The sequence below is a fragment of the Xiphophorus maculatus genome, chromosome 14, assembly GCF_002775205.1.
Source record: "Xiphophorus maculatus strain JP 163 A chromosome 14, X_maculatus-5.0-male, whole genome shotgun sequence".
Lineage (NCBI taxonomy): Eukaryota > Metazoa > Chordata > Actinopteri > Cyprinodontiformes > Poeciliidae > Xiphophorus > Xiphophorus maculatus.
Window position 1 is genome coordinate 7591243 of NC_036456.1, and position 141407 is coordinate 7732649.

General features: G+C 39.9%; 4 protein-coding genes across 8 annotated transcripts; 2 read left to right on the forward strand and 2 right to left on the reverse strand.

Moving 5' to 3' along the window:
• Window positions 1-16775: 16775 nt before the first annotated feature.
• On the reverse strand, window positions 16776-47221 carry clcn5 (chloride voltage-gated channel 5). 4 transcript variants are annotated; one of them, XM_023346574.1, is made up of 17 exons: window positions 46372-47221; window positions 45658-45804; window positions 32061-32239; window positions 31156-31255; window positions 29855-30042; window positions 28518-28640; window positions 27442-27648; window positions 26690-26770; window positions 25565-25799; window positions 25280-25455; window positions 25043-25183; window positions 24114-24300; window positions 22515-22657; window positions 22160-22309; window positions 20930-21035; window positions 20437-20653; window positions 16776-17749 (listed from the first exon to the last, which is right to left on the reverse strand). In XM_023346574.1, exons 2-17 carry the CDS (start codon window positions 45791-45793, stop codon window positions 17659-17661), a joined length of 2460 nt encoding a protein of 819 aa, XP_023202342.1. In that variant the 5' UTR covers window positions 45794-45804; window positions 46372-47221; the 3' UTR covers window positions 16776-17658. The 4 variants fall into 4 exon arrangements, with proteins under 4 accessions (XP_023202342.1, XP_023202343.1, XP_014327020.1 ...); XM_023346575.1 differs by having other exon boundaries at window positions 46330-47221; XM_014471534.2 differs by lacking the exon at window positions 46372-47221 and adding an exon at window positions 45932-46316.
• A 2607-nt stretch (window positions 47222-49828) lies between these two features.
• On the reverse strand, window positions 49829-117877 carry shroom4 (shroom family member 4). 2 transcript variants are annotated; one of them, XM_023346322.1, is made up of 12 exons: window positions 117591-117877; window positions 92969-93120; window positions 71820-72026; window positions 61986-64797; window positions 58351-58412; window positions 57081-57863; window positions 55653-56234; window positions 54723-54852; window positions 53926-54027; window positions 52632-52802; window positions 51773-51915; window positions 49829-51675 (listed from the first exon to the last, which is right to left on the reverse strand). In XM_023346322.1, the coding sequence occupies exons 1-12, from the start codon at window positions 117711-117713 to the stop codon at window positions 51513-51515; spliced, it is 5430 nt and encodes a 1809-aa protein (XP_023202090.1). In that variant the 5' UTR covers window positions 117714-117877; the 3' UTR covers window positions 49829-51512. The 2 variants fall into 2 exon arrangements, with proteins under 2 accessions (XP_023202090.1, XP_023202091.1); XM_023346323.1 differs by lacking the exon at window positions 117591-117877 and adding an exon at window positions 112606-112643.
• Window positions 117878-122964: 5087 nt separating this feature from the next.
• Window positions 122965-126596, forward strand: bmp15 (bone morphogenetic protein 15). Its single transcript, XM_005806414.2, has 2 exons — window positions 122965-123496; window positions 125074-126596. Exons 1-2 carry the CDS (start codon window positions 123157-123159, stop codon window positions 126051-126053), a joined length of 1320 nt encoding a protein of 439 aa, XP_005806471.1. The 5' UTR covers window positions 122965-123156; the 3' UTR covers window positions 126054-126596.
• Window positions 126597-133317: 6721 nt separating this feature from the next.
• Window positions 133318-137184, forward strand: LOC102234450 (liver-expressed antimicrobial peptide 2-like). The gene is made up of 3 exons (XM_005806413.2): window positions 133318-133608; window positions 133943-134130; window positions 135760-137184. The coding sequence occupies exons 1-3, from the start codon at window positions 133531-133533 to the stop codon at window positions 135812-135814; spliced, it is 321 nt and encodes a 106-aa protein (XP_005806470.1). The 5' UTR covers window positions 133318-133530; the 3' UTR covers window positions 135815-137184.
• The last annotated feature ends 4223 nt before the right edge of the window (window positions 137185-141407 follow it).

Genomic DNA, 141407 nt, shown 5'->3' on the forward strand with positions numbered 1-141407 from the left:
GGCGATCTGAAACGTTCAAGTATGACAAATTAGCAAAAACAGCAGAAATCTGTAAGAGGAGGAACTACTTTTTTTATGGCACTATGTTTTTGGACCCAGGAACGCGCTGCATAATTTTTCATGAAACACCTTGAAAGCTAAAAGTAGTATGTCCTACTTGATGACGATTGTTCATCAAGTTAATCAAGTTCACTTCTGATCCAAGTGCTAGAAGTTTCTCCCAAAGCCCACCGGCAACATGCCATATCTTCTTCTTGTTCTTCTTTGCTCATTAGCGAATGTTTGTCCATGACAGCTGCCATTGATCTCGCAGGTGCAAATAAACAGGCTTTCCAAATTTCATCCAAGAACATCTGCAGGGCTAAAAAAAAAAATTATGAAGTGCTGGTGAATCTCTGAAGGGTCCCATTTATGAAATATATCCCCAACATGTTTAAAACATTAGAAAAAAGCAGTGACATCATGCTGCAGGCACGGAGGCATGGCAACAAACAGGACTCATCGGGGACCAGATTGCTAAAGCGGTTCCACTGGCTGTAATGGGTCGCTGTTGCAAATGATCCACTAAGCGTCACACAAAGGAAGGTGATGTTTGTAGCATTTGGCTAAATTATCAAGAGGTCATAAACGTATCCAGACCCCTGGATCACGTTATTGAGTAATTAGTTAAAGAAACAGATGATCATGTCTGATCCAATCCTCTCTCAACTCCGTGACTCTTAATGAAAAATGGAAGAGTTTAGGTCATGTAACAGAAAAGTAATTTTGGACGTTCCACGGGGGCTGAGCTGATCCACGTGATCAATCATTTCTGCTAGTTTAACTTTAATGGTTTTAAGTGCAGTAGGTTTAAACACTTAAAGCTGTGAAGTAAAAAGACTAGCAAAAATTTCATGTTGACCTCCCTACATTTTACGAATAAAGGTTTTTAATAGTTTTATTTCACAAACTAGCGTATGAATTGGATGTAGAAGGAAAATTGTGGTTCAGAATTTTTCAAAAATAAAAATACGAAAAGTGTACTGTAGTGTACGTTTGCACCCAGTGTCCCTGAGTCAATGATATTAGTCTTTTAGTTAAGTCAAAACCTGCTTTGCCAGTCAAGAGCGACACATTTTTGCCCCTTCTTTGCACAACAGCTCAGGCTCAGTCAGATTGAATGAAGGATCATCTGTGAGCATTAAGTCTTGGTCTGAACCATTTAAGTGGAGCTCTGCGGTTGCAAAGCACTGTAAGTCAAAGTTAATGACAACAGGAAAGGCTAAAGTCTGTCACTGCTTTAGCCATTCTTGATCTTTCGTATACTGTTAATTTTGACACTGTCGCCACCTACTGGCCATTAACAGCAAAGACGTTAATAGTTTTAAGGGTTAAAATCGTGTTTTTCTTCCATTTATTTGTTAATTAAACCTGAGTAAATCAATAGATAAGCAAAAATTAGCTAGCTAGCTAGATATTTAGCTAGATACACGTGAAGTAATGTTTTTGAATTTCTTTTTGTCAGTGTTGGTACATTGTACATTTTCTGGCTGTTTCTAATCATACATGGATGAAGAGACAACAATTCAGACGTGTTTGTAATGCGAAGGGCAATGCTAACTTCTCAATCCTGGCTCCCCGTCTCTTTAGAGGTTTATGCTGACAGTGAGATGGAGATCTTAACCGAGATGGAATATCTCCTTTGACTGATGAATAGCTCCTCCGAAACGTATTCAGTTGGGACATTGTTGCTTTAAAACAGTCATGAAGCAGCTGCTACAGTCACGCCCAAAGACAGAGAGGTTGATACCTGCAGCTATTCCCACAATGTTTCCTAACAGGACGTATGTTTCCCATTTATTTGTTGGGTTGAGAGGTCAATCCAGAACTGAGGCGCACCTGTTGTGCGTTTCTAAACGATAATTGTACTGCCTAGAGACATGTAATTTGTGATGTTTTTAAAATTCTGATTCTAAGTGAATTTACTGCATCTGTAGTGCATAGATGAGAAACTTTAGCAAAGGTATACTTAACTTCCAGTAGATGTTGTCGTGGTTTGGCTTTGAGGTCCAAACCTTCCTATCATTTGGGCACGCACAGCATCAATCAGAAAATACGCCAAGATATTTCAGTGAAACTGGCTGGCCAAGGGCACAAAGGGACTTCATCGGAGCATCAACCACGGATACTTCACTACTCCTTCAACCTTCGCTAACGTTCCTGCCTATATTCACGCCCAGATAATAAGGAACACACTGCCAAAGGAGACACAAAACCAACATTAACCCAGCTAGAGAAAGACTTGACAATGAAGAAAGAAAGATGACGCTCCTGGACAAACTAATCTAGAATTATGGCAAATTAAGATTTTAAGAGACATATATACTACAGGATTTATTTCTCCTCATCCCTTACACTGATACACTGATAGTAAGTTAGTAAGTGTGTTTTTTATATTTAAAAAAATCTTTGCAAAACATGAAATCTATTAAGATTTTAGTGCAACAGCCTGCTCTTCAGGATTTATCTGAAGAACATCACTTTGATGTTCAGCATTACTTACAGTTTTTTCATTTTTTCCACTTAGCCAAAAGTATAAAGGCAAAACTAAATGCATCTGACAGATTTTTTGATTTTTTTTTTTTTTACCTTAGACCTTAAACTCATTTTGTCCTAAAATGAGTTCCCAAGATATGTTATCAAGTGGTATCAAGTCTTAAGTGTTCTTTATCTTTGTTACAGGAGTTCCTATTTGGCACTGGGTATGAAGACCAGAATTATCTCTAAATCACTAGAAAACGAAAGAGATTTTTCTGAGCAGCTCAAACTTAAATGGTCTCCAAAAAATGTTTGTCTTCAAAAAAAAAAAAAAAAGTGGTTGAGAAACAGGCAAATTATCTTATTGTCAAATGTAATCTCCAGCAAGGGTTTGATCCGGTTGTGTTGTGGATAGATTCAACCGGCACCTGGGCTCCTCTGGACCTGCTCTGCAAAACACATGTTCAGTGGTTCTGACAAAGTTAATGCATCTCCAGGCGTGTTCTTCTAGCCGTGTGGCTGAAATATCTTGGCAAAGGCTCAAAAAACAAAAGCATGTGTAAGTGCTCGGCCTTCTGATGCTTCCACTAACAAAGATTTAGCCCAAATGCTGTCATGACTTTGGGTTCCAGATCGGAGCAGATGTTATCTAATTAATTTTATAATACTTGAGTTGGTTCTTTTTCTGGCCTTCAAAACCCAAGAATAATCGAGTAACAGCTGATTTGAGATTGAGAATTTATTTTGTGTTTTAAATTAGAGATAATCTATTGCAGCATTTCCCAATTCCCAATTCCGGTCCTCAGGCCTCCCTGCTCTGCATGTTTTAGATGTGCCTCTATTCCAGAGCAGCTGATTCAAATGATTGCATGACCATCAAGTGCTGCAGAAACCTGTTGATCACCCATATATTCAATCCAGGTGTGTAGCAGAAGGGAAACACCTAAAACATGCAGGGCTGGGAGGCCTGAGGACCGGAATTGGGAAACGCTGATCTATTGCAATGAGTGAAATAACCCTTTTGCCCCAATTGGTACACAAATACCAACTTTAATGTTGTTAGCAGCTAACCGTTAGAATGGTGTTTTCTCAGTGCTTACAAAGCAGTTTTAATTTGTCTGTTGAGCACAATATACATCAGTGGAAACAAGATGCATTTAAAAATTATGTGAAACGTTTTATCTTTCTTTTTTTTCTCCAAAGAGTTTTTGCGGCGCTAGTGGCTCGCATTTTTTGCAACAGTAGGCAGACAGGAAAGAGGGCGAGGACATGCGGCAAAGGTCGCCGGGACCGGGAGTCGAACCCGCGACGTCCGCGTTGAGGACTAAGGCCTCCAAACGTGGGGCGTGTGCCACCACAGCACGCCCCGTGAAACTTTTTGTTGTTATTGTGAACAATCCATGCCACTTGCCTAGAAAACTACTTGTGAGCGTTTTCTGACCGTGACATTTTCCGCGATCCTCCTGAGCTTCGCGCTGAGACTGAGGGAGGATTAATAACGTCCCACCTTCAGCATTTCATGTTAGTGCATGCTAGGAAGACATGCCACTGCAGATTTGCTCTACAATTAGGATATCCGAAGGTGATGGTATCCTAATTGCATAATCGACTTTATTAAACTAAGACTGTGTGAAGCATCAAAGTAGGCAGGCCACATCAATGTATGTGCTGTGCTTGTATGACCTTCAACCTTTTAGATCGTGTGTGTGTGTGTAGGAATAACTGTGTCTGTGTTGAGTGGGTGCATATGAGCAAGTTCGTTAGCTGGAGGTGCACAGCTGTTAGAGGGGCGAAACCATTACACCCTGCAACCAGGGTCTCAACAGGTCTCTCTTGTAAATGAGACAATGAGTCTCAAGAGATTTTCCTGCAAAAAAATAAAAACCCACAGCAATCAAGAGCAGCAAAAAGGCCCAAGGCAGACACATACAAGTGACGGCCCCAAACAGAAGTAGGTTGTCAGCAAAGCAAAGAACCAGCAGCACCCAAGCCGAGGAAACCCCCAAAACACCAGCCAGAGCCTAGAAGGACGAGGACAAGGGGACGCATTTTCTCCACCTGGTGAACCCATGGGAGGTTAAGAAGGATGGAGTTTCACCAAAGCCCTGTGCACCTCCTAGGCCCACTAACGGCCCCCACACATCCCCAGGAGCCATAGGCCACCCAAGGGGAGCAAACCACCTGGCCAAGCCTCCCACACAAACACCAACCCACCAAAGGTGAACTGGAATTGTAGATGCTGCAACTCCCCCCGTGTTACAGCCAGACCCTGGTTTCTCCTAACTGACCAAAACTCAATGACTACAAGAAAAAAAAAAGTTTTCTGCATGGTCAAAATCATTACAGACATTAGAGGCACAGTATTCTACAAATAAAGTGAAAATAATTAACTTCACATTCACCTGGGCGCACGCTCGAGAGGTTGAGAGCTCTAGGGCGTACGCTCATGACCTCGCCACTGTTTGACTACTAATCTTTTCCATCGTAACATCATCACAGACCGTGGACCTGTTAGGGGTTTTATTTTATTTTCTCTCCTTGTAACTCTTGGCCCATGCCGGCTGCATATAAACAGAAAGAAACAGCTGTTTTTAGCACTTATCTGCCTTTCTCTGACCCTACTGTGTTTAATAGATTTAACAAATGACCTATGAGTTTTTTTTAACCTGCCCCTCAACCTCTATCCACATACATGTAACACCACCCTTCCTGACACACACACACACACACACGCACACACACACACACACACACCAACAGTCATACAAATGGTATATAAGTCCCTTTATCTAACACCAACGTAGCCTTCACCCGTCTCTCACACATCAACAAATCCACCAAAGAGCAGCGGCCCACCCTCTGCTCTCTGTGTGTCTCCCTGATTATTGCCCATCATGCTTGATGTTTTCCTTAGAGGCAGCCAGGAAATGAGTTTTATGAAGCTGGAAATCATACACGCATACACACAGAAAAGCCAACACTTCCTGAAGAGACTACGTGGGGCCAGACAAGTGCTCAACCTGACACACACACACACACACACACACACACACACTTTTCTTCGAAGAACAATACTTCTGTTTCAACCCCGCTGCCTCCACTACCGGCCATTGGGAAAGGGAATTTCAGAACCAGTGGGAGTGGCGCTATCAGAATACCTTGCAGGGCACCTAAACAATGCGGTTATTCCTGCGGCAGCGCGACAAACATCGCAGAGCCTTTGATAAGGTCTTTAAAGCACCCTTCCTTGGCACACAACAGGCTTGTCTCAGGAAGCTGAGGGGAACCGCCAGCGAGGAATGAGCTCAGGAAAAAGCAATGTGGCTCCGTGTGATTGCTTTCTCACACTTACGCAGGGTTCATGTTGGAGATGGTCAGATCCATGAGAAAAAAAGCCATGGAGACCCACCGAGGTGGTCCACACTGATGATCAGGCAGCATATTGTTGAGGAAGGAAACGGAGGAGGACAACAAACACAGCATATGCAAATCAGCAGGTCTGTGAGAATGAAACAGAAGAGGAAGGAAGGAAGTGACTAAAACAACTGGAGCAACACTAATAAATCAGTTCATATTGAACACCTTCGGATAAATGAGCCTTAATGTGAAAGAGTGATAAACAGTAGCACAGACAGAGGGTATAAAGGACGGAAACAAACCAAGCTAACTCCAGCAAATATAGGTTTCCTCTTTAACATTAAAAGTTTATGACATACATTTTTGTCTCACACTCATATTCTCGAGATTAAAAATATGTTAAGATTCTCCAGTCAGTATCTGAGACAAACTTTGTCCTGGCCTGGTTACAAGTGGAAAAGCTGCCAGGAGTTACACCTTGCTATGCTAACAGGCTAGGCTAATTATTAGCGATAAAATATCAACTGAATTTGTCTGCATGTAATTCATTCCAGCACAAGAGCAAAAATTTGATATAAAACAATATCACATGTTTAAGGGATTTAAAAAAGGAAGTAAGTCTATTAATACGATCATGGGGAAAGTTTAGCATAAAGCGGCCATGTTGGATTTAGAGGCTGGAGTATTAGGGACATTTAGGGGGGAAAACTGTGTTTTTTTTCTTCATTTCTATTACACTTGAAATTTGATTTAAAAAATAAAGACAAGCTGTTGAGAATAAAGGGGAATTAACATATTAAAGGAAAGGCTATAACTGCAGGTTTAGTATGCGTCAGGATAACGCTGGTGCTGACTGAGAGTATGGGTCCACAGGAAGGTTATATGCAAAAGAAAGAATTTATTAAATCCTACTCCCAAGTATGAAGGAACAAGCTCATTTAAGTAAATCATGGCTCTGATCTCAACAACATTGCTTGCAACTCTATTGTTGATATGACTTTCTCCACAATTTTCTTCCCTTAAAGCGACCGCAACATTTACTAATTATACAATTCTAAATCTTAATGCTCCAGTTTTTCAAATGTTGTTACTTATGAACATTACTTGTGACATTGTTTCCTTGCCGTGAATGAAATCCTGGCCCACACCACTACCCCACCTCCACCTCGCCTCTGTCAAAGTAGAAATTTGTCTCCGTTTTACATCTAGCCTCGGGTCCATCCATCTGGTCCAACAGGTGACAATCTTACGCCATCATTCCAATAAAACGTTTTTGTGCTTGTTTTTTAAAACACAATCCGTCTTTAAATATTTCTCGGCCCATTCTTCAAGTTTAAACTCGTGCGTCTTGTTCAGCGGCGGTCGGGTTTCAGCCCTGCTTGCCTTGGCCATGTCTCTGAGTTCTGAACAGCCTTTACGACTGGGCCCTCAGGTGGTTCTGGAATATGAGCGCACTGGAGGAGAGCTGGTTCCTGGTAGCATCGTGTTTGATTCCTTTAACACGTATTGTTTTTGTCAGTAGGTTGGAAACTATGCACCTTTTTTCCCCCACATAATTTTTTACGACTAACATCCTGTAGAAAAAAAATTACACGTCTTCTTGTCAAAATGTCGTTTTTTTTCTTTGTTTTAAAACCTACAAATAGAAATGAATTGATGCGTCATTAAAAATGTCAACATATTTCCTACAGTAGATGTTTATCTCAAATGATAAGTTTTCTTTTTTTCAAAAAGTTACGCACTCTTGGTATCTCTAAAGGAGTTTTAATTAGCTGGACTGAGGAAGATCGCAGACCCATAAGAGCGTCGATACAGAATTTAGGCCACACCCTCCCTATTTACACAAATACACGTCACCTGATACGCTTTGCATCCAATTTACGTTCAACCTCACGATCCTGAGAACTTGGTTTTCAATCAGTTGGAGATTTAGACTTGGCCAGAATCCTGAGATGAAAAAGCGCCGAGAGCACCGAGCAGAGAAACTGATCAAAGGAGATCAATAAATACACAGAGAACTGAACCAACCACAAAAGGATCTACAAACCAACGGGAAAAGGCGAAGACCAGCCTAAGAGTACGATGAAAACTTCACAGAACAGAAATAAATAAAAAGCAAAGTCAATACAAGGATTAAACCTGATATGGCAAGACGTTAGTCACAATAACAAACAGAATACCAAAGGAAAACAAAGAGCCGTGGATCACGACATAGCTATGCTGATCAAAAGGTTTCAGCTGCGAGCAGCAGGTCCAAGCTAAAGGTTTTGGACTTAGCTAGCATTTCTGATTTTTTGTTTCCTCAACATGGTTAAGACAGAATAAACCTCCTGTCAGGAAGAAGCATTTAAGACAAGTTAAAAACCACAACAGCAGTTTGTTTTAGAGCTGGTCACATCCCAACATGAACCTTTGCTTCTAGAAGATGGTGGTCAGCTCCTTCTCAGTCCTGTGACTGAGAAGATATATTTTAAATTTAAAATGTAAAATAGGGCAATATCTTTATCATTACATGGTGGAATAGGGAGAGCGATTTTTTTTTGCAGATAAAAGAACTTCAACATTAACTTTTGCCTCTGTCCAAAAACGTACAGTTAAACGAAACTCTGTCCCATTATTCCCAACAACGTTTGATGCTTCAATTCGACTCCATTCTTCAACTTCTTCTCTACTGACTGTAATCACAAGCTTAATTGTATCATATGATGAATGACACCCGGAAAAACAAATGTCTGATGAAAGGTAAACAAGTGAATTTGTTAGAGAATTATCACAGTGTATTTCAGGCCATCACTACGCAAAAATATACACACAGTCTGCAGAACGGGCGGTATAAATTAGTGACAAGTTGCTTCTGGGTTGTGTGTTAATCCAACTGCTTCAGCAGGGTTTGGACAGGAGAAATTGCACAATATCTTGGAACAGGTTCAGCGTGTGGAGAACAAGTCAAGTCTTTGAAAACACGGCTTGGGGAATAAAAATAAGCTTGATGCAGGTAGCTTCGATAGAAATCCTGCCCAACTTATGGACAGTATATAAGAAAAATGACTCAAATTATTATTATTTTTTTTAATCGTTAAGACGACTGCTACAGCTTAGACTGGCAGAGAGATCAGGTCGGATTAAAATTCTCGTCAGTGTTCTCGGAGAAACAAATTACAACGGGAACGCGGCATATGCCTTCAATTTGTGTGTCCAGCAGAGCCCCAAATAATTCACAGTAGTCTGCTGGATTAGTCACAGTGGCATTGTTCAACAAATCATAGACAGGCGTGACTGAATCTGTTACAAATAAAGCCTTTATGCACCACCCCGATTCAGGGATAGATCTAAGCTCTGAAACAGGCCGCAAAGCTCGCGAGCGAAGAGTCGGCCTGTAAAACCGTCTCCTCCCAGAAGCCAAAATCCTCTGAAAAGTACAAGAAAGGAAAGAAAATAAAATATTTTGCCATTAGTTCGATACCACATGACAAGAAAAAGATGTTTCAGTGTAGAAGTGGTACAAAACTGCACGTCCAATGCATTATTATTACCCACAACAAGAAAAACCAACACAAAAAGCGTTTCTGGGAGCGCACACTTGGACGTTGAAACATCTCAGAGCTTCATCCTGAGTCAAACGAAGCTTTACTTGTGGCTTCAGCTGGGGCGTGTTTGTTTGTTGACTCGAAGGAGACCTGGCTTACTCCTGCAATCAGTGCATTATTTTTCCATCGGTTACCAGCTGATGAAGAACCAAAATAAACGTAGCTGAAGAATCTTGATTTAAAACAACCAACAAAGACCACAGAGGTGTGACGACTAAAGCCCAGGAGGAAAACTAGCTTCAGGGTTAGGACTAACCACAAAAAAAGAAATATCAGCTCCTGAAAATGACTAAACGTGATCCTGAGGGTAGATCAGAATTAATTTTAAGTGTATTCAGGAAATCCAAGAAAAGACAACAACCAAAATGGCTACACCTTATTCTTGGCTGTGTTGCCGGAGGTATGGTTATAATAGCAATTTCCTGTCTGATAGCAGCAAAGCAACCAACTATGCAACTGTTTCAGCTAAAGTTATTCTATTTTTTCTGTTTCTATAATCATCATGCTCGTGTACGAGCTGCTAAATGTGCTAATGCCAAAGGAGCAATTTGCTGTTCCAGGAAAACTGTTTATCTGCCGTTATCAATAGCCATGCTAACTAGCCTTAGTATTCAAGCCAGGCTCCATTGTGGGGAATTAGCTGTAGTTCGCTAGTTCCCCACAACAGGAACTAGCGAGGAGCTTGTGCATTAGCATGATTGACAGCACTCACAGTGTTATCAAACCTCATAGTCGGGTAGAATCGGTTCCATTGGGGAGCAAAGTTACAACATTTGTAAAATTTTCAGCTGGTGTGGTTTGCTTTCATACGGCACTCTGTCAAACAATCAGGCCTTTGATAAGCCTTTCAGAGTATCCTTAATACTCCAGCTTCTAGGTTTTAGCGGTTGTAGGATTCCTCTTTTGTCTTTGGTAAAAGACTACAAGCCATTTCTCCTGCTAGCGCTAGACTCAAACTTTGTATTGGTTGTATTTACCCAGAATGCCCTGCGCTATGGTCTGTTTCCTGCTTTTGAAGTGGCCTCCTGGCTGCTTGGCATTAACATATGAATTCAAACTGCACCAGCATTCACTTCAGACTAATGGAGGTCTACATTTGTGACCAGACCAGAGTTCACTTTCTTTTAAGAGGTATTCACACCTCTCCAAATGAACCGGTCTTTCTAGACAAACGAACCAGAGTTCTATTGAAGCGGAATAAAAAGGCCGGTCGTTAATGCACCTTAATACTCTCCTGCTGGCTCTGATTGTTTGTTTTTGACGTCACTTTGGGTTTTCAGGGTAAAAACTGATGCAAGAGCTGAATGAGAGATGTTCACTCATCCTGTATGCCTCATGTGTGTCACCGTAGGTTGAACATCCACCACTCAATGTTTCTACACTATGACTGGACCAAAACATTTTCAGAAATGCCTTATTTGTAAGACCATGGTAAAGTTTAAAATGAATAACGGATATGTTGGGCATAAAAACAAACCTCTCAATTTTTTTATTATTTCTCAGCCAAAGATAAAAGATGCAAAACGACACGATGAACGTAGAGCCCAATGCTAATCCCGAAGAAGACGGTAGAACGGGAAAAAAAAAAGGTTCCCCTCCTCTGACTGGCCTCGGGTTATTTGTTATTTTTGGCAGGAAAAAGGTCAGTGTGATTACTCTGTTACATGAGCGGCGGCAGCGAGGAATGAAGCTGTGGGAACCTGCGCCTCATAAGTTCAGGTGAGCCCGAGTCAGCCCAGATGAAACAGTGCAGAGCAGATTGGATTGCACACCTACACAGAGCGCAGGCAGGGTTTACCCCTGAACATTCGCTCACCCTGCGCAGCCCTCAGGACGCACACACACACACACACACACACACACACGTTTGCGTGGCTATCTTTGTGAGGACTTTCCATTGACTCCCATTCATTTCTACAGCCTAAACCTTACCCTTATCCTAACCCTAACCATTACATACCTATCCCTAACCCTATCCGTAGCCAAAACTGAATTCACATCTTAGTCCTAAACATGACCCTGACCCAAAAACAGTGTTTCCCTTGTGGGGCCCTTGTGGGGACCAGGCTTCGGTCCCCACAAAGAGCAGTGGGTCCCCACAACATAGCATGTGTCAGGAAAATGGTCCCCACAAGATATTACAAACAAACGTGCACGTACACACACGCACAGAGAGAGAGAAATAGAGAGAAGGGCAGAGAGAGAGAGCCAGGTATGTTAGAAAAGAACGGCTCTGACACTTCAAGGTGTAGGATGACACCTTAAAACTGGCTCCTTGCCACATCCAAATATTTTTGCTGCTTTGTAATGCACATCAATACAATAGCAGGCCTGGGAACAGGGGGATTCTGATATGAGAGAAGCAAATTTAATAAGAAAGTAACACAATTACAACACGAGAAAGAAACAGAAAATCAACAGTTCTAAAATGGAGAGAAAGACCAAATACTTTGTGCGTGTCGGTGAAAAGAGAAAGAGAGACAGTGCGTTCAAGGTGTGAGAACGCAGAACCCGCAGGCAGGTCTGTAACCCGAGCCCCATGTGAAATCTCAGGAAGCGAGCAGGACGTAAGATCAAGCCTACGCCGAGTGATTACAAGCTGGATACAATGTGCTCGCATTCCTGAGACGTACACACACTCAACCCTCACTAAAAAAGAAAAGAAGCGTTGCAGTAAACATTCAATTCGGCAGCACACACACACACACACACACACACACAAACATGTGCAACAAATAAATGAATCCATATGCAAAACACCCACATCCATCACTGCGCTCCTCCTCTCCATCTTCGGCGAGCAGGAATTCCTTCTCACAGGGATTATGTGGCCAGACACATGCTCTGACTCGCTGCGGGAGACCGTGACTCAGAAGTGACCATAATTAACTGCGGGGGTCACCATGTGGTCCGCGGTGAGGACGGTGAATGGGTCGTCAGCACAACTCTCATTCTTTAACAACCATCACAGCTCAGCAGATATCAATTTATGGGTTGGTGTTTTCATATGCATTTCCTTCCCTTGATTATTTTAAAGCAGGTTTTCTACAATTTTGACAGGATGAGACATTTTATATACATACAGTACAGACCAAAGGTTTGGACACACCTTTTAATTCAATGAGTTTCCTTTATTTTCATGACTATTGACATTGTAGATTCACACTGAAGGGATCAAAACTATGAATAACACATGTGGAAATATGCACTAAACAAAAAAGTGTAAAACAACTGAAAATACCCCTTATATTCTAGTTTCTTCAAAGTAGCAACCTTTTGCTGTGATTACTGCTTTGCACACACTCTGCATTTTCTTGATGAGCTTCAAGAGGTCGTCACCTGAAATGGTTTTCACTTCATAGGTCAACCTGCCCTGTCAGGTTAATAAGTGGGATTTCTTGCCTTATAAATAGTCATGAAAATAAAGAAAACCCATTGAATTAGAAAGGTGTGTCCAAACTTTTGGTCTGCATATACACAGTATATACATATTCTTTTTTTAAAAAAGTTTACCAAAATATTTAATCTAATCTGACTAGCAATATTCACATTTTGAAGTTGAATTTGATTGAGAATGTGTGGAGAGAGCTAAAGATTGGGGATTTATTGTACTTCAACATGCCATTTCTTAATAAAAATGTGAATGAAAGCATATCTCCCCCGTAACTCATTTTCTAATTTTTTCATAGGTGCCCGTCTCATTTCCTATCAGAAATTAGCTTTTTGATTGAATAAAAATAATAAAATCTAAATCTAAACTGTGCCCCAAACATACTTGCAGCTGTAACTCCATAAAAAATTAAAACCCAGCTCAAGTTTACTTCCACTTCTAGTGTTTCTGGTGGTTTGACCAACTCAAATGTAAAGACTTTTTAAGAGTATTATAACTTACCTATATCACAACAGAAATTACTTACCAATGATAGGTGCAAAAACGCTAGCTAGCAAGCTAGCAGCGAGGGCTTACTAGCGGCTAGTTAGCAGTAGCCTCTCAGCACGTAATGAAGACGTCTACGTGTGACTCAAACGTTGGCCAGACAGAAAAGTCCCACGAGAAAAATAAACTACATCACAAAAATCTCAATAAAACACTCCAGAGTGTGTGTTTGTAATATAACACTATGAATAATCTGTGTGTGGATGAAACGGGAAGGCGTTGGACTGCTAAGTCCCTATTGATATTTTTGCACCAGTTACACGAAGGCTTTGCTTTTTAAAATCAGGCCGCCAGCCTTTCTCAGTGACTAATGGCCTCTTTGTGTCATTTTATTGATGCTTTTGTTGGTTTTGAAGTCCAGGCTTCCGCAGGTCAACAGCAGACATTGTTCAAACCCTTTGGGACCAATACACGCACAAGCCTGATAATAAAAAGCTTCAAGTAGGCCAATCACCTGCTGAGTAATTCATGTAGAAAGTCCTCTCTAACAAGCAGGGAAGGTATTTTCAGCTCTACCATGTATAAGTTATTTAAGTTTATCAGACAGTCAAAAGAAAGTCATGTCTACAAAGTCAGATTTAGTTGTGGATTCTAGCTGGACCACAATAAGTTAAGTTTCCTCTGATGAATCACTCATTACAAGGCTAAAGTATTTTTATCTTCAGCACTCATCCTATAGAATTGGTCAAAAACTGACTGATGTTCAGAAATGCTACCCTGCCAGAAATAAAAATCTAGTTTGATCTGTAGGTGTGACGTTCCTTTACTGACATTTTTTTTTTTCTGTGCAGCTTCTTTGGTGTTGCCCTTTTCTCTTTCTGCAGAAATGCTGTCCCATACGTTCTCCTGGAGTTGACTATCTTCACTCAGTGGCGGCTTCGGGGGTTTGTGGCAACTGCAGTTGATTTGTGCAGATTATCTCATATTTAAGGTGAAATTGTGCTCTTTGTTTGTTTTTACCTAGCAAAAACAAATAATATAGGTTAATTCTCTAGCTTGGGGAAACCCTTCGAATGACCCACAGCTGAACTAAAACCCCATCCACACTCAGCCAAGCGAGAGTAACTACCCTCATCAAAGCTAAAAAAGTTTCGTCACTTCGGATTTATTGTTTAAAACTTTTATTTTTTTTTACCTTTCACACGTTTCCTTAGGGTCTGCAGAGACGTGCAGCTGCTGTGGAAGTATGGGAGGTAAATGTTTCAAGATGTGTGTCACCCTGACCTACACCGTAGCTCAGACCTGTAGAGGAGCAACAACAAATACAGGCTGGAAAAGTTCTTTAAAGGTTACCATTAAGCGTAATGATGCAAACGGTGAAAACGGCCTTCATTTTATTTTTAGTTACATTTGAGAAAGTGGAGAGGAAACGTGTGAGGCTTAAACAACATTCAAAAAAATTTCTCTTGTATTTTTGAAATGTAGAAATTCAATATTTGTGATATCGCTTCAGCAGTGGCTCGGAAGGCAGGTTAAAATGTCTCTGAATGCAAATTTTAGTTTAAGTCTAGCAAAACTCTTGTGAAGTTGGAAGTGCAGCTACGTACATCTCAGCAATTTGGCTCCAGGAATGACTCAGAATTTTTCGAATATCATTTAATTTTCTTCTCCGATCATTTAGAGCAGTGGTTCTCAAATGGGGGTACGTGGAGGTACTGCAGGGGGTACGTGAAGCTTTTCAAAATATCTTTAAAAAATCAGTAGGCTCCTCATAATAAATCTTGGGAAAAATTATTTTGTAAAAAGTTCGATAAAATATAAATGTGTGTTCATGCACTGAATTTTATATTCAGTATTTAGTTTCAATATCCTTTCAAATAAAACGGTTTGACTGGTTTTATACCTTCCTGGTGGTCACCGTCTTCTGTTTTTCTTTTTTGTTTAACCATGCAATGTTTGTAATATGGATGTATTTGTCAGGTTCACTACTGACATTTTTTTTTCTGTGCAGCTTCTTTGGTGTTGCCCTTTTCAGTGCTGTAAAATCAGACAGTGATTTTACAGCACTGTACCTCTTTTTAATTCCAAAAATGTTTTGCCCGTGTCAGGGGGTACTTGACTAAAAATATATTTTTAAGGGGGTACATCACTGAAAAAAGTTTGAGAACCACTGATTTAGAGGTTGCATAAGAAGCCTCAATATTAGAATTTAACTTTGTGATGCGTCTCCATTAAACAATCAGCAGCGAAACAAATTTCAGCTTCAGACGGTTGATCCAGAACAAATGAAAACAGGGTTTGTGTTTTTTCTTCCTGGCGCTGAAAGAAAAGCATGAATTGGATGAAAAACAGAAATTTGTGGATAACAGATGGAAACAGACAGATTGATAAAGAGTGAAGCAGAAATACGCCAACATTAGATTAGATTTTATAGAGCTAAATCTGATTAATCCGGATTCACTTAGTCTCCTCCGGAGGGCTGCTTTGTTTTCTTCTGTCAGTTGGATCTGACGGTTGGTAATAAATCGGATTCAGTTCATTATTTTTGCAAAAAATAAATGAATAAATGGTTGTATGTTGACCCAATACAGTCAAACTTCAGTCTTTTTTTGTTGTAACCGCGTATTTTTAAATGTATTTGAACATATAGAAACGACGGAGCGGCAGAGTTGGATAAAAGTTGCACCTTTGAATGAACAAACACGTTTTCATGGCTTCCCAGGACACATTTCTGTGCCAACCTGACTCTGAAAGGACAAAGAGTTTTCCTGAAATCAATTCTATCGGCCCTCGCCTCGGTGTTTGTGCTGGCCGTGCGCAGCAGCTCTGGGCCCTGATGGAAGGAAAACAGAAAATCAGCTCAAAGGATCAATAAAAAAAATATATAAATATAATTTTTTTTTTTTAAACGGATAAACTTTACGAGTCTCAGCTTCCCTGCATTAAGTCATCAGAAACGAACCCTCTGGGACTGTAAAAACTGAGTCGAGGATAATATTTTTCGGCTCGTGAAATATTTGTGAGCAGGACTGGACGGGGATGAAATGTCTGAAACAAAAGCAAGCAGCAGCTAACTACCCCCCACGGATTTTCCCGATTCCACTAATTACGGCGACTTCCAAAAGTATTTACAACTCCCAACCTTTTCCGCATCATGTCACTTTGCAGGTAGGGATGCACCGATGTAAAGATTTGGCCTAATATTTGATATTTATTTTACTGTTATGGCTCACAACCGATATTTATGTCTTATATATTTTCACCTTAAAACTGACCCCAACTATTATTTGGTCAGCTTCCTAAAATAATAGATTAAGTCATTTCCCCCCCCCCGCCCCCCCAAAAAAATGAGACAGGATTTTTTTAAAATGTAACACGTTCAAATTAAAGTCGGCCAGCTACAAGGAAAAACGTAAACATAAAAAGAGACAACTCAATCTGTTTAAATCAGTGTAATAATTTAGTGGGATTGGCAATTTGACATTAAATTAAATCAATGTGTCATGATTCTTTAAGCCCTTCCACTGCGGCACTCCCATAAGGCATGGCATGGTGTTTGGACCAGAGCGGTTCTGCTACGGTGCCGGCCCAGACGGTGGCCGGTCGGTTCCTATGCTGCCGCCAAAGTCTCAAACACTTAGGAGACATTTCTGGGGACTTCCCAGGCTGTCGTCATTGTCTTTGTTGGAGTGTAGATGTGCAATCCTCGGCGTCGAAATCCTGAATCGATCCCCTCTGGTTTTGCGGGCGAGCCATCGGTGCAGCCGCTGCTCCCGGAAAACAGCGTCTTGTCTGGACTTGCGAAGACAGATCCGGGGCATTCACGGAGCTTCCCAAACCTCTCTCTATCTTCTCTTCACCCACTTCATTTTGTAAATTTTTTTCCCTCTCTCTTCACCTCTTCTTTTAGTTTCAGCGTCAGTCACGTCGGATCATCTCCTCCCCCCCGGTCTCAGGAGAAAGTAGGAGGAAGATTCCAGACTTCTTCTGAGTTTCCCCCTCGAAAAACAAAAACAAAAAAAAACGCAGAGAAAGGAAAGAGCCAAAAGGAGCACATGTAAACTAGTCGCCCACACCCACTGAAGCTCTCTGGGAGAGTCACTGCTACAGAGAGCTTTTGCTTCATTGGATCCAAGAGGGCCTCCAAAAAAATAAAAAATAAAAAATTTCACAGGAATTTCAACTCGGCCAACCGTGGCTTGTTTGTGCAAATGAACGCTGGAGGTCTCTGGTTTGAGGAGAGGTGAGGCGTGTCCGAGCTGGTTTGTGTCCTCCGTCCCGCTCCGTGGACAGGAGGTGGAAGCGACAAACGAAAGGAGTTCAGTTGAAGAGGATGGAGTCAGGGTCTCTGTTGGATATCTGCGCCATGTGTTTCAAGATGTCCTTTTTAGTGATGATTCCCAGCAGCCTCCTGATGACGAGACACAAAAAGTTGGAGGTTAAGCTCGGACTTTTAATACGAGAAAACGGTTTATTGTGTTGTTGTTTTTTTTTAAATATCAGCTTCTGAAGGAAACATTCTAGAGAAAGAAACTGATCGTTTTCTTCTTATAGACACTAGAGAAGTCGAAAAATGGGATGAACAAGTATGGAAGAACAGGAGGAAATTGGGATCAACCCGGATTGACCCGCCTTACACCCTTGAAGTACGTCATCGTATATTTTCTTGACCTGAGTTTCAAATTTAGGTCAACTACAGATTCAAACCTGCTTCAGCTGAAAGGAAGGAATAGCTTAGAGCAGGGCGTCAAATTTATTTTTATTTTAGAGCACATCAAGATCTTAATGTACGACAGAGGATTAGGGCTACTGGGAAAAAAAACAAAGGATTTTGACTTTTCTCAGGTTAAAGTTGGAATTCTGAGAAAAAAGGTCAAGCTTTTATCTTCATTTCAACCAAAAAATAAACAGAGTCACTTACTTTCAATATCAGTTTAAAACTAAAATTGTTATCTCTTTTTTTCCACCAATGCTGATCAACTAAATTCCTCTGTACCCTCACATGGGAATCCACTGTGTTCAAAGCCCTGGCCTCGTCCCGTTGGCCCCAGAGCAGAGCGTCTAAAGCAGATGTGTGTGAATCCTACAGGGGCCAGTTGTGCCTGTCGACGGCCTGCCAGAGGCCGCGCGCGATGCTGGGAAGTACTAACGGACTGAGACGCTTCTGCTCATGATTACTTCAGATTAAACAAAGACATTTCACTTAAAAAAGGCATGAAGAAAGATTCAACTGCAACCCTACAGGAAATGTTACAGGGACATTTTGCTAAAACTAATCTGAAAGACTGTGCGCTTACTTTTCAATTCCCTGGAAACTGTAAAACAGAACAAGAAACTGCCGTTTCACACCAACACCCACAAAGAAGCTGTTTAGACTAAGACTTTGAAGTTGAAACTCCACCGGCCACAGCCTACGCCGGTGGTGGCATTCCTCCTGAAAATGAACACAATGTGCCAAAGACAGAAAATAACAAAGGAAGACCACAACATGTGTACGTGGAAGTTGTTTGGCGGTGAAATCGTGAGAATGCAAATAGACTTCCACTTCCAAACCGCCCCGAAAGCCGAGTTTCAACAAATCCGAGAGAGGAAGAGATGGAGGACTAAAACACTTTTTGTGGTTGTATCTTTTGTTGAGGTCCGTTTGTCTGATTCTAAGAGAACAATATTAGACTTGTATAAAGTCTGACACGCAGCTGTACTGTGGGGTGACGTGTTCAGGTTAGTGGGCCTCGGTGGAGCAGGGGGTGGAAATGATTTCAGACAAAGTGAGGTAACTTTTACAATCAGCCGAGCAGCAGACTGAGTCCAATTTCTGGCTCTCTGAACAGAAATGTATCCCGATTTTCCAACACACAGAGAAGAAAATCCCAGTTCAGGTGTTTGTCGTATGGTCTCACAGGGAACTAACTTGGCTAAAAATTCTGTAAAGGTCCAACAGCAATATCTATTGCTGGAAAGGTATAGAAAAAACAAAAATGCCAACTTTTTTTGTCTTTTATCGTCTGCCCAGTGAAAATCCAACTGGTACAGCGTTTTAACACAACTGCTCAAACATTGCGTCAATAATTATAACATTACTTAATCTCATGAGACATTATGCAAATACTCAGTTTACACTGAGGAAGATTCAGTCACCTATGCATTCTAGGGAGTGATTAAAACTCAAAGGGAAACTGATGGCATGACCAATTTTCTGATTACATCAGATTATTATTCGAGCACTTCTGGGCGCTAACAAGGCCATTTGTTTATTTATACCTGGACAACAAGCTTGAATTGTAAAAGTAAATAGAAAGTGACGTCACAGTAAAGCAATGTACAAATTCCCGACAGAAGAAAACTGAATTTTATCCCATTGTACGTGCAATATTCAGGAAGGGAGGACACAACACTTCAAAGATGCGACATGTTTTAAAGTTCCAATAAATCACCTTATTTTTTCATGTTTGGCCCTGTGTAATACGTGTTTTTCAATCGGCTTGCATATATGGCAAAAATGGTTAACTGTGTGACAGCAGCTTTATTCTCAACTCTTTCATTTTTCCTTTTAACTTTTTCTTTTACCATCGTCCTGGCATCTGATAAGATTTTTAAGAAGCAAAAGTTCACATTTTTCCTCCAGCTTTTAGAACCTTCTAGACTACTGTATACAGAACATTTAAAAGCTTGGTTTTATTATATGTACGTTCCGCAAATCACAAGCCACCAACGTGGAAGTTGGCTTCTGACTAGACAGTGTGCTATGTCACAGGACTTACCATTTTGACATCTGGCACAGTTCAAAATCCACCCTGTTGAAAGGTGGTTTGAATTATGCTACATGGAACACAGATTCTTTAAAAGCATTGTTTGTGAACTGTGATTGTTTGTAAAATGTAAAAATAGAAACTTCCAATTCTATGTTTGGCCTCTTAAACAGCCCCAGGTTAAAAACCAGAGGTCCATATTGAAAAAAAAACCCAATCTAAGAGTGAGGAACTCAATACAATTTGCAATAACCTATTTTCAATAAAAGCTAGATTTATCTTAAAACCTTTTTCTTTAAACATCCCTCTTTCCATGGGTGCCCATTGTACAACACAATGAAAATCATACCCATTATGTGTGACCAGACACTGGCGGAGCCCCAGTTTCCTGAAAATATCCACGGTGATGTCCATGGGCGTGTGGTCCGTGACGGTGAAGGGGCTCAGGTCCATGATGCCTCGGAGGCGGAGGGGAGGGGGCGCTTCGGGCGGCTGAGCAGGGCAGTGCTCTGTGAAGACCACCAGGGAGGCGCTGACGATGCCATCCTGACGCTTCCGGGCGTTATCTGATAGGAGACGCAGAGCGGAGGAAATCCAGATGAAGAGCTCATTGGCATTCCAGACCAAACGTTTTACACTTCAACCAATAAAATAACAGCTTCAAAGGCTAAAACTGTGACAAATATTTGCTAAGGTATACAAGAATTGCTCAGAAGACTATTAAACCAGGACTTATTGACAACAAAAAGCGTCTCAACAGCTACAATCCTCACAATCACATAAAATTATACAATTTGATTATTTATTTAAATTAATGTTTGTAATTCAGTCGCAATCCGAACCTATTGATATGAGCAGGTCTCTTCTGAGCACAAATCCCACCAGCCTTTGGGATTCCTGCGAGATGACCACAGGGAAGCCGCTGTAGTGCGTGCTCTCTACTAACGTCTACGGGGAAAAAAAACAAGCAAAAAACAAAAACGTTAGGAGTTATCGTGTGGAAAACAAGACATCGTTCAAACGTAAACATAAAAAGAGATTGCTTTGAAAATGTATTTACACCTTATGAACTCCTCCACCCTTTGTCACGATGCAAACACAAACTTTAGGTATTCTACTGGGATTTTGTGTGACAATGTCAAATCACAAAGTGAAGGCAAAAGGAGATGTGATTTTGAATGTTGTTTTTTTTACATGCAAAGATCCATAAAGTATGACATGCTTTTACTTTCATACTTTTTAGAACCTGCTTTTACTTTAATTGATATTCTTTTCCATCAGGTATGAATACTTTTACAAAGTGCCATGCTTTATGTGTGGCGTTACCATAGTAGGGCTGAAATGATTAATCGGATTAATTGTGATTAATCAATTATTGAAATCAATCATCAACTAATTTAGTAAGCGATTAATCGTTACTGGAGTAACAAATTCAAAAAAGACAATTTTCTAAAAGCAATACTTGGAGCAGTAATTAAGCCAAAACTGCACAAAAAATATGTACATTTTGCATTTTAGACATAAAAATAACCTTTGTCTGTAAATATGTTCTACCCAGAACTTTTCAAGTGGCATAGCTGCACCTTGTTCAAATTATGTAAAGGACAATATCTCTTAAGCACCTTATGATATAAAATTACTAATCAGATCATTTTAAAAATAAAAACAGATTGATGTTAAATATTGATGTTAAGTCAAACAGAACATCAATACTTGGATGTATTGATGTTATTGTATTGTATGGATGTTAAATCAAACCAAAAAGGCTGAACTTTTCAAATGATCGACAGAGAAATGAGAAAGCGCACACTAAAGGAATGCTTTTTGTTGCATTTTAGACAAAAAAAAAATGTACTTTCTATATTATAAAAGGACTTGAATAATTAGTTTTTTACATTTTTATCAAATTTTTGATATTGTATAAAAACCAGCTTGAGTTGTTAAATGGAAAAATCTCCAGAATGTGTCGATTCTTTCATCCGATTAATTAATAGAATAAATCGATAGAATAATCGATTACTAAAGTAATCTTTAGTTGTAGCCCTGCTGCACAGGGTTTTTTTTTTTTTTACCTCCACCTCCCCTACAGTCATGCTGTCCTGTGTGAGCACAGCCAGAGCAGGGTCCCCCCTCCTCGGCCTCATCACGTCCACTGCCAGGCTGCTGTGCTCAAACTCTTCTTTCGGCTCCAGGAACGGGTAACCGTTCAGCCTTATGTGAGCCTGCAGATACAAATGAGTGAATATTTCTGCTTTAGCTGGATTAGACATACAGAAATAGACATGTCAGGGGAACAAAAAATAAATGCAAATGCACCAGGAAAAAGAACAAGCAGAAGCAGAGCCACTCGTTCACGATCGGATCGTTAGCAAGAAATGAGGGCTAAAGAATACACAAAAATCAAGTTGTTGTTTGCAGACACTTCACCTCATAAATTCCCTCTCTTCCAAAGGCGTCTGCCACCCATTTGCTGGTCATGGTTGCGGCCATGAGGGGAACGATGTACTCCAACCCGCCGGTCAGCTCAAACATGATGACCACGAGCGACACCGTCATTCTGGTCACGCCACCTGCAACGGGACACGGGTCGGAACAACATTAGACTTCGTCCACACAAAACACCAGCCACCTGATTGTTGCAGCTTCAGGAAAAAAACTGAAACGATTGCAGTTGCATCGAGGTACATGGCGTCAGCCTGAATTCAATCACACGTCTCTTGGCAGCCTCGTCCTTCTGTCGACAGCTGGACGGGAGATTTACGCCGAGGGTCCGGCAACCATTTTCGAGGAATGAAAACGAGCTCGTTAAGATGTCAAAAATCCAACAGATAATACCGCTCCCTGAATTGCCTCCTGATGTTAACTCAAGGAATGCTAAAACTCTTTCGGTTTCCTGTAAGACCGGCCAATAAGTCAACGATGCCTTTTGTCCGGCCTGTCAAAAATGAACAGATTTCATTTAATGAGGTTTGTGTGCAAATAAGCTCACAGTGGCTCGTGGTTCTTCAGTTTTTAGCTTGATAGAAACTTCAGTAAAAACCTAAACGCAACTGCTAAAAAATGTGTGCAGCACAGACACAAGAAAAAAGAAACAGCAGAAGCAGAGCTGACTAACATGCAACATGCAGTTTTTTTTGTATACCTTGTGATTAAATATTCAGATCCAAGATTATTTACTATTTAAATCACTCTGTTCTGTGAAGGAAAGCAATTATCAGATTTTTTTTTTTTTTTTAATCTAACTAAGGGTAAAATCTAACAGGAAGCATTTAAAGGATCAGATTTACATTAAGTAATAAGAATAAATCAAAAATATCTCTCAGTAACAAGTTTAAATATATAAACTTTGTTTATATATTTGTTTTGTTTACCAATCTTAATTTTCAATAAAAAGGAGCACACTTAATTTCCTGCTTTTTTCCAGTACGAAATCAAAATAAGGTCCCTAATGTCACAAAGTTATAGAAAGATTTGTAGAAAATCATTATAGCACATGGAGAATAAACATTTAAAATAATACATTTTAATTTCCTTCAATTACTAACCCTGCCCCCAACTTCTCCAATTTAAAATGCAAAGTTAGGTATTGTCTCTTGTTGAATAAACGTCAGTGGTTAATAATTTATACACACAAACTAAAAATACTTGACATTCGTTCTACCAACATCTATATCTTCCCATCGCTGCCTTTTTTGGTTTCTAAAAACATTTCCAGGAAGGACTGAACACACAATCTCAACCAGCTTAGCATGTTCAAGCTCTACATTCTCAGAATACCATCCCACAGAGAGACTACAAGATGTCTTTATCGAACGGCCAAGCAGCTGCCTGCTTTTCATCAACTCCAAGCTGCTTCCGGACTTTCAGAGGAAACCGCCCAAAAAGACATTTGTAAAATTTTTCCTCCCTGTCACAACCCAGATCTCCTGAATGTCTCATGTAAAGTGCAAGAGATAACGCTGAGCTGCATGAATAAACTGAACTGGGCTGAAACAGCAAAAATCCAGAGAAGACGAAGCCCCCCACCTAAACAAGCAGCGGCCCCAACCATTGCGTAAAGGCCCGGTGTGATGCAGTCGGCTCCTGGGGAGCACCACCCTCTAAAGAGTAGCCAGTCATGGTTGTAGTAGGCCAGCTGCTCCATGCCCACGCCCAGCAGTCTGCCAGCTATCGCTCCCACCGCCATGCTGGGGATGAAGAGGCCAGAGGGAACCTGGGAAAAGAGTCAGGAGGCTTTAAGAATGCAGTTTTCCACCAGAACAGAGTTTAAAAAGCAAAGTGAGAAGGTGCCTAAATTTAGGGCGTTTTCACACCTTATAGTCCGGTAGACTTGGTTTGATTTGGGACCAAAATCGCAATGTAGTTTGCCTGAGTATATATTCAATGGTAGATATCTTTTAAAATCTTCACAATTTTATTTTAACAATGAATTAAAAATTATAATACTGCACTTCAAAGTTTTAGCTGCTGTATCGAGATAGGATCACACTTTCCATCTGCTAGATTAGGGATCTGCAACCTGAATCTTCGGAGACACAATCAAACCAATCAATCCGACTATCAGTTGTGAAAACACTCTTACACACATAAAACTCTTTTACAAACAGACAACATTACTAAAGAAAGGAAAGGGTCCTGTATTTCCGACACTTTTTCAATTTCCCCTGAAAAAAAGTTCATGATGAATGAAAGGGAAGCATGTCTTTAAAATGTGGCTGCAGTTTCGTATAGTGAACACAGTGGTAGCTGTGGTCTCCTCACATGCTTAGCACTCCCACAGAGTCCGCAGGGGGGGGAAAAAACACGATGAGTTCAAAGCAGAGCGATGACAATTTAACAAGCAGCTAAGTACAAATGGAGATATAAAACGTCTACGACGCGCCAAAACGAGGCCGTTTCTGCAGCCTCATTTCTGCGGGCTGCAGAAAGCGAGAGCTCACGAGTCCTGAACTGACCTTCATGCCAAAAGTGATGACAGTGATCAGGATCTTGAAGATGAGGGCCAGGGCCAGCTGCCACAGGGCCGTGCAGAGGCCTGGCCCTGCTGGCCGGTCAGCCAGGCTGTTATCTACGCCCGTTTCTGACGTGTTGACCGGCTGGAAGGGAAACATTTTTTTTTTTTTAAAAAGAGAAAAATGATACATTATCTACAACTTAACTTGTCTTACGGAGACAAAGAGCCGCCTGCTGACCTGCTTGTAGCCACACAGCTGAGAGGAGTCCAACAGGGAGCAGTCGTTGAAAAGCTCGGATATGAGCTCAGCTCCACTCATTCTGGTGTAACTGTTTGGGAAGGCGAGCAGGGCGGTCACCGCGGTGACCAGCAGCACCTCGATGACCGGGTAGTGCCCGAGCCGAGTGGTTTTCCCTGCAGGACGCGCACAGACAAGCCGATTAGTACACACACACACACACACATAAAAACACACCCAAACAAAACACAAAGAGGAAAAAAGGATAAAACAGGCAGCACTCACGCGTCCTGCACCATGCGATGTTGGCCTTGATGAACAGCGTCCCCCAGAGGCCGCCGAATATCCCCAGCAGGATGAAAGGTGCCAGCTCCACCAGGTGCCACGGGGCGTGGAACTCCACGTAAAACAGCACCAGGCGGCTGTTTCCAAACGGGTTGATGGAGCGCAGGGTGAAGGCCGCCACCAGGGCGGCGAAGAACGAACGCCACAGGGTCTTCAGGGGGAAGTAATAACTCACCTTGCGGGGAATAAAGAGAAGCAGGAAGTAAGCAAAAGGTTGGGATTTTTGCCTATATATGAGCAAAAAATTATTAAAAATATTGATTCAGTGGCAGAAGCTGTAAAAATACTACTGTGTCTTGGAAATACATTCTTACCCCTTCATGTTTATCACATTTTGCTGCATTACAATGTATTAAACTTGGATTTTATGTTATAAACCAACACAAAGCATTGCTAAATGTACTTCTAAATTTACTTCTCAATGACACATAGTACTATGCATGCAGGTGAAAAATAATTGTTTTTCTCTCTTCTTTACAAGAATCTCTTCTTCCACATGTTTTGTATCATCTTATTTCCTTTTTACTTCTTAATTACAAACTCTTTTATGTTGTTTTGTCACATAAAAACTGAAATTTGTTATTGCAAAATGAGACAACGTTAGAGGGTATGAATATTTTTGCAAGCCACTGTACACTTATTTTCATTTTAAATGCCTACTAGTACACAGAAATCATCTTTAGAAAATAAACAAGGCTAACAAATGAATTCAATTTTGAAGCAGATCTGGGATAATGCACTCCCCTCAATACATCGTAAATTGTTTCTGTCATTGAACATTTCGTTATTTAATAACCAAAAGCTGCCAAGAACACACTGACTCTCCAAACTATTGCAGCAAGCGTTTATTCCCGGTTTATCACGTCTTAATTAGCTGCCAGCGTGCGTTCGCTCCAGTACAAAGTCACATGGCTGGGAGAGAACAAACAAGGAGGAAAAGCAAAACGCGACTAATTCAAATCGTCTGTGTCATCTGGTGCCGATAACTTTACTGGCTCTGTGGCAGAACAGGGAGACGGGTATGCACACTTCAGCTCATGGCTTATTTCTCAACTTCCTACCCACCTCCTCCAGACTGAACAGGACTCCTCCTATGGGAGCACCGAAAGCCACGGACACTCCGACTGCGGCTGCTGCCGATAGAACCTGCAGAAAGAGGGGAAGAAACAAAGAGCGTTTCAGAACGACGGAGACGGGATCCATCAGAACCAGAAGGACAGGGGAAACATCTGCTGACCAGGAATGGATGATGTTTACGATTTGCCAGTTGGAAAGATTGAATCAGTCGAAACGCCACAACCGAGAAGTAACGACAACACTCTTCAGTGTGGAAGTTGTTACTAGGGTATTTCCAGTATCAATAAAGTAAATAAACATATATCTATAAACTGCAGATTTTTCTTCACAAATAATGATATTGAAGAAATAAATTTCACATCTTATCTTGCGGTGCACAAAAATAAAAATGTGTTTTCCTTTATCTATCTGATGAAGTAAACAAGATATGCTCTAGTTAGCTTTAGCTGGTTTTTATCTGTCCAATTATTTGTGTTGCATAAGCTAAAATGTTGATGCAATTGCAGATTGATTGTTTTAGAGAAAATTATTAATTTTTTTTTACTCTCAAAATGTTAGTTGTTACGTTTTAATTGTAAATATAGTTTCCTGTTAGCAAGAACTACCAAGAATAAAGTTTTAGTTTGCTTAAACTTCAATATACCCCAAACAATCACTTGGTGAAGTCCAACAACAAAAAAGCCAATAAACCTTCATTCTACCAGTAAACATAACAGCATGTCACATCCTCTGAAGCCCACCTCTCGCCGTTTGGCCTCGTTTTTGCGGTATTTGGTGAACAGATGGCAGAGTATGTTGGCACAGCAGCAGGCCACATGAACCAGAGGTCCCTCCTTCCCCAAGCTGAGGCCGGAGGAGACGGCTAAAACCAGAGTGATGGTCTTTATGATCAAGGTCCACTTCCCCAGGTAGCCACGAATGATGAACCCACTGAGGATTGTTTTAATCTGAAAACGACAGGGAGAGAGAAAAAGAGGGGTGTGAACGGATAGGTTTTCCATTCCAAAGACAATGACATGTTTAGACTTTGGTGAGGAATCGCTTCAGATGTGTGTCTGCTCTCTCTCTCAGAGTTAAAAACCCTACAAAAAAAGGGGGGGAGGGGAAAAAGTCCCCTTTTTTTGTTTCGAGAATATTTTCTTTCAAATAAGACATTAATCTCCTGACCGCGGGCCTCCTGACCAGAGTCTGACCTGCGAGAGATTACAGTCAGAGGAGAAAATGATCCGAGTACGTGAAACTAGCCGCAGCGAGAGGCCGACAGCTTCGTTTGGGTTTTTTATTCCGAGACGGATCAATCAGTGAGACTTTTGAGACAACACAGAAGAGTTTTTTTGGGTTTTTTTTTTTTTTAAAAGCCTTTATCTGCTCATTAAGATTAAGGCATTGTAATAGCTCAGCAAAGGTCCAAATGTCAATCAGTAGTTGACGAAACAAACATCTAGGCAGAAATGTTGCACAGAAAAGTGGGTCAAACTCCCTTAACAAAGAGGGCAGACACTAAAAAGTCATACAGAATAAACTCCTGGGAGTTACCAGAGTGCACTTGATTTAAACACGTTTAGAACCTGATAAAGACTAGATGAAAATCAAATTCTGCTATTTAGTATATAGAAATAATGTTGGATCTCCCATCTGATCTAAAACAGGAAAAGTTTAGTCTGATTTAAAGTCAGACACTGAGAGAAAGAGGGTTTGTTCTTTTTTTGCAGTGTACGTAAATATGTGGCTGTAACTGTAAGAGAAATTCAGTCAGTGACAGAAGAAAATATAGATATAAAACAGATTGGTGTAGCAACATGAGGTCCACTGTTACCTCTGGTATTCCTGATCCACAGGCATATGGAGCAAAGGCCCTGACCAGCGTCACAGCCAGGAATGAGAAGAGCAGAGCCCAAAATATGTACATTAGGTAGTTCACTATGTAGGCAAACGGGCCCTGAAAACACAACAAGCACATTTATTAACCTTAATACTGAAGTACATGAAAATATAAATCCAGTCAGAGAAAGAAAAAAAAAAAAAGTGTTGTCTTTAACGATGACATGTTGCAGCCAGTAGATGGAACCCAAGCGTCATTATCATTTATCTTGCTGTCCAAGTTGCTGAGATTCTTATTAGGACATAAAAACATGCAGCTTCCAAAGACTGGTTGAGCAAATAAAGTAAAAAATAAATAAATAAATAAAAGGTTCTCAAGCTCTTTATGTTGTATTTGTATCACAATTAGAATCAAGACGTTCACATTTATGTCTGTTTAGAGCAGAACTCAAAGATGTTCCTAAAAACAATAAAACACATTCAGCTGCTTGATAACAGTTGTGAATATCGCCGTGTTTTACGAACAAATGAGGGAAGTACGGTACTTCAGTGTTTGTCGCTTATTGAACTTTTAGAAATTACAGCAGCTGCAGAGATCCCCAGCAAAGGGAAAATAACGGTGATTAACGGGCGTGAGAAACAACTTAAACCAATTTATGTTCTACTGTTTCTCGCTCTTTTCTCAACAGTCCCGTTGCCATGACAACCGACTGACAACAGCTCCACACATCCACAGAGCAGAGATTATGTTCAAGTGCATCATGAATCGACATCAAAAATACACAAAAACATTTTCCACACAAAAAAAGTACGTAAAAAAACCTAAACAAAGCTTTCAGTCCATTACAGTTTCATGTTTTCAGGGTTGATGTTTCTTTTTTGGCTCTTTTGCAATGGTTAAGAAGTCATCGTCTCATCACAGTGGTCGTTGATTGGCTCTTTAAACACCTGGTCTACTGATGATCTTTCAGAAAATGGGTGTATGGGTCACCTTTTTTTTTTTGAAAACTGAACCAAAACAAATTGAATTCCACAGCACATCTACATGTTAAGTTGTAATAGTCAAGCTAGCATAACTAACCACTTCCTCACTTTTTTTTAAATTCACACTGATCTGTGAAATATGATACCCTGGGACCGTGTTATCTTAGTGTTGACAATAGCAAAACATTGCGTCCCTTTTGTTAGATTCTTTGCGTGATCATATCATTTTCCAACCACATTGCTGACTCGATGTACAGCAATGGCACATGTGTGGCGCACAATAAGTTACATGAAGTCCAATCCCATAATATTTCTCAATACGTGTGACCCTATGGAACGGCGTCCTACCTGAGCCGTTCCTGCTATGAGTTCAGCCCAGCTCTTCCACTGCGGACAGCGGTCCCTCTCCTGGAAAGTCGTCTCATTAGACGTCCAGCAGCAGTGCTCGTGGTTGAACCAGAAGCCAATAAGACACACCCCTTCTTTCAGGTCTGTCATCCAGTGAGCTGCGATGTCGATACCACCAGCGAGAGCACCTGTGGGACAGAACGCAGAGCTCAGGATGGAGGCAATTTGTGGTTGAGCGCACAATATTTTTTCCAAGTTGCCATTTTGTTGTGTTCTGAGCCGATTTAAGTATATGAGCATCCTTAACTGTTTTCCAAGCTAACATGGAGTGCATTGACAAAGTAATTATAACCAAAATAAGGACAGTTAGCTGGAAGATGTGTTGAGACATAGCTCTCCCTCACACACAATGATTTGCATGTAGGGAAAACAGTTACATGATCAAACTGTCTAATCTGAACAACAGATCTTCCTCCAGGTTATGTCGAAGCGACATGGTAGTCCTGGGTTTGACTCCTGGTTATTCTGCCCACAGGTTCTCCCAGCCTGAGCTGAGGATCTAATGGCTGCTTCTCTGAATAATACCCTCCTTGCCTGATCTGTCGGTATAGATGGTTGGTCCATGCGGGTTAGGAGTTGTGTTAAATTCAGACATTAAGAAAAAGAAGCTTGCACTTCAAGTTTCTCCCCTGCTTTATCCATAACAATTATGTAATACTTTGTGTAGTTCTTTTGTATAATAGTAGAAAAACACACTTAACTTTGCTGCTGTTGTGTTACAAAAAGTGTAAACTCTTCAGCAAAGTGCTTGGCCTGCTTTCCCTGAGACCTAAGTCAAGTTTCCTGCTGGGCTTCTGGTCAATCTGCAGAATAATCACTTTCTTTAAAAAAAAAAGAAAAGTCACCTTGCCTATTTTCAGTGCTATCCCAGTTCTATCTTGTGACTCTACACCTGCAGTTTTTCACGTTGTGGGAAATCAAAACTGAACTGCTGCAAGCGGCCCCAAACCAAAGAACCACTCTGGATTTAACAGAGCTTTGTCTGGAGGATTGACACTGTAAGTATGACTCATTTTAACTCTACCTGCTTTCAAGAATGATGAATCATTGCTGTAATGACTGATATCAGCTACGACATTTAGGATGAATAAAGTATTTTGGAATATAATTGTGCTGAACACCCAGTGTTTGACGATTTAACTGCAAGCTTTAAGCATCCAAGCATCTCATCAGATGTAATGTACATCCACCCACCATTTAGGTAGGCTAGTAATTATGTAAAGGTTGAGTGTGTGAACTACCTGCCATGAGTCCCACCAGAAGCATGAGCAGCCATCCGGAGAAGGCGTCGCTGACGCTGTGCAGCAGGGCCACAGTCGACTCTCGGCTCTTATTGGTGATCTGCACAGTGACAGAAAAGTAAGACAACGCCTTCTGATATTGCTTCTTACTTAGTCACGTATCAACTAAATTAATAATTGATTAACCATTAACTGGGGTTTACAGCCTAAAGAAAGTCCTTTTTCTGAAAGAACAAAACAGAGCAGTAATTAAGCCAAAACTGTGCAAAAAATATATACATGTTGCATATGGGATTTAGAAAAAATGCCTGTCTGTAAAGTTGTTATTTCAAAAATAATTGAATTGTTTGTTAGCATATTTTAATGTACTTCCAATATTGTATAAAATAAGTTTAAATGAGAAATCTGCAGAATGTGCCGTTTTTTAAAATCTGATTAATCGAATAATCATCAGAATAATCGATATAATAAATTGATAACTGAAATAATTGTTAGCTGCAGCCCTAATTTACAAAGTTTTTTTACCTTAAATGCTAACTCTCTTTATTTTTCATACTGTTTTGCCTTAATAATAGCTCTTAATACGTAGTTCTTTCAGAAAATAACCTTTTTAGAGAAGAGTTAATGATTAATCAATTCCTAATTTGATTCATCACAATTAATCAGATTAATCGTTTCAGTCCTGGTTTTTAAATTGTCAACATTTGATGCAAGGTTCTTTGACTCCTTTGTAGCAGAGCGTTCACTTTCCTCCAGAGAACTGAACCCGACTCTGCTTCGCCTTAGTGACTCCTCCATGCTAACACCTTCAACAGAACGCACATGCCTTCTAATCTCAAAGTAAACACTTCTTTAACCCAGGTTCTTGTTTTATCTCGCTCTATTTCTTCAAATTTACTGCATACCTCTCTGTGTCTGTCGCGGTCCTTGCTCTTCTCCCTGACCCAGTCGATGGTGTTAAAGTCTTCGTAGGTGCCCACCCCAGGCAGCGGGTCTTCCAAAGGGTCCACTAGCTTAGTGGGGCCGCTCCCGTTCATACCGGCTGCTCTGCTGCTGCTACCGGCGCTGTACTCATCATAACCTCCTGGGGGAACAGAGGTGGCAAGAGATAAAGGTGGGGAAGGAGAGAGGGAGAATAAAGATACACGGAAGTCACAGTCAATGATCAACTCATCGGTTCTGACTTCATTGTTGTGCTTTAAAATGGGTCATGTCCTGTTTTATAGACCTGCCACGATTCTTAAAAACAAGGGAGCTGCATGAACTTTATCACTTAGGCTGAGGTATAAGATCTGGACTCTCTCTCACACACACACACACACACACACACACAGTGTTTCTCAGTGTTTTTCCATTTAGGTGGTGCAGTAAAGTGCAGTTGTATGAGGCACGGGTCTTCCCTGCCAGGAGTGACTAATGTACCTAATGGATGGTGCACTTAAATTCATCACAAGGTTTGACTACAGAAGAAAAAAAACAAAACAAACATATTTTCAGCATAGTCATGATAACTGAGCACAGAGTAGCTCAGTTCTATTAAGACTAGACATGAAATTAATCTGTAACAGAAAACTTGCACTTAAACATGCTGATGTAATCATAAATCCAGCACACAGTGGGGCTTTTGTTTACAGAAGCAAGTCTTCCACAGAGAAAGCTAGATTGTTTTGGCCGTTTCCACTTCCTGTCACTTTGTCATGTCATGTGTGCCGTTTGTGACATTTAAGTCAAATCACTGAGTTCATGAACCAAGAGACAAGCTTTCTCAGTACATTTTGTCTGCAAAAGATTAACTAAAGTTGCATTGATGGATGAAACAAATCAATGAGTCGCAACAAAAGTGCTGCATAAACAAGCTTACATCTGCTAAAATCATTGGCAGCACGAGTTTATTGGAGAGAAGCTATACTGTGTGTCATGTCAGAGCCATCTTTAGAAGCAAAACATTAACCTGAAGAAATGTCTGTATGAAGAAAATTGCAAAATGGAAAATTCATAAGAAATGCTGCAGGGATGCACAAATTGCAATTTTCTGGCATGTCAGGGATTTTTCAAAACTCTGACATGCCAATTCTGATCGATACCAATTGTTTTCCTCTGGAAAAAAATGACAAAATTTAGTGACAAAGTCGTTGGCGATGGACTACATAAGACTGGTTTCACATGCAAGTATTCGCTGATCAATCTCCCAAAATTAAGGAAATCGGACCAGATTTCCTTGTCCGTTTTCCCTTATCAGCTGGTTGATTTATCAGTGCACAGTGCTGTGTATAGCTTAAATTTATTATGCTTGAAAATACAAAAAGATCTGATTGGGACTGTTTTGTGTTTTTGAACGACAGCTTCAGAAAATGGATTGGAATCCATATTGTGCACAATATTGTAGCCATTTTAGAGCAATATTCTAGTCTCTGACTGCATGCAATTAAAAAGTTATAGCTGAAAACAAAGTGATGAATTTTTCTCATCACTTTCATTAGTAATTTTAGGCTCATATTGCCTTTTGCTAAAAATATATCTATGGTACTGATGCGGTGTAGTGTGTGTTGTTGTTTTTTTTAAAGCCACAGAATCAAAAAGGAAAAATCCACGGCAGTGATTTTAATGAGGTATTGACAAACGTATATTATTTAATAACTCTTATCTGTATTGTATTGATGACAATGTACTGATCAGGGATTCCATCAGCAGTGGGAAATCCTGAAAATAATGTAAAACATTTTTTTTTAAAAAAGCAGTCTATGTAATGGAAAAGTGTCATAACTATCCTTTGTGACTCTATTCACAGAAAGTATTATCTTGTTCTGTAACTTAAAATCACTTTACCATAACGTACATCAGAACCTCATTCTATAACCAAACCAGAGCCCTCAAAGATCACTTTCTACATTTTTTCGTTTTTGTCCATCATGACAGTTACAAAACTTTTTTTTTTTTAAACCGCATATATATAAATATATATCCACACAGACACGTAATTACAGACATGGTGGTCGGTAATTGTTTAGATTTAACAATATGTGACAGAAACAGCAGCTGTTTTAAAATTGCAACCATCTGGTTTAATACTAGCTGGAGGCAAATGTCTGAGCTTGAGTTTGTTTCATGACACCAGCAGCATACACAGTTCACAGTACTTTTCATCAGGGCGACTGTTTCCATTTACTGTAGTCTTCTGCAGTAATCTGTAACGCAGAAACTTATCCTGGCAGTTTCAACCAAATCAAATAAAGTCAAATAAAGTTTCAACCAAAACGGATTCAGACTCGTGAAAAATTATGAGGAAGAGAAGGGGAGTGCAGTACACACTGGTAAAAAATTACATGCAGGAAGTCGACTGTCAGTGTTTCTCCCAATGAGCAAATGTTTGGATAAAAAACAGAATTCTGATAGATTCTTTTTGAGGATTTTTTTTTAATTAAAGAAAACTTTTATATAATCTATTCCTTACAAGGACTAGAAAACATCTGCTGCCCTTAGCTGGTCCACTTTAAAAGAAAAATTTAGAAATTAACCACATGAGTGCACATATGTTAATGTTCAGATGTATGTAGATGACACTGTGGTTTTTACACAACAAAGAAAAAAATATCCAAGAAGCACCTTTGATTGTGGAATTGCGACATTTTTAAAAAACATTATTTGTTATTGACTAGTAAAATACTGAGGAGCATGTTCTGTAAAACAAAATTAGATGATGTTATTCCACTATATTAATATTATAGATAATTATCTTTATTATTGCAATGGCATTTCAAAATAGACCAAATTTTAAAAGATTAATATTCAAGCGAGCTGCAAAAGAAAATCTTAACGTTCGATTGATTGCTTCACCACACAGACGCAATCAAAAAGCAGAACCCAATGGAAACAGGAAGCAACACAGGAAGTTGGGCCCTTTCAGCTCGAAGCTCATACAGATGGGTCATTATGGGGGTAAAACAACAATTTTAGATAAAACATAATTGTAATAGGTTTTATTTCTGTATTACTAGAATTGAGGACAAGTTAAAGTTGGAGGAGGCAGGGCTCAGCCGTCACTGTGAATACAATTTAAGAGTTACTTCATATAACAGGCTTAAACTTGGCCGAAACCCACAATATAAATGCACCTTAGGCGAAGCAATCACTTTAATAATATTTAATTTTGGTGATTTCACAGTGACAGAGCATGAACTGTAGCATATTTCAGAATGTAAATACATTCCCCGACCGTCCAGGAACGCAGCCGGAATCCAGAATTCCTTCACACTTTGCCGGTGAAAGAGCTCCTATCTACACAGTCGTCAGCATGTCACACAAATTCAGCTGTGTAGAAAAATGTTGCTGCGCATTAAAAACAGAAGTAGCTTTTCAGCTGTCACCTGAACTGACAGGTTAAACTGGTCTGTAGAGTGGACTAATGAGAGCGAGTAAAAGCGGAAGTATGTTCCGCCGAGGCCACGCTGACATGAACACCGAGAACGTTCAGGACAATTTGCTGCGACAAAACGGTTTCAGAACTGAATTTTAAAGTTAAAAACTTACAGAAAACTCCAAAAACTGGGGTAAAATCAGAAAGTTGGCTGACAATGCTAAAAGCACTAATAAAAGCTGATCTGATGGCATCACTGTGGAAGACGAGACACTAATGTAACAAAAAACAGCTCATTGTTAGCCGTGGCGCCTAATGCTGATTTTATTTTTTGTCAGTTGGTAGATACGTCATGCCAGAGTGCCGACAGGTCTTGCTAGCAACAAAAACTTTTGGGTATAGATGTTGTTACTAATAGACTCAAAGTTAGCCAGGTTGAGTAACAGTGGCGTGTTTGAAAATGAAGCCACAAAAGTTACAAAGGATAAAAGAAGCTGTGGAAAAAGAAAAGGTTTCCAGTTTCGGTCATTACCCAGAATTAGGCCCCTTTCATAGGACATCAACTTGTACCTGCAATCAAGATGTTTGCTTTCAGCGAATTAAGCCTGGAGAAGATAACAGGAAGGCTGAACTGAGCATCGTTTTATATTTTTGAGGTGGATTTGGACGTCTCTGTAGTCTTTTGGAAATCTCAAATGAATACACTCAGAGACTGCGTCTAAGGTCAGTAATGCTAACTGTGCTAATGTCCATTCTAATTATTTTACCCTTGATTGAAATAATAAACCCTCCGTGTTACTGTGACTGCTAGCTTAACCACACAGTGTGACATCACCCCTGCTGCTAATAAAATCAATTAATGAATGTTCAGAGTAAGAAGGCTAAAAATAAACATTTAAGGTATGCACCAATATGAACATTTGGGCCGATATCCAATATTTAAACTTGATGTTAGAACCAATAACCGACATTTACCAATATTTTATATCATAGACCTTTTCCTACCCTTGCGACACATTGAGTTCAGTTAAACTCCCGACAATCCTGCACTGTTTGGATATCACATATCACATGACCAACCTCTGTCCCTCTAGAAACAAATATCAACAAGACGGAAATAAATATCGGTTGTTACTGTCAGCCCAGTTTTATTCAACGGATCGGTACTAATATCATCACTTTCCTGAAATAATGGCCCAAGTCTTTTGTTTTTTTTTGTCTAATTCACCTCTTGGCCAAAGGAAATTACTTAGACCATTATTTCAGGAAGATGACCATATAAAAAATAAATATCGCTGATAGTGATGTTGGTGCCGATATATTGTGCATCCCTAAAACAGTTCTTAAAACAGTTCTAAGTTAGAAGTCTGTGTCGACTATAATTGGCATTGGCTGGTCAAAGCTTTACAAAACATGGAGATTGGAACCGGGTACAAAACTAATCGACGCATTTCCAGGCTTTTCCAAGGTAGTGGAAAACTCAGACAGCACAAACTAGGTTCTGTGAAGATGACAATGTTCCCAATATTTGCATGCGATGGCTATGTACCCGTCCACAGGCCTGTGGCTGTGTTGAAAACATTTATTGCAACATACTCAAACATTTAGGATACTGTTTATCTCCTGAGGAAAAACGCACACAAAGAGACAACAGTGAACAAGTTTCCTTCGTGTCTGAAAAAGATTTGTGGGAATATTTTTGGGAGTTAAAATAATAAAGGTGTGTTGTGTCAACCTTGGAACAGGATGGATATTATCTCAGCTTTAAACTCATACATGACAGTCACAACACAGTCAGCAGAGCCTTGAGAAATCACAGTCCGAAGACTAAAAAAAGGTACACAGAAACACCTCACTCAGATTAAAGATAAAAAAAAACCTTCACCAAAGTCAGATTTCATCTGACCCCTTTCTCTATTGTGCAACCTCAAGCAGTTACTGGACCCAAATCATATGACGGGTGGTAAATGTACTTAATGATTAAACTCTGCTGTGCAAAAGTTAAAGTCAGCATCTCGAGCACAACAGAGAGAACCACATGAACAAGATAAACCTGATTAAAACACAGGAAGCAGACGACTGGGCAGATCTAGCAGAACGTGATGAACAAATACCAACAACTTGTTCTTAATGGCACGAGATCTGTAAGCGGTCCAACAGGAAAAACATGTCGCTTTTCAAGCCACATCACCGAGACGCAACAGAAATAACTAGCTCACCATCCGCCACCAGTTCCTCCTCATCCAGCTGCTTACTCCAGAACTCCCAGCCCATCTCTCGTTACACTCCCCCCACCCTCGCTCAGGATCAGCCGTCGAGTCAAACTGGAAGTATCGTCCTTCTCCTTGAGGAACAAGCCCTACCGCAGGTCCCTCCCTCTGTGGCCAGAAGACTCTGGAACTGACTCATGATTGGCTAAGCTGTCTGGGGAAGTGGATGGTGATTTGCTGAGCTACTTTTTACAGGTCTTGAGTAATGAGCTTACTGTATGTTTGGGGAGGCTGAAAGGTAGACGAGTGTGGAAATAAACACACTGAGACAATGAACACAATGAGACTGCAGAATTTAAAAAGGTGAAAGACCGCATAAACAGATGAGTTTATGTTGTACAGAGATGCTTTATGTCAAGGTGACTTTACCTGGTATTCACTCAGTTCTGGGAATCTAAGTGTTTTCCGAAGGTCTCATTGTTCTTCATTGTTTAATGACTGAACCCAGTTAAAAAGGATCTGAACAATCTTGGATGAAATACTTCACAACTCAAGAGTCTCAGGGTTTTCAGTGCTCAAACTGAAATGAAAAAGTAGCCACTGTGCTATCAGAAGCAACACATATAGTCCAGACAATACTGCATTACACTGAAGATTATCTTTCAATTCTGACCCGATTAGACTGCAACATTACACCAGTTTTGTAAAAATGCACCAATCACACTGATTCTACTTTTATTGTAAGTCTGACCTTCCGATTCAGATTTTGATAAATTTTAAAAGGGGAAAAAATGTTGCGCATGTTTAGATACCAGTAGAAGTTTTGAACGCAACATAAAGAATTACAGAATGTTCTACTTAATACAAAAAAGTATATCTCCTTGACTTTTTAAGCTGAATTTTATAAAACTCAAAAAAGAAGCACTGAACAACATGGTTTATTGGTGAATTTATACACAAGAAAAATGGGAGTTCTTAGTTTTTATGTAATAGTCAGGATATAGAGGAGAAAAATCTTTTTAAAAGTGAATATTTTCAGCCAATCTGGGGGAAATTGGCTGATTCTAATATCTGGCCAGTTAATTGGTGGATCTTAAGTACCTCATCCTATTTGAAAATTAAAATTTTGATCAAGTTTCATTTTTGAAGTTTCACTAAGTTTATATATATTTATATTATATTCTATTTATATTTGCTTTTTTTTTTGTTAAAATAAATCTCTTATAAAAAATAAAATAAAAATTTTGATCTGTCTGTTATCCAGTATCATTTTACATAAGGACGCATCCAAAAACAGTCAATGATGAAATAAATAAAGACTGGTGACTGTAACATTGCGCAAGCAAGTAGTTTGCATCTCAACACTCTTCAGTGTGGACGTTGTTACTGAGAAGGGGAGATCAGAAGTACTAAAAGGGGAGTGACATTTCAGCAAACAGGAAGTGGTTCAGCTTTGTCCATTTAAGCTTTCAATGTCTCTCTCTTTCATGCATTTTGTGATGTCACCTCTGCTCTCAACGTAAATAATTAATGTTAGCTCACCACAGAAAGGCTCCTTAAAGCCCCAGGAAAGCCAGAATAAATAAACAATAGATCACAGCTTTGTCCACTGAAATACTTGGTTACTTACTTTGCTTCAAACATGAAATTTTCCTAATAATTTGTAAATTCAGCAACAAATTATTTTCCCCAAAATGTATTCTCCTGTCATATTGTCTCATCATCTTTTGATAGATGGCGGTCTTATTGTCTTACAGAAACGCCTTTCATCGTTGATTGAAAATAATTTTGAATCTAAATCTCCAATAACTTTGAACAATTTAGGTGAGCAGCAAAAGCAAATGGGGTGGATTAGCAGAGCTTGCCAACAACTTCTCCAGGAAAAGTTACAAGTTTGCCTTTTGCTCAGATATTGAGCATTTAGCTGTCAGTCTTCAGTCAGAGGCTTCATTGTAAAATTGACTGCTACTGAAAATCCTTCTTGTCCATCCACTGACTCTTAAGATACTTGGATGATATGAGTTATGACAACATTTAAAATGCCTCTTTGGGATAAATAATATATTTTAGAACTCATTTTAGATTGAGTTAACTTTGAAAAAATAAAAAAGATTATCTTAAATCAGTCAAAAGTCTGACTTATGCATAGCTCCTTATTTTCCAAGAGATAGAAATTTTAAACAGTCATAGTCTGGTTTACAGAAAGCATATGCAAGATTTATTTTCAAAACCGTTTTATTTCTAAAATAACCGCCTAACTACCAGGAACACAATAGCTTTATATTTAGAAAAAATGTTTTATTAATTTTCTACTAACAATGATTTATCATAAAGACAGGTAGGATTCTACCAAAGGTGAGAAAAGGCCAATGGTGTCGCACAAAAACTGGAACTACACCAGGAAAGAGCTTCAGAAGATCTGCTCCAGAAAGTTACTGTACAACTACTGAAAATGGTTTTCCCACAATTTCCTCCATTTGTAAAACTTAAAAGTCCAACATTTGTTGTTCACTGGGAGGCTCCCTTCTGACTCTCCCACACGCTTTCTGCCACAACCAACCCCCTCGCGAGTTTCCGGAACAATTCTCCTCTCAGCGGGACGTCAGAGGACGTCTTTCCCGTAATGTTCAAAAACATTTAACAATCTGTTCCCAGTGGGAGCGCTCGATAACATTTGTTTATGTTAGCGCACTGCGGATTATTTCATGCATTTAAAAGTAGGTCTGAACAGATATCTTTCCTTTTTTTGCCCATTAATTATTTACATACATGCACAGAGGACCGGAGGGGTCAGGGGTGGGAGGGAATATTTTCCTTTGCATCATGGGAACTTCGCTTGTATACAGGCTCTATAATATTTCTCTGAAGTTCAGAAAGATTTCAATGCGATCTCTTGGATCGCATTTCTGCCAAAACACACATACTGCTTTAGCAGAAGCACGTAAATGAACCAGGATAGCAAGACACAGGTTCGAGCTAGAGTTTGAACTTTGAACTCTTAAGGTCTGATAGCCATGGGAACATGAGTTTCAGGTGACCTCAATGACGGTGGCTGCATAAATGTCTGGATTATTGATTGCAATTACTCTGACATTTTTAATTTTAATCATATTTACAAGGTCAGAGGAAATTGAAGGAAACTGGCATCAGTGCAGACGATGTCTCTTGAAGTGTTTTCTTGAGCATAAGATCATTTTCTATTTAGATAAAGATTTAAAAGAAACAGTCCTTGCCGGACATAGCGGGATGAAGACACAGTAATGAATATGAAAGTGAGAAAACAGTCAAAAGAAAATGTGCAGCAAAAGGTCATCGCAATGTCCAAAAACAGCATCGGAATCGCATGTTTTCCTGATGTCATGCCGCCCTAATTTACAGTATTTTCCCAATTTATGGCTTCCAGTCATCACAGTCATTATCACATGTCAAGAGGTTCATAGTGTGACTAAGCCAATCTGCTATATGAACCACTCAAAGGACCGTAAGCCAATATGCCCAGCAATAAAGTCATTAGAGGCAATAACAACACACTAACTGGTAATAAATCCAACAAATGCATTTACACAGTCGAGATTGAGAGCAGTAAAAAGAGAAAGATAAAAGCATACTGGAAATTCAGTTAATTAAAAGAGGAAAAAGGCCCTCCTCACTACATAAGGAGTGAAAGCGTCCATCTGAATGTCTAAATACCTTTTTCTTTTTTTACAAACCAAGAATGAAACTCTTAGCAATTCAATTCCTGGTTACTAGTAATTAAATTAGCAGAAACCATTTGTTTTTATATATGGAAGCATTTTATGTATTAAAAACATAGCAGGGTTTATGCAGGTTTCACCAACTCAAATTTAAGACTTTAAGACCTTTCTGAGATCACGATAAGTCAAATTTAAGGTCTATACCATGACAGAGATGTTCAAAAGAAATGCAGGGGACCAAAACGTTGGAATCTCTGGGAATTATTTTGTGGCTCTTGGCAGCAGCTTTTGCTAAAGAGCTTTTTGCTAGCTGCTAATGGCTTGTTTGTGTGTTTGCTAGCTAGCTAGCAAGAAAGCCATATGCTTGTCTGCAAAAGAGCCATATTCTAACTGCTAATGGTTTGTTTGCTTGCTTGCTACCAAATTTATATGCTAGCTGCTAATGGCCTGTTTGTGTGCTTGCTAGCTAGCTAGCTAGAGACCCATATGCCAGCTACAAATGGCCCATATTCCAGCTGCTAATGACTGGTTTGTTTGCTTGCTAGCTAGAAAGTCATACGTTAGCTGCTAATGAGCCATATTGGTAATGAGCCAACTGAGACAAGGGGTAGGATTAAATAAGTGTCCCACTCCTTTTCCAACAGAAAAGAAGTGGTAAACAAATTATTTTGTTCTTGGTTATGTATGGATTTGTTTTTCTCTGTCCTTCTGATTGCTTGTTTTCTTGCTTTTAAAAATCAGTTTTAAATAAAGAAATCAAATCAAAAATATGTTAGATGCTAGTGGCTTGTTTGTGCATTTTCTAGCTAGCTAGTTAGCTAGAGAGCCAAATGCTAGCAGCTAATGAGCCCTGTGCAAGCTGCTAATAGATTGTTTGTTCACTTGCTAACTAGTAGCAAGTAAGTATTAGCAGATTGTTAAGCAGCTGCTTTGAGTCACAGAACGCAGTGACTCAACACTTTCGCCGCACAGAAAAGTCCCGCAAGAAAAAACCCTACGTAGAATACATGATATTTAATTGTCCTCCCACGATGAATTTAAGGCTAACTTACGTTTTCTGTGATGAATTTAAGGCATTTTAGGGCTTTAATTTTAGATGAATGAATTAAAGACTTTTTAAGGATCCGTGGACACGCTGCAAAAAACAGAATGCTTTGAGTTCGCCAATTGAGTCTCCTAATAACTCATAGCAAAGAATCAAAACTCTCAGATGAGATGAGAAAAAGAAAAAAATCAACCCAGTGATATATTTCATGCAACATGTGTGGCTAAAACCAGGCGCAGAGCAGCACCTTTTTAAAACCATCTCCTGGTTCAGACAGGGTGATGACAGCATCAATCTGTGGGTTTTATTCCCGCGACAGGGACGTGGAGGTGAGCCAGGCTAGCGGTAAGGAGAGACCCATACTGAGAAAACATTTAGAAGACGCTACGATCTCTGAACTGGTGCAGACGTTTTTCATCTTGGCAAGGCGAGGACTACCCTACCATCAAGAAAACATAATAGGGGGGGGATGTGTGGGCTTTGGGAAAGCCTCAAAGAGCGGGTCCTGGAGTGACCCAGAGAACGTCTGGTGCACTCCAGGAATTTTTGGAAAGTCCTGAAAAGGCTGGAGCGCTGGCGCTGCCCATCAATCTAGTTGAGTCTGAACGTCTATGCCAAAAAGAGCTGGAGACGGAAGAGAGAGGAAAGAGGAGGATCACTCCAAAAAAAAACATGATGGTGCCAGAGGTGCTGTACTTATGTGTACTTGCTCCTCATGTACATGGATTTATAATTACTTAAGATCACTGTGGAAACAGAAAGTGCACCCTCTTTCACTTCTAAACAAACTAACTTAAAATCATTTAAATTTATTACTCATCTGTTTCTTACTGATTATGAGAAACATGGGCTATGTCAGTCTATTTATTCAAATAATTCAGTTTATTCAAATATATATTGCGTTGGTGTTTTCTCTGCTCCTTATGTTAAATTTTGGAGGTTAGTTGATTTTGGCTGAAGATATACGGTATCTTGTCGTCGTTTCCTAAATGTGTCAGTAATTCGCCAGTAGGGGTCACTATTGCAACACAAATAACGGCGAAGCAGAGGGAGAAACGGAGTTCTCAGGTAAATACAGTTACATGTCAGGCAGTTTGATTACTACAATGTAACAAATGTTCCTTATTACCAGCATGTGGACATGTAGACAGAGTCACTTAAGACTTTCTTAAAAGAAGACGGCAACAGAGTCCCACAACTTGCACCAAAACCTCAAGAGGGAAAAAAAAAAGAAGAAGTGAGAGTCGGACTAAAACCTCAAGAATTTCAAAACAAGCTTTGGGTTCATTTGAACGGAGACAAAAACTTGTTCAGCGTACAAGTCAATGAAGTCTTCTAAAACTTCCAGTTAACTCTGCATGACTGAGGCCAGCATGAGTCACAACTCTTCTAATAATCCCACAGCTTGATACGAAAACAAGCTGTGGGATTGAGTCAACCGGACTCAAAAGCTGTAGGTGACAGAGATTACAACTAATCCACAATCCAGACAGGGGGCAATGAGTGGGACATTGCTCCACCCCCTGTTTCTAACCAGCTGATAGAAGTTTATCACTAAGAAGAATGTGATAAATGTTGATAAAGAAGCAAAGCAAAAAAAAAAAACTCCTCCAGTTTTCCTCCTACAACTTCGACCGGACACTCTGAGCTCCCGACTGCAAATTCACAGACTCCCTAATTCACAAAAGAAAGTTCCGTTTAAAAGTGAGGCGAAGCGTCTTTCCTTTCCTTCAGCTGACACAGCAGGAACAGCTCACTGTTGAGTTAAGACGTTCTACAGACTTCCTTCCTGCTGACGCGCGTTTTATTCTGTTTGAGTTAGCGGCACGGTGAGGTCACCAGTAACCGGGCAGCTCTGATGTGCAGAGGAATAAATAGCTCCTGCTCACCATTCAGACACACCACATTTGTTTATTATTAAGGGCACCTTTTTATGAAATGTATCACACATATATGCATGATATTTATTTAGCAGCTGGTTTATTTTAGCATTTTAGGCTCTTAAAGGGCCCCAGTTAAACAGAAACCACAGCAGCTCGGGTTCAGAAACAAAGACGACCGAAACTTTCCATGCCAGTCAAAACATCCAGTCGTAATTAAATCTCATCTTATCTATTCGCGTCGCCTTCTTACGACATCACAAGGCAACAGGAACTTAATTATCTGACGATGACATCATCAGTAACCGGGCGACATTGGGGAGGAGGAAAAAAAAAAAGAGCCTGATTTCTTTACACACTTCCCTATGATTGAAGCTAGAGCGCTGATCAACGGTGCCTTGCAAGAGTATTCAAGGCACCATTGATGTGAAAAAGAGAGAGGACTTTTTCACGTCCTCTCACGCTGCAGTCGCAAACTGCAATGAGATTTAATCAGGATTCAGATGCACTAGTATGATGCAAATGAGTAAACAAATAAATAAGGCAAAAACGAAGGCGGCGCGGGTGGAGCGACACATTTAAAAGAACGGCTAAAAGAAAAATACAAATATACTCCATAACTGTGAGCATAAAAGAAACTCAAACACCAAAGAATAAAAATGGGTGTTTCGAGGAAAGATTTAAAAAGTCTCGACAGTCTCAGCCGTCCGTTTAGGAGTTTAGGAGCACAAATGTCAAATCTCTCTCTCTCGAGATGCCGTTCAACCGGAGAGAAACGACGAGAATAAACAAGGTGGAGGAACTTTCCAGACATAAATCAAACTGATTATTTGGGAAAATACTTAAACGTTGCCAAACACAGACACTATAGACGCAATGCGACCAAGCTCGTTTGAGCTACCTTGGAAACAAAACGGACAATGACAAAGACAAACTGCAGCGGTTTCAATGAAACATTACCACACAGGGGCTGAATACAAATGCATATGGCAACTTTTCAGATTTTATATGATCTATATCAATATGTCTATATCAATATGAACCCAACCCACGGACTTCATGATTCCCTGGAGAGAGTTTTAAGAATTAATAGTAAACTTTCTGGGGTTACTTTAGGCAACCTGAGCTACGTGATTATTTGCATGTTGAGCTGAAACTTGTTGGCTAAAATGAAAGATTAAAACATCTAGAGCTGCCAGTGGAGTGAATAAAGTCAGGCGTGAGTCAGTCTGAGTCAGCCAGGACCCAAATTAATACCAGACCTCGGTCAATGGTCGACACCTTTACAGTGGTGACCCCGCATGTGCGTGCGGGTTACCTGAGCTGAGCGGGGGGACGTCATCCGTGGCCGAAAAGTCCAGCGTGGCCCCCGCGATGTCCACCATCTCGTCATCGTCGTCGTCGCTGGGGTGATGGAGGCCGTCGAAGCCGCTGCTGTAGCCGGGGTTCTCCATAAGTCCAGGGGCTGTTTCACAACACACACACACACACACACACACACACACACACACACACACACACACACACACACAATTAAAAATGAAGCATTGAACTTCCAGCGTCTCCTCCTTCCTCTAACTTCAGCTGATTACCTCTGTCCACGGCGAGGGCATAATTCCGATACAAGCTCGACAAAAACTGGAACATTGGCTCTGAAAGTCAGCGGGGTGCCAGCGTGTTTATTCCACCCAGAACCGCGTTCAAAACGAGGAGCGTGTTTTAAAGACCCACTGCATATCCGCTCCTCTCATCCAGACGTGACTACAGTTCTAGTTAAAGGGAAGTTCTGCAACCACTTCCGCTCACTTTTTCTGTCGCATCTTTGCGGTTCGGCTGGCAGAACTTGCGCCCAGCGCTCACCAGCAGACCCGGTGGATTACATTAGCTGGGGCTTTAATACGCGCTTTGCTGCCGACGAGCAAATTCTCATACCCTCTCCTCCACCCCAAACACACACAGGCTAACTTACTGTGTTGTTTCTGTTTCTTACCAGATGGGAAACGTAGAAGAAGAGGAAAAGTTTGGGCCTTACTTTGAGCCTCCGACTGGGGAAAAAGCGGCAATGAAGAAGTCTTGTGACTGGGATTTGTCCCGCCGCTCTCCCCTCTCCTCCTCCTCCTCCTCCTTCAGCTGGAGCTGCTTATGTCGACAGCAGTAAACTTGAGGATAAAATCCTGCGTCATCCTCCACAGCGGACAAACCTCGGCTTTCACACGGCGCGTAAACACGCAGCGAGCGCGTTTTGATATGGTTTATCTACCCGAACACGACACATCGGACCTGACTGTAGTTTTCTGTATTTACCCGTTTTTTGGTTGGGTTTTTTTTTTGCCACTTAAACTGCAACATGTAAGCTAAGTGTCACGTAAGCGACACACGACTACAACTTCCGGTTTTGTCCTTCAAATCTCAAAACTGTCGAATCTGCTTTTCAATCACAACATAAATCACAAATTTTACAATCAGATAGTCAATATCAGAGGTGTGTTCTTACAGATTTATTCGTGTCTTGGGGATGTGAATCTAAATCTTTTTCTTTCTTTTCTAAAAAAGTTAAACTGTGAATTTTATTTTCGAGGCATGAGGATGTTTATTTCCGGTTACACTTTTGCACTTGATACGAAAATACTAAATATCTAAAAACCAGGACAACTAGTCGAGTGAAGAGTCATTGCTTGTCCTTTTGATGTGTGTGGCGTTTTTAAATGGGTCAGTGGAGCAGTTTTACTAATCAGTCCTCGATGTTTTCCTAAATCTTACAGTTCGTTACTAAATTAACCCAGAAAATGCTTTGACCATCAAACGAATTGGAAAAGTGGAATTTTATCCGAGTACTCTAGTTCCTCTTTTTATGTTTCTCAAAAACTGGAGACCGAAAATACTAAAATAATTTTTTTTTTTTTAATGTTTTGGTATCTTGTATTGAATTTCTTAAATGCATAAAGCTAGTCATTTTAACCTATAAATTATGTGGCGCGTAATATGTGTAAATATTAATTTACATGCATATAAATTAATATTTAAAAGGTAAAAATAAAATAAAATAAAATCAGCCAATTTTGTCATTGATCTTCATTTGATAGATTTGCAGGTTAAAAGTTATTTAAGAAATGTATGCAGGACAAAAAGAGAAAACTGTATCTGTATGGAGACATATGTATATGAATTGTAGTGTCAAACTGATTGAGGCGAGTCGTAGTTTTCTGGAGCCCAAAAGCTCAACTGTACCATAGGAGCTGCAGCCATGCTTAAAATCATTAAATGAATCTTTAGGACTATGCGTCCATGTTCTATTTCACAGTGGTTAGAGGGCGCCACCTTGTGGCCACTCACTGAACTATCCAGGTCCTCCGTGCTCAGTTTTATGCAGAAAGTGGCTTCAAGTTTCCAACTGTTTCACCTTTGAGGTCTTAAAGCATTGATTTAGTCATTGATGTCTTCTTTCTTACTATAAACCCAATCACACACAAAACGGTCCGTTCCTAGGAAAACTTTCCTTTTCGCGGTAAGTCTTATAAAAAGTCTAAACCAAACAGGATTATCATGATCAAACTGAGAAACAAGGAACACTTCCTCATCATTTTGTCCCTCTTGTTTCTTGTTTGGCAGTTTTATAGTTCTGTGAACAAGCCACCTTAGATCATAAGTTGTTGAATCTCAAAAACCTGAGATTTTGGAAAGCTGGGGTTGATTTTCGCTAGTCACAACCAGGCCTGATTACTGTCAGTAAAGAAGGCAAACAGAATCCGCCTCATAACATCAATTAGGCTACAAAAACCAGAACGTCAAGGCTCAGACTAAAGAAATTCAAAATCGATTTAGTTACCAATTTGTCAGAAAATGGGTGCAAAGCCATAAAGGAAGTCACACAATAACCGAGAGACACATCTAAAGCAAAGCAGGAATCACTCCCCTTAGCGAAAGGACGTTTTCATCATTCACCCATAAGGAAAGAGTCAAAATTTGCCACACAACCTGATAATTATGTAGCAATTGTCCCAAAACACTGGCAGTTATTTCTAATGCTTGATTTCCACTGTTGCTCCCCAAAGTGAAACAACCATTTATTAAGTTTAGAGGGTGAGTTTGTTTGTGATTTCACTTACCATTTAATAAATATGAGCCTTCGAAGGCTGCTTTTTGCATTCACTCTGTGCAACACAGAGGCAAAAAGGAGGGGGGGGGGACTACTATTTCACTGCACTACATTTTTACGCTCTATATCCGCTCTTGTTTTTCAGCGTTTACAACTTGAGCAGGAATATTTAACAGCCCCTGCTTCCAGGAAACGTAACCTGACAGAGCTATCAGTACTATCAACACATGATTACCGCTCAATGTGCCTCCAGGGTAAATTCCTCCACCTCCCACAGAACGTGCTCAACGACTCCCCTCACTCCGGTTGTCATTTGTCAACCTCCATATAACCCCAAGCCATGTTTACTCAACCATCCCACGACTTTCAAATGTAAGCTTCCCCTGAGGAGCATTCACACGTTGGCTCAGGACATTTAGGAGGCCCGTCAGAGCGTAAATCACCACAGTATGGCTAGGAGGTAGTTTAAAAGTCATTATTATTTATGGTACAATTTCCTCACACAAGTGTTTCTGCAGTAACAAAATGTTTTCTTTAATAAATCAAAATTTAACCCCCCCCCCCCCCCAAAAAAAACAGAAACAAAAGAAACACACTTTCTTACAGGTCCAACAGGCAATGTTTGTCCTTAAAATATCAGTATGTTTCCAATAAATTTTCCAATGAGAATTGCTGTTTGCAGCACAGGAAAACATTCACAAATATACACAGTAACAACAATGAACAATGTAATCTTAGACTTAGGGTGGCTTACAACTAAAAACAAGAGGAGTCCTTTACTGATATTGACTTGCAGCTTTGAATAGACTTCAAGCTACTTCGAAACGGAACAGGTTGACTTTAACAGCAGTTTAACGAGTGGCAATGTTTCTTTACTTGACTTTTCAATTTCTTTTGTTTTAAACTTTTTTTTATCAGAGGCAATACTCTACTCCTTTAAGCATGTCAGTTCTTCTAAGGTTTTGTCAGTGACTTTCATCCTACGCTGGCAGCTATTACCCAGTAGGTGGCAGTAAAGTAGCATTAAACTGTTATAAAATAAGGGAATAACCACCGGAGAGTCAGGTCCCACTAAGTGGTGGTCATTGTCCAGGCTAACAAGTATTAATAGCAACACAAGCTGGCTGGTAAAATGCATCTCTCTCTGTATCTTTTATTCAAATATCGTGGCAAGATCTTAGCTGACCGAGGTTGTAGAGAACTTTAGGTGACTGATTTAATGAGATGCCAACTTCAAAACAGAACTCAACCAACTAGGAATGTTCAGCAAGATAAAAACCTACACATTTTAAAAAATTTTAAGATTTCTTGACCTTCAACAAGATTCTTACAGCGACCGCCCAATTTAGACCTTTGCTCTGTAGGGAAAAAATGCAACAGGAGATAAGTTCTCTTTTAGGTGCTTGTTTGTTTATTTTGTAGCATGTAGTGGGAATGGAGAAAGCTATGCTTAAAACCTGCCTACCTACATTTTAAACTCACAGCTGAAAAACTAGCTGTTAATCTTAGACAAAAAGCTCTTAGCTTTGTCTTTGTCTAAGCATGAAGAAAACCCTAGCACTTCTTTAATTTTGAGTTTTGCTGGTGGAACAATAAATAAATTGTGACAGCAAAAGAAAGTCCCCCCAAAGATTAAGTTTGCATGCTAAGCTAACCTGCTAGCTAGCCTGTCATGGCCCAATGGTACAGCCTGAGAAGACTAAAACAGAATTTAAGAAATAATACACATGACAGCAACAAAAAGAAAAACATGGAGAAGACAAAAACATTTTGAAAAATATTTAGTACTTCCAAAATGTTTAAATTTTTGGTTTTGTTTATTGATGTGTTTTTTATTTTTGGCAATATGGTTGGCAATATGGTATATCTAATTTTGCAAAACAGGTTTTGCTTAAAATCGGTTTAGAAAAATGTGAATATGTTGGTAAAAGTTGGGTTTTATTCTTGCACTTTGGAACTAAAAGTCATCCAACTGCTGTACAGATTTCTCTCCATGTGAAGGTAAATTAGCATAGTTTTCAAGTCAGCTGAGGTGACAGCTGCGAATAGAAAATGGCCGAAAATAAATTTGCAAACTTCACTTGATGCAACACAAACCGCACTTCACTCCGGATTCATTCATTGTAAACATATACAGTAAACTTCAACTCTTCCAGGTCTTCTCACCCATCTTTTAAAATGAATGTTCTCGAACATCAACACCACAATATACAAACCATATACATAATAAACACTAGTGCCTCCTGTACATAAAGGTCGTGACGTGACGGTCAGTCCATGGAGTGTCAAACTCCACACAAGTACAGTAAAGTAACACAAAATAACACAATAACAGAATATTTATGTCTTGCAGAATCAATGTTTAGAAGTTAATAAAGCTGACAATGGCACTGTGAAACATTGGCTTTAGTGTGGATATGAGAAGCACCAAAAAAACCCTCCTCAAGTTCTCTGAACCGGGAGGTTTAAATATAAAAGAAAACAGAAGTGAATGACACAGTCATCTCGCAAAAATGTCTTTGGCAACAAAGTGTGTAACAACAGAAAATACATAGTGTCAGTTTAATAGTACAGTACATGTCTAAGGCACAAAGTGTTTGATTTCTTTGTCATGGCCTTGAAAATATGCAACAAACAGGCTTTTCGGACACGTATCTATCATCTCCTAGCTGGTTTTCATCTTCGCTATGATGCTAAGAGTCTTGTCTTCATTTTTGTTTTTCCATGCCTTAATGTTTGCCTGTTGAGCTGGAAAATGTCTTGTAGGACCATTTTGGGATGACTTCACTTGCTTCTTGGATAAAATTAAGAGTCAGAATATAAATTGTTAAACTGTTTTTTTGCCAGTGGTTGTGTGTGAATACTCTAACTATCAGATAGTAGCTTCTTAAGCAGTTTTAATTCCTATATTCATGTCTAAGTAACCGTCTGCAGCAGCTTCGTATTTAGTGTCGTCATACAACTATTACAATATTGTCCTTAACTGTGCGATTGATAATATGTCTTCCATGTTTTGGACTTGATTTGAACTGAATGTGTTAATGACTTCATCCTTCATTTCACTTCTTCTGTATTGCTCAGTAATGTCCATATCCCATCGATAATCCCATCCCCATTCCCAGGCCCAGACCCAGGCCGAGGCTCTCTCTCAGCCCTCTGAGTTGCTCCTCTCCCAGCCGAATCTTGTCCTCAAGTTGTCTCTGCTCCACCAGCAGGGCAGCTTTCATCTTCACGAAGTGGCTGGAAAGAAAAAACAAAAGTACACAAAGCAATTTAGTACTCAAGGACAGTGCACTGGCCAGGTGGAATGCGAGTTAACTCCTATTCTGATGCTCACCTGTAGTCTCTGTGCTGTTCTGGAGTGAGGCAGCGGGCCAGAACCCGGCTGACGGCCTGCTCTCTGCGATCGACGTGGTCCTTCAAGTCCTGAGCCTCTGACAGCTGTCTCATGAGCTGACGTTTCTTTTCCAGCAGGGGGAGCTACAGGACAAAAATGACCTTATTTTATTAGGTTTATGAAGGTTTCATCAACTCAAATTTAAGAGCTTTTTAAGAACTTTTAAGATTACTTTGAATAAAATGTAATGCCCATATCATGACAGAGATGTACAAAATAAATGCAAAACTGAAATTTCTTGAGTCTTTTTGTGGTTCTTGGCAGCAGCTTTGTGCTTCACACCTAACATATGGCTTTCTAGCTAGCTAGCTAATTAGTTAGAGAACCATATGCTAGCTGCTAATGAGCGATATGCTAGCTGCTAATGGCTTGTTTGTTTGGTTCTAGCCAGTTAGTATGCTACTTAGAGAACCATGTTCTAGCTCCTTATGGCTTTTTTTCTTTGCTAGCTAGCAGGTAATGGAAAAGAGCGCAGGGACTGAAGATGTCTGCACATAACTCAAACTTTTCTGATAAAAAAGTCCTGCTTAAAAAAATCTACATAAAAATGTAAGACGTGATTGACTTACTTAAGGATTATTTACATGAATTTAAGATATTTTAAGGCCTTAATTTTAGATCAATTAAATTCATTAACATTTTTAAGGATGTGCAGACAACCTGATTATAAATAACAATTTTGATCTTTAAATCTGTTCCACCCCCCACCCAAAAAAAAAAAAAGACTTTTACTAATATGACTCTTCTTTAATCAGCAGTTAATTTCTGGTTCTTTATGCAAAAGTTTTCTCCTCCTCACCCGGTCCTGGTGCTCTGTCTCGGGGTCCAGCGTGTCCAGTGTGGTTTCCACTCTGAGCAGCCTCCCAGACAGAGACAGCATTAAGCTCACCACCTTGTCAAGGTCGCCAATGAACATGCGGTATTTGTCCACCTCGTTGGGTTTACACACGGATACCACCATGTTCTCCACCTACAGGAAGTAAAAAAATAGACAGAGAGGCTGTTTGACTACTTTTATCCTTGATGGATAAAGATATCCTCGGATCTAGAAATGTCACACGTTCTAGAACCTACTGGATCTAGAGTTTAACTCTAGCATCACTGATGTAAAAGTGTTGAGCTGTTTACCACAGATGGATGAAGAGATGGACGAATAGGGTTTCACCAACTCAAATTTAAGACTTTTAAAGACCATTATAAATGGAATTTAAGACCTATATTTCAAAAAAAATGTACGAACTTCGTCCAGCCAACTTGTGATAAATTTGCACTTACAAGCTAGCTAGCTAGCTCCCTTGCTAGCTAGCTAGCTTTTTTGTATCTATCATGGGATTGATGCAAAAAAGCTAGCTAGCTAGCAAGAGTACGTTAGCAGTGAGTTAAAGAATGAAAATGTCTCCCTGTGGCTCAAACTTTTGCCCGACAGAAAAGTCCAGCGAGAAAAAAAACCGTAGCATGTACAAGAATAGAAAACATTTAAGACCTATGATCAACGTATTTAAGGCTAACATACTTCTTTAAATGAATTTAAGACATTTTAAGACCTTGATTTTTAGAATCCCTGATGAATGAATGAGTTGCTGGATAAATACAGGAATGGCTGGATTGTTGATGGAAGGAAGGATAGATAGATGAATGGAGGGACATTTAGGGGGATACAACTTAGAACGTAGGATCAGAAGTAAAGTCTTACTCCTTATGAATGCAAACCTGGAAAATACTTCCATCAAATTGAGTATTTTTCCATAGTTTTCCCAAGCTGTATAGGAACACTGACTGTTATATATTTTAAAAAAACAGTAAAAAGGCCCAGCAGATGCCTCTTTTCCAAGATTTTCATTACGTTTCTAACAACTTTTTTTTAAAAACCATAATCCAATCAAAAGCATTTTTAGAATAACACAAATTCTTCAGACAACATATCCAATGTACGACTTTATAATCTGAAATACAGTCCAGTCCTAATTAGAGAAAGCCTTTTTGTAGACATGCTTGTACAAAATGAGTCGCATCAAGTTTTCAAAGTAACAGTGGCTGCCGACATGCACAGATGATTTAAAGCACTTAATCTAGTGAGCAGGATTGGACTGGACCTCGTCTCCCAGCTGTGCGTTGGCTCTGATGTCTTCTTGCAGTCCCCTCTGAGCCTCCCTCAGCACTCCCAGCTTCTTACGCAGGCTCTCCATCAGCTGCTTCTGCACAACACGGAAACAACTGTTTCAGCTCGCAGTGAGAAAAACAACAAAAGAACAAATTCGGACAATAATGCGTAGCCGGATTTTTTTTTTTTTTTCCAGATTGGGTTGATTACACAACAAAACCCTTCAAGGAGATTTAAAATCAAAAAGTTATTATGGATTTCCTCTGACCCACAAAGGCTTGAAATTATACATTAAAGTTAAATATATAAACATGTACTTTCAAGAATGTTTGGATAATTTGAAACTGCATTAACATCGGCCTCCCTGATCACAGTGACGCTTAGAAAAGATAAAGATTGAGCTTTTTAATTAAAAGTGACAAAACGTACGTTTGATGGGTTGGAGTAGGGTAACTTTAAAACCTTAGAACATTGTGTCTACTACCCAGCATGGTGGTGGCAGCATCATACTGTGGGGTTGTTTAAGAGCACTTTATTAATCCCCATAGGGAAATGAAACTTTGTTGTAACTCATATCAATTTCTTCAGAGTTGTTGTAGCTGCTGACAGGATCTCTTGTTGAGTCTACATGATAGTGAATTTAGAGACACCAGCCTTGTTTATCAGAATGTTTAGTCATTTTTATGAACCCTGGTCTTGTGTTTGAAATTAGTTGAAGTTGTTTAATGTATGATAATTTCTCCCCATACAAAACTCCTTAAAAGTTGTTCAAAATGAAGCTGTGTCTACCTTGTAGGCGAGCTCGTCGTCCTCGTGCTTCTCTCTGCTGTCGGTGAAGTCCTTCATCTGCGACAGGAGCTGAGCCTTGGCTGCAGACGTGTGGTAATAGGACGAACAGCTGGAGCTGGCCCCGGACTGCCTGAAGAGAGGAGGACCGACGGAGGAGACGGTTTGTTTATGTGTGTTGGTTAGAAACGGCTGCAAACGCGCGGGTTTTGAAAACGGCAGTGAATTCTGTGGGCTGAACGTGTCAAAAGAGCAAAGTCAGGCATATGAAAATCACCTCAACCCCTGGTGAACAACTAAACTACAGAGGCAGGGAGAAAAGCCAACAGATAACTCAGAAGACAGAACTGCTCAAACGGGGTTTCTGCACGTTTAACCGACTCAAATTTAAGACCGTTTTAAGACCATTCTGAAAGATATATCACAACAGAAATGTGGAAAATAAAACTGCTTATTTGATATAGTAGTTCCGGCAGAGAATGCACCTAGCATTGCGAGGGTTGGTGACAGAATTGAGCCGGTGGCAAAGACGAACGTTGTCCAGGCAACTGACAATAACTTGCGGTTATTGGTGATAGATGCAAAACAGCTAACAAGCTTGCTAGCAAGGGTATATTAGCAGCTAGCTAACAGTAGCCTCAACCGCCTCCAGTCACAGAACGTAATGAAGATGTCTGCGTGTGACTCAAACCTTTGCCTGACAGAAAAGACCCACAAGAAAAATAAACTACAAAGATTAAATAGTGCCACAACAAAATTTAAGATCTGTGATTAACAGATTTAAGGCCAGCTTACATAGTTTCAAATTAATTTAAGACATTTTAAGGCATTAATTTTATATGTGCAAATTTAAGATTGTTTAAGGATATGCAGATACTCCGTTAAAGGATGAAGTATTAGAGGCAAAAACAGGTCTTGCACAGGGTAAACTACCTGTCCAGGCTGTTGGTGTTGTGCTCCACAGACTGACTGGCTTCTCTCCAGCTTTCCGTCCCAGACTCTCCTTCGCCACTCGGAGGGAAAAGCTCCAATTCCTCCTCATCCAGCGAGCCGCTTCCATCAAGAGTCTCAGCTGATGGTGAGGCCTCGGGATCTGGCAGCGTGTCGATGTCTGTCTCCAGCACTGTGACGGGTTGCGCGAAGCACGGCAGCTCGCTGGTGATGGGCATGTCCTCCACGGGCAGCTCCTGGAAATCGTCGATGTCCGTCTCTAAGGGAACCTCCAGCTCGGCCTCCAGGCTGTGGACGGGGCTCAGGCTCAGAAGTTTTTCCGACTCTGCGTGTTTCTGCTGACCTTCAACTTGGAAGTCTCTGTTTGTGAAAGCCTGCTGATGCTCGAGCTCTACCTGACTGAAATATGCTTCTGTAGGATAATCCTCTCTCGGTCTGCCAACTTCTAAACCCGGAGAGGGACTATGAACCCCAGGAGATGGGGGTCTCTCCCGCTCGGCTCCAGGTCTGATGCTGGGTAATGGTTTGAGATCTAGACTAAGGCCCACATTCAACCCAGATGGACTGGAAGAGAGATAACATTTCAGAAACAACATCAGTTTACACTTCATAAGTACTCTCACTACAATTATGTGACAATAAAGACCTCGAACACCTGGTTTCTGTTGCACAGAATCTGCTTCCTCTATCAATAAGTGTATATAATATTTATGAAAAATATTGCGTGTAACTTTTGTGTTAAAACTAAAAGTGAATTTCCTGGGAAGATCTCAAAGAAAACAGTGTGAGCCTGTAAAAGACAAGTCCACCAAAAACACTCTCTAAGGTTGCAGCGTTTGTTACATTTTCAGCTGCTGCAGTTTGATTTCTTAATGCACTGTGTCAAATTCTTTCAAAACTCTTTCAAAAATCTGTTCTCCCCCTCACCTGCAGTGGCAGTGCACAAAGAACCACTGAAAGAAACAACATGAAAACCTCAGAAGAAGAGGTCCGCAACATCTTTCTTCATGAAATGTAAACAAAAACAGTAGCGTCAGATTTTAGCGGTTGTTAGATTTCTCTATTGTCTTTGGTAAAAGACAATCAGCTATTTCTCATGCTAACGCTAGACTAACCTCTTCGTTTTGGTTGTATTTACCCACAATGCCCTATGCTATAATCCACTTCCTGCTTTTTGAGCGGCGTCTGGTTTACTTGGTGTTCACATTCGCATTTTGACCAGGCCAGAGTTCACATAACAAACCAAGATGTAGGTTTTCAAGAGGACCAGAGTTCGCTTTTTTGGTTCACAGAGTTCGGTTGCACATTCACACCTTCTCAAACCAACCGGACTTTCTAAGCAAACGACCTAGAGTTTGACTAAAACAGACTAAAAAGGGCTGCTTTGAAAGTGTCAGTATTTCATCTCACCTTCTCATTCTGGTCTTAGCTGGTAGAGGTGGAGGTAGAGATGCTACAGGCTCCGCCACAAAGTCATCCTCCCTCTCAACATGGCGTGGCGCCACAGGCCTGAAGGCCTTCCTGGAGAACATCGGACTGGGCGGGGCAACAGCGGAGGCGTGCTCCTGAAACGGAGCCGGACTTTGGCTGGACAGTCGGGAGAACGCGTGCTCCTGAGTTTGAGTCTGACTGCAGCTGCATCGAGAGCAGGTCTCTGACGCTTCCTGCCTCTCCGGCGGCAGGCTGTAGGACCTCTGCCGGGACTCATCAGGTGGCGGGACGTAGGAGGACGAGTGAACCGAGTAGCGTCCCTCCGTGCTGTCGAAGGAGGATGGGATGGGCTGTGGAGCAGCAAAAGTGGAGGACGCGAGCAGCGCGTGGTGAGACGCTCGTCGGCGGTGGAACTGCTCCCATTTTGGGGGGGGTGGTCTTGGCGGAGGTGGGGTTTTCTTCTTTCTTTGCTGCGCTGCGCTCGATGAGTCTCCACCCTCCTCCATCTCACTCAGGGTCTGGCTTGAGGCGGCGTAGATAGAAGGAGACCACCGGTGGCTGGTCTCGAAGCGCAGATCATTTTCAGACATAGCTCGTCCTCGAAGGTAAAGGGGTGCCGGCGGGGGGGCGGCGTTGTAGACATCTCGCTCATCACCACGACTGGCAGGCCGTCTGGAGTCCCAGTGCACCTGATGAAGATGATGCTGCTGTTGATGGACAGCTGGAGGTGGCCTGGACTCCCGTCTCCAACTGGAGTAGTCTCTGAAGGGGAAGGGAAGTTATTTAGATTAATTAATCTACTTATCTCATGTTATTTTTTGGTCTCATCTGATATGAGCATAAATTTACATTAAAGCCTTTTTTTTTTCTTGAAACGTTCCAGATGTTTCCTTTCTGAGTTCCCTGCTAACTGAGTCAGGTCATCTTAGGCCACACAAACCCTACATGCCTTTCTCCCTCTCCTACATGTTTACATACATCCAAATACATATCACTGTGGTCACATCTTGAGCATGGATGATTGCCCCACACACTTAGAGCTCATTAGAGCTTAATCAGAGTCAGCCGTGACTAAGTAGGCTTTCCGCCTGCCGGTGCACAATGACCAAACCAGACCTGATGTCGATGGAGGCTGGTTGAAGCAGAGACGGAGCAGGTGAGTGTCTCAGAAAAAGCGAAAGGTGAGGGAAGTAATATTTTATGGTTGATTAACAAATGATGCAAGTTGTTTCCAAAGTGAGGGGCTCACCTCTCCGTCAGGCTGTACTTCCTGTTGAGTTTGACCGTTTCCTGTTGCAGGGCATGAAACGTCTGGGAAGAGATTTAAAGAAGGTTAATAACACCTAGGCTGAAAAGCGTTGGGAAGAGGGTGTGTTACTCCACCCTGCATTACACTTGAGTGGAAACAAAGCTGATTAGGGTGGAGGCGATTTCTGCTACATTAAGAACACTTTCTTCCTTCTATTGTTGTTTTCCACATTCTTTTGTTATCTCTATCTTTTTTATCAAGTACAATTTAGTTCAAACACTTGCTTGTTCAGTACTTAGCTGGAATGTTTGTTAGATATGTTAGTCCAAAGTTATTTAATTTTAGTCCAATTTCAGTTCCATTTATTTTATCAGGGTTTCACCAACTCAAATTTAAGACTTTTTAAGACCAGTGTGAATTAAAATTTAAGACCTATCACAACAGAGATGTACAAAAATAAATGCAGGGAACCAAAACTGTAAAATTTCTGGGGGGGGGGTTTGTGGCTCTAGCTGGTGGGCCACATGCTAGCTGCCAATGTCTTGTTTGTTTTCTTGCTGGCTAGCTAGCAAACATGCATTAGCAAATTACAGACCATGATGAATTTGGTCATGTTGGCTGCCCTTTTGGAAAAGAAGATCGGTTTTCTGTCAAGAAATGCCACAAAAATTGTTGTTCACAGTTAGCCATGGTAGTCGTTTAAGTTTACTTTTTCCCTGTGCACTAAAGTTGAGTATTTCTATAAGAGGATCAATACTTTCTTACCAGTTTACCATCTTGCTGATTCGCTCAAAACTAAAAGAAAAAGTAAAGTTTTGACAGGAAGAACAAACCTAAAGATAAGTCTTTGTAACTTCACAGTTTGGAAGTTTTCCTTCACTGCTAACTACGTCAACATCTTTAATGCTTATTTGAGTCTTACAAAAATCAAAGACATGATGGCAAGTAACAATACGTCCAATAATAATTATATATAAATCTACAAGACACTACTTTATGCTGGCAGGTGAAGAGTTTTGGGGTGCTTAACATATTAAAGTAGAGTAGTGGAAGTGGTGAATTAACTTATTGCACTCTCTTGGTTTAGAGGTGAAAGTAGCCAGAAGGTCCCCACTGGGTGGACAGGCTGCACAAATATACCATGAAGGAAAAAGAGCCTGCATTACAGTCTGTGATGCAAATCAGAACATCCAGATGGTATTTTTGTTGGCATAACAAATGTGTATTTTACACATTCGGCCGCCACCTGCTTTCAGCAGCGGGAAATATCCATGAAATTGTGTAAAATAACTACTAAAAGATAATATGTTCTGTTTCATGAATGGTTAATTTACATTTAAAGGTCTGTTGACATTTAAGGAGGTACTGAATGTTTTTATGACAGATTTTTTTTGGCCACTGCTGGGATAATTAAAGCTGGATGCATATTTTTGCAGAATAAAATATTTTCTTTAGCTAATCACAGTGGCTTTCTGGAATAACATCTTTGCCAGGAAGTCTGAAATTTTTTACATTGAAAAATCTTAACCCTAAATACAAGAAAAAAAAGGAGTTAAGAAATAAAAATGATAATAATATAAATCAAAGATAACCCAAATTTAGCCTGATTAAGCTAATAATGATGCAAATGATGTTTTACTTGGAGCCAAATTTAACCCTAAAATAATTGAGTTAAATGATTTAAAAATTGCGACAGACTGGCAACCTGTCCAGAAACGTTCACCTTAAGTTAGGCACCAGCACTCCTCCCAAATCCACTAAGGACAAGGGTATTAGAAGATGGATGGGTGATTTAAAAATGCAGTGCACATTAAGGGACATATCATTTTAACCCTGTGATTCACCCCGAGAAATCAAAGATAAAAGCTCACACCTTAATTGATAACACATTAATTTCCAGTCTGACTGAACATCTGTTGGTACTTTCCTAATAGAGGGGTTTTCACAGACATGAGTTTGTGTCTGCAAAAGCCCAAGTTCAGCACATCTGTTCCCGTTAAAAATAGTGCATGTACTTAGAGGTAGATTTCAACACTTGAGGTTATCGCCGTGGCATCAGAGCCGCAAGCTTTGATTTGAAAGGGACCACGGCATGAAGGGGGGCAGGGTTCAAGACTCCCCCACCCCAAGGCTTCAGTATAGCAAAAATCACACTGAACAACAAAAACCCGAGTCTGCTTGGCTCAAATATTTGCTGATCTTACAAATGTGTTTAGTCCCAAAACAAATGTCAGTTTTGATTACTTGGTGTCAGATGATAAGGATACTTAAGGGATGCATTTCAGGGGAGTTGTAAAAGTTAGACCTCCGCTCCCCAGAGTCTAGAATCAATTTGCGGTGAAGCTGTAACCCAACACTGCTATTAGCACCAGAACCATAGAGCACTGCCATTGCCCAATCTCCCCCTCAATTCCACGAACTATTTCAATGATCTGCGAATTTTGTATGTGAACTTCAGACTTTGACCACAGGCAGGATGTGAGGTTCAGGTCAGACCAACCATTCAACCGCGGAGTACTTGGACAGAGCAGCAACTTGACTACAAATCCAAGAGTGACCACTAGATCCTTTTAGGTGCAAGTTGACAAAGCAGAGTTAGATTTTAGTCTTTCAGTGGTCAGTTGGGTTAAATCCAAAAGAGCAGGCAGTCTGATTTCAGTGAGCTGGAAAGTTTATTTTTCACCCTGAAAGACTTAGACTCAGTACTGAAAATACACTGGATGTTTGGTTTGAGTCCTCAAGTTTGTGAACTTACTGAAAATGTAAGCACCCAGAGCCAGAAATATAAACCTTCTGAACTTAGATTATCTCCAGCATTGCTACTTAAAAGCAGAAAACTATTCCTTCATTAGTGTTAATGTTCCTTAACCTGTCATCACATATCATCTAACCACTTCTACACATCATCATCTACACTGCGCTAACCATAACACTCATTGGTGTGGAGGTTAGGAAGAACGTCAAAAGTTAGCTATTAGCTGGAGTAGTGAGATGTTTGAACTATTTTCTACTGAGGCAAGTCGATGTTTCAGTTAGGCAACACAACAAAAAGTGGATATTTTGTACCCATGTTGGGGTCATGTTCTCAAACTGATGAATGTGCAAAGTGCGGTAGATAACAAGAAGGCTTAGCAAAGCCTATCTGTTTTATCTTATTTAGCTTTCAAACTTTGCCAATTTTTGAATTGTTTGGACCATTTTCACGTTATAACAGTTTAGGATCTACTGTACTTAGTCAAGGGAACACACATGGTTTACTTAGTAATGCTAATCCCTTATTTAAGACGATCGTAATATGTCAACTCCGTAATTATTTTGTGGTGTTTTTATGAGAAAGGTTTTGTTTCACAACTGTTGTCTCAAACACACAGTGTGACATCACCTCTTTTCCCCAATATTAGTATCTACTGTCTTCAAAACAAAGGTTCAAACTCTGTTCTTAAAGACAAGTCGGAATCAACTAAAATTGTTATTAGCAGGTCAAATAATTTTATATGAAGACTGGAAATTTGTCAAGAATCTCTGACTGGTGCAACTCTATTCAAAATCCTGAAAACAGACTCATTTTAAACTCTGCACTGTAAATCCAGTTGTATATACAGTATATGATGAATCCAAGCAAGAAGTCCTCCTACCTCTGTGGGTGTGTAGCTCCTTGCGTTGTACCCCTGATGCAAAGACTCTTGTTTCTCTGGCTGCAGATGATGGCTGATGGGATAAAAAGCTGATCCTTGGACTTGGTTTTGACAGTGAGAAAATGTCTGAGGTTTGGGCTGCCAGTTGTGGAATTGGTCCTTAAGCTGGATTTCTCGCTCTTGTTCTCTGATGCCAGAATGACTGTAACAGTCCTGAGGTGGGGCATGCTGAAAATGTTCCACTCTTTCCATCACAGCCTCTTTTTTTCTTTGCAGTTCCCTCTCTTGTTCCCTCTCTCTCTGCCTCATCCTCTCTTCTCGCTGAATTTCTCTCAGTCTTGCCCGTTCCATTTCTAGTTCTCTCTCCTGTCTTTCTAGCTGTTGCTGCCTCTCCATCTCTCTCAACCTTTCTTCCCTTTCCCTCTCCATCTCTATCTGTCTCTCCCTAATGGCACTGACAGGCTGCCTCCTTGGTTCGACATTGTTTAGAGGATGGACACTTTCTTCTTGTACTCCTTGGTAGGAGTATCTCCTTTGGGTAGAATTTTGCCCTAGATCTCCCGTCTGTTGATCTCGATGCCGGTCTGCTTGGTTCTGCCTGTGGTTGGATCTTTTTGAGGTATTTGACACAGGAATGCCTTTGGAAGTCTCCTCAAAAAACTTCATTCTATCCGCAAATGGAAGAATATCTGACTCCTCTATTCGAGAGCTTGAAGAGGAGCGACTGTAGGAGGAGCCAGATGAGGAAGTGAAGGCACAAACTCCATGACGTGACCCTGTTACACCCAATACCCTTTCACCCGAGACTCCACACCGTCGATCTCCATCTAGTTCTGGTTGGAGCTTGTGTTCAGGCGTCCATCGCCAGCGGCGAGCCTTGCCAGCAGGAGCCGGTTCCTCAACAACTCTGATGCCAACACCAAAGCTGGGGACCCCTGGATCCAGAATCTGAACAGACCTGGATCGATTATTGCCCTGGGGAAAGGATGTGGTCTGAGTCTGGGAGATGCTACAGTCTGGCTCTCTTGAGGTTTTTGATGTCTTGACCTGTGAAGAGTTTTGGGAATCTTGAGGGACTCCTGGTGTGGCAAAGGCAACTTTGGCAGATTTCTTCTGGATAGGCCTGTTTGGGTCTGCTTCATCTTCACAAAGGTCTGAACATTCCTCTTCCTGGACAGTTTCTCTGCTGCACAGTAGCCCTCCTGGACCGTGACCCCGCTGAAGTTGCGCCTTTTTCCTCTGGATTTCGTTGCGGAGGTTGGTGGCAAATCGTTCACTGCGTCGACGGTTCCGCCTAAAGTTTTTGGATGAGTTTGACTTCTTTGTGTTTTCCTCTCTTTCTGCCACTTCCCCATTTTTATCCCCCGTCCTCCGCTTTTCTACAAGCATTTGCTCGTCCAGCAAAGTATCCACACTGGCAGCTGCACTGAGTGGCTGAAAATCACTCTCTGCCATGTGATCAGAGTTCAGTTGTTCCCGGGTTGATAATCCAGTGGGTTTACCTGGTACGCTTGCAGAACGTCCCCAAGGTGTATGATGAACTGGTGACAGAGATCTCCCATTTACACCCACAGCTTCCAGCCTCTCAACTGACGCATCATCGTCACCTTCTGCCTCCAGGAAGACAGATCCTGGAGTCGAGCACCGACTACCTTCCAGCTTATGTGATGTGGGAAGGGTTGAGTCTTCCGTTGTGTGCTGAAGTGATGTAGCATGGGACCACTGGCTGCAGCAGGCCAATACAGAGTGATCAGAAGGGCTTAATGGGTTGAAAGGCTCCAGAGAAGAGTCGTTGCTGTTGAACTGCAGTAGCTGGAGCTGAGTGGCGAGCAGCTTCTCGGGTGCACTATGCCGGTGAAGGCCTGCTGAGGAATGATTGGTCTGACAGTGGTCAACATGGGACTGCCCTTGAATCTCTGTGGAGGATTCGGAGGGTAAAGAAGCAGAAGCAGAGGGGGTGATGGGAACTTTTGAGGTTGGAACCGAGTCAGAGAGGTGCTCTGATGGCGCCTCGGACTTAGAGTCATTTTCAGTGCTGCCATCACATTTAATATGTCTAAATTCATCAATTTGTCTTTGACTAAAGTGAGAGTGTGTTGAATCTGTTTTTAAGTTCTCAGTTTGGTCACCCTCTTCTGGTGCAGAGAAACCATTTTGAATTCCAGAATCGACATTCAGACAGGGCAGGTTTTCTTTACAACAAGAAGTATTTTCAACCGCAGATGATATGCAATGTTTGTTGCCATCATTAGTACGACTTTGGGTGGCCCTAAAGCTGTCCTTTCTAGTTGGAGGTTGAGGGGGATTGTTCTTTCTCCCCACTTGAGATTCTCCATTTCTAACAATGTCCAAACCCCCTTCCCTCTGGTTGTGTTCATAGCAGCATGATGACGGCCGTCCTTTTATCTCGGCGGGCCTCGTTTTTGGCCTGGTCAACGATCTGGACTTGTGTACAATTAGATGCGCCTCATCTGGGGCCTCACCAGGCGACCTCCCTAGAGTGGAAGCCTCACCAGAGTAACCTTGACATGCCGGGCCAAGGCTCTGGAGGAGGTTATCCATGGAAGAGGCCTCACCGGGCCTTAGAGGCACAGCAGCGTAATCAGATGTGTTCGAACTGGCAGAGAAAGAGCTGTAGGCGGAGTCCCGCTTGTTGTTGAAGAGGGTGGGGTCAACGGGGGAATTGTGGGAGTCGGAATATGGCTGTGTGGTGGGTGTCGGTGTGTCCAAGCTCTCCATAGATCCCAGGGAGCTGCTTCGGTCAGTGGAGGAGTACGGTCTGGGCAACTGAGACCACTGCATGGACACGTCACTGCAGAGACAGGAAGATAAATATCTGATACATAAGCAAACTTAACATTATAAACAGGCCATGCAGCTTCAATTTATCTAAAGGTTTGAGTAGTTCTAACTGCTTTAAAAAAGTTCAAATATTCACTAATATTTTTGCTAAATGGAGTTCCTTGGAAAAGTATTCCCAACATTTGGCCACTGCTCACAATTTTATTAAAAAGAAAGTGAAAACCTGTATTCCTGCCATTGAATCTAACAATCATTAAATACTTTTTTATGACGAATAATAAACATTGAAGTTTGTGGTTGTGACATATCACATTGTGACAAAGGGGTGTGAATAGTTCTGCTAGGCACTGTTTGCCCTAGAGGCAGGATTTATATGGTTTCTTCAGGAACACTACGGTGTCAGTTCAGGACAAAAATGTAATAATGCTTTCATGAACTACACTGAAGGAGTTATCCTTAAATTTCAAACATGCAGAGCATATTTTCCTTCCATACATCGTTTCAACTCTGCAGCTGGAGAATGTGTTTCCTATTAGAGTGGGGCTGAAGATCCACGGCAGCCCCATGTGTTTTTAAAGCCCCTATGAGAAAGACTCTTTAGGCGAAGAGGGATTTCCTCCTCATCAACTCCCAACGCCACAAGTCCCAGTTTTGAAGAAATCTCTTGATTCCTCTCATCTTCTTTCCACCTTTCTCTGTCATTCTTTTCTTCCGCCATTAGATTGTTCCCGTCTCATCTCCTTTATATCAAAGGTTAATTGCCACTGAAACATCAGCTTAACAGTTTCCTTTTACTCTTTTGATGATCACTGACTGCAATGCAAACATTTTATAAAATAACTTCTTTATGGTTTTACTCTCAAGAAAGATTCTGTAAAAGCAACAAACGGCTCAGTTGTACAGCCTGTACAACACTTCTCAGACTTACAAGCGTAATGCAGTGAAAGATTTTCCCTCATGCTTGCCAAGGTAGCTTAAATGGATTGGGTTTGCAATGGCCAAAATCCATTTGGCCAGAAATAAGTGTGACCAAGCGAGGGATAAAAATGCTCCAGAAGTTCCCTGTAAACTCAAGCCCAAGTCAAGTTGTTGGAACCAAACCAAGATTCAGCCATCAACCTTACAAAATATGAGTCATTGTTTATGGTCTGTTGATCTGAATAAATTTGCATATTTTTATTCTTAACTGGCCACATACTGGGAAAAAAGATTCTATTTGACCACTAGAGCAATGCAGACAAGTGCTTAAAAATAGCTTCCAGTGTTCAAATTTAACTTACAACCTGGATCATTTCCCAATGATCGATAAGTGTTGAGGGAAAACAGCTAAGAGATCTTTTCCAGCGCAAACAGCAATGCAATAAATGTCACTTATACTTAATAATCAATGTAATTCTTAGCAGAGCTGCCTTCCACTCAATTTTAACCTCATGGAATTGACTTGTGACACCAATAAACCTTCACCCACACATGTTTTTCTCAGCCCACTGTGCAATTGTAGTTTCACATCTTTGTGAGGAGATTATTTCCTGATGAAATCCATAAAAGACATTTTGGCAGTGAGCAAAAGGAGTTCGTATTGGCTCTTAAAGTTAGCTGGGGCAGGTGGGGCCCATGCAGTGTCCCCCAGCCTTGGTTCAAATGGTTTAAATTGATTTTGTGAAAACCCCCCACAAGGCCTGGATACATTTTATTGTGGTGTTTCTTTTTTTCCAATAAAGAACAGAGTGATCCCTCACCCTTTTGTAATTCTTTGGTGTCTTATTCAAACAATGGAAAAAGTTTCCAGGGAGACAGAGGAGGGGAAAGCAGAGACAGAAAGCTCTAACGAGCTTTGATCTCAAACACGTATTGAGGTCTAACCAAAAGACGATCTCTAGGCAGTCTCTGTGGTATTTATGATTCGCAATTCATGGTTGAAAAATCTCACCAGCTGCAAAATACTCCAACCTGGTAGAACTTTGTGTGAACACAGTCTTGTGTTTTGTTGTGTTATGAAGGTTCCTAAAGGAATTCCCCATTTGTCTTTAAGAAAGGTCAGTTATTTCTTTGTGTTTTTTAGATTCTAGTCATTCATTTTTGGCTACCAGATGATGTCCCAGTGAGTTTTTGGCTTCTCTGGTGATATGCATGACTGGATTAAAAAAAATTCAAACAGCTGACCTTTCTTAAAGAAAAATGGGGAAATTCCATTATTGTACCATTACACACAGCTGCCTGAGAGTTCACAGCAGCAGGTGGGGGAATGGCAGCCAGCATCATCTCTGGGACCTTCTAAAACATATCAAAATTGTACAAATGCCAAATTATCTGTCTGTTTTGAAAGTAACTTTCTAAAGCTTTGATACATTAATAAATTTGCCGATGTCTTGTAACAACACCTTTGATTTGGGACCATTGACTTCAACCTATTTTGGTCCAAAATTAAAAAATTAAACCGTGACTAATCTGATAACGTATACCTGATGAACCCAAGTGCAAAGCTGTAAATGTAAAAAATAAAAAAATTCTGAAAATTTAACTACGTTCCAAGTAGTAGTTTTGAACCACATGGCTTCAAAAATTATTTTTTAATAGTTGTGACCTGATTAATTTCTCATATATACCAAAGTGCAACTTTTTGGGTGGTTGTCCAAAAAGTTGACTAAGTTAACAAAATTGACTAATTTGTGTTAAAGAAAATTTTTGAAAAACTAAAGCAAGCTGAAGTAAAGAAAACCTTGAGGCTGGACCAGCAGTCAGCAACACTCAACAACCTTTACAATCTAAAGAAAATTGGTCTTGAACAGCAATATATATTTGAGTCCTGGGAAAAGGTAAACATGCATCAATTATCAATATATGTCATATATATCTTTATTGTACAAATATTCATCAGTACAACAAAGCAAGTTGAGACATTTTAGCAAAGATGACAAACATCAATTTGCAGCCTACTATAAAATCATTTCAGCAAGTGCGTTTCTCAAAACATGTGCATCGAACATATTCCTTGTTAGATTACATAAGTTTGATTTCATCTTCAGTTCACCGACATTCTGATAAATGACAAGCTAAAAATAGAATTTCATGGGGCGTGCTGTGGTGGCGCAGGGGGTTAGCACGCCACACGTTTGGAGGCCTTAGTCCTCGACGCGGACGTCGCGGGTTCGACTCCCGGTCCCGACGACCTTTGCAATATGTCTTCCCCCCTCTCCTCACCCTCCTTCCTGTCTGCCTACTGTCGAAAAAATACGAGCCACTAGCGCCGCAAAAACTCTTCGGAGACAAAAAAAAAAAAAATCATATTGTTGTTTGGAACATTTCTGCTAAGTCACTGTAACCTTTGGAGAAAGGCTGAATAGCTTCATTTGGTTCTGGAGCCACAGACTGCTTGACCACTTACTATTTCAGCAAATGTTAGTGTCTCTGGTGGTGTAATAAAGCTAAACAAAAGGTGACATATACAATAGGTGGAAGAGAGGCGCAATGGACAATAACTAGTATGAAGGTATGCCGAGACTTTAAAATTCAAGTTTAAAAACTTCAGACATTTTTCATCCTACCATTCCTACAGCTTAACGTCTTTTTCATGAAACACCAGAGAACATATTAGAGTTTTCTCTTCATACAGTAATGCAGAGCTGCCCCTCGCCTACTTGTTGCTGCTTTTCCTCATAAATCCAGAAAAGACCAACTTGTCACTTGTCACTCTTGATGTAACCCTGTTTTAAGACTACAATTGGTGAAGACAAAAAACACAAAACCTTTTTCTAAGTTTGTAAAGGACCATGGATGAAAAATACTGACTGTGGGAAAGATGTGGGAAAGATCCCATGCTTCATTATCTGCATGGGAAAACATTTTTTGGGAAGGAAATGAGCAATGAATGAGTGGAGAGGAGGCGGTTGTATAGATTTGACCTGGTTGACAGAGAGAGGAAACTAGGATATAAGGTCAGAACTGGACAGGAAATGACAGTCACTCCTGCCCAATCAGAGACCAATCTGGGACATGTGAGGCTGACGCAGAGATACACCCAGGGATCGTGTAAGGTCGCTGGATTAATCCTCAGTGTGTCAGCTAAACACACCAACAACAATTTTTATTAGCTAATCAGAATGGTGAGAACAGATAAACTTCCTTCCTTCAGGCCTCATATTGTGTCGGAGCTTAGATTAAAAACACAAGTCGTACATTACAAACCCATTCACACTGTACAGATTGTCCTCTCTCTTCAGACAAACACAGTTTACTGGATGTCTTCCTCTCTTTGTCCACATGTTCTGGGAGTCACATGCCATTGTCCAGAGTTATGCCAGGAGCTTCCTCCTCATCCGATGTGTGTGTGTACTTGTCTAGCTATCCTATTTAGGACACTTTCTGGCATATTTACTAACCTTCAAAGAATCAATGGTTCTTATGGGAACAATCAGCCCTAATATGGTGTACCCTCTTGTTGAGGCTAAGGAGTTCGATTTAGAGATTTGGTGTAATTAGATTTTGGTTAAGGGTAGGGTCAGGAATATATTAATAATGGTTTGGGTCAGGCATAAATGTAGATTCTTAAATAAATGGTAGTTAATACGCCACCCTGGGCGAGGGACCTTAATAAAAAGTTGAATTTGGATCAAAGTAAGGCGTTAAATTCTGTCCACTGCAGTGGTTCTGGTACTAAAAAAATGTTCTAAATTTTTTTCAACTCAATGCAATCTGTTTGCTTAGATAAAAACATTTTAAAGTACTTTAAATAATTAACTGAGGTTACTCTACTGTTTGATCATGAGGATCAATTGGAATGTACTGTATGTATGACTAAACTGAATAATTTTTTTTGTAAAGTACATCGACACAACATTTTCTAATTGCCGGTATATAAATAAAACTTAATTGAATTAATACCAAGTTCTATTGTGGACAGAAATACAAACTTGTGTGGGGGTGTTCTTGTTTATGTAACATAATCAGGACCTGATATTTACCAACCTTATGAAGACCTATAGGTATTATGGGGACCAAAGCCGAAATATAATATGACAGACCCCTTTTTAAGGATTTGTGTTAGGTTTAGAAGCTTGGTGTGAATTTGATTTTTGTTAAGAGTGATTTAGGAATATATTGGTAAAGGTTAGTGTAAATCTTAGGATTAGGCAGCCATTACTTAAATTAATGGAAATCAACGCAAAGTCCGAATATGGGTGGAAATCCAAACCTGTGTGTGTGCGTCCAGAAACTGTGGGAATGAAAGGCCAACACAAACACAAAAACACTGATGTACTGGTATCTAATCCTCGTGGGACTATTAAATCTAATAGAAGTGCATTATATCACTGATTCTTATCATAAGGAGAACAGTACAAACCCCTTACATAGAATGCAGCTGACAAACAAGGACAGCGCAGCTATTTTTATTGTGAGTCAATATGCAGACGCCGCAGACTTCCTCTTTCTTTCTAACAGATTACAGTTTACCTCGGTGAGATCATACAGAGACACAAAGGGTCTTGTATCTACAGCACATGGTTGATTTTAGTTCAACCTGAATGGACAATACAGTCCTCCACCCCTGCTGTGTCACAGGAACAAAAATATCACCATTATTATACTTGACACTGAGGTCATGAAGGTTGTCAGCTCCCTAGCTCCTCAATTATTTAACATTATTGTTTTAGCTAAAAATGTCAGATGTTTCTAAGCTGTAGCTACTTTGTTTCTTGCGTCAGTTCAAAAAGTAGCTAAATCTTTTTGACTTTTGGGTAAAACAAAAGCTACAGACACAACATTTGGCTAATTTAACAACTTAATTAGAGGCATAAATATATCCAGCATATAACAAATAACTGATATGCTTGTTAATGTTTCATGACATGGCTTCTTAATGATGTTTTCCTGTTCTGCTACTTGTTATTTAGCTACTTAAAGCAAACTACACTCCTGGGGATGAATACAGTAACTGAAACGTGTGTGTAACCTCCACAAACAATGCAAGTAGGGCTTTGGATGGACCCACCTTTGAAGTTTTGATTTCATATAACGTCAAAGCCTTATATGAAGTCTCAACTTCATATAAAGTCTTCTGAGAGCAATGTGATTGGTTATCACTTTAGGATGTTTGAATAGGAGCCGAAAATAGATCAATGCTTCCTGCGTGGGCCGTGTTGACTATAAAATGCGGTGATGTCACCTGTTTCCTGACAATTGTTGGCTTTTCGAGATTGAAACAAAAAAATCCCCAACGCTGCCCTGCAGCGTGAAAAAAAAATCTGATGGGAGTCACAGGAAGGCAAAGAGTGACTCAAATGGAGAGGATGACACACTGTGTACATAAAAACTGCTGACAAGCGTAATATGTTAGACTATTTGGGAAATCTAAGTTTATCAATTCAAGCTTGGTTAAGAAATACCACAAAAGATCAAACTTTTGTGTTTGTAGCATTTTTTTAACAGAAAAAAGTCAAACTACACCTGGAATAAAAGCCTTAATTTGCCACTAGTTGGATCAAACAAAATATCAGAGACACTTCTTAGCTTGATCTGAATATACAATAAGAACAGAATAGAATTTAATCCCATATCAACATAAATAAAAATAAATAAATAAATACTACTGCCCATCTCTATGTAATGAAATGCTGCTATCACGTACTGCCAAATGTTCTTAAGTCAATATCAAATTATTAGGTATAACACAAAGTATCTGTGTTTTGTTCACCATTTTTTTCTGTTTTTATTACCATTTTATAGTAAAAGGAACCACAAAGATATTTGCTTAAAAACAGACATTGGAGTCCTCTTTCTTTAACTTACAACAAATATTTTCAGAGAAAGACTGAAGCATATCTGGATTCTTGTAGCTGAAAAGCAACTAAAAGTCTCTCCTCTATGCGTTATAGAGCTCTGATATACAGAGATTTTCAGATTTCGGTACTGAAAAGCTCCAAAAAGCTTCAGACAAATGTTGTTCCAAAAGTTACTGTATCAAGTAAAACCTAGAAATCAATCATTTTATTGGTTATCGGTAAATGTGACATCAGTCCATCTGTTGTGTCTCACCTGTTGTCGGTTGTGTGCCAGGGTAGGGTGTAGGAGCCGGAGTGGAGCTGCATGGCAGACGGAGGCGGAGGAGGGGGGAGCGGAGGGGAGTCGGCTAGGGGCAGGTGGGGGGTCAGGAGCGGAGGAGATGGAGGGGGGGGGGGGAGCAGCGGCTCCGACAGCTTGGCCAAGTGCCAGGAGTGAGGCCTGATGAGAGGAACGCTGCGTCTGCGTGAATGAGAGAGGAAGACCCAGGTCAGTATTTATCCCCAAAAGAATATTCACATCTTAAGATTTCAAATTGAGCCAGTAAATTACAATTAACGCAAGCAGAGGAATTCGGCAAAATGCTGTTTGGACATGGCTTCCTTAGAAGCTGTTTGGACTTTCCCCCCGTGCTGCCATAAAACGCTCATCTCACATGGGCAGTAAGTTCTCCAGTCAGATCCAAGGCCAGGCATTCCACTGTGTCCCAAAATATTCCCTAATTCTTTTATACAGTCTTCCGATCTCACACGCTGGCCAGATTCAACTGAACCCCCCGCAAAGAAAGTGCGAATGTAAGAAAAAAGAAACAAAGTACAAAAAAATAGTAAAAGAAAAAAAAAGGGGGTCTGGGAACGGGACCAGAACAGTATCGATGTATGATCGCTGCAGTCTGAACGAAAGTTCATATCTTTTAAACCAACACACTGTCAGGAATGTTGCTGCTGGATGGAAGGAGCTAGAAAACCTGCTGAGTTGACAGCTAAGGTTGGATAAGGTGTAGCTTTGGAAACATGAGGTCTGTCTATAAATACAGCTGCTGCAAAGCACAAAGGCAAAATCATTACGCTTGAAGTTGAAAATGAGTAAAATTAAGAGGTAAGAAATCAAGAAAAATTTCCCTTTATTCTGTTAGAAAAGGCGAAACGTAAAAACTTGATATGTAAATGGATGGACGGGTTGATGGATACTTTTGGAGAAAGACAGAAAATTAAGTCTAGGAATATAAAATATATAATTGAGTTAACACTATTATTTGAACATATGTCAAGAAGATTTGTACTTTGAAAAAAAATAGAGCTGGGTGACCTAAAGTTGAATTCCCAGCACCAGTCCAGAATGAGATATACGGTTCCTAAGCCAGAAAGTGCAAAATCCGTAAAACGACACTATTCTGGGTATTTCACAGAAGCACTTGGAGGTACAATTAAGGAAGAAGAATGCAGACCCTGGCACCACGAGGGAGAGGAAAAGACCGTTTTTGAGTATTATTGTTTATGATAAAGTAGGAGCGGGAGACCCACTTCCAAAATAAACACTGTAGTTTCCTGATTCTGGCTCCTTAAGACGGATTTCTATCTGATTGTTCAACTTTGCTGACAATGTCCTTGAGTTATCCCCTGAGAAAGTTTAAGTCAAGCCCGCATATGCGCGTCTATCGTTTGTTTGTGTGGGAACTATCTGAAGTCCAGCCAGACGAAATGCCATTATTGAACGCACCACAAGTATTAGCGAACCGCTACTTCAGTACCACTTCCTGTTTCATTAAGTTTAACTTTCAGAGATTTACGACCAAGAAAAAAACAAAACGAGTGACATTTGACAGAGAATTTGATAACTGGGGGTGGAGGGTTACAGAAAAATGACAGATAAATATCCCAAAATACAAGTTGTGTTTTATTGCATTTCCAAGGAGAAATAATGTGTTTATTTTAAAACCAGATCACTTATCCTTTTCTCCAAAAGCAAAGTGGTCCCTAGGTTGGATCAGAGGTGATGTGAAGATTAAAACTCTGAAATCTACAACAGAGGGTTGTACATATATTTTTTTCCTCGTTTTTACCATGTTAACTTAGTAATTTCAGACTAAGACTGCTACAACCTTTTAGCAGAAGAATGTGTGGGAAAAGCCTTGCAGCATGTATGCATCTATTCTGTCCGGCAAACATGATTTGCAATGTGTCAGAGCTAAGTGAGACTCGTCGAAATCCTAACCACACTAAAGTTTTTTTTGTTTGTTTCTTGACAGTTTAATGGCATTGAATACATCAAGAAATACATAGCTATTAAAATACTTTAAAAACTGCTTTAGATATAAGTACAAGTTAACAATTACAAGTAAATCACACATACCAGAATTGCCATAACACTCTACAGAGATAGTGAGTTGCTGGACAAGAAGAATAATACAGCGGACAAGAGGAACCTCCAGAAGACACAAAGGGGAACTCCTCACTAAAGTCTGTGGAACGCTGAACAGCTGTTAACTATGTGCACTACTTTTATGTTTTAGCTATATTGTATTTTATAAAGTTGGGTCTTATGTATGTAATCAAGTTTTTCTGCCATCAATTTTCTAAATAAGCCCAAGTAAATCAGTAGACATGTACTAATGTAGCAAGCAGGAGAGCTAGCTAGATAGCATTTTTCAATTTCTTAAGTGGTGATACTGCTAACTTAGTAACAGTAGAGTTAGAAAAACTAACTCTAGCACTGAAACATGACCTATCTCAACCCAAGTTCACAGCCTCACTAAAGGGAAGAACCACGTTTGTCAAGTGCTGTGGGGCGGGGTCGAGGGACACTGTAGCAAATCAAAACATTGTGAGCACTAAGCTTAAGGACTGTTTAAAAGTGTGGTTCTCCATTAGTCAAATTTAAATACAAAATCAGTTTCTATTGAACCCATAAACATTTCTGACAGGTGATGTGCCAGTCTGAAACTCAAAAATCTACTCTCCGGAGTAAATTTTGTTACTGTGTGAAGAAGAGTCAAAGTTAGTTGCTATTCAGGTATTTAGAGGTACTTAAAAATTAATTTAGTGGGATCACAAAAGATGTAAAGTAGCAAACAAACGTTTATTTCAGTGGATGCTGGTCATTTTGTAGATTTGCAGTTTTGATCTTCCACAGCAAACCTTTTCAGGTATGAACTGGAGATGACTCCAACATCAGTTTATAAAATGTCTCGGCAGACTGGCAAATGTGAGTGTATTAAAGCAAAGTTGCTCCAAAGTTATCGCTTTGAGTCTCTAACCTCTCTGTCCTGGAAATGTAGGAAATGTTTTGGAAATCTCAGTGTGACTGTATCTGGCTCCAATCTCTTGGGAAATAAATAGCAGATCAAAACTTTACAAAAACCAGAGATCAGAGATCTCAAATATCTGATTACTGCCTCTCTATTTTTGTTTTTTATAAATATCAATACACATACAGATCTTGAGGTCGGAGGGAATCTTGAATTTAACCAAATAAAGTTTTAGAACAACTTCTTCTCTCTGACACTTTAACCTACTGGGTAACCTGTTGCTGCTTGAAACAACAACCAAAGAGGAGTCACATTTTGAGGAAGTCTATTTTGAATCCACTACGCTACAGTTTGACAGATAAGAGTAAATCCTTAACCTGAACACAGAGACAATGACTTATCCCACCACTTCTGTTGGTGTCTTTTAGTAAAGAAACCAAGAAATTTATCAAAGTCAACAGGACTTTCTTTTTCTAAATATCCTCTCAGGATTCTTGCGTAGCTTTTGAGCATCTTGAACTTAAAATCTAGTTAAAGAGGGAGATATTGACAACTAAGATCAAAATCAGTGAACAACAAAGATCAGAATTCAAGAGGAGGAAAAACTCTGACTGTGACTGGGTCTTTATGAAAAGATCTGCTGGAATGTGGCACTTAATGGCCAGAAACAGCAACAGCTGACTGAAACCGCAAAGGTCACAGCGCATAATCAGAGTCACACATGGAGCCTCACTAAAGCACTGAGCAAATGCCAGACAGACGGGAAGATCTGAGCTCTGACAGAAGCTGCTACAAAGCAAGACGAAACTACGGGCTTTGGCTATGGTGAGCTTGTCTATGAGAATGAGGCAAACCTCGAATGAACACCTTCATTTTCTGTGTTCAGATCTTTTACAGATAGAGTTGCGGAGCAGATGTAAAGTTTTCAAAACCTACCTGACAGCACAGGTATCTGCTGCTAAAATGATCCAAGCTCAGCCCTCAGGATCCCAGACAAGCCAAGTTCAAGTTCAGATTGTGTATCGTCTGCTCTAACGTCTTAAACTTCTTCCACTCAGAAGGACTCAGCTCAGATTCATCAACCCCTTAACAACTGAAGGGGTTGATGGCTTGAGGGAATCTCCCTGTCCCTCAAGCCAGTTGAGGTCTGACGAGAGTTGGGATGTGATGCAAACGAGTGACACCTGAATGCCTGAGAGCTGACGTGAAGAAGTAAAGTCAGCTTCTGACCAAGAGGGAAAAACAAGCTGACAATCCTCACATCCCCTCTCTCTCCTTTTCCTCTTTTCCTCCTCCTCTGCTCCTCTCGCTGGAAGACAAAACATGGCTATGTCTCCCAACTGGACTCGGCATGCCTCTCTCTCTCTCTTACTCTCTCTCTCTCCCATGCCATTCCTTCCCTGCCTCTCTCTCGCTCCCCCCTCCTCTACACCAGGATGTGCAAGCCCGTCAGAGAGGAAGCCTTGTGGCGGACAGATAAAGCGCTGGACGGCCCGCTAAAATAATACCAACAGTTCCACACTGTTATTGTTTGACAGGAGGGGGAAAAATGCAGAGGTACTTCCTCCTTGGACGTGTGTGCATTGGCGTGCACGTGTGTTTACGGAGCACGAAAAAGAGGTCTGAAAGAAGTAAAGAAAGCAGAGACGTTTTGAACAGATGGGGGCGGAGAGGGCCAGATTTTCTCCAGCCCCTCGCTTTGGCAGAAACATGAGAAAACAAAATGTGGTGAAAGACGGGGAATGTAAGAGAGGATGGGAGGTCTGCAGGGGAGTATGAAAAAAAAATAAAAATCTGCTCAATAATTATAGGCCAACACAATGAGTGGGTGTGATGGATGAACAGAAGACCTTATCCCTGTTTTTATCGCTCGGACGCATTTCTTTTACACACAGAAATGTAATGAAAGCTGCATGACTCAGACTTCTGCGTTCTGTGCTACTGATAAGTAGTTAGTTAAACTTTGTGCAACAGCTTAAAAGGCAACACAGCTGCAGTCTAGGCAGCTGGCATGCCAAGAAGTAGACAAAGGACAATTTGAAGAAACATCAATCTACAACAATCTAAGGAAAGTGCTACAGCATTCGCTATCTGCGCCAGGTTCAGTCTAATTGTTGATAGATATCATTTCAAACATGTATATGAATAAAACACTGACATCATTGGCATACATTTGTATCTAGACAGCTTGACTACACTCTGACCAGCTTCCCTAATTTAGCTGGAGAAAAGCTTAACCCATAGTGGGAACAGGTTGCTATGGCTTCTTGCAACAATAGCTTTTCAATGAAGACAACATTAAAGGAATACACTCCTAATTGCTGTCCTGTCTCCCATGTTAAGGTCATAATTCATAGAAGAAACTGAGATTTGTTTCTTGCCTACCTGGTGGGAGGGCTCTTAAATCTAGCACTTGATCCACCACTCAAGTCCAACTTTTATCCTGATTGCTGTCCAAGAACTGCAGTGATTGGTCAAAATATGAAGTTACTATGCTGACATATGTTGCAGTTACAGAGATCTTCTAGGGTAGTGTAGGTTCAGGTCTAATTTCTGGCATGTCATGTACAGCAATCAGCCAGAGGATTAGACCTAATCACCTCCAATTTGCTGTACGTCGTCATGCCAACTAAACAACACTGATTAATCAAAGCGTCCATGGTCTCTGAAGCTGAACTGTGGCATCAAGGACAAAAACATACACTGGAAAATGGGGCAGGCAGTGATAAAAGTTTCTTTTAAAGGCCCATCTTCAGACAACAAGCAAACAAAACTTTTTACAGGTTTTCTGCAGGTTTCACCAACTCAAATTTGATACTTTTTATGACCATTCTGAATGAAATGTAAGACTTCTATTTCTATAGAAATGTACAAACTTTGTTCAGGCAACTGGCGATAGATTTACACTTACCCATGATCAATACAAAAGAGCTGGCTAGTAAAGGTGTGTTAGCAGTAGCCACAACCGACTTGAGTCATGGATTGCAATGAAGATGTTGCCACGTGACTCAAACTTTAGCCTCAAAATAAAGTAACAAAAAAAAATAAATTAATATGCGAGATGTAATTGTCCAGCAGGTTAAATATTTTAACCTGCGATTAAAATATTTAAGGCCAACTTACAGTTTTCAAATAACTCAAGACATTTTACGGCCTTAAATTTAGATACATTAATTTAAGACTTTTTCAGGAAGGACATACATAAATATAATTGGGTACTTTGGGAAAATTTACAGGTTGGCAGTGCTATATGACAATTGCAATACAGATTCTTCAGTAAAAGATAATGCCAGATTCTTCACGTGATGTTTAAGTAAATATAAAAACAGCAAAGAGTACCATGTATCTTGTCTAAATTTGTGGGACTATGTCACGCTATGTAAAGATTGAAATTTAATATCTATTTGTATATGGAAGAATCCAATTCCACAAACCTATTCACATGTACAGAAAAGGAGGATTAGAGCTACATAGTTATCCAATTTTTGGTTATTCAGTTGCATATTCACGGTTTAACTCAGAATTAGGGAAGAAAATTGAAAGCCCTTTAAAACCTGAATTTTAAGATGAGCCCAGTAAGTTATCTTCCGGTATCACTTGTGCAACAACAGAAACAGCATGTTAGACCACCACCCTCATGTCTCTGAGCCTCCCAAGAGGGTGGTCACAAAGTCAAGTTAGTATGTAGGTATGAAGTGGTAATTGCAGTGAGTGACATTGCACAAAGGTCTAAAAGCAACATCTCATTGCTAGTTACCTCAGCTCACAATAATTTGATCCAAGTATTTCCTGTGTTCATCCATCAAAGTTTCAGGATAAACGGAATTGACACATCTTCCAAAAATGACGTTGACAGAGAAGCCTGAGAAATCAGCCGCCACCCCTAACAGACACAAAACCTTTTGTACAGGCCGCAGCTAATTTGATCTCCGTGTGTGAAGTTTTTCGGGTCTCAACTCTTTGCCCAGACTGGAACCTTGTTGAACAAACATCAGCAGGTGTTAGTCTCTGATACCGACGGCGTTAAAGTTTAACCAACCCCTTAACGGCAGACACTTTCAAACACAAGTCCCTCAGTGGGCTTCAAAGATTTCCGGGACACATTCCATAGAAGTGTGTCCATATTGTGCACATGGATGCGAGTAGATTCTTGGAATTCCAAGTCTTCTCCCTAAAAAGGTGAAAAGGTTAACTATGTCAGAGAGCCCAAAGAACCTAACCTCCTCCCCTCTAACCCCCGTGGCCACCTGATTAGGATCTATTTGTTTGCTTTATAGGTCTCCCATTCGTATATGTGCGCGTATCAGCATGAAATCAGACCTCCTTCTGTTTGCCTTGTAGCCCCTTGAACTCCTAATGATGGATGTCTGGATGACAAACACACTTGAGGACATATCTTTACTACATGGAGGACCTCAAACAATCCTGTTTGCTATAACCAAGGGTCAAATACACACAGACATCTTACATACCAGGTAATCAGTACAGTGAGACTAGGCCCATAGAGGGGGTCGATGGCAGGAAGGGTGAAGTCCAGTTTAGCCTCTGCAGCACAATGAGCTGTTTGTTACTGCTAAGTCCCCAGACTATCGGAGAGTGTGTGTGTGTGTCTCTAATCGGCAATCCCTCCCTACTTATGAAAGGAAAGACATTTTCAAGTGATTTTTTTTCAGCATCAGTTTGGTTCGCATCAGCTGCATAGAGGCAGGAAGGTAACAGATGCAGTGGCAATGCAAATTCTGCATGCTAATAATATATAGAGGCCGTTTCTGTAGATTATGACAGCTCTAAAGTTTTCTCGATATTGGCATATTCTAGTTTCTGAGAGGAACATCAAATGGTAAACACCTACAATAAACTGCATTATTACTTTCTCAGTCAACATACAGTACACTCACAAAGCCACTTTATGTATGTGTGATTTATGAAGAGCTTAGACTTATAAAATGGTCAATGTGAATTAAAATGAAATGGTGCAATTCAAGTAAGTAATCACTGAAGCAGGTGAAGGTACTGAATTCAAATTTACTCAGATAAATACAAGTAAAACCATAAAACAGTGTATCAAACATAAAATTTATTGCAAAAAGTATTCATTTGTCTACCTTCGCATGCATTTAAGCCGATATGATATCTTATTTTTATTCCACAGCACAGCCCTACGTTTTTTTCTGAATAGACTTTCTACAAGATTTAGCCGTGTGTTCAAATGATTTTCTTTTTACCAGTTTTTCCTGAAGTGTATTTGTGAGCTTGGAAAGTGATGTTGGATGACTGATCATTCAACTTGATGATATTGAGGTAAGGAGTCTTTACAGGACAGTCAAGCTTTTTCAAACCAAACTTTTTTTATTCATGTCTTTATGGACATTGCTTTGTGACCTGGTGAAGACTAATGTTAGGAGTCAGAAGGGAACCGTCATTCCCTTTTAGACGATGTGACGAATCAGCATCAGTCCTGTTCACGTCCATCTGTCAGGTGTTTAGTGTAAACCCTCAAAACACCAGACAACCGAGAATACCTTTTACCAGTAGGCCAATCATCATCATTATTTCACTGAAAAAAAATTTTTTAGAATGAGATTTTTTTTTTAGTTGGTATATCTTGTTGAGATGTACCCTTTAAAAATACATTTATAAACATATTTTATATTCAGTAACCTTTTCATTGGAATAAGTGTAAACTTCAACTTTAAAAGAACTACTGCTTCAAGTATGATAGCAAAACCATAAGAAATACATTTTCAATCAACAGAAAAACAGTTGAAAAAAGTATACATTAAAATAAGTAAACAAAAACAACAATGTTTCTATTATTGATGTAGAGTCTTCATATGAGCATTTTCTTAACATGTCAGGACATGTTTAGCTTGCTTAAACAAAACCAGGAAAATACAAGCATTGCACCAAGATCCACTTGAAAGTTATTTTAAAGGAGGTGGTAAATCACATTTTGTAAAGTGTTTCCTATTTTTATGTTTTTCTCATTTCTATACCTCTCATTTCTTGTACTTCAGGCTCTCTTCTAAATCAGCATGGAAATACAAAGCATTAGTTCTCAATCATCACTAGCCAAACATGCACTATGGACAATGGCTAAAATGAACATAACATATGTAAATGGAGTTTATTTATTATGTTCCCATTCCGGAGTTTCGATTTAAAATCCAATTAAGAGGCTAAACTCTGTTTTATTCATCACTGCATTCTCATACACTTCAATTAAAGTTTTAAAAGTGCCAGACCTTGAAACGTCCCATGACAATTGTTTGAGCTCATCTTTCAAACAAACTCCTGTGGCTGCTGATAGACTGAGCCTTAAACCTTAAAGAACTGGAGGAAATGACCAACATGAATGTTACAACAAGGCCAACATTTTGATTCATGTCTTCACCTCCAAACGGAGTTTTAGGAATTTATTTTGGGCCGTGAGACGGCACTGTCTGCTTGTTAATGCCTCTGTTCGTGTGTGTGCGTGTGCGGGGGTGTGTGTGTGTGTTGGGGGGACAGCGGTGTCATGTATCTCGGAGTCGCAGCTTAATGGGCCAGTTAATAAAAACCAGGCCTCAGGAGACAGCTCAACTGTAGGAGACCACACGCAAAGGAAGAGGAGACACTCACTCCATTACTTCAACTGCAGAAGAAACAATCATTGTTAACATCAATTTAAGCTGTGAAATACATGCAGCTTAAATACAGATATGTCTATTTGCTAACAGAAATACCAAAGTAAATTTGTAAATATTTGATAGATGATTAATGAACCAAATGGTTCCTGTAGGTTTATTGTAATGATCAGTGGCCGGTTTGGATACGAGCCACACAGGCAGATGCCCAGGGCAGCAACAGAAGAGGGGGGGACACTAGCACAACATAACTCATCTGATCCTGAATAAGTGTTATGTTGCTTTTATGAATGTGTAGACACTCCAAAGCTCAGATTATACCGATGAAAGGAACATGTGAAAACTAGTTGTTGAATTTAATTAAATTTAATAAAAAAATATCATCCAAGTATTTTCAAAGAGTCGTCGTGTGATGCTGTGGGCAGAAAGGATCTTGAGTAGCGGTCGATCTTTCAATGAATCTTAAGATGCCTTTTGACTGACGACACTGTTGCTATGAAACGGTCTGATGGCTATCATGACATGCTAACAACTCAATATTTGGGCAGCAGAGACGATACTGTGCAGTAAACATGAATTTGCAGTCATAGTCCAGATATTATTTGGGATTTTGCAATGCTAATCAGTTGTTCCTGGTTCTAAAAAAGACCCACATTGTTCCTACAGTAACAGATCTTAAAAACTGTCTGTAAAAAACGTAAGAGCAGAAATGCTTCCAGTTTAAATGACTTTAGGCTACCATCAGAATACAAATATGTTAGCTTAGCGTTCCTTTTCTGTATTTTAACAAATTAGTTTTCTCACCAGAAATCAATCGCAAGACATTTTTGCCATTTTTCATATAATGATGAGAAAGATGCACATTTTTCAATTTAAAAAAAACAATTGTTCCATGTCTATTCTAAGTGTTTTTCCCCCCCATCAAAACAAAAATAAATAAAAAAGCAGCTACAACAGTGGAAGAAGACCAGTTACTGGAGCCAGAACGTTTTTAATTCAGTATTGTTGAGAGCCCTGAGTATTTCAGTCTGACGTAGCTGATGTGTGTTGCTCTTTCATGGTTTCATGGTAACTCACACACTGCAAAACACTTAAAACAATTTACGATTTGTACAAGCAGCTGCAACAAGTGAAAGTTGCAAAGCGTATTGTGATGTTACAGACGAGATGTCTCTTGATGCATTTTTAATAAAAAACAATTTGTTATGCCGCTTACATGGCACCCTCCTGAATAAAAAAGGAGTTCAAGTAAGCCCAAACTAAGCTCTGCAATACAGCGGTCTTAAACGCTAACTCCTGATTAGTAATTCTTTTGCCCCTAGGCCAACAGGTATCTTGATGCAGACTCCTTTTTCTTCTCATCGTTTTAATTTGGCCGTAGCTTTGATCAAGACGATCTCAAGCGCTGGACAGGCTGCATAAGGTTTGAGTTAAGCCAGGCTCCCTCCAACCTAGTAGTCCCATTTTTGCCTGTTTGTTAACAAATCAGAATATGAGCAGAATTAGATTTAAATGAAGAAAAAAAAAAAGAGACCTTTATCAGATCTTTTTTATTATTTTCCCGGCCAAAATTAAGTGATGATTGAAAGCAGAGAGACGCCTTTGTCCATTCAGAGTCCACTTTACTTCTGATGTACTGCACGGCCCAAATTGTTTACGGATGGGCCTCTAATCGGATCCAGAAAGGTATATGCGTGTGTGTGTTTGTGAGTGTGTGAGGAAGAGGTCTTGGGGAATGCCAAGAATGTCTATTGTTCAGCTTGGGAAGGAGTGATGGGGGGCAGACTATTGTGCTTCATGGTTCTTGGCACCGCAGACCTCAGCATGCCCCATTCTCCAGGGAGCATGTGGTTCAAAAATCCCAAACAACGGATGTGTGTGTGTGCGTGGGGGTGCGTGCATGAGAGCTTTTTTTACCCATCCATCTCTCTGCAATAACATTCCAACCAATTAGATGAATGTTTGTGTAGGGGTGTGTGTCGGTGTGTGTTGTGTCTACTGCCAAAAAAGCTCCTGACAGTCCCAAGCAATTTAGTAACGAGAAAAACAAACGAAAACAAACAAACAAGAAGGAAACAAGAAGAAGAAAAGAGTGAGTCAGCGTTCAGAGGCAGAAGCACTGGGCAGTCAGAGATTGAAGTTTGGGAGGAACAGATAAAAACAAGCGTTTCAAATGAGCACAAACTGTGAAGCCGAGCGGCGGATGGGATCAGAGCCCAGAGGGCTTACCTTCAAGGAGTGATTCAGGAGTTTGATGTTCTGATCGGACTTCACTGTTACCGATAACACTGATTATATGGACCCCAGCTACATCCTTTTTCGCTTCTTATGGGTTCAATTATTAAGATTTAAAGTGAAAGACCAGCTGTAGGGAAGCCAGCAGATGGCAGCCTGGTATCAGCTGGATCCCACTCGGTGAGGTCCTGACTTTCTGAACATGTGGGAGGTAAAGTGAGGTCAAGGTTGTTTGCGAGGCAACATTTTCAGCAACGCGGCCGTTCGAAATGTTTTACACCATAAAAACATCACGCAGTCACCAAACACTGAATTTTGTCAAATGTCATCATTCAAAATCATCAAGCAAATATGTTGACTAGTTTTCCATTTACAAATAGTCAAAGGCCAGAAGACTTGAGAAGTCTGGAAAGTTGATACCACAGCAGCAGATCTTTAATGTGTTTTGTTGCGCTCTGTGATTTATAAACTTAACAGAAGTATTTTGAAGTATATTCTCTGAGCAACCGGGAGCCAGTGGAAGGACTTAAGAAATGGGGTGATGTGCTCTATCATCTAAGTTTTAGTAATCAATGCGACTAAACATAAACACATGGATGAATTTGTCTAGATCTTGCTGCGACATTAGTCCCTCAGTCATGGAAATGTTCTTTAGGTGATAGGAGGTGCAGCTTTGTACTTTCTGAGGTCTATGTGGAGACATTATAGCACACCTGTAACTACAACACACAGTCGAGAAACAACAGTGACCTGTCATTTTACTAGTCACTTTTAGTTGGTAAAGTAACCTGGTAGCTGTGTCTGTTTTGAGTTCTCATCATTTTCATGCCATAAATGAGCTAATGTAGCTTGAGCTTTAAAAGTGCTAGGCATCTCCGGTGTGAAAACACCTCAAGACTCATTAGGTTCCCACTGTCATGTTTTACAACCATGTCTTGTATGTACTTCTGTTGTTTTCAGGTCTGAAAATTGTCGGGAAACTGAAGTAAATATTTATTTTGTTCATCCACAAATCCCAGCCTCCATTCAGTTCCAAAAAGATAAAAGTAAAAGTGTTTGTGCCCATTTCTGAGGAAGGAGGCGAGTCAAAACATGTCAATATTTTATCACTGTAATGGCTAAGAGAATTCCACGTGCTAGCTCCTTTGTTTTTCTACCACGTTTCCCCATTTCCATCCTTTCATGTGCTCTTCCTCTCCCTCGTTCGGGCTTCGGCTAAAGCCAACATTTAGCTAATGTGGTGCGGGGATCAAAGAGTGAGCTGAGATCAAAGAGCTTTGTCATAAACAGCAGTTTATGCTGCCATGACAAACATAATATCATCCCTCTTGTAATTACAATTTTGATTTCTGCATGCAGACTTCTGCTGCCACTGTGAGAACGTTGTGTTGCCACGTAACTCCAGCCTGGGTCAGACTGGGATGGTTCCTGCCTTTTATCCAGTGCTTGTGGCTGGGATTAGCTCTTTTTGGAGTTAAAGTAAAACAATCAATACATTTATTTTTTACGGGAGATAGTAGATGTTCTCTCTGGTTTCATGATCTTTGATACCTCTAGTCCATATGCTAACTACACAAGAACTTCCATCTACAGCTAGCAATGCTAAACATGCTAATAGACTGTGAAGTCGTCTCTACAAACATGTCGTTTTTCTTTTTAAAAGGGATTCATGTCAAACTGCAGAGATGTATAACATTGACTGTTCTCTCTCTTACACACAGTGTGACGATGCCTCTGATAAATAATGATCTATTGCAGATAGGATTTTCAAGGCATCCAGACCGTCTTGTATTCGTTGTAGGTGCTTTTGTTCAGCATTCCCCAGCTTTTTGTTTTTGTTTTGTTTCCTTTGGACTTCCGTTGCTTTTTCACCAATTTTATGCCCAGTGTAGCAACATGGACAAGTCCAGGACCAAAACCTTTGCAGATGAGCTATGTCTGTCAGTCACTTATTGAAGAAACAGCAAACATGTGACAGAGTTGACCAATAACAGCTCCTTGGAAAATACTTTGTTAGCTACTTTAATAACATTTTCAGTCAAAATGGGTTATTCTTGGTATTTGCCACAGAGTCAGCAAAACAAATTGAAACAAATTGAGAAATTTTGTCTCTAGTAAGCTACATACAAATAAAGTTACAAATGTGCTTCTTTTTTCTGGTATGTTGTCTGATATGCCTCTTACTGGTTTATGTTTCAAATTTAGGAGTCTAGAAATGCCTAAGAGATGTAAAAGAAGAAGCAGTTTGACAAACCCAAAGCATTCAAGCTAAAATGAGCAACTACTGATAAGAAACTATTTAAACGTCTGCCTTTCCAGCCTTCATGTTATACACACCTGCAAGTTAAAAGGAGCAGCTTCCTATTCAGATCAGCAGCCGTAAACAAACTGTTTAGTCTTTTGTTCCCTTCCTATGAAAGCTGCTTTTTTTCACACAAAACGCATTTCTTCAGCACTTTAGCTCACATTAGCTGGACAGGAAGTACTGGGGGAAAACTTTGGGAGGAACAGGAAATGACACATTTGCTGGAGAATGCCCCTTTGCAGTGTTTATAGCTGCCCAAATGGAGTAGCTAACAGACACACACACGCCCACACACACACACACACACACACACACACACACACACACACACACCGAGAGAGACATAGACAACAGATCTAACAAAGGGTCTCAGAAAACAGGAAGAACTGAGGAAGGAACATTTCCAGGTCGGGAGAACAAAAACCACCAAAGATTTTTTCCCCTTACAGATATACATCAGAAAAAAAAAATATCTGAAAATATTCCATTGGAAAAGTACTACGGTGGGCATTACTATATTCAAAAGACATTCCCTTTTTCGGGGTTTATTTTCTCATTCAAAGGAATTGAATTATTTGTTTACTTGTATTTTTTATGTATGTTTAATATTGCATAAAAATGCTGAAGTGGTTAAATGACAAATCTGCAAAATGTACCAATTTCTTCATCCGATTAATTGTCAGAATAATTGATTACTAAAATAAATATTATTGCAGCTCTAATTTCAAGCAATAGATATACTGACTGATAGTACAGTTCTAATATACAGTATAGAGATTTACTTATATTATCCATTCTATTATTAGTGTAAAGATTACTCAATAAAAACAAAATTTGAAAAAAAAAAGATGATGACTGATTCTCTATCCATTCCCTACCATTTTTTAAAAATCTAAAGCTGAATGTTATTGTTAGAGTATAAATCACTGCTCCTTTAGCTTATAAATAAAAAACAAATAAAGAATCTGAACTGAATTGTATATATCTAACGTTTACTTTTCTGCTGGTGAAAAAAAAGGAAACTTTGGAGTCCATTGAGCTCTCGAAGCTTTCACTCTAAAATAGTAATGTTTTTGTATTCCTTGCGGCTTGTTTGTTAGGTTTCACAACATTCTCTAAAAGAAGGGTCTGCCTGAAATACGAGGCCGGTTAACACCAGTGTGGCTTCTCTTTACTCCTTAGCTGCCTTGTTAAAATGCCAATAAAGCATCAGTAGAGAAATAAAAAAGGAAAACTGACCAAAACATAATGCCGTCTCACCCGGCGCTGAACTGCTGCGGAGGCCAGTAAATTCCTGCGGCTAGCCAGATTTAGCCTGCAGGCCTTCCTTTGGCCTGAGAATTACAGAACGGTACAGTAAGTCAGCGCTAAATTACTTTTTGTTTAAAAAGCGAACAATGCTGTTGAGAAAGGAGGGCAGCCTGCAAGTGGCATGATGGGATGTCATTTTGAGACTTAATAATGTCCTGAACAATGACAAAGCCTGTAATAAAACTTGCAGATAGTTTGCCCTTTAATACAGCGATCATGAAAATACTCCTGATGTTTTTACATGATTTCTTGTCGTTTTAAAGTCAAACTTCTATGTGTTTTTATTGGATTTCAAATAGGACTGAAGTGAATAATTGGAATAATTATGATTAATTGATTATTGGAATAATCACAATTGATTTAGTAATTGTTAACTGGAATACATTGCAGGGTTTTCCCTGGTGTATGATAAGCCTGGCGGGCCACCAGGCTTTACTTATGCCCCCGCCAGGTTCTTTTTAAGACTTAATAGCTGGTGATCAGCTATTATTCTTTCAATCTTTCAATAACACATTGCTGTCAAGTGATATTTTCAGATTTCCTGTAAATGTAAACATTTTTTAACTCAAAAACATGACAGGCCGCTGGATGAATGAATGACTGCCAACCTCCGGGCTTAGCAGGTTTGCTGAGGGAAACCTTGCACCGACTCAAAAAAACAAAATCTTATGAAAGAACAACATATTCAGAGCAAAACTTAACATTAAACTCAACAAAAAAATATACATTTTGCAGCTATGTATGTATCCTCAAGTGGAATAGTTTTAAATTAATCTGGTTCAAATGCAGCAAAATGTTTCTCCAATGGAGCCTTAGAGGAGACCGAATATTAATTCAACACTCAACTTTCATATTTAATTTATTTAAGAAAAGGGAAAACAGTATTACTTTCCTCCCAGTTTTCAGTTACATACCACTTTGTGCTGTTAAATAAAAGAAACACTTTAAAGTTTGTGGTTGTAACCTGACAAAATCTGAAAAGTTAGAGGAGTACAGTAACTTTAACTAGTAACTCTACCAATCCACTTTGAGTCACAGATCTGCCTCCGACTCACGTGAAGCAGAAACCTTACACAAAAGCAGATTTTTTTTGTCTTCTCTTTTTAAATTCCATCTCTTTGCCAGCTCCACATTTCCTTCCTCTGCATTTACATCATATAATTAAATCTGCTTTTTTTTTTCTTGCCCGCTCCATCAGCTGAAAAGGCCATTTATTCAGGAGCGAGCTGTAAAACGGAGTACAAGGAAGGCCATTACTGGCTAATTTCCTGAAGGCTCCACAACAAATCCACAGAGAGCCTGAAAACAGAACCGTAAAGCTGCTTTCAATCAAAGCTTTGGTCATTTGAAATGGAAGTGGCCATAAACCAACAGATCCTTGATAAAAACACGTGTGTAAAATGCAGATCAGACACTGAGTATAAAGGATGTTAAGAACCTCAATAAATAACACCCTCTAATGGCGAAGAAGCAAAATGACTCGTGTGTATAAAGTTTCAAATGGGCATATAGATACGATACTGATTACAGTATCGTATCTTATTCCACTTATGCATTGCCTTACCCACCTCATACCTCCTCATATCTTTTCACATTTCTTATAAAGTCCCGTTAAGAAACATGGAGCTCCATACATTCACAGGCCATCCTTGTTCCAACATGGATGCCCTCCTCTCCCCCCGTGTCATTAAAACAGACGGTAATGAGCTCTGGTTTGTGACTCAGGAGCCTTTTCCACTGTTAAAACTATACGAGAGCCAGGAGTTCACCATGTGAGCGTTTCATCATCGCTCAACGAGCCGCTTGTTTTGCTGTCTGGCCTAAAAACTCCCACGTCACCGTCCTGGAGGCTTCCTGTTGCTATGGTGACGACTCAGAGCCAGACAGAGACACGCTATGATACAACTTGTGAAAAAACTGAGGTCAAAGTGCAATGCAGTTTGCCCTACACGATAGGCACGATAGCAAATTTTGCCGGACGATAAATTGTCCCAGAAGTTATTGCGATAACATTTGTTCTTTTGAGACCATTTTCAAGTAATGTTATGGTAATGGCACAATAACGCAAGAATTCCCTAACTTTGACAAACTTTAAAGTCTAATAAACTGGATGATATTTTAAATGTCCAAAAGAAATGAACAAAACAGAAAAAAAGAAAGAAAGAAACGGGCTAGTTGAGACCAAAGCACCAGAATGAAGTTTTTTTTCATCCAGTTTTTTTCATAAAGAGGGAGAGAAAAAGGTAAATAATGTAAAAGGAAATCATTGAGTTCATTTTAATTCAGCATGCGAAAAAACTATTCATTATTGTGACAGGCATGGCCTGCTAATTACTAATTAAGATTTGGTTATTTGTAGGAGCGCACCGACGGCAGTTTTCTGACCGATCACCAATCTTTAAAAATCAAAAATCTATTTTGTCCAGTATCACTTTTTTGTCTGAAAAGTAAGGATGCACCGGTATGAAAATGTCGGCCAATATTGATATGCAATATAAATATTGCTCTTATGGGCGATAGTCAGTATATACTGATATTGTATATATTATAAATAATATATTTCACTATCCTCCTTGAAAAAACAACCACCACTGAATTCAAGTAACACATGACCAACCTCCTATGTCTGCTTCCAGACACAAAAGGCAACAAGATGGAAATTAATGTCTGTTGTTAAAATCGATCCAGTTTTATTTTTCAGATCGATAAATAAAAATGACTATATCGGCCGATATCGATGTTAGTGCCGATATATTGTGCATCCCTACTGAAAAGTCACAAAATATTGTGAAGAAAGTTGCTAAGTTCCCATCAGTGTGTTGATTAAAGAAAAGCTACACAAAACAAAGTATCTCATTTTAACCAAATCTGCCACAGTATTTCTTTGAATGAAAAAAAAAAAGCATTTTTGTTTTTAGGCTTTAAAATAAAGAGAATCAAACTATTACACAAAGTAATAATGTCAAAAAGCAAATACTTCGCAACCGAAAAACATGCTACTTTATCAAAAAGAATCGTCATCATGCTGTTAGTGTCACTCTTTGTGAAAAATCATGCGTACATTGCAAGAAAAACATTTTTTTTTACCGCTACATTTTAAAACAGTCATTCTTTAGCAAAAACTGCCTGGGGAGCGTTAATCATCTTGGAGTCCTGGTAACTTTGCAGGAGCTGCAGGATGTTAAAATGGTGTAGTCAAAGTCCAGGTCAGTGGCAAGACTTGACAACACGGTAGATAATTTATCTTCAAACTCACAATTACTCACTATTCTGTGTTGCTCTGTCACATAAACTCCAATAAAACACGATGTTTGGAGTTGTAACGTTGACTAAATATGAATCACATTCATGCACCCCAGCAGCAGGAAAGTCCCCTACAGTCTCCATACCAGACTGTGACACACAGAGGAGTGACAGAGTGACATTCTCATCATAACTAGTAGCATTCCTCAGGCTCATTTCTGTCTGTTTACTGGCCAGCCCGTCTAAATCGCCACAAATTATTCATCCTGCGGATTCTTATCATTTGAGATTGGTGTGGCTGCTGCTTCGACAGAACAAACCTCCCTGCAGACGCCGTAGCCGATTCCAGATCAAGAGACGTCGCTTCCAAGCGGCTGTCTGAAAAATCTATCAAATCTTTTACACCACGTATGCGACCTAATCCAGGTGGGATTTTCTCCTCTCTCTTCAGAGGGACGATGTGTTTACACACGGCGCTGAATTTCAATCAGGACAAAGGCTCCATGGTTCGCTTCTGTTTCCAACATTTTAAGTGATGAAAACCTGATGCAGAAATGTTCAAAGAGTAAGGAAATATTTAAATAATATCACCATAATTTAAAGTTTAGGAGCCAGTTTAGTTTGTTAACCCACTTTCTTTTTACGTCTTCTTCACGTTTCTTGCTTTCGCTGTATATTTTGGCCAACTTTCTCACTCTATTTTAAAGCAATGCCCACCGTTTTTCAAGCATTTTTCTAGAAATCCTTCTACACGTTGAAACGCATTAGGCTGCATCTGCCTTAAAGCTACATTTGTTCAAACATTTCTCAACGCTGATTCAACTTCTCGGCTGTTGGAAGAGGTAAAAAAAATCTCCTCCTGCTCATCTAAAACCTGCGGTTGTAAATGTGGAAATGTTGTTACGCGACCTCAGATCGGCGATGGCGGTTTTACCCACATCCTCTAATCAGAGGCTGAGATGCCAACTGGAGTTTTATATATATATATTCAGAGTGTGGAAATGCTCCTGCTGTTCGTTTCTCTTCCAGAGCCAAAAATATTAACAGAGGCTCAATATGTGAGAAGTGGGAAAACACACTTTCACGTCCTGCATCAAGCAAACTTGTTAGCAAACTTACTATGAATTGGAAAATCCAACAGACCCTAAACGACTCGCCGGCCATGACGTTTAAAAGTTGAAGCTTAAATCAAGGATTTCATTTATCGGAGAAATTGATATGCATCACCAGTGATGGCATAGTTACTTTGAAAAAGTAACTTTAATCGGATTACTGATTGCTCCTTGAAAAGGTAACTCAGTTAAATTACTGACTACTTGATTTGGAAAGTAACTAAGTTACATTAAAAGTAACTTTTTTAGTTACTTTTAGCAGCTGCTAACAGCAACGCTGTGAAAATTACATTGATCTTTGCCAATACTTAATTGTAAACTATTTTATAATGGTAACATCAACAATGTGTCTCCACTTATAAGGTTGAACTGAAGGGGAGATTTTTTAATGGTTACAGTACAAAAAAAAAAACGTTAGTAGTTTGTGCATGTTTTTGTGTGGTCCACTATTGTCTGGAAAACTAAGAAGGATTTTTACTGGATATGAAATAGCTAACGCGTTACTAAGTAACGCGTTAGCTACATTACTGTGCATCACTGAGAATCTTAATAACTGTGCTAAACAAGGTTTAAATCGATGCAGATGTTTTTCCCCCCATAATAAGAAAAGTTCATATACTTATAGGTTCAGCTTTTTCCAGCCTCAGGCTACAGGGTTTAGTTTTAGTTAGTTGAACTAGGATTAGCTAAAGATGATGTTTCGGTGTTAATTACTCCTCACTACTGTTTAGTTTAGCAGGTTGTAAACATTTACAGTAGCTGGTATTTTATTATTGAGCAGTCCTTCCAGGTTGTTGCAATGTTTGTTTGTTTTTTTCAGATTGTGTGGCACCTTTTTCAAATTTTTGTATATCAAAGTTTTGAAAACTTTAAAGCTTTATTTTTGCCATAACATGCTGATGCTGGATGAGAGGATCTGACTCTCAGCTCATTCCAAAACTGTTCTATTGGGTCGAGGTCAGGAAAAGTCACAGAAATTTATCTTTGCAAATTAGCAGTTAGCAAACAAGTCCAACGTCGCCACCTGTAGGACTGAAGAGGAAACCGTAGAGCACCGCGTAAAATGTTTGACCACAGAGTCCCAGCCGACATTACGTGTTTTGTTAGTAACAGACTTGACACAATATCTATTAAGATTTCCTTTAAATGTGTCAGGTAAACAGAATCCTAACAGGAAGCAGACAATCATGTACCTCCTTCCTTTCCCACCGCTGTGAGTCAACGTCAACACAAAAGAAGAAGAAAAGCGACTGTGGCACATCTATTCTGTTAGCCAAAAACTCCCTTTTAGACAGCTAGAATAACGCTCCTGAATGCGTGTTTACCTCCTCACTGTGAGCTTCAGTATCCTGTACGACCCCTTGATGAGGATGAGGGCTTCCTGTCGGCTGCCGTAAAGGGCGGAGCCGTTAATGTTGATGAGCTCATCTCCGACCTTCAGCCTCTTGCAGTGCGCAGCCTTCCCTCCATCCTCGATCTGAAGGCAAAGATGAGATTCGGTTCGGATGAGGAAAAATTAGCTGGAAGACTAACAAGGGCACATTCACACAAAGAAAAGAAGAAGAAAATAAATAAATAATAAATCCCTTCAACAATCCCATGGCGCAGTCAGGACGACTCCTTTAAAACCTGTTTTTGGAGACATTTTTAGTTAAACTGTTTCCGTCCCCATGGCAACCTTGCCCCGGAGAGCATCTCCAAAACAACCCAACTCAAAACATCCCACAAACCCTGTCTCATTCCCCCGTAACAAGCTCTGTGTGTGTTTGGCTCAGTGGTGAGGGCTGAATTGTTAATGCATTACTGGGATGATTTAGACTGGTTTTAAGTAAAAAAAATAATTAAAAAAAGATGGGTGTGTTGCAGTGTGAGGCAAGGCTAAATTCAGACATAAATCACACACAACAAGAGATACTGAACAAAATCCAGAAAGACAGAATCCCAGACAGACGGTGAAACTAAAAACAAATACAAGGAGGAAGATTCAACAGGCGAACAAAAACTCAACAAGTACGACACTAAAAAGCTGAAGATACAAACTGCAGCCACAAAATGTTTTACTCACTTTAAGAAACATTTAGAAATGTCCCCATTAGGTTTTCTGCAGGTTGCACCAACTCAAATATAAGACTTTTTAAACACCATTGTTAATAGGATTGAAGACAGAAACACACAAAAGAAAATCACAAATAAGGAAATTATGTGGCTTGGTGACAGAAGTGACCCAATGTCTAACATGAGCAACTGATGATAAATTTGCACCTTTTCAAGCTAGCTAGCAATGAATGTTAGCAGCTAGTTACTGCAACCACCTTGAATCAAAGAACGCAGTGAAAATGTATTTGTGACTCAAATTTTGGCACAACAGTAAAGTCCTGTGAGAAAAACGAACACTACATAGAATATGTTAAATTAAATAGTCCCACCACAACATTTAAGACCTGTGATTAAAGTATTTAAGGTCAACTTGTTTCTGTTCCAAGAATTTAAGACTTTTAAGGATGTACGAACACCTTGCTACCAATGAATACCAATAATGAAGGAGAATTTTCTAATACTGAGTCCGAATCCGTTTCTTTGTCAAAATCAAGGCTTTGTATTGAAAAATTAAAAACTAAAGCAGCTTTAAAATGCAGAAACGCAACACTCTATTTTTATCAACACTACATTGCGCTTATTCCAACGACATTCCAGCAACAAATATTTTCTCTCTGTTTTGATATGTCTTGTTGATTACGACTGAATATAGTTGAAATAGTGAAAATAAAACAGTAGCACAATAACACTTGTGCTCAATATGGAGTACAAAAGTTAAAACCCGACAGCACTGGTATTTTCACAGAAGTTTCTAAACACTTGAGAAATCTGTATCACTTAAAAATAAGGTTTTCATTCATTTTTGCAAAAGAGTGTGTATGGTTATTATTAAAATGGAATAAACAAAAAACATGTTTATAACTGAGGACAGCAACGACAAACAAAGTTAGAAAGAAACATAGCGGCATAAAAAGCACTCTAATCCGTTTGTTTTTGAACCCTTTCCAGTCACTTTTTTTTTTTTTTAAAGCTACAGACACACAAGAAAGGCACCGGCTGAGTCGAAGGCATTCGACAGTGTTTATTTTCACTTGTTTCTAATGAGCTTTTCACTCTAAAAACAAACCAGAGGCCAAAAGGGGCTTCAGCGGGCGACTGTTTATCGCTGCTCATAATGTGGAATATTGTTCACACACACACACTCTTACCCTCAAAACACCAGAGCGATAAAATGACCTTTCATTATGCAGAAATGCAACAGATGTAGCACCAACGAAATAAACTCTGTTGGTGGAAGATTACAAAATACACAGGAGGGGGTCAGTTCCCGGTCCTGCTAAAACTATCAATGTACCGTAAAGCTCTGAAAATAATCCATCGGTTTCCCACGGAAACGAAACCATGGGGGGGGGGGGATGGAGGCACACGAAGGTGAGGCAGAATGAGCTGAAGGTAAAACTGGCACCAGAAGGTATCAAGGCTCAAACAAATGATTCAGAGAAGGCAGAGGAAACGGCAGAGAAGAAAGAAGGAAGGGAGGAGACGACCTCAGGGGAACGAGCTGTAATTTGTCCGACACACACACACACACACACCTGTGGATTTTATATACTCAACCCCAGCATGCAGACATGTGGGGCATAATTAGAGAGTGGTAATAATAGAGTTGATTATGGCGCGTATGTTGCTACGTGCGAGCTGATGAGGTCATTAACCAAAACCCCGTTCTCTGGAGGGGATGGAAGTTGTTAGCCGCTGCTGCCGCTCGACAACAAACACCTCCAGACAGAAAACCAAGGCCCGACTTCCAACAGAGTGAGGTTTAAAGTTGTTGCCGGTAAATAAAATTAACTCTGGCAGCTAAAACGTAAGCTTCTTGCATCACACAAAAGGCCTGCTTTTTAAGGTTTTGCCGGAACGCGGTGTGGGGTCCTGGAAAATGAGCCGTCATTGTTTTTTTCCATTTACTTGTTTGCCCTTTACTTCACCCAGGAAGACCCCACCGAGATCTCTTTTTCCTGAGATTCCTGGTCATGTGGGTGGCACATGTAATAAAAAAAAGATTTAACGTAGGAGTCTTAGATTAAAAAAAGAGAGAGAGGGGGAAGAAATGTGAAATGTGTTGATCTAACTTTCCAGAACTGGACACTCCTTTCTCACGGATCCAGGAATGTGTCTTGATACTCAGAAGGTGCAAAAGGTGAGTCGAGAAGGCGGTTGGTTGCACCGGATCTTAATTTTCTTTGAAAGAAGTTGGAAATCATCATCGCCCTTCAGTTTCAGAACTATGCATTGCTTTCTGTTGGTCTGTCAAATAAAATCTTGATAACATGAATCAAAGTTTAGCTAAAACCTGGCGAAATGTTGAAAAGTTCAAGGTGTGGGAAAACATTTGCAAAGCAAAATCTGAATTTACTGCTCAAATCTTTAAATATGCAAGTTCCTGAGTTAGAATGGTAAGGGCACAGAAAGGCGTTTCAAGCAAAAATATTGCTAAAATATCAATATTTCTACTAAAATGACAGTCCTATCCACCTCTCTTTGCCCATTTCCTGGCTGAATGTTGTAAACATTGGCCACTAAATGTTTACAACATTTTTTAAGATCACAAACATCTTTTTAAAAATATTTTGAACGACAATCACATTTTTACAATGTGTTTATTTATTTCACTAAATGCTGATCAAGAAAAGAAAAAAAAAACCTCATTTAGTAAACAATTAGACTGAAAACAGCATGTCTAAACAAGTCACAGAATTAGGTAAAACTAAGAATAATTGTAGGAATAAACTGAGTGTAGCTGAAACTCCAGTCTTTAAAAGCCTTACACTTGAAGCAAAGTTCAGCAAAGTGAGTGAAGCACCTTAGTTCATGCTCAATTAACTTTAAAGTGCCATCATCAAAGAGTCATATCAAAACAAAGAGTCGACACCAATTTGGAACAGATACAAATTTGTTGCTTAGGTGAATGAAATGCACAATGTTAATGACAGTATTGACCAAAATAATCACAATTATGATTCTTTCCTTTCAGTCAGCTCTAGTAGACTCCCCAACCCCCTATTTCACACACAAACACATGCACCCCCACACACGCACACACACCCACACACACACACACACGCACACACACACACACACACACACACACACACACATTGTCTTTGCTCAGCAATGGCCAAAGTTTCCACTTTGTAATTGTTTCCTAGCGAACTGTAAACAACGGAGACAGATGACCGTTCAGTTCCAGTTTTCTACGATGGTTTTGTAAAACTCAACCTGGCCTTGAAAAGCCCCATGCTAGTTAGCAACTAGGTGAATTATCGCCTCCTTGTGGATCGAGACACACACCTGGTACACTTTAAAGATTTCTTGAAGATTTATAAAATATTCCTCAAACTTTCAAGTAACATTGCAATGATTTTCAACCATGTTTGAACGAATCAATGAGGAAAGGACGAAATGGCTAAATAACTGTAGTTGATGGAAACAGTTGTGTGTGTTGCTGTCTCAAAGTGAGGGATTTAACATTTTAAATATTATGTATTTATTGCATTACCTACTGCTCACTTTTTAGTCTTACCAGCACTGTTAGAATGACAGGTTCTGTGTTTTTAACCTCCATCGTTTGAAGCAGTAGAGTTTAGTGCCATGCCCTCTAATTAAATATTAATTGTCGGTGTGTTGTTGTTTTTACTATGACTTGCTGTAAAAATGAATTGCCCTTTTGGAAATGAATACAGATCTGAATCGGACAAGTGTTAGTTTTTAAGCTACAGCCAAAGATACACATTAACCGTACCCAACAACATGTGCTTTCATTCATATGTCATTAATAACCCCTACAGCAACCCCCCAAAAAAGTCACAAAGCAGAGCATACACCAACTGTATGCACACAAAGCACAGAAACAACTCGTGTGCCAAATAATCACCAAGGATGATAAGTACCAGCCTACCTCTGTTTTTTTTATGTTAACATCTGGTGAAAGGAGGTTTTCTTCTTAGTGTACATAAAATAAGCAAATGACCTGACCAATGTGCCTGCCTGCCTGCCTGCCTAGTGTTAGGTGTGTGTGAGTCTGTGCCATGCTGCCGTCTGTGCCGTGGGATGTCCAGACTGGGTGAGGTCAGCCCTGGCACATGGGAAATGTGAAAGAATGCCCTCTCTGTACGCTCAAACATGCACAGATCAGACACACCCTTTCAAATTTAGATTTAAGGAGCTGCTTTTTGAGGGTTTGTGTCATGGTACAGTGCCAATTTCTGAAAAAGATGGAGGGAAGAGGTAGGTAGATAAACAAGAACAAACAAAACCCTGAATCTTCTGAATCTCTATCACAGACTACGTAGTAAAAGTGATCAGCCTCGGTCTGTAGGTTAGTAACAGCTGTCTGAGGAACTGTGATGGAGATGATGAACAAGACAAATGTGTAACAAGAAATGTTTTGAAGGTCACATGCATGTATGTGTGGTTGTATTTCCTGCGTCATAGTAACGCTATCTGTTTACACAGTGACGCTGTGGGAACCGGACTTGCCTACGAGGCCAATAATCGAGACACGTTAACATAAATGAATAGATTTAATGTAAATGACTGGGTTTAATGTTACAGTAACAGCGAGGGTAAGCGGTTGGAGTGCTTCATTCGATGAAATTTAGCATGAAGCCTTTCAGATGGAGGAAATATGGGTCTGTATCCATCAGCTACTGTCAGTGGGTCCCTACACATTCTTCCTGACTTGTGAAGAATCAGGTTTCTTGGTCGATGATGATCAGTGTTACTTTTCTGCCACACAGTAGCCATGTTTCCATCAATGCGTATTTTGACGTATCGGATTAGAAAAGGTCGATGGAAATGTCAAAATTTGAGATAACTTCCTCAATTTTATTAACAAAACGTTTTCATGTTAGCTTGAGCCAGTTGTCAGCTTTTCCCAAAAAAGAGTTAAAGGCAGAAGGAAACACATTTGCCAAGCAATTTCTCATGTAGCGAACATTTACCTTGGATGACTGATTGGCTTTTTCCCACTGTCGGCGTACGTTAGCATGTAACATCATCAATGCTAGTTGACAATTACAAGTTGCCTGATATTAACACATTCCTGACAATCTCTCTTCATGTTTCTGAGACTTGTGGCCCATGCTGGTTTTTCATCCTCCACTTCCTGTTTATTACAGCCATGCTCAACACCAACATCTGAGGAAATTAAGCTCTGCGTAGCCTTGTTACTCACTTCCAAGTGAGTAAACAGTTAACCAGATAAGTCAAAATTAACACCGATGTCATTCATTTCTCTCTGAACATAACGATGGAAACGACTGGTAAAGACAAAAAATGAAAGAAAAAAAACACTGAATGAAGACATGAAAACCATGACATGACAGTAGCCCTTTTTTGCTATTGTCTGTTGGGCTCCCATGAATAATGACCATGTCCCCAAAGTAAAATATGTACAGAAACATGAGTAGGGGAGCTGAAGGTTTCATTATCACTTCTTTCAAAAAGCTCTGAAGGTTATTCCCCACGTTTCCTGTTTTGACAGCTCCTAAATTCGCCATTATTTCCACTGATCGTTCAGAGGAGTTTATTGCCCCAAGTTGGAGTTGCTCTATGTGTGGCGATTTCTCCAGAGCGAGGCTAAGGACTGGGAATGAAACATAATCTCAGAGTTTGTATGTGGTGAGGGGGTTACTACCAACTATCCAAATGGAAGTTGAGCTTAAACAAGAAGAAATCCTGGCCACGTTCAGTGGGAATAAGGTGTGATAACAGATTGGCATTACCCTCTGCATTCATTTACAGAAAAGCACATCCTCCAATTCAAACCACTGTACTTTAGCTGTGCTCTACTATGAGATATAAAGTTTCCAGTAGTAGTCCAAAGAGGGCGATAGTGAGGCAGTTTATACACGGCCTACCTAGAAAAGGAGAATGACAAAACGGCAGAAAAGATGGGATAAAGTGATTGCCCACCAGGACTGGGTGAAAAAACAATTTTATCACCAAATTTGCTACTAATGAATTTTTTTTTTTGAAAACGTGCTTTTGTTTTGCACTATGTGAGCTTCCGTAGTCATAGAGACATCAGCAGTATTTTACAGCCAAAGGCCATTGAGCTAAAAATGAGGGGATTTCTGTTACCAACACATGTCTCTGGGCCTCTTCAGTAAATATTCACATTTTGTGCTATATACACAAAATCTCATCAACTAGTTTTCTCTGGTTTCTTGTGCAAATATTTTAGACTCATTTAATTCACTATTAATACTTCAGCAAGATATAGGAGTTGTTTTAGGTAAATAATTCCTTAGTATTGATAAAAGTACTATTTCCACTTTCAGATGTTTTCACTTACAACGTGGGAAAATGTCTTGATAAAAGTGAAAAAGTCTGCCAGTGGAAATAGTACTTTTCATCGACATTAAGGAATTACTGACTTCAAACAAACTCCTATATTTTGTTGAAAAGTTACTTGTACATGAATTTGTCTTATTTCAAGTGTTTTAAGATATTTGAACTAAAAATACTTGGTGAGATTTTATGGTTTTTCTGTGGATTCAGTTCAACTTATTTCATTTATTTTTTCAGAAAATCATAATGAGGTCCTAATCATTCATTTAAGCTCTACATGTTAAAAAAAAGGCACTAAACATTTCTAAGAACCTTTTCCTTACACCTATAGGATAACGTTCCTCATGTCTTGCATGTATGGAAAAACAAGCTCCTCTTTCTTATACAACTGCTCCCAAAAACACGCACACACACACAGACACACACCCTTCCTCAACCTCTGCCCTCCAGTCTGAGCCATGTGAGGTTCTCCTCGCTTCCTCACACCCACGCTCACACAAGGCCTTCTTTATCAGGGCGGGAGGAGGGGAGCCGTCGAGATGGAAAAGGAAAGAAAGCTCCCACGCTCGCTACGAAAGCGACCAGCAGACAGATCCATGTTTGCATGTGCGCTGCCGTGGCGCTTCGTTGATCCCGGGTGTTGCAACTGTCCTCAAACGGCCTTCCCATGGAAACGCCTAGAGGAGCAAAATGAGACAATGATGCCCCCGGACGGATAAGCTCCTCCACGGCCCCCACTCCCTTTGGGGATGAGGTTTCAGCAACACGCCCTCGTAGGAGAGCGGAGACCTCGGGTCACCGACAGTTGGATCAAATTCAATGGCGGAGTGACAGAAGGGGGAACGGGTGAAATAAGTGAAGTGGAACAGACAGAACATGAAGAAAATATAACCAGCTAAACGAGAACAGGCTAGAGGGCGGGGAAAAATCCCAACCCTGACTTTTTTAAAGTCACTTATTGTTTTATGACCTTCTGCGGGCAGACTGGAAACCACAGAATGATCCTGTGAGTGCGATCACATGGAGGAACACCAGCATGTGAACAAATGACAGCAAAGTTTTATCTTGCAGATTACATTGTGTTTTTCCTTCAGGCAGAGGAGCTGCGTTTATTCCCTGTATCGATTTCAGACGTCATGAGTGGGATGACGTTAACTAGGATTGAGACACGTTATAGACAAATACTTCACCTCAAACGACCAAATCCAAAACGTGGGACATAAAATGTCAATCGGAAATTCCCCACATGACTTACGACTCAGAAAAGTGAAGCATTTGTGAATAGAGATGATAGTTTTGCTGGACTGGTTGATTAATCGTATTTATAGATTAATAAAATTTTGGGTTTTTTTGGAAAAATCTGGATTTTTTTTTAACCAATTCACTCCTTGGGTTTTCATAGGTCAGAATGATGCCAGCACGTCCAGGTCGGCCATCTTGTTTGACGAGCATGGTTCACAGCTTCTATTGGTTTGGACTTTGAATACAAGTCAACTCTACGTCGAAATAGAAGAATCAGGCTGAGACTTTATTTAAGAAAATAAAGTCAAAATGCAGTCAAAGTAGTGCCAGACTGAAGTTGGAACGTTAGAAGAATAAAGAGGCAATTTTATGAAAATTAATTGTTCAAGTTTTTTCTCATTAAAACAACTTCTTTTCTTGCAATTTTAAGACAATCTGCTGGTAAAATTGTGTCCTTTTTATGCAAATATTATGACTATATTCTTGTAATTAAAACAAAAATTCTCGTAGCCTATCTTTAATACTGCATTGTACAACTCACAGAAGGGTTGACTGAAATTTTTTATTAAAGTTTTTGTCTTTTGTTTTACACATATTTAAAGATATGAATACATTGAATACATTTTGTGCAGGTCATAAAATCATATCTGGTATGAAAAAATATTGCCCATTTCTACTCAAAGCCTTTACTTCCATGAGCAGATGTGTCCACTTGACATTAAAGAAAGCGGAGTGGGCATTCCTCCACAGCCACACCGACCCAGCATATATCTGAACTGCGGCAGCACCAACTTCTTCTGTTTGTTTTCAATGCAGAGCCGGTTTGGAGACTATTTAAAATGTCCCGGAGTCACTTTCTGCTGGACTTCTTCATCTGTATATTTTGCTAGGCTGCACTACAGAAATGAGACTAAATATTGTAATTTCCTAAATAAGATGTCGCCTAAACTTTGCGTTAAAAAAACAAAACACACACACACACACACACACAGATGCATTAATCTACACAAGAGTGGCTGTGAAATACCGCATGTAAAACAAACAGCTAAAAGAAGGCTTGAACTCCCTTGTTAAAGAAACTATTGTCGTCAGTTTATTAGCTTAATGCCCTTTAATGCCCTTTATAGAGAGATAAAAGGGATCCAACAACACAAAGGATGAAAAGATGGAGAAGAAAAGGCAGAAAGATGGATTTAAAAACAGTTAGAAGTCGTGTGTCGTCTGTGTTGTTTGACTGACAAGTGATCTCAGGGAAAAGTCCCCTGCTGAAACCCCACCGCTTTGCACCAAAGACGTTCCTACCACCTTAAGCTCCACTAATGCCATTAAAGTCAAACTTAATCTGTTAAAATAAGCCCCTCGTTACCGTCTCCGAGCTGCGGGCAACATCAAAGCGCCATCAGCCGCAGCCCTCTGGGGAGCCGCACAGCAGAGCCACGCTAACCCCCGACCCTGACGAAACGCGAACCTGTCACTTAGATCCCATCCATCATACGGCGTAGCATGGCTCTGAACTCCCATAATCTACCGCTACAACCCCGTCACATAGAAACACGTCGGTGACTTCTTAACCCACACAAGCCTGACACTCACACTGCGACATCTGACCTTTTTTCAACGTCTGGCTGGCAAGAGACAGAAAGACTCTTGCCAGCAATATATATTGGAACAATATATCTAAAGAGACGTGGATTTTGTCACGAAATACTTAAAGGGAAAGTATCCTGGTTCTAAATGATTGGCTCAGAAGTTCATCATGAAGTCATTTCCAAATACTTGTTAGTCGCTGTATTTCCATTGACCGTACAGCTGACCGTACAATTTGACATTTTGAAAGTTAATTTGCTTAATGGAAACACGGCAATTTTTGGAAAAAATCTCATTTTCAATAAAAAGTATTAGCTCTAGGATGAGGTGGTTTTTTGGCTGTATCAACATTGGTTTAGTTCGCAATGGAAACACGTTTTTCGCATCACACAAGTCACATGATCAACTACCGGATGTTGCCAATGGCGCAAACCACAAAGGTGGTGACAGGAAGTGGTAGGAGGAGGATGGTGTGGCTGGCTTTTAATTACATGAACAAACTTATTTACATGTGCTCTAAAAAGAAATGCGTTTCTTATTCAGTAAAAACACCACAAATGAGAAATTGTTGATTTTCTGCTCACAATTGTAGTGGAAATGCAGCTAATTGTTACTCTGTCTTTAAATCTGTCAGCAGTATTCCCAAAAAATAGTGCAGCTATATTTTGTGTGGTAAATTTCTAACAACAACAACATTACTATTTGTAATAGGTTGCAAAAAGTACTACAGTACATACACATGGATTTGTTTAACTGCATCTCTTTACCAAAACTCTTTGCTTTTCTTTTAAGGGAATTAAAGAGACATGGTAATTGCTGGTGAATGGAGAACAGATGAAAAACTAATGATTAAATTGTAAGACGTTTAAAGGGAGCACTCTGTTAATGAAGCAGGAGAGCCACATTTTCTGAAAGTTCTGTTGCACATTAAGAATTGGGACAACTGGATCAACAAGTCATATCAAAACAGGAAATATGCTAACAGTAGCTTAAGGATTCAGCAAAATGCCGACCCAGAAAATTTTTTTCTCTTTATAAATTTGCAAACGAAGCCCGAGGCAAGTATCAGTGGACAATCAGCTTGAACCATCCTGTGGTAGATGACTGCTTTCTGTACCAAACAAAAGCCAGGTATTAAATGGATAAAAACCGCAAAAGAGAGAAATGAACAATACCCACAAAATAGTGCAGATAAAACGTCACCAAGGTTACAGAAATAACGTAAGGCTGTAACTTCAGTAGGCCGAAATATCCTTTGCCAACAAGTGGGTGGCAGAGCAGCCAGGACATAACTGTTGAGTGAGTAAAGGGGAACACAATCAAAACGGTGATTCTTAACTGCATCTCGAAGGCAAATATAGAAATACAAACTCTCTGCTATTCAGGAGCTCTTCCAATAACCCCAGTCTGGAAAGTTTTGAGAGCTAAACATATCTTCAGAGGAACAAAAGGACGTTTGTGCACTTCTTGGAGCTCTTACACCGTTTGCCAAGCACAGTCTCAACTTCACAAATTTGCATCTACGAGCGCTGAATTTTTGGGACGTTATGTCGTGGACTATAGGACTATAGGGCGTCCACAGGGTCGCTTACGCACACCCCCATGAACGGCCTCCGGCTGTGCGTTTCTGGTGGGTTATGGAAGCCATTAGATCCGGTGATCAGCGACGACAACAGCCTGGGTTAAAAGGTCGGCGGCCTGTTGGGAGCAGGATTGATCCATCAGTGTCTTTGAAAAAAAAAAATCTCCATGAAAGTGTTGCCATTTATCTTTCTTCCTGACACCCCTCCTGACACACACCATTTCAGTATGGGTGAAATATTAACTTCTTAAAGTGCACCTATTGACCTAGGAATCTTTTTTTCATGATTTGCTGGTATGGCTCAATATAGATATTGAACTGTATCTTTATTTTTGAGAAATCAAAGAAGCACTGCCACCCTGGAACATCGGAGGTCTTTGAGCAGTCGCAAGAAACTCTGAGTGATCACTTGAGCACTTCGCTCAAAATAATACTGTGGTTCACCCAGCTAACTTTGTGTTGAAGCTGCAGCATGTAACCTTTATTAAAAATATGCGATTTACATATTTGATGAAACTGTCACCATGTTGTCACAGCATAATTTAAAACAGACAACCTATGAAAAGATTGAGCTCCTCCACCTCCTCCCTGTGCTGCCATTACAGTCTGAAGAAATTCACCATTCCCGATCAGAAACAACCAATCAGTCCAAGTGCTGTCAATCAACCTCGTGAACGCGCTGTTAAATGTGCCACTGGTGGAGAAACAACTTGCAGGAAAACTATTTATCGGCCATCATCGATGGCCATGCTAACTATTCTTAGAATGGCCACCATGTCAGGCTCACAGGGGCATGATTGACAGCGCTACGACCCGCCCCCTGGTCCTGATTGGTTGTTTCTAGTTAGCGGTGGAAGAAGGCAGAAAAGCTCAATTATTTCATAGATTATTATCTAAAAAATTACTGTCACGACATAATGACAGTTCCAACAAATAGGTAATTTTTTTTTTTTTTTTTTTACAAAATTCACATTTTGTAATATGTGACCAATTTGTTTTTGGTGCTGATATCCATGACTTGTATGCAATATGATACAATATGCTCCCTGATCAAACCAAACTGATATTATTTATTGGATTCATAAAACCACATTTTTCTTAAAGTGGACTAGGATTATATTACAGAACATCTTTCTAAATCATAGGTACACAATGTCAAAGGGGTGAACAGGCTTAACTGTACTCTAGTCCGCCATATTAAAATGAACTAAAGAGATGCCAGACCGTTTTTGTTATTTACATCAATTTCTCTCCAACTCTCTTTTTCAATGCAGTAAAATCGCTTCATTCTTTTCTTATGTGTAACCGTTTTATCCCGCTTAATCCACGTCAATGTATCCAACTTTCCTCCATTTTAACCTTACATCAACCTGTATCAAAAACAGAGAGACTTTAGCTCTCATTCAGAGTGCATGCAGAACTATACGAGAAGTTTTAGACACTTTTCTGCAGGCTGCAGTGATTGGAAAAGATATAAATACACACAGAGGGAAGAAACACAAGATCAAATTCAAGCCAAAAAAATTGCTTTACTGTCTGTTTTTGTTTCTGCAACTTAGGAGATCCAAAGGTCTCGGTTCCAACAAGAAGAGAGCACAGAGGAGGTTCTGACTCACACTAAACCTTCCCTGAGAACCTTCAGAGAAACAAGGAGGAACGTGAGGATGTTTCCGACAGACGCCACAGAGTACGTACAGCGCAAACAGGAGGGATGGCAGCATGACAGACTCTAATACACAAAGAGACTGTTGTGTCAAAACCTCGGCTTTAATTTCCCTTGTTGGGTTAGCCACGAGCGTGGACCACACTGTATCGTGGAATGTGTTTGGGGATGCAGCAAGCATGTGTGGTACAGCATTTTCCTTTGGTCTGTGGTAAAACTAAATGACCATAAACTGTAAATGTAAACACAGATGCATAGGACTGTACACTAATCATGTCTGTAAAGGTTCCCCATAACCTGCCGTAAAAGCACGGAAAAGTCTTCTAATGGCGGAGAGCTGAATGAAACAGCTGCAGTGCAGCCGCTGGAAGAGGAGCTAAAACCAGATTTAAGTTTGGATTAGCTGTAAAAAATTCTTAAGAGACATAAAAGGGTCAGCCTTGCCTGTTTACTTGCTATACATTTATCTGCAAGTAAAGGGGTAAATAAACATCTTTAAATAAATTATTATTTGGATATGCGCCATCTGTTTCAAAATGACACTGTTTTTATCAAATACTGGCAACAATCCAGGTGGTTTAGGATGGATAATGACTACTGCGGCCCCTCAGAAACTGAAAAACCCCCCAACAATTTTCCAGTAAAGACACTCCACCTCTGCGTTACTGGGCTGAGCTGGCAGCAACACTCCTCAGTGTGGAAGTTGTTCCAGTGGGAAGATGATTATTTTTGCTTAAAAATTAAGTCAAAGGAAGCACATGAATGTAAAAAGCCTTTTAAAAGGGAAACTGTATTTTTCCACAGAGGAATCTTAACTAATTCTCTTTCAACTCCTCTTTTCACCATGTTGGTGAACTTTCAGAAACCACAGGGGAGTCAAGATGTCAATTCCTAGCAATACTTTGGATATTTCCTCAATTTGGCAAAGACTTCAGTAGGTGCCAGGAATGCATTTCTGCAAAGTTACCCTGTTTTATCACAGGCAGCATATCAGGAAAATATACAACTGCGATTAGGGATGCTCTGATCAGGTTTTTTGCTGCCGATTCCGATACCGATCACCCATAAGGCCGATCTTTGCCGATCACCAATCTTTGCCTGGATCACCTGGATTGGCTGTTAATTTTTCGCTTTTGGTATAAATACTGCAACGTGATCTGGCAAAATGGAAAAATGATCTGGCAATAAATTCACCTAATTTAGACTTAAATTACAAAATATTTGCAGGCACAATACAGTAGCTATTCAGTTAAAAAGACAACTGAAAAACCTGCAATCAGTAAAATAATATTTAACAGTCGGTCCTCATAAATTATGCATAAGTCAAATAAATCTCACAACACTGCCTATATCAAATAATGTCAAGAAAAAATAAATATTCATTCAGAGTCAAATGCAGGTTGCATCAAAATAAACAATCCTGAGTTATTTAATCAGAACTTCCTGAGAGCACGGCTAGCTGATTAATACTGGTTCTGATTGGCTGGTTGTGACTGAGCAGAGTAATTATGCAGAACACAGGGAGAAGGCATCGATTATTTCTTTTCAGAGATGTAAAAAAAAAATCATCTCATCATGAGATGATATGATCTCATGTTATTACATAGCAAAAGTTTTAATACGTATGTAAAATCTTTTTTTTAAATTTATTTAAGTTACCTTTTGCAGCTTTAAGCAGACGTTCGGTGTGAGAGTTCACTGCGGGTGGAGCAGAAACGGCGCACAGTCTATGAAATATTTCTGCCCGTAGCGCGTAGCGGCGGTCTAAGAGCGAAAGCAGAACCAGCTTCTTACACCACCAACTCGAAGATTTGAATTATTTTCGGGTTATCTGTTTAGCTTTCTGACAGCGATGCTAATCCGGGTGAGTGTTGGTAGCTGTGCGCTGCTTTACCTGCTATCTGGTCGCTCCGGATGTCCTTTTTTTATGCCTGCAGGGAGCCTTGATGTAGCCAAACTCCGTCAAATGTTTGTTTTTTAAATGTCATATTAGATTTGCTGTGTTGATGCATTTTGACGCGCTTCAATCCCAAGGTATTTCTTTGGCTGAACATGCAAACTTTCCCATTCACTCTCAGAGCGTTACAGTTCCTCACCACATCACTTAGGATTTGTTGCTGCGCAAACACGCAGCAACAAATCGATAATAACCAGCTGCACATGCAGGTTGCGAAATGAGATGCAGATGATCGGTTTTGGTGATTGGCAACAAGAGACAATGATCGGCGATCACTGATCATACACTTTTTCGCAAAAATCGGCCGATTATGATCAGTGGACAATCGTTCGCCACACCTTTAATGATGATATGACCGATGCTGCATAAACTGACATTGTGATAATTTTTAATCCAACTTCTATTTCACTGACGGGAGACACGCGTTGTAAATCTGCGTCAAAAAAATCTGGTAAATCCGAACGTAAATAATGGCTGAAAATTATAATGATAAAATTATGAAAGAAGTCTGTGCCAGTGAAGCGCATCACATCACAATCCCACCACTCTTGGCTCCCGTTACGCATCCACGCAGACTTCTCTAGAAGTTGTGGGTCATTTTGTGGTTGTAAACCATTTATGCAGAGGTCTGATTGCAGTCTGATTCTGATTGCTTCCTAATGAACACGATCACAAAAAGGAAGAAAAGCAGAAGCGAAAAGCATCCTGATTCATCTTTGCTTCCTGGGAGAATGGAGTTGTTTTTAAACGATTGTACGTTTGTGATAGTTTAGGGGTGTGAGTGCAAAAGCCTGGTTTCCGTTGGGTCCTCATACAGTATATAGAGAAGGGATGTGAGTGTGAGCCTCCAGACGAAGCCTGGGAGAAACAGCTGAAGGCTCTGCAGATCAGAGATGCATTCATTCCAACCCCACCCAACACACACACTGCAACACACACACACTGCAACATTCCTCCAGCAGCCAAGTGTTTGTCTGAAAAACATTTCATTTGAAAACTCTGTTGAAAAAAACTGTCATTGTTGCATTTGCCCAGCCTTATTGGTCCAGATTTAATTATTATCATTTCATTATTTCCCTTTCAACTTTCCTTGGAGTTTTTGTGTTTTTTGTATATTTTTTAAGAATATGAATAAAAGGAGGCTGCTGTCTTTTAACTTTGCTGCTGGTACTGATCAGAAATCAGCTGGTTGGGATTGTGAAGCATGTTTTTACAGTGATCTTCTACTGGAACTCAAAAGACAACAAGGAAATTAAATTAGAGTGTCCCACTACTTGTTATTAGGGTAAACCATTATTTGCATGCTAACAGACAAGAATGCCACATGTGTAAAGCAACAAACTGCAGGCTAGCCAACCTGGCTTGGTCTCCATTTCTCTCTGTGGAGACCAGGGAGCTCTGACGGACGTTTCAGACAATCCCTGGTGCAAGGTTTTGATTTCGCCAAAGATGTTTTTGTACAAAGATGTACATCTTGGGGTTTTTTATGTAATGAATTGCTTACAAATGTGTTCAATCTCTAGAGTAATCTAGACACGTGTGTCTATGCGCAAAGGTGGATAATTTGTCATAAAAGATGGCAAATGGTGATCTGTTAATCCATTTATGTGAAAAAGCTTAGAGGTCCAAACGCCAATTGAAACAGATGGCTCGACATTTGACTGCATTAATGCCTAGGCGCAGATGATGTAGGATCTTTGTCTGATTCTGTTGAAGAAGCTGAAAAATTAAGTTAAAAATGACTCATAGCTGCTGAAAGTGGAAATCTGCTTCCTGTCGGACACCTATAAGAGTCAACAACTCATATATGAAATATAAGCCTTTCTGCAGTTTCGTTAGCTAGGAATAAGGTAATATGTCTAAAGCTGGGTAGACAAAAGCAAGGCACAGTGCTCCTTTCAAAAAGCTAGTTTGAAAAAGCTCAGCTGGAGAAATCAGGCGCATAGAAGCAACAGCACAAACAGGTTTCCCATAAAAACATCTTTAAAACGGGTGTTGAAAATATTTCTCTAATCTGAAACCACTAGGCTGGAAAAAGTGCCCCGACACCAAAATATGCAAGCGAGACTCAAATCAAGCAACAACTGCTTCTCATATTCCCTGACGTTCTGTCGTCCCACGGGAATGTCGCCTCGTTAGTTTTGGACCACAGTACAGTTAGAAACAGGAATATGTCCCCCCCTCCACCCCAACACAAATCAGAAGGGAGCGCTCAATACATCATAAAACCACATATGAAAGTGAGCTGACAGTTTACAGGGGCTAAACACGATAATCAAAGGAGCTCATCATGCCCGCATTCTGAATGCAGACACAAATCTACATAAAAATGTCCCCGAAACACATGGGACTGACATCTTACATCGCTGTATGTCAGTAAACACACACAACACTCCCACTCGGGTATTTCCACAGATCAACATACTTTCATACGTGTATTTGTGTCGCATTAAACAGTGCGATCTACCCGCATGTGGGTTGTATTTTTCAATGTTTGTTGGGGAGAAACAGTTGTAGAAAAGAGGGATTCAAAGTAAATCTGTTTCAATATTATAAATTGAGTCACGGCATAAAATTATCAGGAAAAAAAAATATGCACCACTTTGTGAGAAAGGCTAACTGTTTTACTGGACAGTCATAATATCTATAGAAGAATACACTGAACCGAAGTGATTGTAATGATTTAAAACTATTTTTGCTGAACTAGATTTTTTTTTTTTTAAGCTAATTAGGTGTAAGTTGTTGGCAGGCCTTTTATTTGAAAACATCCATACATACACCATTATAATTTGTTCACAGGCAAAGTCGACTTTTGAAAAAACTGACATACACTAGCGAATTACCAAATGGACAGTTAAAATGTAGCTTTTTGATTGTTTTAAAGCAAATATGTTTTACAAGGCGAAGTTTGAAATTTATGTTCTTGTGATCACGTTTAGCAATCAAGACTTGGTTGGATCGGTTGGTTGGTTCTCCTTCACACTGCTCTGCGTCATACAATCCAAATCTTTGAAAAACATGTTCCCCCACCTTACCTGTGGTGGCGCCGCACCAAGAACCACTCAACGAAACGACAAAATCCTCTAAAGAAGACATGAGCGTTCTTCCTTCTTTGTGAAACAAAAATGGAGCAGCTTCAGATTTTAGCAGTTGTAGGACTTCTCTTCGGTCGTTGGTAAAAGACCATGAGTCATTACTCCCACTAGCGCAAGACTGACATGTTTGTTTTGGTTACCCAGAAAGTCAATTTCCTGCTTTTGAAGCAGTCTCTGGTCCCCTTGGCATTTACATATGCATTCAAACCGCACCACAGTTCACTTCAACTGAACAGAGATCTAGGTTGGTAAATCTCGTTCTGCTCAATTCAGAGCACCAAGGAAAATAATCTTAGATTGGCTGTTTTGCAAATTCCAGCCAATAGCACATCAAGTAGCACTGCGTCAAGGTATTCCAACTAAATTTGGTGACCTGACCTCCGGACGTAGCCTAAGTTGTTCTTTACTGATTTCTTTTCTCCAGAGCACTGTCTCCGTTTGTCTTTGACTGAAGTGAGCCCAGCCTTGGCCATCATCGTAGAGCATTTTGAAGTGAGGTATTGTGAGTGATACTTATGCCAAGCAGGGAAGAAGAGGCTTATACATCTAGTTTTAAACTTACAAAAAGCAGCCCTGAACAAGAATCAAACATGGAGAACCAACCAATATTTAGCTTTATACTTTTAATAGCGGAGCAAGACCCAGAGAAACTCCTGTTAGTTTACTTAGCCACGCTAAACAGGAATCAAACAAGGACAAACAACATTTAGCTTCATACTGTACAAATCTAGAAGTCAACCCAGAACAACTGGAACCAACAATTAGTTTTATACCTCTCTGATCCACAACAAACTGAAGATTAAGAGAAACCCCTATTGGTTTATAAATCATTGACTACTTATTCTTATTCCTCTTACACATGGGGAACCAATAGTTTAGTTTTGTACCTCTTTGTGCGTCTTTTCATTTTGTTGTTTTGTTTGTATTTCCTTCTAAATCATGTAAAGCACTTTGAACTGCCTTGTTACTAAAAATGTGCTACACAAATAAAATTACCATACCTTATATTCTACTTACATTCAGCAGCATAGTGATCTGAGCTAATCAGCGGCAAGACCCAGCAGATTTCCACTGGAATAACATTGCAGCTGTTGAATGTTGCATTCAGTGCTGATTCCAAACCAATAAGATGAAGAAACGAGCCAGTGACAAATCAGAAATGCTCGAATTCTTTTTAAATGAATCAACGTGACAGTTACAGCTGCTTAATATCACCAGAAAGGGGGAAAAAATATCCTATAAAAAGCTGCTTACGTGTTTTAGCTGCTCAAAATTCTTGATTTTACTCTCTCTTCCACTTGCCCGTGATCTTCAAAGCAAACTCAGGCCACTACATGCCACCTAAATCCTAGCCACTAACAGACTGACCGGCTCACTAAATGGCTGAGAGAGCAGCACAGCGACTGACTGAGTAACTTATTGAGCAGACAAAACCCCAGACTCACCATGTCATCGTACGTCTAATCGGCTGCCGTATGGAGTGAAGTTTTCCAGCCTGAGTCGTGTGTGTATGCAAATACGCTTAGACTCACACACACAGACATGCACGCGCACACACAATCTACTGCAGTAATTAGTTATGCTCCCGGAGGAATGTTGACCAAATGGCTTGTATCCCTCTGCTGTCTCGAGCTGCAGGAGTTGCCCCTCCCCCGTCCTGCAGGGCCATGAACGCCCGCGCCGAGTCTTCAGGACATCCTGAGAGGGCAACTGGCACTCTCACACATGAGCACCAACCTTAAAAAAAAGGGGGAAAAGTGGGGCATACCTGCTCCAGTAAAGACGTGCTCTTACGAGACAGTTGTAGAGACATAGACCATTCTTTTCTTTTTTTTCCCCATCTCGATAAGAGTATAACTTGCAGATTTTTATCCTGACTGACCTTTCTTTATCCATTAGCTGGCAAAGAAATGGAGGCTCTGGCCTGCTGTATCACATTAAGACAGGAAATAGTTCAGGATGGATCCGTAACCTAAACATGGACATTCTCATGAGAACCGAGAACCAAACCACGTTTAGGTATTGAAAAGTGCTAATGTGAAGAAAAGCCAAATGGAAAAAAATCTGTCCATGAAATCTTTCATGCAGCAGAAGCTCCAGAGCAAAGCCATGAAGGATAAATACAGCATGCCAAACTGTAAACGAATAATCCCGAAAACCTCCTGAAGACGGCTCGCGTCGTTTGTATTGTCCTCGCCGAGGTCCCGTGTCTGAATAGATGCTTTTGTCTTCTACTGTTCCTGTGACTGATGCATGTCACTGCCTCCAAAACAAGTTTGTTTTGCAACATTTGCAGAAAGACTAGCTTCGAATCTTTTTGACAATGTCAACAAATTACACAGAAACATCAACACGGCAGGAAACACACAGTTTCTGTTGGAAAATTGTTCAGCATTTCTGGGTCGATTACCTTGATTTAGTATTTTTCCTGCAGAAGGAGCAGCCTGTTTACCAGCATCAAGAGCAGACTACATATATACCGTTATAAAGCAACTTTCTACATTTGAGAGAGTTAACAAAAGTTACATTGTAAAAAGTGAAAGATGTGAATAGAAAAATTCAAACTGCACAAAAAAAATGCTGTGGGGGGTAAAGTTTGTCAGAGTTGGTATGGACGAAGGCATAATTTTAGCTTCACTAGATTCAAATTCACTAAAGGAACTCTATGTTAGTTCATTCAAGATAACAAAATGTTTATTTAAATTTTTTTTTAGAAAAAGAATTACTGTTTATAAACATCATTAATGTATTTCTAATATTGTGTTAAAAGGGCCTAAGTAGTTCAATGAAAAATCTGCAGAATGTGCAGATTTGTTTGAACGAACTAATCGCCAGAATAATTGATTGATTGTCAGAATAATCAATTAATCGTCAGAGTAATCAATAGAATGATCAATAACTAAAGTAATTGCTAGTTGCAGACCTAGGTGACTGAGAAATTAAAGCTGAAAAAGAGCGGTGGAGGCGCAGTGAGGAAGAGAGGAAACTCAGGAAAGTGTGGGTGAATAATAATCAACATCCTCATGGCAATATTCAGCAGGAGTGTCACAATTGCAAGCCTTCAGATGGCAGATTGCAGTCTTGAACCTGGAGTAGACTTGAACTGAAGCAAAAGTTTCTGCAACGTATGAACTCGGGAGACCTGAACTAGGGGTGCACCGATTGCAGTTTTCTGGCCGATCGCCGATTACCGATCTTTTAAAAAGCTTCACATGCCAATTCCGATTTTGGCTGGTACCAATATTTTCTGAAATGTTGCTCAATATAGCAAGAAACCTGATGAGTTGGCAGCAGGAGAGTAAAAGCGGACAGTGGTTGACTCTTAGACCTTTGCCAAGCTAGATAAGATCAGTGGATAAGATTAGCTTCACATGTAAAAATCGGCCGATCACCAATCTCCCAAAATGAAGGAAATCAGCACCGATAAATTGGTGTAGCCCGAGCCTGAACACAAATACGCAGCTGACTTTTCAGATATTTTTGTGAAAAAGGTACATGATGACTATACATACTGTTGTACTGCACTCTGCAATGTTACAGTTAACTACTAAAATTGGGTACCAGTAAAACACTGAACTAACTTTAATTTTTTATTGTATAACCCAAATACCTCACAGCACAGCTTAGCAAAACCAAAAATCTGCATTCAAAACAAAAACATCAGATGCAAACCTGCCAACAAGGGCCGTCTCCATGTTTACAAAGGTTCAACGCCCTCAAGCATGCTAGCATTGTGTTTGATTGGTTTGTCTGAATGAGTGCCGTCTGTTGTGTGGCAATCAAATAAATAAATACCCATTGCTCCTAGCTAATAAGATAGGTTAGCAATTACAAAGTTAGAATGGATCCAGGATATGCTTTTTAAAAGTTTGTTTTTTTATTTTTAATAGCTAACGGTCTGTAAACCGAGAGTATGCCGTAAGTGAGAAGCAAAAGAACGGAAAGTGGAAACTTATTCATCAAACTAATCACCAGCTAATTTCTTGGTGGGTTTAAGTTAGTGATGCCAATCTGCTTAATAAATCAGTAGAATGCAATATTCCAAATAGTACAATACACACAGCATAAATCAATTTTATTGATTCATCACATTTTCTGTTTTTGAATATTTAATTTTGAGATATTTTTTTCTCTGATGCACTCTTAGGGTTTCCCTACTTCAGAGTGATGTCAGGAACTACCATCTTGTTTGACAAGCGTGTTTTACAGCTTCTGCTTATTTCGACTTTGAATTCAGGTCAACTCACTGAAGAGATGATTGAAATAAAAGCAAGTTTTTGAAAAAAATAGAGACTTTTTTTTATTTGCTATGAAAAAATTTAGAGATTTTATTTTCAAGCTATGTCACCCAGACTTAGAATGGAGAAATTGGAATTGGGGAAGTAAACCAGATTTTGTAGGAAGCCAACTACTGTATGTTTGACCTTGTATTCACCATAAGCCGATCTGGTAAATTTCACAAGATTAAGTCAGAAATAAACATCAACATTAGGAAAATTGAGTTTTAAATTTGACAAAATGTAATGTTTGTTACTGGTTTCTAAACTGGTGACTGCATGATGTTTTTATGACTTTAGTTTTGTGTTTGTATGATGTAAAGTACTTAGAACAGCCTTGTTGCTCAGACTTGATTGACTGATTGATCCATTATGTTCAAGTCAGAATCATCTCTTTCCAGCATTGAAAAACAGATTTTATCCTCCTGTGTACATTGATTCCTACTTCACACATACTTGTCCCATTCAGAAATGATGACATTCAGCAGTAGTGCGTGACTGAGACAGTGCGACTGATGTCCTCAACACACACACACACCTCTGCTGGACCTTGTCTGTTGTTCTCTCTATCCATTAAGCACCTGAAACCCTTCTCTGAATCGTTGTCAAGCACTCAATTGCCTTCTGAGTGGAACAGGCCAATGAACCAATGGACACTAAACAGCCATGCAGCACAGTCTGATTTGTATCTTCCCCCCCACCAAACCCTCCAGTCACATTTTCCCAGGGGCCGTGTTACTGCGTGCGACTCGTTGTGCGCGCGCGGGCGTTTCCAGAAGACTGAGCCAGGCTTTCCATTCCCCGCTGTGGTGAATTCTAAAACGTACACCGGCCAACATTTACACCACCACAACAGCTGCTGCCACCGCCGCTGCTGCAGGTCCTTCATAAAGTGTGCGGGATGCAGCGGAGGTAAAAGGCAGTCCAGGCCACCCCCAGCAGAACACACACTGCAATAATTACTTGCAGCAATTCAAAGACACGTTTCTTGTTTGCAGTGGCTCAACGCCCGCGGAGACTGAACCACCTCAAGAGGCAAGGAGGATACTTCGGTCGTCCTCTATTTTTAGAACAAGATGGACTCAAGTCCTGAAACTTCCCCCGTACAGCTTCGGAACACGACACCATTTGTCATGCCGCATGGCTACAGAGTAAAGAATGGTGTATGCACCCACTCACTAAAGTAATCCAAGAGCCATGTAAAAGCAAATATATTTTAAGAATGCCCCCATCAGATAACCAGCATCTTTCATTTCTAGGACTCCCACATCCTACAGACTCCCTCTAACCCCATTCCACCAACCCCCCCCCCCCCCCCCCCCCCCCCCCTCACATCATTCCTGTCCCAGGCCATGTCTTCTGTGAAGTGGTTCTGGCCGTCTGTCAACACTTTGGGGGTTTTGCCTGGAACTGAAAGGAGAATAATGGACAGGAACAACGTCCCCTTTCGTCTGTGGACTTCCATGGAAACTCTTGGAGGAGGGAGTCCTTTTAAGAATCACCACAATTCAATCAATAAATAAACCAACATATAAATGCTGAAAGGTGTACAACAAATACATATGCATTCTTTTTTACAGAAGCATAAAAATGTACTTTTTTTCCTGTGCACTGTAACATATCATGTACTTATCCATCAAAGTTAGTGGCAAAAATAGTCAATTAGTTTGATCAATCAAATGTTAGCATCTGCTTGACCTGTCACAGTGACCTTTTCAGTTATTTCATGGTGCATTGGAGCGCAAGAATCAAAATGAAGAAATAAAATACTTCAAATTCTGATATTTAACATCAGATATTTAACATCAAAATGTTATTGAACAAATTTCAGATTTACGACCTGCACAAAATGCATTCAATGATATGTATTTTAAATATGTGTAAAACATATAATAAAACGTGTTATTGCTCTGTCAGTTAAACCGGTTCACAAGTGCAGTCAGTCATTTTTCCAACCTGTTTGCTAATACTTAAATTCAACAGAACCAACAGTAACAAAAGTGCTCGGATGAAAGTCATAACATTCATGCATTGTTGCAGCGGTATCCCTATTTTAAAATGTCATTACAATGAGACGCGGAGGCAACGTTAGCAAACTGAAGTTGTGCGTGAGGGATGATTTTTCAAAAAGAACATTTGTGTCGTTAGCTTACTTTAGTGATGATGAGCGGCTCGCCGTGCTCCAGTCCTCCTTTCAGTGTAAACCCCCAAGGCGCGCCTCCGTTCAGCTGGACCTGGATGTGGTGGAAGGAGACGAGCTGCTCCACGGTCTCCATGCCGCTCCGTACCGAAGCTTCTCTGCGCCGGCGGTTAGCAGCCCAGCGGCGCCGGTAGCGGTCCCTCTGGCCTCTCCATCACCGCTCTGGCATCAACAACGAGTGGATGGTGGGAAAACGGAGTGAGTGAGCTCGAATAGGGGGAGGGCGAAAACTTTTTTTCGGCCTGTATAAAGTTATTGGCAATGTTGCTAGCTATATCCGGTCAGTCTGTTCGCAAAAAAAAAAAAAAAATGGCACTTTAGCATAATTTCGTCACAATTGGGTATAGAACTAGAGCATACTTTAAAAATATTTTGGGTCAAATATTTGGCCGAAGGAGTTTATTTCTTCTAAAAAATAATAGAGCAAAACAACTGTTTTATTTTTGAGACTGAGACGAACATTTCCGGTCTCATTTCTGCACCGGCGACCCAGCCGAAAACTCGGGGAAAACTTTTACCCCAGCACCTTTCCCAAGCGAGGAAAGTGGCTCCTCCCACAACTGCAAACGCGCGCTGTGATTGAAAGAATGGACGACCAATGGCAGAGCTCCATCAGAGAAGACTATCCAATAGAACAACTGATAGGAAATCAAGCGGAAGATTTAAAGAATATGGAAAAAACCAAGGAAATCTGTGCAGTTTTACAGTTAGGTATTATCTATTCTTGTTTATTTCAGATATGTAAAAAAAAAAAAATTATTCATACATTTGTATAAACAACAGAAAGTTTTATTTCTTAGATATTTTTGTTACAATAATATGTTTTCTACTACATTATCAGTGGGAAAATATTTCTGCTCTTTTAAAGTTACTGGACGTTGGATTTAGATTGGAAAATACCTGAATTTTTCCCCTTAAATCAATAAGCAAGAAGACAAAAGCTGTCTGCTTATTATTAGTTGTCTGATGTCTTCACAGTAATCTGGTTTTCAGGTTTAAATAACGTAACAGCATTTCAGTTCATTACATTATAAATCAGTCTAATTATGATCCAATATATTCCAATTCCAAAAATTCCCAAATAAATAGGCCAATTTATTTTAAAAAGGGGTTCCCTCCAAAAACAGGCAAAGATAACAAAAAAAGACAAAGATGAAATGTTTGTACTGCGTAGTACGGTGGCCGACAGGTGCAAATGCGCAGCAAAAGAGAAAACATGCAAACAAAAAAGAAGACACCCCCGAATGAAATGCAGCAAACAAAAAGAGAGACGCAAACACCCCCGAATGAAATGCAGCAAATAAAAAGAGAGACGCAAACACCCCCGAATGAAATGCAGCAAATAAAAAGAGAGACGCAAACACCCCCGAATGAAATGCAGCAAATAAAAAGAGAGACGCAAACACCCCCGAATGAAATGCAGCAAATAAAAAGAGAGACGCAAACACCCCCGAATGAAATGCAGCAAACAAAAAGTGTTGAAAACGGAAGTGCTCCAGACCACTAGGGGGAGTCAAAGAAAATAGTATTCATTTCTATGGGACCAGATGCAAGATTCAGAGAAAGAAATTTGAAAGAAAGTAAAGGTATCTCTTTGAATCTTGCATCTGGAAAGTGTGATTATTGTGAGAAGTCTGAAACAATAGAGCATGTTATTTTAGAGTGTTGTAAGTATGAAGAAGAGAGAAGATGCATGCTGAGAGAGTGTGTAGGTATTAAAGAAAGGTTTAATTTAATAGAATTTTTGAGGAGAGATTTCGGGAGTAGACATATTCAAATAATTATTCGGTATCTTAAAAAAACAAAGCTGTTTCATAGGATATGAGTAGAGCAAGTTGGGTGTGAATGTGTAAAGACTATCAAAGAGGGGTATATAAAGCTATAAGCAAGTTGGATAATATAAGCAGGTGTGTATGTGTGGGGGTATGTTTAATCAGGAGTTAATGGAGGGAAAAGGTAGAAAGTGAAAGTTTATAGACCATCTCGAACCACACTCCATACTGGTAAGTGGCGGTAATGCTACTGTAAGTTTGTTGCCAACCGCCAATAAATACCAAGAAGAAGAAGAAGAAGAATCTTGCATCTGGTCCCATAGAAATGAATACTATTTTCTTTGACTCCCCCTAGTGGTCTGGAGCACTTCCGTTTTCAACACTTTTTGTTTGCTGCATTTCATTCAGGGGTGTTTGCGTCTCTCTTTTTATTTGCTGCATTTTATTCGGGGGTGTTTGCGTCTCTCTTTTTATTTGCTGCATTTCATTCGGGGGTGTTTGCGTCTCTCTTTTTGTTTGCTGCATTTCATTCGGGGGTGTTTGCGTCTCTCTTTTTATTTGCTGCATTTCATTCGGGGGTGTTTGCGTCTCTCTTTATTTGCTGCATTTCATTCGGGGGTGTTTGCGTCTCTCTTTTTATTTGCTGCATTTCATTCGGGGGTGTTTGCGTCTCTCTTTTTATTTGCTGCATTTCATTCGGGGGTGTTTGCGTCTCTCTTTTTGTTTGCTGCATTTCATTCGGGGGTGTCTTCTTTTTTGTTTGCATGTTTTCTCTTTTGCTGCGCATTTGCACCTGTCGGCCACCGTAGCGTAGACGTATGCAAAATTTCAAAGCAGTCACATCATACTTTTCAGAATTCTCTTTCTTAAAGAGGTAAAACTTTAACTCCAAAGCACTAGAGTAAGCCCTAGAGTCATCCAAGTCCCCGTTGCAGAATGCAGAAGTATTTGTTGACCAGTAATACCTCTCACGAGGATGGAAACGCCTCAGAAAAAATCTAAACTATCTAATTCAAATGGGTTTGTTTTTTCAGTTTGGGGATGTTTCTTTGTTCCAATGACAACTGACTAACTAATGAGTGAGAAGCTTCAGCTGGTGAATTCCAGTATGTATTTATTTTTTTCCCGGCTCAGACAGCGCCGTTTCGGGCACATCGACCGTTGATGCCCTTAGTCGTTGTAAATCCGTTCCTCCTTGTGTATACCCGTCTTTACCACTTGCTGCCTAAAGTTTTCCCACAGTCACTCTGCAGACTGGTCACTGGAGATAATCACTGTTGTGGAATGTCACTGCTCTAAAGCGCCGTTTGACTCAACGTGTGTGTATGTGCGGCGGGGTAAGGAGGGGGCTACTATCTTTTGCTATTTTAAGGCAAACAAGAAGTAAAGACGACATCAAACAGAATCAAATAGGAAGGGAGGAATGTTTGAACAAGTCCAGACATCTCACCTTTCAATCCAGACTGCGGGGAGTTTGTTGTTGGTTACATTCTTTGATTATTATTTTGTTGTTGTTTGGTTTTGTTATCAGAAACTAAACAGTACATTAGGAACATTGGAAGCGGCTTTTTTTCTCTTTTTTTACGACATCTAATCGTATCGCATACATACAAACAACTAGAATGCCATAAAGCTGTAGGATTACCATGAATAGGAGTTGCAAATAACATTCAAAAGATTGATTCAAAAGAAAAGGTTCATCCTCTTTTGGACATAATTCTACAAAACACAGATTTAATCCATAGATGTAACCCTCTCCAATTTCAGTTACATCTTCAGAATATTGTGCAGTCTACCGACTCCAGGTTGGCACCTTAGAAGTCTACTCTTTATCAAATAATAAGCCATTTTTGCCCTCAATCCAACTAAATAAATCTCATTTTACAGCTACTAAAATCAAATTATTTTTCTTTAAAATAAGGCAACTTTGAATTTTTTGACACAAATTTACTCTAGAACATTTGTTGTAATTTTAAAAAAACAACAACACAATTTTATTTCTATTTTCACATTTTAAGACGAAAAAAAAAAGCAAGAATTTTACACAAACATGATGAACAGATCTTTTTATGTGATGTTGATTATTGTGGGGGAAGGAAACTGATGACAGGAAAAACAGATATTAAAATATTACAAGTACTCTTAGCTGCGCAAATTTGTTGATTTATTTCTTTTAAAACTGCATTTGCTGTTATATCTACATGTTTAACCATGAGTTTGTTCTTCAGTTTTAGCCAAGAGTCATTGTGAAAGCTCCAACTAGCCACAGGTTGCAGATCCATGCACTGCATGGATGGCGACAATAATGAAGATTATTCTGCCCCCTAGTGGTCTTAAAGTTATGCAAGTACAGAGGATGCTGAGACTAGATCTACTCTTTACCTCACCAGACACGGAGTAGCTGGTGACACGGAGAGCATGTTTACTTAAAACAGCAATGTCTCCATTTATTATGCCTGAAGCATATGAGGCCTACCTCAGAAACACCTACATTTTCATATGCCTGCCGTATTATTTCCTAAATATAATAGCAGAAAACATATTAAGGGTTTCAGAATCAATATACTTTGTAACATAGATTTAATAGCTTTGATAAAAGTTTTGATACTTTATGCCTCCTCTTAAAAAGAGACATAGTTTGATGTCTTTTTCTATACCAAAAGGAGTGGACTCTGTTGCTGTCTAAATATGAAGTTGTACGATAAAACTGATTAATGTAATGGCCCAAAACAAGTGAACAGCAGAAACCCAAGAGACCAACAGCCTTGGCAAAATCCAGACCTAATCTGACTGAAATGAAGCTGCTTAGAAGCAAATATAAACTGGAGCAACGCTGAAAATATAGGTGTGATGGCAAACTTATTCTACACTGACACTAAGGTCATACAGGAAGTGATCATGTCAAGTTATCATGTTATTCAGTGAGATAAAATTGTGATTTTTTTTTTACACACCCTGCTTTAGCTTTTAGTGTGATAAGTTGTATATTTTTGTTAGTTTCCTGGTTCTAGACAGGAACTGTTAGTGTCCTACAGCAAACACCAAATGCAGTGACGTATTTTAAAGACAAAGCATAATCCTCTATTGAGTATGAGTATAACAAGAAAATCTCTGTAAGCAGAAAAACATAACTATCAAAGAAGTAAGCATGGGTGTCTCATAGTGGTCACATGTTAACTGTTTGCTTTTGTTTGATTCTGGACTTAGCTGGTTCGAACTATGCAACAGTTCAAATATCCAAATTGGTCCCAGATGTGTTCAGTTTGAACTGATTTGTATTAAATCATTTGAGAACCAGACAAGATCTACTGAGGGTTCCAAACTGGTGTTGCTGCTATGGTCAGAAGTGTGTCAACCCATCTAGTTTTTATGCAAAAAAAAAAAAAAAAGCTCATTGTGCCTTTCGTAGGGTAAAAAAAAAAATCAACATAGTTGGGTTTTCTGTGTCTCCTTCCAGTCCACAAATGTTTTCCCAAAAGTGCCTCAAAATGTGGGAGTTTTACCATATTTTACGCACCTTTACGCAACACTCACGTGGCTTCCCTGCGTTCTCGTTGGCTGATCGCTCCCCTCCGAGTGGTTAATTGGGATCGCCCGTCAATTGGAGCAGGAAGTGCAGTGAAAACGTAAAACATGGCCAGCCGTCAGGTGCGCCTGTAAGTCACGCCCTCGGCCGTGCGGAGGATGGTTGCCGACTATAGCCTCGTTGGTGGAGCTCGCTAGCACCAGAGGTTGTATCCACGAACAATGAAGGCGACCCGCGCAAAGCACGGCTTTCTGCGTGTCTGCGTCCTGACCTGTTTCATCTACCTGCTGTGTTCCACCTGCACCGGAGTCCTCACCGGGCGAAAGATGGCCTCCCGCCAGCCCGCGCCGAAGCGCAGCCGGCGGAGTCACCGAGGCGCGCACCACCGGCCGCTGACGGACGAGCAGAAGGCCGATCAGAACCTGCAGTTCATGCTCAATTTGTACAGGAGCGCAGCCGAACCAGACGGCAGACCCAAGCAGCACCGGAAGTTCGGCTCCAACACGGTGCGCCTTGTGAGACCCGCGGCGTCCTCGGTCCACTACCTGCCCGCTTCAGGAGGTGAAGGAACAAATATTTTGTCCATTTAAATTTTTTTTAGCAAAGCTCTACTATTCATGGTTGGATTGGAAAAATCTTAAGCCTAAAATAATTCAAGTTTAATATCTGGGTACAAAGTCTATCATAAGTTTTCGAGCCAATTTTCTTTTTCAATTTATTGTGAGGAAAATATATCCTGACTGTCACCTCATAAAAGTAACCCCATCCCCCACCACTACCACCAAAAAACGGCTACAACTTTGAAGCAGCAGGGCCAAGAGGGTTAAAAGGCATCTAAACCAACTGTTGAAGGCTTGAAAGAGTAGTAGTTCAGTTTATCAACCCAAAAACTAGGAAAAATGTCCTACTTCAATTTATTATGAATGGGGAAAAATTGAAGGATATTATGGTTATGAATTCAATTTGTACACAAAATTTTTAAGGTTTTGAAGCTGGACTATTAACAGAACAGTCAAAGCAGTTGGAATTTCATGCAAAGGAGGTTTCTTCCCAACCCTAACCAAATCCAGCATGGCTGTGTTGCATCGTAGCACAATTTAAAAAAAAAAAAATTGCACTTTTGAGAATTTGCTTCAAACTAAATATTTGATATTCACAGTTCTGTCTAACTTAATGCAGTGGACATATTCCTACAGTGTTTGAGAATAAAGAGAATTGTATTTTGCCTATTTACCAATGGCAGTTAGCTTAGCTCCTGACCATATCAACTAACTCGCACTACTGGTTTTTGCATTTGGATTGATTGTATTGGTTGCTGTTTCCATCTTAATCCTCAAAGTCTATTTGACCAACCCTGGGTATCTGAAGGCAGCTTGTATCACCAGTGGTCTCACCATTGACTGCCAATTCCACCTATGGTTGTACTGAAAGAAGGTTACTGACTCTTTCAAAGTAACTCTGTCTTTATGTTTATTGGTCAGTAGAATGAGATCCAAAAACCCCTCAAATAATTACAAGGCAAATCCAGAATAGATTTAATCAAGCTCAGTGATGACTTGAACTGAACATTGGTTAAGTCCTTTGTGAAAATGCATATCTCATTAGTCCTTTCCCTGCTAATCCTGACTCATCCTTATTGGTGTTCAAGTGATGATGGGCACTAAAATCTGTTTTAAGTCTTGTTTTAAATTTCATCTTGAGACTTTGGCTACAGATGAAAATGCAATTGTTTATCAGTTGAAGGAGGATGAATCCTGTCTTGGTTGATCAGTCACCCCTTCCGGTCCTCTTCTTTGAGTCCTCTTCTTCAGCCCTATAGGTTTTATAAACATAAAAACGACTTCCTTTGTACCTTTTTATCCACTTTGCACTGCTTGCTATTTTGCATTCATACAAATAAGCAGCAAAAATCAAGAGAGTCTTTGAAAGCCCTTTAGGAAGTGTGAAAAACTGCGGATCAAGATTGCTCTAACAGGCAAGGATCGGCAAACATTTTCTTTCCTTTTTCTAGAACACTGATTGCTGAATCTAGATCAAAGGCCCAAATAAGAGAATCAATCCTGAAGTTCTAATTTGAGAGTGATTTTGTTGTTGTATAAAGAAAAGAAAATTAACATTTTTTTCTCAATTTCTCTCAGATCTCACCTATACCTTCACTGTACAATACAAAGTGGACACTCTACCCTCAGAGCAGCTTGTCAGAGCTTCATTTGTCCACCTGCGCACCTCCTCCATACCCTCTGGCACCACCCAAGCTGTAGAGCCACCCGTCTGCAGGGCTCAGATCACCTCACTAGGCACCAGCAGCCTGGTCACCCTGGAGCCCCACCAGCGCTGGACGGAGACGGACATCACGGCACATGTCAGTGCCCACATCTTGCAAGAAAAGGATCAGGGTGAGCAAGGACACCTCACCCTCATCGCCCAGTATTGGTGCACAAAACCTGCTGACGGGGACGCCGGTCCCTTGTCATGGTGGACTCCTCTTTGGGGTAGAAGGCGCTGGAGCGGTGAGCCTCAGCTGGAAGTCCCCTCTCTTCTTCTGTATTTGGAGGAAGAGAGGAAGGTAAAGGAGTGGATGGGGGACTTACTCGGGGCTGAGGGGGAAAACCTAATGAGGCGAGTCGGGTGGTGGGAGCAGCCTACGATTCGCCGCCGGCGTAGCTCCAAAGAGGAGTCCTCCAAAGATTCTTCTCTGGATGAGCTGAAAGATGCTCTCGCCTCCTCCTTGTCTTCCTCCACCTCCTCTCCAGCATCCATCTTTTCCGACATCCCGAACTACAAACGCAAAACTGAAGTCCCAAAGAACCGCTGTAAGCTCCACTCCTTCAACCTGGCGTTCAATGAACTCGGCTTGGGTCATTACTTCATTGCTCCCCGGGTCTACAACCCCAGATACTGCCAAGGGGACTGCCCAAGGGTGCTCCACTATGGCTACCACTCGCCCAACCACGCCATCATCCAGACACTCATCAAAGAGCTGGGAGTCGGGGACATCCCTCCACCGTCTTGTGTTCCCTACAAGTACATGCCCATGAGCGTATTGGTTGTCTACAAGAAGAAGGTGGACTACAGGGAACTGGAGGACATGGTGGCCGAGTCTTGTACGTGTCGTTGAGGACTCGAGGCAGTGCCCAATGACTCAGTTGCTCAGCACTAAGGTACTGACCCAGGAAAAGTTGAACAGGGCTTAGTGTGATTAGTTCAAGACTGAAAGCGGGAAGTTTCCAATTACTGTTAAAGCACTTTAAAGGCAGTTTCTGTGTGTGTGTTTACTTCCTTTTTTGTCCGGTGTCATTTTAAATCTGATCTGTGCTTCACAACAGGGCTCAAGTGGACCGAAAAATATTTTTGTATAAAAAGAAAGCTCTGGATGACGTGGCACCACTGAAGGCCAGGTTCCTCTGTTATACTATATTACCAAAGATAAAGTGGGGTGGGGGGTATTTTAATGGACAAGGCCTCAGCCATGTTGGATGTACTACTCAGGGGGTTGCAGGGTTACATTGTTGTCGACAAACTGAACTTTTTGCTGTTTTGGATGTATTAATGAAAAGAATCTCCTGAAGAAAACTTTGTGCTGCCACTGGGGTGTCCCAGAGGACGCCAACTGAATATGACAAGGAGGTATGACGGTGTTGGATGTTAAAAAGACGGGAGAAAAGAGTGCAATTTTTATTATAAGTGAAAATGATTAATAAAATAAAAAGCATATTTTCTAAAGCCTTATCTGTGTGTGTTGTCCAAAACCAAAAATGTTTCATTTGTATGATTTAAAAGCCCTTTCCTTCTTTAAAATGCATGTCATGATGTCCTTGCTAAGTCATCAACTTTGGGATGAACAATTTTATCCTAAAAGAATGACTCTCTAAGAAAATTAGAATTCTCTCAAATATTTCTCCTTTTTATTATTTAATATAAAGATAATTGGAGATGAGATGCTACAACTCAATTAACTTGCATTAAATGTTAAAAGTGTAGAAATGATGGCTCCCACTTGTTTCAGGTGACCAATTTCACTTCTGATCATCATTGGAGACATTGGTAGGGTATATCTGCAATCAATTCTTTACAAGATGAATGGTTTATTCAATTCAAAAGTACTTTATTACTCCCAGAGGGAAATTTAAACATTTTAACTCATATTTTCTTCAGAGTTGTAGATGCTAACAGCTGTGGGCAGATGATTCCTGTAATGCTGTATTAGCATATTGGAGAAGCTTCTGACTGAAGACTGTTTTGTAACAATCATGAAGATGCTGCGTTGTCTGTAACTTTGATTTTTTTTTAATTAATGTTTCTTGTTTTTTTTAAAGTACCCATCAGCTGCTTCCGGAGTCCCACAGGCCAAAAAGGCCCAATAGGGCCTTTTAAAGTAACTTTAATAACTTCTTGTAGAGCCTAGATGTGCAGTGCTAAATAAAACGTTAAGTGTTTTGTTTTTCCAAAAAAGTTTCAAGCTGGAGAAGCTGAGGTAACGGGTTCAGTTTTACCAGACTAATTCAGGTTGTTGGTGAATTTTACAATTTTTTAAAATTGTATTTCAGGCAGTAATCTCAGTTGAGTCTAACAAGTTAAATTTAACTCAGCAGTCCAAAAGATGTGGCTGCTTAGAGAGTTTTTTTTTCTTTCAGTACAAACATTACTTAAATATTTTTCAAATTTTTTGCTCCAATTATCTTTGAGTATGCAAATCTGTTAAAGCTGAAGCATTTAGGTGTGACCCCTTAATAATAAAAAAGCAGAAGTGAGAGAATTATATAAGGAGCACATGCTTTGGACGAACCTGGAGGTGGGGGGAGCAAGTCCACCCAAAGGCTGGGTGGCTCATTGTTTTTCAAGCCAATGGGGTAAAACATATTAAACTATACCAAAAGATAGTACTCTCTCAAGATTATCTTAAAACCCAACCATGTATAAGAACTAAGTTTATTCTGAGAGGAAACCAAAATTCATCCCCAAAAATGAATTAATGCAGTACCACAGTAAACCCACCAGATGGTGCCATTCTGTCAGAAAACTGCACAGGAACAAGCACGCAGCATTTAGTTTCGAAGAAGGCAAATTAAATCAAAATTACGTACTTCAAATGACCCAGATATTCTCCAATAAAGCCTAGCTTGCATCTTGCGTGTCTGTTTTGTACAAGCTGATCTCACTCTCCCGTCTTCCTGACCTTTGTATCAGGAAAATGCTTTTAGGAATGAGACGTAACATTCACATTAAGGGCAGAAAAGGTTAACTGGTTACAAATAGGCAAGTACATCACATGTTTAGATCTAGAAAGGGAACATTCAGAAGATAACCCATTGACTCTGCAATCGACATAAAGGAGAAGAGAGTAAACATGAGAAAGAATGCTTCTTGTGGTTATGTTGGTCATACAAGATAGGAAGAAAGATGAATCATCTCAAATTACAGTCGCTGATTTATTTGATAGGGATAAATTCAATATGCCTGGAACTGCCAGGACGCTGCAGCAAATTTTTCAACCTCGCTACTGTTTTTTCCCCACCACAAGATCATAAATGTGATCTTTTAACTATTTTTTTTTTATATCAAATCATACCCACCACGAAATTTATTCATAGGTATAGGATATTGGTTTATGCTGCAGAAAATGTGCAGGGTCGGTCTTTTAGCAGCCATTTGGGACTGAAACGTGAAGCTAAGTAGGGCACAAAAATGTCAGTCATCAATGTTTGCCCACCTCCCTGCACTGACGGGTATCCACCTTAACGGCCACATCTACAGTTTGTAGTTTCACAAACACACATGGGGCACGAGTGGAATTAGACACGTAAAAACCATGGGCCTAGGTCATGGCCATCTGCAGCCTGATTTCATGTCACTATGTGAAACATGTTCAGTTCCTCCTCACCAACATTTCCACCAAGAAACTGTTGGCCTTTTTTCTAGGATTAGTCCTGATCTGTTCGGATGGGTGTATTGGTCAGAAACTACAGGGACACACACACACACACACACACACACACACACACACACACACACACACACACACACACACACACACACACACACACACACACACACAGAAGTCTGGGTGTTCCTGTAAATGTTTCTCTAGAAGGTGCCAGCAAGGGAAGGAGTCAGAAAACCAGCGATTACAAAAAGAGCAGCCTAGTCTATTCTGGGTAGTTCATGGAGACAAGAAGTGTTTGTTCATCCAAATGTAAGAGGTGATGAAATGAGTCAACAACAAAGTCAAACAGCTTTGTGCTTACTCAGTGCTGTGTCACTTTTTAGACGCATTCTGAGAATAAGTGACAATGTTCCGTACAATGTTTTTATTGTTTTATGCCTGTCAGACAAAGAAGTATTGATAGTAATTGCCAGTTTATCTTAGGTGGAGATGGAGTTGGATAATTGAAGTTCCTGAACAAAAGAATTTAACATTTGAGAGTGATCCAATCAAGCTGTTGCTTCCTTCATGGTGCCAAATGGAAATCTGCTTTCACACCTCAGTCTTTTGGCTGACGGAAAAATCTCAACACAAGCAACCATTGTACGTATTTGGGTTGGTCTTTTGGATGTACTGGGTTTTTTCATCACTTTGTATTTGGAACACAAAAATATGCTGCTAAAGGAACTTACTAAGTTACTGTAATATTATAGGAAATTCATACAAAAATTAGACTACAATACAAAAAAAGGAATTAATCACAACCAATTCTGACCGGGTCAAGCAAAATGTTCTAGATGGGTTCTGAGGCTTGTTCTTGAATCTCCTGGACTCAGCTCTGTTCTTGCATCATGCTATGTGAAGAGTCGTCATGTGGATCCCATAAACCAATCAGAAGCAAAGTTGGAATAACATGGAATAAACTTCCAATTTGACAGCCAATGTTTGTTTTTTTCTAAGCTACACTCATTAGACTGAGGGAGAGCAAAAACGTAAACAAATCAACACTACTTTAAACATTTAATGTTGCAAACATGCATTTCAATAATTAAAGACAAGTTTACATTCAAGGTTTGAAGCTTACATGGTGTATGTAACTTTTTTAAACTGTTTTTTACATATTTGTTAAAACTGTCAGTATTACGTTACAGTATGAGACGGGTAATTAAAAAAAGATTTAAGCTCTTTTGCGTCCTCTTTGGGGTCCTACTACTGTTTGCAGAAATACACGGCAGAAACAACCAATCAGAGCCAGGAGGAGGGCTTTAGTGCTGTCAATCACGCTCATGTACATGCTGTTCACAACTTCCCCCTTGCTCTCTGTTAGGCCAGAGCAAGTTCACCACAATAGTAAGCACATACACGAGCATGATTGACAATGCTAAGACCCTCCTGCTGGCTCTGATTGGCTGTTTCTGACAGTGTATTTCTTCAGGTGGCCATCAGACCACAGAGAGGAACCAGAGGAGCTTGATTTTATTCACAGATTATCTCTAATGTGTCCTATCATTACATGGTGACAAGTTTAACAAATGTGTAAACTAAGGATTATTTCAAAACGGAATGGATTTATAACATATCAAACAAGGATAATATAATATTTCAACGCATTGAACTTGATGCTTGTCATATTTTGAAAATCATGTTGTGAATGGACCTAAAAGTCCAGCACAGACACACTAAAGCACAGGTGTCAAACTCAAGACCCGGGGGCCAAATCTGGCCCGCCATAGCTTTTTATGTGGTCCTCTAGACTCCAAGTTACATCAATAAGTCCCTCCAGTTTTTCACAAATCTGCAAAACTCATACAAAATCAACAAATCTCTACATTTTTCTGATTTGACTGCAAATTGTTTCTCAAAATTGGTCAAAAATATTGAGTTTAAGTGACTATTGCCTCAGCCTTACTTGATTTTAAAGTCCGTAATTGACATGAGTAATTGAAAAAAAAAACCACATTCAACATTATACATTATTACAAACATTTCTAAATTGGCATCACACAATCTGTAATTTTGATTGCAAAAAAAACCTCCACTAAAACAATCACAAAATCATGCAACAGCTATTTATTGATATTTTAACAGTTTAATTGGTTTTATCAACATATTCTGGCACAATCAGCTCTTTAAGAGCATTCAGATTTTTGATATGGCCCAAAATGAAAATGAGTTTGACACTCCTGCACTACAGTAACCTTAAGAAGGGCAATCAAATTAGGTGAAAGGTCAAATACAATGCAATACTTAACATATAAATTAGTATTCAAAGGTGATTACAAGATCTTTCCACTTGGTGTTTTGTAACTTATAACATGATCCCAATCAACCTCCAGTACACAAGTAAAATTGTGAATAAAATGTAAATTGTCCGGTATAGTTATCAAGTCCTTTGGCTCATTTGCATAAAATACTTGTGAAACTGAAAATAGCTCATGGTCTTATTACTATCATAGTGTAGTCTTGGCTTTCAGGTAATCCCTTGAACAAGTGTCTGGGTCCTGAAACTATAAAAACTGCATTATAAGAATATCCATCATTTTGTCTGTAGAAATCTAACCTGCCATGCTCAAGGGCTAAACCATGCAAATCTAAATCATTTCAAGTGAAAATACATTTCTCAATACCACATATTATGTTTTATTTACTTCTTATTCCTATTTCTGGGGAAAAGTAGTGTCAAAAATTATTGCAGCTGAACTGTTACCACACTGGCTATCAGAGATATTGGCCTTTAGTCAAGGCCTTTTCAAATTTAGGGACTTTCTGAGTAACCTATTTCTGTGAACATTAGCCTGCACCGTGCACACAGCTGACACATGAACTGAAAGCCAGTCAGATGTGGTCATGTCTGACACCGGCCAACAATCCAGATGCAAAGTGGAATTTGAGTTAAGCTTAAAGCTCAGAAATCATGGTGAAGTCAGACTTTAAAAAAAAAATCTTAACAAATATTAGTACTGGAGGGGAAACTGGAACAACCTTCATATCAGACACATCTGATAATGGCAAGTCTCTCTGAGAACGCCACAGTTCTTCTTTGTGACCTTTGAATGTTTGGTGGAACATTAGAATCAGCACTTTGGTCATATTGCTGCACATGTTTATAATAGTCGATATTTCTGTCCTGTTGATTCAGATATTTTTCTGGGATATATTGAGTTGGCCTAATGCAGACCTTATGCAGGTTTCACCCACTCAAATCTAAGACTTAAAAAAAAAATTAAGACCTATATTTCGACAGAGATGTACAAAAGCAATGCAGAAGACCAAAAGTATAACATTTCTGGGATCTTTTTGTGGCTCTAGCTAGCTAGAGAGCTATAGAAAAATCCTGCAAGAATAAAACTACATAGAATATATATGGATAAGCAGTCCTGACATGAAAAATTTAAGACCTGTGATTAACATTCTTAACACAAGACATTTTATGGCCAACTTTTAGATAGATGAATTTAAGACGTTTTAACCCTGACATTAGCAGGGTGCTAATGAGGCTCTTCTCCATTTGGAGCCCTCATCCCAGGGAGCCTGTTAGAGTCATTCCGATGAGTCATGTTTGATGATAAATTATGACACACACAATTTATGTCAGTCTTCTTGGTGAACACGAAACTTACAGGAATTTAAATGATGAAATTTGCATGTCTTCAACTCATGCATGTGCCCCTTTAAGTTACATAATTTATTGTCAAAGTTGGTATTTTTTAACCAACTTTAACAATAAAGTTGGTTATTGTTAAAGTACCAACTTTAACAATAACCAACAATAAGTTGGTTTAACAAACTTATTGTAAAGGGAGTTTATAGGAACAATCCAGTTGTTCCACCTAGTCGACATGAACAGAACAAAATGATCTTCACAGTTATCTTTTAGGGACACAGATGCTACAAAGTTCTTGTTTTTGTCAGTTTGCTTTGGAGACTAAAGGACATTCCTAAAAATGACTGCAGTAAAATTGACCAAATTCTTCCTCAAAACAAAATAAACAGCAACATGCTCAGACCTGCCTCCTCAGCTAAGACTTAAATGTATGAATCGCACAAGTGTGCGCATGTGACACGCTGAGGTCACTTTGTGTCACCTGAACCGCACTTGTTACAGCATATTGTATATGACTGTTGAGCTGAATTTGACTAATGCAGTAGCTGATGCACAGCAGTACGAGGCTCTTCTCATAAGGCTAGCATTTATGTCTGAAAATGGATCGTTTCGTTTTTCCAGTAACTTTCCACTCTGCTGAACATGGTTGATGGTTTGATTTATGACAACGACACTGTTCTGCAGACACACCATGTCTGCAGAACATGGTCTGCACAAAAAAGAGAGATAAAGGCAGACAAGGGTGCAAGGGGTGGTGGGGTTATAATTACACTGTATGGACTGGAACTCTGTCCCTCCCTCGTGTTCTCCCCCCTCTGGGATCTTGGCCTTACTATATAAAGGAGAACCCGACCCACGCAGGTTTGCTCAGTCAGGCAGATCTGGGTTGTACATTCAGCAAAGCTGCAGCTTGAAAACTTTTGCTTTACCTCCAGAGTCAGTCAAGTTCTCCTGCTGAGTTCTCGATTTAGCATTGAACATCAAGGAATCCTCCTGGTCCAGGATAAGTTCAGAGGTCTTTAGAGATAAAAGAAACCGACCCAACTCTTTCTAAGTCCATTGAAAAGGATGGAACAGCAAAGCTTCTTCACTCACAGAAAAGCATTGGTGGTGATGTGCATTGCAGTATTTTTGCTGACCCAGCAGGTAAGGAGACTATTGATTTGATTGAAATGTAGGAAGTTCTTTTGTGGCTATTTTAGGGGAGACACATACTGATTTTAAAATGTTTTAAGTTACAAATATCAAATTCAGTTCATCTTTCAAAAAGCGGATGATCATCATTGGAAGATGTTATAGTTGTATCTAATAAATACGCTACATTGCTCAAATTTTATGCCCCTAAATTGATTTTGCACACCAAAATCCAATAACTTAAGAGACAGAAAATCAAAATCAATATGATAGTTTATCATTTTCTGATGAACTTTCAACAACTAACAGACATTCCTGTGCATTTCTTTTTTTGTGTGGTTGCCAGGCACATGCAGGTCCGCTGATATCACGGCTTCAGTCTGGCTCTGACCAGATCCAAGACGTAAGAGGGGAACACACAGAGCACATGCTGAAAAGAATTGCCCGCATGACCCCACTATGGAGGATCATGAGCAGCAAACCATCTGGAGCTTTCTGCCAAAACAACTTTGAATGCGCGACTGGACTCTGCAGGTAACAGGAAAAGTGTATATTTTCAGATGCCTTCAATGACAGAAATTAAACTGTGATGAATCATTACCGTATCTAAGAAGGGTTCCTGACTGGGATAAACCTTGGAGGACTTAAAAGTTCAGTTAGTGGGGAAAATTTTGAAATCCACTAGGACAGTGGTTCCCAAAGATTTTCTTCTGGGCCCCTCTATGGATTACAATAAAATCCCCCCCAAAAAAGAAAAAGAAAAAATCAACTGGGCACACACATCGTTCAACCAGACATAAACGTATACAGATGTTTTGTTTTCAAACTCCACTGAAGTTTATTTCACACTTCAGGTTGCAACAAATCACACTACAAACCATCTTTACAGTGAAACACTTTTGTGTAACTGTTTTTTTTTTCTCCATTCATCCATACCGCTTCCCGCGCCTGCAATGGCCCTTAGAGGGCGCGCCCACACTTTAGGAACCACTGCACTAGGACTTACTTCTTGGGTCAGCATTGAGCTACCTGGTAATTCATGCATCTACGCAGGTTAACAGCTGGAGATTACGCATTATATATGTGCACTACTAGCTTAATGAGATCCACAAACCATTTATTCCTACAACTTTCACTAAATTGTATATGTACTGCCTTTGATGTCATGCTCATGGCTTCCTGAGGGCTAATTTCTGTTTAATTTTTCCAACTTGAAACTTCAAAATAAAAATTTCGGATTATAAATTGAACACAGCATGAAGGAACAAGAAGGAGAGAAACGTCACTTAAAGTTATGTCACAGGGATTACTAACGAAACTAGCGACTGGCCCGTTAGATGAACAAAATGTTACTAAGCCAAGACATTTAACTGGTTTTAAACCTTATAACTGACTTACATTTAGATTCATATCCAAAAATTTAGAGATAGGCTACAACAAGTGTCATAAAGTAACTTAAGTTGAATTTGTTTTAATTTCCATTTGGATAATTCTTGGGATTATCTAATAGTCGTAATTGCTGCTGAAGCTAATTCAAGGTGAAACCAGTGTATTTTTTCCCTTCTATTAATCTAAATACTAAAACAAATAATTATACAATACTGTGTCCGCAACTTATTTAGTAAGAAACAAAATGCCCTAAGCGCAAACAGTTTTCTTTTACAGTTTTAGCTATATTCTGAATTCACAGCAGCCATGTTGCATTCAAAGTCAGAGACCTTTGGCTTTCCAAGTTGACATGACTTCATCAAAAGACTGTATTTGATTATTACCTCATAAAACAAAAATAGAGCAACAACCTTTATTTTATTACACTTGCATCATCAGCAAAAGTAGAACCTGACCTGCTAGCTTAAAAATTCAGTAGCCTAGCTTACATAGCTGAGAACATTCGGTGATTTTGCCTCATATTTTGTCTTACTTTTTGTGTAATTCTGAGCATTTTTATATTTCTCATGAAAGAAACAAAACTCTAAGCAAAGAAATTTAGGATCTTGATAGATTTTCTAAGAAATTCAGATTCCCCCCCCCGACACACTTTAGCTTTTCTTGGTGTTTTTTGCAGAAATGACCAGGAGTTGGGGCTACATGTTGCTGTTGTTAACTATTCTGTGTCATGTACCGTATTTTTTCATGACATTAAAACCTTCTGTCTGTCCTCAGGGAGGGACGCTGCTCTACAAACCAACGCCCCTCATCAGAGCCTGTGAAATATTAGATCCTCCAGGACGCCGCCAGCGAGTTTACATCAGTGTTCAATCCCAACCTGGAGGCATTCTGAAAACTAGGATACAAACTTTATTTTTATCTGTATTATCTGAATTTGTATTTATAACTATGAGTATATCTGCACAGCTACTTGGATTTATTGCCGATTTAACTACCAGAAAATGGATACAAACAGCTAAATATGTGCATAATTTTGTATGAAGTGAGGAAAGTCACCAAAATGACTTTGCTGCTGTAATTTAAAAGCTTTCAGCCCTCGCCCAAAAGAAGATGATTTTTGTTTTTGGGGTGTTCAAGTTACTTTAGCCTTGAACTTCATTCTACAAATGATGTGATGGAGTTTTGTATGCACACACCCTTCCTAATAACACAGGATTGGTTGATAGTTGGATTCTTATGACATAACAATAATGACCCATAAAAAAAAAAAAACAGATATAAGATACAAATCCCATCATTTTTACATTCTCTGGACAAAACTGGCTTAAACTGTTTCCTTAGATTGTCTTTTATCTGTAGTTTTATTCTAATGACAGATGGTAGGAGCAGGAACCGATCTAAAGCACAGAGACTCTTTCACGACCTTCGCTCCTTCCGACCTTCGTTAGAAGTTTATATCATTATGCTGTTTTGAAGTACGCACGCATTCCTTTTTTTTTTTCGAGAAAGTCTACGCAGCAGAAGATAACCTACATACATAGTGATGCGATTATCAGAGCATGGAAACCCCAAACTGAAATGCTTCTAACAAGAAATTACAGATTTTTCCTCAAAATACCAATCATTATTTATTCTCTAGAAGAGGCTGTGTCCTGCACAACTGACAAAATACTAAGAGAGATTTCAGACTTCCTTTCAAATGCTTTGTTTAAAATGAACAGCACTAAATGGATCAAACTTTAAGTTGGCAATGATAAACTATATTGAGTTCTAAAGGGAGAAATAATTTTGTTTACAGGATAAAATCGCATACGTATTTATTTGCCTTCTTTGTCTAAATGTCAAAAATGTTCCTGTTTGTATTTAGCTCTTATTTTTGGTTCAGTCTAGAATAATTTATCACTCTAAATTGGTTTTCTTCAAGCGCTCAACATGGATCTGATTCATAACCAGGAGCTGCACGGCCTTAACGTTTGCACATCTATCCCCTGACACTGAAAGGGTTTAGTCTTTTTTTAACACGCCTGCAGAGTTTACATCATGCACATGGCAGGCAGAGTCTGATGTTTTGCGCACTTTGTGTCAGAGAGAGATTTTAGTTGGACTGCACTTTTTAAATCTAAATATCGTTGTACTGTACGGTGTTACAAGCATGTAAAAGAGTGGAGAAAAAGTCAAATAAAAGCTTTTGAAAACGGATTCAGTTTCATCTTTTCAATCTGATCTCAGAAGGTTTTTTGCATTCATGCACACCTGGTTGGTTCATAAACATGAAAAAGTCATGGTATATGTTACGTTTCTGGAACGCATAGAGCAAAAAAACGGAATGGCACCAGCTGCTAATCAAACATTTGGGTTCACATTTGGAGCAGAACATTATTTTCAGTCATTCTACAGGCAGAGAGATTAAAATATTCTAAATAGCTGCCCTTCTTCCCATGCATCAACTCTCTCGATTGCATCTTTCAGCAGACAAAACCAAAGAAGAAAGGCTATAACGCACAGCATACCTACAAAAACGAAAACATTTCTAACTGTCAAGCAAAGTGGGGAGACGTCATAAATCTCTTCGGGGCGCGACACGAGAAAAACAGAATGAACAAGAAACAGTAACAGCAGACGTTTAGCCAACTTCACCAACCCTTTCATTCACCCAGCCATTGTTGCTACTTATCTGCCCTTTACATCCCAAAACTTGATGAAAACTTTATATGGACGTACATCTAGTGGTGCGTTGCTTGACATTCAGGCTGATTGGATCCTTTACTCAATGGTTGTTAATTTTACCGCTACAAACTGTTTAGTATTAATTTAGACTTCTCCGCTCATGGAAACATGGAATCTAGGGTCCTGAAATAGGATGACTAATTTTGGCTAATATTTTAAGCATCCTTAACGATTCGGCTAAACTTGACAGTGACCTATTTATCTACTTCTTATAGTGTCTTTGAAATTTTTTGACACTTTTGCAATTCAAATCAAAATTATTGTCTTGAGTGACACATATATGAATCAAACATCAAGTATTGCAGCAGTAAAAAGTTTACAGAAATACAAAAGACAAAACCTTCCTGAGTATTTTTGGTTTATATGGCATAGTGTCAATTTTAGCACACTTGAAATAAGACGAAACTAACAAACTTTTCAGCAAGATATTGGAGCTTTGTTTATAGTCAATAATTTCTTATTATTGATGAAAATGTACTAGTTCCCCAGGCAGATTATTTCACTTAAAACATTATTTCACGTAAAAACGTCTTGGTATAAGTGAAGTAATCTGTCGATTGAACTAGGACTTTTTCATCAATATTAAAGGAATTGTTGACTGAAAACAAAGCTGTTGTATCTTGCTGAAGAACTTCTTGTTAGTTTTGTCTTACTTCAAGTGTACAAAGATATCTGCAGTAGAAAACTGCACATTTTGTGGTAAGATTAGGTGTTTTTGAGTGTGTAGCTGGTTGTCATTCCCACTTTGAAAACTCTTGCAGAGCCCAGTACCAGCAGCCTTGTTTAATAAACTGGTTCTTCTTTTTTCTCACCTTTGGTCAACTTGGATAGAAATTCCTAATAAAAACGATTTGGAAGTGAAACCAAGCATGTATGAACAGAATCTTGCTACATATCTCTGGTGGGAACAGCACCAGCTGGATGATTCCAGCTTGGCTGCACTAAACTGAAAAGTGCGTGAATCATAAAGGAACATCTGCTGCAGGATAATGACAAGACGTCTGAGTCGTACGCCTTGCATTTTTTCTTATGCCACTCAAGGGACCGAAGCTGCTGTCAAGAGTTTAAAAGTCAAACAGCCGCTGGTGTTTAAATCATCAGTCTTTCACAATAACTGAACCAAGCCAAGTGTGTGAGGGTAAAGTTCTGTTGATTTCACCTTTGCATTGACCTTTGACATAAAAATCCCATTTACAGAGAAGCTATTAAGCATTCTGTAAGGCAAAAGACAGAGATGTGTTTTTTTTTAAAACAGTAAACAGACCTGGACAAACACAACAGTGAGGTCACGGAGGCCTAAAAATATCAACCTTTGATATCTGAAAAGTGTAGCTTATATTTTTATCTGTCCCACAACTATCCTGCTACAACTTTACAGAATCACGTTTTCCTGACATTACAGCTTCAAACGTTTTAGGGGAATGTCTCTACCAGTTTTGCAAATCAGGGAACATTTAGTCCCCTGATTCCTAAACGGATTCCCTAAATGTGTGCTTCAGTCTCAGCATAAACCCAACTGTTCAAGTCCAGCTCATCCAGTATAATTAAGCTGCCAACAGCTGTTAAATGGGCTCACTGTTTAGTCATGTTGGGGTTTTATAATCTGTTTACTGTTCTCTCGTGTGTTTTTGTAAAAAATGTTTTTTGCTCCGATGGCCTGATGTTGACTTGGCCTCGTCTTCCTCTTCAGTCTGGGCAGAAGTCATCTGGCGCTCCTGTCCTGCACACGCTGTTCCTCACGCAGACTGTGCTGGGTCAAGTGTGTGAGAGACGGGTCGAGGAACTCCTGGTTGTCACTTGTTTAACAGCGCTGTCTGGACCTTTTAGAGGCTATCTAAAGCTTTCCAAGCACGTGAGGAAATCAGTTTGCTGTTTGGAAAGTGTGGAAAACCCTGGCTTAGGACAAAGGCTAATTTTTCTACTCATGCCATTAGCCTGTTTAGCTTAGCACAGCTTTACTGTATACTACTCTATTTTTAGCGCAGTTATGTCAACTTAACTAAAATTGTAAATTATTCAAGATAATTATAGACTACAATTTGTTAAATCACCTCCTTTTCTCCATTTTTGCACAGCAGTGTAAAGTAGCTTTTACTTCTTATTGTAAAGCATAATATACATCAACCTGCTGATGGGACCAGGGACCTGCTTTTCACCCCAATTTCACATGAATCTGGTTCCTACGGAAGAGGATTAGGGATTAGGGAAAAAATAAAAAAAATAATTCTGACTTTAAAGTCAGAATTCTGACTTTAATCTCAGAATTCTTTTTTTTTTTTTTTTCCGGTGGCCCTAATCCTCTTCCGTAGGTTTCACTTTGTGCACCATAGGAACTTACTGACTAATCTGCTGAACCTGTTTTAAATGTTCAGCAAACGGCTTCCAGCCAAGGGGAATGTTTTCCATTCGCGATGTAGTTCAAGGCGATAAATCACCAAGTTCACTTTTTTTGCTTCGTTATGACACACAGATGACAGTGTTTAGAACACTTGTCCAAGTTTGATATCTTCAGGCCTTCACGACCTCACCGTCTGTGTTTGTCCAGGTCTGTTTGCTCTTTGGGGGAAAAAAAGAATTGGTCATTTTGGTCTTAATATTGTTAAACTTTGAACTCCAGCAAGTTCCATTTTATACTAAATGCTAAAATGCACTGTTGCAATAGGTGTGCCACCGACGTGTCGGTCTTTTGTCCATTAAGTCCAACCATAACTTTACTTTTTATATGTCTTTTGCAGTAATAGCTTCCTCCTTGCTGAGCAGCCTTGAAGTCCAGACCAGTACCAGTTTATTAGTGGAAAACGATACTCCGTTACAGGTTTAGTCAGCATGTTTGCAAAGTGTTTTGTTCTGTTGGTTCCCACTCCAAGTTTCTCGGCATGGCTGACGGCGAATTGTAACGTACAGCTGTTTCCGAACCTACAGGGCGTTCTGTTTTTGAAGCAGAATTAGCGACTGGCTAATAATCTTGAACACAAGCAGAATTCTGCAGAAAAAATGTCTGTGTGTGAAACAGGTTTATAAAAGTTTTGTGTTTTTCAATATAGCTTACTTTTAATTCGTTGAGACTTTTTGTCTAATTCAGTTTTGATTTGTTTTTAGAGGGTGTTTGCTGGTTTTTATTAGTTACACATTGCTAAGTTTCAAATTAGTTTTTGCAGTCCTTTTCTTTGTTTCACCCTTTACTTTTTTCCCCTCATTGCGCATTCACCTCCAGACTCTGGTTCTCTATCTATATACTAACATAAATAATAAATAAATCAAATAAATCCAATGTTTTAGCAGATTGAGTTGACACAATTAACCGCAAACATTTAAATGGTCAGTAGCAGATTAGTAAGTGCCAAATAGCAACACTGGACCTGAAGCACTCAGTAAAACACCATTCATATGTACAAGTTATCACACGAAATGGAATAATTTGAGTCAAATGTGGCAACAGAGATGTACAAAATTAACCAAGATACAAATATGGAAAATTCTTCAACACAATATCTGAAAGTAAAAAATAAATAAATACAAACATAAACTACATGTTTCCTTCTCCCTGTGATACCTACAATTATGTCAAAAAAATATTTTTTTTTTCTCTCCAAAATATTTGGAGAGAAATATTTACAGAAATATCTGTAAAAACCCGGTACAGCAAATATCTGTTTCTCAGCAAGTTCTAATCTCTCCTTACCTGATGAAACCTG

Coding starts and splice junctions, on each gene's coding strand:
- clcn5 (XM_014471534.2), bottom strand. CDS start 45,986: ATGTTCCAGTTTTTGTCGAGCTTGTATCGGAATTATGCCCTCGCCGTG. Junction 26,771..27,441: donor ACGAGGCCAAACGGCGAGAG/GTGGGCTTCAGA, acceptor CTCTTTCTGCAG/GTTCTATCGGCAGCAGCCGC. Junction 24,301..25,042: donor TCATCACTTTTGGCATGAAG/GTCAGTTCAGGA, acceptor CTCTTTTCCCAG/GTTCCCTCTGGCCTCTTCAT.
- shroom4 (XM_023346322.1), bottom strand. CDS start 117,713: ATGGAGACCGTGGAGCAGCTCGTCTCCTTCCACCACATCCAGGTCCAG. Junction 72,027..92,968: donor CTGAAGCTCACAGTGAGGAG/GTAAACACGCAT, acceptor TCATTCACGCAG/ACGCAGCGTTCCTCTCATCA. Junction 64,798..71,819: donor TGGCACACAACCGACAACAG/GTGAGACACAAC, acceptor CTGTCTCTGCAG/TGACGTGTCCATGCAGTGGT.
- bmp15 (XM_005806414.2), top strand. CDS start 123,157: ATGAAGGCGACCCGCGCAAAGCACGGCTTTCTGCGTGTCTGCGTCCTG. Junction 123,497..125,073: donor CTACCTGCCCGCTTCAGGAG/GTGAAGGAACAA, acceptor AATTTCTCTCAG/ATCTCACCTATACCTTCACT.
- LOC102234450 (XM_005806413.2), top strand. CDS start 133,531: ATGGAACAGCAAAGCTTCTTCACTCACAGAAAAGCATTGGTGGTGATG. Junction 133,609..133,942: donor TATTTTTGCTGACCCAGCAG/GTAAGGAGACTA, acceptor TGTGGTTGCCAG/GCACATGCAGGTCCGCTGAT. Junction 134,131..135,759: donor TGCGCGACTGGACTCTGCAG/GTAACAGGAAAA, acceptor GTCTGTCCTCAG/GGAGGGACGCTGCTCTACAA.